This window comes from Marmota monax, unplaced genomic scaffold, assembly GCF_021218885.2.
Source record: "Marmota monax isolate L192 unplaced genomic scaffold, Marmota_monax_Labrador192_F-V1.1 WCK01_AAM20220418_F8-fsc00475, whole genome shotgun sequence".
Classification (NCBI taxonomy): Eukaryota; Metazoa; Chordata; class Mammalia; order Rodentia; family Sciuridae; genus Marmota; species Marmota monax.
This window is the reverse complement of record NW_026693913.1, coordinates 7,449-129,344: the sequence shown is the minus strand read 5'-3', so window position 1 is coordinate 129,344 and position 121,896 is coordinate 7,449. Positions and strand designations below refer to the sequence as shown.

Sequence of the window (121,896 nt, the reverse complement as noted above, 5' to 3'; positions counted from 1 at the left end):
CAAGCTGTGTGGTGGCTCGTGATTGTGTGCCCAGCCAGACTGCGACAGTCATTCATACTTGGCACAGAATAAACTCTTTTCTTATTCTTTCATAGCAGAGTCATGATTTTACAGTAACACGGATAACCTGACCTCTCCAAAAACTGAGCTCATAAAAGAGATTGAATAGTTTTTAAAAATGGTTCAAAATAAAATATGGAGAAAAAAATATATTTTTTTTTAAATGAGCAGACAGAGCCCACGAAGAATGAAAGTAGCAGCCTTCAGCCTTCTCATCCCTTTCTCCCTGAGCCACAGTGGTGGCCCCATGACCTTGTGGTCCCTAGACAAAGCAATCCCCTCCAAGGGCCTTAGTAATGCTGCCCAACACCTACGCCTTCAGCGGCATCCCCACTGGCTTAGCGGGGACAGCCCTCGCTGACTTTGGCCCACCTGAGGTTTGGTTGCTCTCCTTTCCCACAATCCCCAGCCTCTCCCAGGTGTTCTAGCTGAGCTTGGGGGTCTGCTCTGCTCCCTGATTTCTGCCTCTGCTCTCTTCTACCTGTGCCTCCTTTTGTAAGTCCCACCGTCAAACTCAGGTCTAATATTTCCTCTTGGAAGCAGGGGAAGATAGCCTGCCCGCTTCAACTTGATTATTTACTGACTTAGTTCTCCTGGGAGGGTGTCTTTCCCCGCTCTGACCACTAGGTGGCAGCAGCTGTGAGCTCTGCCATCTCCCACGTCCATACACTTGACATTTCTTTGGTCTAGTCGACTATTCAGCCATTCATTATTCATGTCCCCTGCATAGTTCCTGTCTCTCTATAAGAACCTGACCCCTCCCCACACGCCATGCTGGGACATCTCCATCCCTAGGGGCCACCCTGGTTTTCTCCTTGAATTGGCCTTGATCCCAGTGCTTGGGAGCCCTGACGAGACACGTGGGTTTCAGAGAGCAGGTGAGCCACCTTGCGCGTCCTAAAAACATCCACGAAGCCACTGTGCTCTTCTCACCCTGCGGCCCACTCTGGCTCTCCTGCCACGCTTCGTCTGGTGCTTCTGCAGTCTTGCTGAGCTCCGGGTTCTGCACTCAGTGCATCAGGACAACCTTTCTCCAGGCAGCAGACAGCAGAACAATGACTCCCCAGGACTTCCCGAGCCCAGAACCTGGGAACACATGATGTCGCACGGCAAGGAGTTGTTAAGGCAGCAGATGGATTTTTAAGACGGTTATCAGTGGACCCAGGGGAGGTTAGCCTGGGCAATCCGGATGGGCCCCGTGTAATCACAGGGTCCTGAGGAGTGACAGGAGCAGGGAGGAGGGTTGGCGTCAGGGTGATGAAATGGGACAAAGCACCAACGGCCTTTGACAGCTTTGCAGACAGAAGGATGTGGGTGTCCTTTTGAAGCTGAGAGGCAGGGGAACAGATTCTCCCCTGGAGCTCCAGAGGCAACCAGCCTGCTGACACCTGGGCTTTTAGCCAGTGAGACCCACGCCAGACTCCTCATCTCCAGAACCGCAAGACAATAAAACCATAAGCTTTAAGCCACCAGCTTTGCAGGGACTCGTTACAGCAGCCACAGGACACTCATGCAGAGGGCCCACTTGGGCTTAACCACGCCCCTGCCTCTTGGGGACAGAGGCCTGTGAGCAGGAGGAACGAGCTTTTTGAGGTGTCCTGAGGTCCTCGGAGCTGTAGGCAGGGGAGGCCCACAGTGGACTTCCTGCTTCTGCTCCGCCCGGGGCCACACACGGGTCCCCTGCAGAGAGCGCTGCAGGAGCAGCCAAGGGGTAGCAGAAGACAAGCCTGTGAGGGCCCAGCTCTGCTTCACCACGGAGGGCTTTGCTGAGGTGGGTTTGCTGTCTGGGTGGCTGCAGGCCCGGAGTCACCTATCAAGGTGTCACAGGCTTGGGTGGGTTTGCTGGACCTGCTGCTAGACACACAGCGCAGTGTGTGTGCGCGCGGTGACCCAGGTGACTCCCCTGCCCAGGAATGGTGAAGCTGTTGGTCTTAGCAGTACAGGTCACCCCGCCTGTCTCCTCTTGCATCTTTTTGGTTTATCATACAAGACACAAAATTCCTTCAATGACAAAGACAAAACCCCCACAGATGGGAAATATAAAAGGGACAGGGGTAGAGAGAGCATGTGACAGAGAGAGAGGAGAGGACCCTCTGAAGGAAGTGCGGAGACACGGGGCAGGTCACTCTGAAGGTCATAGGACAAGCAGAGTCGGAGCAGTGTGGTGGCCTATGGCCAACAGCCAGGGTGACAGGTGCAGAGATGGGAGGAAGCTCCGGGCAAATGAGGCCAAAGAGAAAAAGCGGCTTCTCTTTCCTGACACACCCCAGCAGGCCTGAGCTGCAGAGTGGCTCGGGACCCGAGGAAGCCATCCCGAGGCGGGGTCGGGCCTGGGGAGGACGACAGCCCAGTGCAGGAGGGGTGCTTTGAGTGCCCTATGGCAGGGCCGCCCGGAAGGAGTGTGGGGCAGCTGCTGTTTCCCCAGGAGACCAGCCTGAGCCCTGCCCACTGTCTTCTTCCTCAAGGGCAGACTCAGCCCAATTCAGCCACTGGAGCTCTCTCTGCCTCCCCAGTGCTTGTAGGGCAAGGCTCACAGAGAACTGAGGCTATTCCTGGAAAAGCTCAGAGGTGACAGAGCCTGCCGCCCTGCGGCTCCTCAGTTGTCCCCTCGCCCTCCTCCGCCTCACCCGGGTGCACTTCCTGTATGCAGACCTGACCAGACCGTTGATCCGCTTTCTTTCCCACACATGGGGAAGTTGTGCCTTGCGCCACCCAGTGTGGCCGGGTCTTCTCAAAGGACGACGCCCCTTTTCTCCTAACACAAAAAACCGGGAAGTTGGTGCCGACAAAGTCGAAGTCCGAGAGAAGCCCAAGGGAGGCTGGCTTCAGTCCTCCAGGTCCGCGGGTGCCTGTCATCACCGACAGGAGCCGAGGCGGGACCATGTGGCTGTTCCCCGCTCTGCTCTTCCTCCTCCTTCCAGGTGAGTGGAGCTGGAGGTGGACCTGGAAAGTCAGAGGCTGGGCGGGAGACAGAGGGTCTGTCCTGGGGAAACGGCAGGGCCATCTTTAGCTCTCCAGATGCTAATTCAGTCAATAAAAAGCGAGTTTTTGTAATCTGGTGGGTCCTGGGGGAGGTGTTGTGGAAACCAACAAGAAACAAGACAAAATTAAAATGCCTCTTTCCAGAAGCGTGCTTCTCAACCCTGGTGGTTCTGCACAGCCGGAGGAATGAGTGGGTGGACTAAGGAACCCGTGCACCCTGTCAAAGGACATTTTTATTTTTAGTAGACATGATAATTGTGCATGTTTAGGGAATACCGTGTGACATTGCAACCCAGGTGTGCAGCGGGTAAGGTCAGAGTGGAGCGATGGGCACATCCCTCACCTTGGACATCCCACAGTATTCAATATTGAGCTGATTGTTGCCAACCACAGTTATCCTGCGGTGCCAGACGACTCGAGAAGAATTCCTTCCACCCGCCTGCACCCTGTCATGTCCACAGCCCAGTCATGCCAGGGCAGCGGGGTAGGTTGCAGGGAAGTCAAAGAAAATGCCCAGAGACAGCATGTGAGACCTGAGATTTGTTGGGCAAGGCTTCCTGTGGCTGTTCTAGGAAAAGTTCAGAGGTGACAGACAGACAGACAGATAGCACCCCTGTCCCCCACACTGCTTCACCCAGCAGGGCCTCCTCTCCATACTGGTGGTGTCTATGGAGGCCCTCAGGTCTGCCCTGTGGGCACTGAGGGGTTTTTGGTGAGGCTGCGGAAGCAGGGACAGCATCGTCACCAGCTGGCTCTGTGAGCTTGTCTGAGCAGAGTCCCAAGGAGCGAGCGCCCTGGTGCACGCGAGAAGCGTCTTTCCACAGATAACCTGGCTCGCCCTGGTTCCCAGTGTGCATGAGGGAAGGCCAGCGTCCTTCAAGATGGTGTCTGGACATCCTGGCCCAGGCCTGCTCTCAGTGTCCCCTTAACTTGGGTTTTGGAGATGGAGAGGGTATGCTCAGGGACATGGTGTTTGACTGGCCCCTTTGCTTTAAGAGTGTCGCCACCCTCCCCACTCACCGCTCCCTCTCGACCCTCCCGTCCACATGCTGACCACTGTTCTGTTTCCTACTTCTTTGAGATCAACCTTTTAGTTCCGTGTGTGAGTGAAAACGTGCAGCATGTGTCTGCGGTCTGACTCAGGTCACTTAACATTCTGTCCTCCAGGTCCACCCACGTGCCTTGAACGACGATTTCATTCGTTTATGGCTGAGTGGTATTTCCCCGTGTATAGGTCCCATGTTTTATTTGTCCACTCATCCACCAGTGGACCCCCAGGATGATTCCATTTCAGGGCTCTTGTGAATTGTGCTGCAGCGGGGGTGCAGGGGTCTCTTCAACACGCGGACTCCACTTATTGTGGCTGTGTACCCAGGGCGGGATGGCTGGGTCCCATAGTAGTGTATCTGTCGTTGCTTGAGGAAGCTCCACGCTGCTCCCCACCACAACGCATGAGAGAGTTCCCCTTTCCCCACACCCTCACCAGCACGGGTGACTTCTTGTCTTTTTGGTAATAGCCATTCTAGTTGGGATGAAATGATAGACCTTTGTGGCTGGGGTCTGTATTTGCCTGATGATTAGTGATTGAACCTTTCTTCCTGTGGCCATTTGTGTGTCCTCTTGGAGAAATGTCTATTCAGGTCCTTTGCTCATTTTTCAGTTCCGTTCTCCTCCTCGTTGTTATCATCTTGCTGTTGGGTTCCCCGTATGTCCTGGAAGTTAACCTCCTGCTGTAGAGTGGTTTGCGAGTGTCCCTCCCGTTCTGCCTCTTCACCCTGCTGACTGCGTCCTTCCTGTACGGAAGCTCACTTGGTGGGATTCCGTTTCTCAGTTTTCGCTTTTGTGGCTGGTGCTACAGGGGTCATAGCGAAGAATCTTCCTGAAGCCCATGTCCTGGAGCATTTCCCTGTATTTTCTTCTGGTAGTTTCAGCTTTTGCATTTAAGCCTGTGATCCGTTTTGAGCTGATTTTTTAACATGTTGAGAGATAAGGGTTAAATTTCTTTTTCCTGCATGTGGATATCCAGTTTCCCCAGCACCATTTATTGAAGAGACTTTTCCTTCTCCAATGTAAGTTCTTGCTGCCTTTATCAAAATCCAGGTGGCTATAATTATGTGGATTTATTTCTATGGCTTTTGTCTCCTTTGCTGGTCTGTGTGTCTCTTCCTTTATTAGCACCGTACTACTCTTGATTCCTATTGCTTTGTTCTAGGTTTGCAGTCAAGTACTGTAATGCTCCATCTTTGTTCTTTTTGCTCAGGATTCCTCTGGCTATTTGGGGTCTTCTGTGGTTCCATAGGAATTTTAGGAGAACTTTTTCTATTTCTGTGATGGGTGCTGTGGGTGTTTTGATAGGAATTGCACTGAATCTATGGATCTCTTTGGGTAGTATGGACATTTTAACAATGATTCTTCCAATCCACAAACATGAGATCTCTTTCCCTTTTGGGTGTCCTCTTCAATTTTCTTTTGTTGGGATTTTTCAATTTGCATTGTAAAAATCATTCACTTCCTTGATAAACTCTCTTCCTAGGAATTTGATTTTTTAAGCCTTGTGAATGGGATTACTTTCTTTATTTCTTTCACAGCCATTTGACTATTGGCAATTTTTTTAAGTTACTGATTTTTGCAAATTGATTTTGTATCCTACAACCTTAGTAAGTTCATCAGTTCTTTATATCTGTATAGAATCATGTCACCTGCAAACAGGGATAACCTGGCCTCCTCCTCGTCTCTTTGGATGCCCCCCTTCTTTCTTTCTCCTGTCTTTTTGCTCTGGCAAGAACTTCTAGTGCCATATTGAATGAGACCGATGGAAGGTGACCTCCTTCCCTGTTCCTGATGTTCAAGGAGGGAACTTCAGCCCTCCCCTGTTCAGTGTGGTCTAGGTTTTGTCATATACGGACCTTATTATGTTGATGCACATCCCTTCTACACCTGATTTTTGAGGGCTTTAATCATGAAAGGATGCTGAATTTTATATGGATGCTTTCTCTGTTCCTGTTGAGATGGTCACCTGGTATCTACCCTTCCTTCTGATGGTCTCTTCTGTTTATCAATCTCTGTGTGTAGAGTCATCCTGGTGTTCCTGGGGTGAATCCTACTTGATCATGTAGTGGGGGCAAAAGAAAAGCCCAGGACCAGATGAATTCGCCATTGCCTTTCCTTAAGTTTTAAAGGAGAACGGTTGCCAGTTCTTCTCAAATTATCCCAAAGTATCAAAAGGGAGGAAACCCTTCCAAACTCACTCTGAGGCCAACACGACCTTGACCCCCAAACCAGACAAGAACACAAAGAAGAAAACTGCACGCTCATGTCCCCGATGAACAGCTACAACAATCTCATCAAAATACCAGCAAACCAAATCCAACAACACTTAAAAAAGATTATACACCTCGTTAAGTGGGATTTATGTCAGGGATGCAAGGATGTTTCTTCTTTGTGAGCACTTGGGAAGCGGGAGGGGAGAAGGTGAGGGAGACAGAGTGCTCTAGTGTCCCTTATAAGAGTACTTATCCCATAGGAGTGTTCCACCCTGAGGACCTCATCAAGCCCTGATCATCTCCTAAGGCCCATCTCTATCACCACGTGGAGAGCTAGGGCTTCAACATGTGAATTTTAGGGTAACAGATTCAGTCCATAGCATGCATAAATATGGACGCTGAGTTCATGAGGGCAACACATCCCCAACCTTGGAGTAGTGCCATATGTTCAATGAGGAGGGCCTATTGCTAATATTTAGAAGCTATTGCAATACACTCATTTTGATTGATTTATTTTTTGTGTGTGTGCTTTGTTTTTATGGATTTCATATGCTGCAGGATTTTCTACTTTATTGTTATGTCTCACTCCCTTCTTTTTCCTACATCAGAACTGGACAGTTTTGAGATTTAGTTGGACAATGTTACTGCCTTTATTCTCTAATTACTAATTTCTCATATTTACAACTTCTTCCTCTAATTGCCTTGGGGTGACTAATGCTGTCTCCTTGAAGTTAAAGACTCTACTAATTTCTTTTCTCCCTAAAATGAATTCAGGAGAGTTTAAGGTGTAGAATTTACTTTTCTCCACTTTTGAAACTTGAGATTTAAGGCTGGGGATGTAAATCAGCGGTAGAGAGCTTGCCTAGCAGGTGCAGGACCTTGGACTCTCTCCCCAGTGCTTCAGAAACATTGAGTTACAATCCACACACCACAACGTTCACTCTTCTAATGTGTAAAACTCAGTGGCTTTTAGTATATTTGCAAAGTTGCATGGTCATCACTCTGTCCACTCCTGGAACATTTGCATCACCTCAGGAGGAAGTTGTTAGCCCGCTAGCAGTTGCTCCCTTCCCCACACCCCCTGCCTTCAAGGCCACTCATCTGCTGTCCGATCTCTGTGGATTTGTCTGATGAGGAAGTTTCCTATAAATGGAACCATTCTAGTGTCTGACTTCTGGCACTTTGTGTAATGTTTTCAAAGCTCATCAGTATGATAGCATGTATTAGAACGTCACTCTTTTTGCTGACTAATAGTCCATTGTAGATCTACCACATTTTGCACATTTAGTCTACCCACTTATCAGTTGATGGATCTTTGGGTTGTTCTCACTCTTTGGTAGTTGTTAATAATACTGCTGTGAACTGTCATGTAGGTGTTTTGTGGTGGGAGATGTTTCAGTTCTCTTGGGAAAGGACTTACCTAGGAGTATATTTGCTGGATCAGATGTTAACTCTGTTTGACTCTTTGATGAATTACTGAAGTTTTTTTCCAAGAACTTACTTTTGAAGTAACTACAGCTGTGACCATGTAATTCAAGTTTTAATATGTAATTTCTCATTTTTGTTAAAATAGAGTGCATCTTTATAGTTTTTCACATTGTCGATAATCAGATTAACTTCTGTAAGGAAATTTTCCCTCTAATATCAAACTTTGTTTTCTAGAAACAATTTTCAGTTATATTTTTACTTATGGTAAGTAAATTTTAGATATATTTTGAAAAAAAATATTTACCTTAATGTTGTCTTTCCTTTTTGATGCAGAGTGTTCTTTTTTTTTCATAATTAACACATGGAACCTCAAAACCTGATCTTTCCTTAAAAGGATGCGTGTAATTGTCTCAGTTCCCTGCAGATGTCACAGAAGCACATTGGAGTGTGTAGACCACCTTCTATCCCTGGTGGATATTTATAATGGAGCTCTGTCTGTGATGAAATTGTCTCCAGCTCCCATCACTTTGAATTCTGGCAGAGAGGGATGAAGGACAGGAAGCCATCCTTGCTGTGTCCCCACTTTTGTTTCTTGAGAGAGCTGGGGTTGTGCTCACCAGTGATCTTCCTGGAGCCTTTGGCCCAGCAGGTGTTAAGTATGCAGGTCCCTCTCAGAGAAGGTGGGTTCCTTCCTTGACCATTATTCATGATGCACTTGGACTTGGGAACTCTTCCCAGTGCAGGACGCTGTGGCCATGCCCTTGGGGTGGGAAGTGACAGCTACATGGATTTGTGTTTTCCAGGCTGTTTGACTGTGCAGAATGAAGTCACTGGTCCAAAGACAAAAAGTGGCCTAGAGCAGGGCTCACTGACCGTGCAGTGTAATTATACTTCAGGCTGGAAGACCTACAAGAAGTACTGGTGTCGAGGAGCTGTTTGGAGTGGCTGCAAAACCCTTGTTAGCACCAATAGGACAGAGCAGGAGGTGAAGAAGGATCGTGTGTCCATCAGGGATGATCAGGAAAAGCTCATGTTCATGGTGACCATGGAGGATCTCAGGAGAGATGACGCTGACATATATTGGTGTGCAGTTGAGAGGGTTGGATCTGACCATATGTTTCCAGTTAATGTGACCATTTATCCAGGTAAGAATTCTTCCCTCATGCATCATGTGACCACGGTGCTGAGAATGGAGGTTTCAGAGATCCCACTCTCTCTCCCCTGAGCAACAAAAATGAATCTCCTTGTCCCCACCTGGGGTCCTATGTATGTGTGAGACCCTTTGAGGTAGAGACTTGGATTAGAGACAGAAACTGGGATTCCAGAGACATCAGGAGAAGGATACTGCCGTAGCTTCTCTGCCTGTCATTAGTGCTTATTGCAGTCAGTCAAGCAGGACAAGCCTGGCTTGGGTACAGGGGTTGGAAAAGGCAGTGGCCCCGACCTGGTTATTAGTGGCACCAGCTCTGCCCTCCCTGGAACCTACAAACCCGATATTCTCACTAAATAGAGCCTCCAGTTTGGTTTCTGGAGCCTGTGTGATTCACTTTTGCACACTTTAAGTAAAATTAACTCTTAAGTCATCAAGTGTAGAGCTCTGGAGGCTTAGAATCCTAGGAAACCAAAATCTAGATAATCCAGCTTCCTTTCTAACATGAAAGTGGCTAAAATTCCAGGGGTTCCTGGCTAGGGGTGTGGGATGAGGGACTCTGAACCCACTACTATAAAAGTTTTACTAAGAAAAGAGAGGAACACGTTCCACTCCACTTCAAGTGCCTTCCCCTCTCCTCCTCTGGTGGCCTCTGAGACTCACTGGGGTCTCTAGACCAAGCCTTACTTGCCTGAAAACCTTCAGCTTATCCCTGGAAAAAGTGATTCATGCTGAGACTGGGCAACCGCCTGTGCCCTGTAGGTCTCCCCTTGGAGCCCCAAGTCCTGTCTCCACTGGGGGGGAAGGTGAGGCAGGGAAGAATTCCTTCACCCCGCTCTGCACACACACACACACACACACGTACGTGCACACACGCACACGCACACACACACGCACACATTCACACAGTCAATCATATGGGAATCTTGCATATTCTCATTTATATAGAGATAAAAGTCTTATTTACATAAAATAAACTATGGAACATCTGCTGATGGACAAAGTAGAGTAAAAGAATCAGATTTTCCTCCTGCCTTAAACAACAGTAAACAAAATAGACAAGATACAGGAAACAAATATCTTCAACAATTTGGATATCAGGCAACAAAAGCCCTAATCCATGAGAGGAAGTAAATTTCAAAAGGTGAGCCAAACAACTGCCCAGCTTACAGCCTTGAGAGAGTCTGAGGGTTGAGCATAACTCAAACAGACCCTAGAAGACCTCTGGACTTGAAGGGACCATAAGGAAAAATAAGAGACAAGATGCAGAGGAGGAAAGATGGCAGAATGGCTGTTTGGGAACAAAATGTCTCCCCAAAGCAGATGATCAATTGTGAGTATTTGCCGCAGTCCGGCTGCAGCAAAATAACCGGGGGGTGACGAACAACTTGTGTATGTTGATACAGCAGGAGTGGAAGCCGTTTATTGTAGGACAGGAGCGGTATTTATACATTCCACACAGCTTATCTTAATTAACATAAACTAGATACAGCAGTCAACCAATAAGGAATCTCCACACTTAATGGCTCGCTGGCGTTACTTCACAAACCACTCCCTCTGGCAAAATGCCAGGCGCCATCCAGACTTGTTTACAGACCCTAACAAGTATTAACTTTGTATTGCATGTTGAGTGCATTAACTGTGAATTAAACAATATTGAGTCAAAGTTCACAGGACACAGAAGCAGAGAGGAAAGACTTGAAAAGGGTGAGAATCCCAATGGTCTGAAAAGGGGCTTCTGTGAGTATTCAAGAGAGTAAAGATCACCTCATGTATGAGAAAGCTACTTGAGGTTGGGTGAAGAACCACCCAAAATGATTAGAGGGAAGGGTGGCCAGTGTCCTCAGGGCCAGATACTGTGACCGTTCTCATGAGCCAGATTGGCAAGACATATCTGTGGGGTATTGGACTGAGTATTTATCAATGTCTTGCCTCCATAGTGATGAATAATTAGCTCTAGACTAAAAGCTGCTTTGATATGTATGGCCTTATAGATCTTTAGAGCAAGTCTTGAAAAATTCAGACTCTTCCAAGTAATTTAAATTAAAAAATACCCGAGAATAACAGGGTGAAAATCACAACATGTGCAAGACAGGCAAAGGTTGTAAGATATTATGATGATGATGATGTGAAAAAGCAGGAAAACACCCACTGATTCTGAGAATAGTCACTACTGAAAACAACCTAGAACTGACACAGATGTTGAAATTAGAAAAAAAGGAAATTAAATCAGTATGATAACTATACTTCATATGTCCAGGAGACAAGGAAAATATAAAAAGTCCCATTTCAAACTTTTAAAGCTGAAAACTAGTGTCTGAGATGGAAAAACACACCAGAAGAGATTAGTGGTATATTTAAAATTACAGAATAAGATATTAGTGAATTTGAAAGGAAGAAAGAAACTATAGAAAGAAAATAAAATTAAGCCCAAAGTAGCATCAGAAAAGAGACAAGAAAGATCAAATGAAATAGAAAACAACAACAACAAAAAATCAATAGAAAAAAAATCAGTGAAATGAAATGCCATTTCAGTGACGAGATAAAAACACATTGATAAACTTCTAGTCATAGTGACCAGGAAAAAATTGAGGAGAAATAAAATTGCTAATATAAAAAAACTAAAGAAAAGTGGAATCACAACAGATTTTACAGATGTAAAAAGAACAATAAGGAAATGTTACAAGCAACTTATATGCCAATATATTTACCAGCTTAGATGAAAAGGAAAAAAATCTTTTGAAAGGCACGAACTATCAAAGACACTCAGGAAGAAACAGATGACTGAAATAACTCTACATCTATTAATGACAGAATTTGTGGTTTAAAACCTTCCCACAAAACAAAACAGAGCAAACTAAAACACAACACCCTGGGCTTAGATGGTCTGCCAGAGAGTTTGACCAAAAAGGCTGAGATAATAGCAATTCTATAAAACTCCTCTAGAAACTGGAGATCAACGAGGCTACCGTTAACCGGATACAGACCGAGACCAAGTCATTACAGGCAAGTATTTATGTAAATGTTTGCATAAATGAAACTGCAAACGTTCTAAGGAAAATTTTAGCAAATTGAATTCAATAGTATATGGAGAAATAAAAGCATCATAATGAAGCAGGGTTTATCCCAGGAGTGAGAATGTGATTGACCTTCAAAAATTAATCAGTGTGAATCAAGCACACTACAAAATAAAGTGCAAATGATTATCTCAATAGGCACAGATAAGGCATGTGATAAAATCCAACTCTGTTCCTGATTTAAACAAAACAAAACAAACAAACAAACAAACAACAACAACAACAACAAAAAAAAAACCCAAGAAAACCTCTTGTCAAACAAGGAAACATTTTCAACCTGATAAGAGGCAATTACAAAAGATAATATACATAATTGTGATGGACCAATGCTTTCTTCCTTAACGTCAGGAACGCTTTCTTTTCACTTCTGTTGTACATTGTAGTGGGGTTTCTAGGCAGAAGTAATATTTTTAAAAAATTTATATGTACATGGCATCCAGATTGAATAAACAAATAAAAATCTCCTGAGCAGGAGAAAATACGATTATGTATTCAGAAAACTCTTGAAATATCCCCCTCTCTAAATATAACTACTAGAACTAGTGAGTGAGTCTCTCGAAAGGTTGCAAGCATCAGCTGATATCTATAACTTGTAATAAGTGATCAGAAGTTGAAATTTCAAAATACCATTTATAATAACATAATATGAACTCTTTAAGGATAAATCTACAAAAGATGTGCAAGACCTAAATGGCAAAACTATACAATAATGCTGAGAGAAACCAAAGAAAAGCTAAATAAATGAAGAAATATGTCTTGTGTATGGGTTGTAAGATTCAACATTGTTAAAAAGACAATTAACTTATAGATTCAACACAACGCCTAAAAATCCTAGTAGGATTTTTTTTTTTTGAAAGAGATTGACAGGCTGATTCTAAAATTGGTGTGGGAATGTAAGGACCTGGAATAGTTAAAACAACTTTGAAAAAGAAGGACATAGTTGGAAGACATTCACTTCTGATTTCCACACTTAAAATAAAGCTGTAGTCATAATGTCAGTGTTGGGGTCAGATAGAAACATCGATAAAGGTGAATCAGAACAGAGGATCCAGATGTAGGTACACCCACCTGACACATATATATAGGCAAAGCTATAAAGCAATTAAATGAAAAAATGATAATCCTATCAACAAATTGTGCTGGTGTCCCTGTGTTAAAAAATGGATTTTAACCCATATTTTAGATTATTCACAATTATTTCAAAACAGATCATAGATCTAGATGTAAAATCCCAACCCACAAAACTTCCACAATAAAACAGGGAAGAAATCCCAGCAGCTAGAGAGGCTGAGGCAGGAGGATCACAGGTTTAAAGCCAGCCTCAGCAACTTAGTGAAGCACTAAGCAACTTAGCGAGAACCTGTCTCTAAATAAAATATAAAAAGGGCTGGGGATGTTGCTCAGTGGTTAAGCACCCTTGGGTTCAATCTCTGGTACCAAAAAACCAAACAAAACATGGAAGAAACTCTTTTAAGACCTTGGGTTTGGTACATTTTTTCCTAGGTCTAACACCAAAAGTATAATCTATAAGATTGATAATTTGGACTTTGTTAAAATTCAAACCTCCACTCTTTGGAAAATAGCATGAAGAGAATACAGTGAGACTGGGAGAAATCATTCAGAGAGTACATACAGAAGCTGTGTGACAGGGAGCCTCTAAGAGAGATCCCAGGGGTCTCCACCTCTGGGTACCCAGAGCCTGGTGTAATCCCTTCCCCTGAGTGTGGACTGGACCTAGTAACTTGATTCTGGTGGACAGAGTATGGAACATTTCGTGGGCTATCAGTTCCGAGATTAGGTTCTAAAAAGGCTGTGGCTTCCATCTCCTTGCCCACTCACTGTCTTCTCCTGAACCCTGCTCTCTGGCAGGAGCAAGCTGCCATGTTGTCAGTAGCCCTGTGGGAAGGCTGAGTGTCTAGGAACTGTCACCTGGCTAACAGCCAGAGGAACCTGAGACCTGCTAAAACCCACAGGAGTGAGCTTACAAGCAGATTCTCCCTATTGAGGTATCCGGAGCCCCAGCTGGCTGATACCTCCGTCACAACCTTGTGAGCCAGGGGACCCAGCCAAGCCATGTCCAGCTTCGCGATCTGAAGAAAGTGTGAGATAATAAATGTTTGATATTTCAAGCCACCAAGTTTCTTGGTAACCTGTTACAGAGCAACACATAACTGATACAATCTGATACATAATTTGTTTCCAGAACATAAAGAAGTCTTAAGCCTCTAAAACAAGAAAACAAATAATTCAATAAAAATGGGTTAAAGATTTGAATAGACACATTACTAATGACCATATTCGGGGTTGTGGCTCAGTGGCTGAGCGCTTGCCTTGCACATGTGAGGTACTGGGTTCAATCCTCAGCACCACATAAAAATAAGTAAACAACTCAGCACCACATAAAAATAAGTAAACAAAATAAAGATATTGTGTCTATAACTAAAAAATCTATTTTAAAAAGACTATATGTGGATGGCAAATAATGAAAAGACACTTAACATAGCTGGGTGTGGTGGAGCACACCTGTAATCCCAGCAACCTGGGAGGCTGAGGCAGGAAGATCCTGAGTTAATTGCCCCTGGATTCAATCCCTGGTACCAAAAAAAAAAAAAAAAAAGGAAGAAAGAAAGATGCTCAACACTATTATTCAGTGAAAATGTGAACGAAAACTACATACTCAAAATTTAACAGCATTATGTCTACTCACAGGTTTGCATGAGAACATTTATTTGTAGTAGTCCCAAATTGGGAACAACCCAAACGTCCACCCGTTGGTGGATGGATTAACGACTTGTGGACCATCCATACAATGGACAGTGCTTGCGATCAAAAATAATGATTCACTGGCTGTTGGAGGGCAGAGAGGGGTGAAGGACAGGAAGCCATCCTTGCTGTGTCCCCACTTTTGTTTCTTGAGTGAGCTGGGCTTGTGCTCACCAGTGATCTTCCTGGAGCCTTTGGCCCAGCAGGTGTTAAGTATGCAGGTCCGACTCGGGGAAGGTGGGTTCCTTCCTTGACTTGGGAACTCTTCCAGGTGCAGGACACTGTGGCAATGCCCTTGGGGTGGGAAGTGACAGCTGTATGGATCTGTGTTTTCCAGGCTATTCCACTGCAAATAATGAGGTCACTGGTCCAAAGACAAAGAGTGGCCCAGAGCGGGGCTCACTGACCGTGCAGTGTAATTATACCTCAGGCTGGAAGACCCACAAGAAGTACTGGTGTCGAGGAGCTGTTTGGAGGAGCTGCAAAACCCTTGTTAGCACTACTGGGTCAGAGCAGGAGGTGAAGAAGGACCGTGTGTCCATCAGGGATGATCAGGAAAGGCTCATGTTCATGGTGAGCATGGTGGACCTCAGGAGAGATGACGCTGACATTTACTGGTGTGCAATTGAGAGGTCTGGATATGACCTTAAGTTTCCAGTTGATGTGACCATAGATCCAGGTAAGAGTGTGTTGATGTGTCCCTGAGGTCCCACTGAAGTGAATGGTCTGTTATTCAGAGTGACCTGTCACAGAGGGCGCTTCAATCCTGAGGTCTCACAGAATCCTGAGTGAACATTTGGGGTTGGCCAGGGGTGGGGCTTCTTTAAAAGCCCCGGATCCTGGAACCTCCTCCAGGAAGTCAGCCAGAGCAGACTCTCTTTTCCCTCTGCACAGCTCAGTCCTGAACCTGTTGCCAATAAAGGTCAAGGTGATGGTCCCCAGTTTCAGCCCTTGGTCTGGAGAGACCTGCTACTGCTTTCCTGGGACCTCAGTGTCCAGGGGTGCCCTGCTCTTTGGGGTGCTCTGGGCGAGGCCTTGACAGGGCTGTTCTCACCCCCCTCCGTATCCACCCTGGGGGAGAAGAAGCCCTGTGGAGTCTGGTGTGTTGGTCTGACTCCTGAGCCCAGAGAGGCCTTCACAGACCGCTGCGTTCCTGCTGCTGGGAACCCGCTGGGAGCCGCTCATGCCTTTGGCTTACTGAGGGTCTGGTCCTAAGTCCTCCAGAAAGCAGGCGCTGCTGGAGGCTCCAGGGTCCCGAGGCCTGGGTTTGAAGATGTTTCCTGTTGACTCTGCTGCTCGGCCCCTGGACAGGCGGCACCAGATGGCAGGGCTCTGGGGGCACAAAGGAGCACCACAGTCACGAGAGCCCAGGCCTGGAACCTCTGGGGCGTGTTCTGGTGGCACAGTGGGCAGCAGGCATTGTCTCTCAGAATCCTGACAATGCCCAGGAGGAAGGTGTCCCCATTATCGAATCTTCATAACTTGCCTGAAGTGGAGGCCTTCTAGAACATTCTGATTCATGGCATGTACATGGAATTCTAGCAGTGCAGACTCTGGATAAGCTCAGAGGGCACACCGGTGGTTGCCTGGTGTGGTCGTCTGCTCAGCTGCCATGCCACAGTCTGGGTGGTATAGACACAGGAGCATCCCTCACAGTTCTACAGGTTGCAAGTCCAAGATGAAGGTGCGGGCTGGGTGGGGTCTGGCTGAGGACGCTCATGCAGAGAGCCACCCTCCAGATAAACAACATACACTAAAAAGTGTATGTTGTTTATCTGGATATGAAGTTTACCTGGGCTTCCACATCCCTGGGTCTGTCCATGTGTTCTCATCTCTTCTTCTAAGGTTAGTTTAGGTCTTGCCTCTTCAAAGGCCCTGTCTCCAAACACAGTCCCATTCTGAGGTACTAGGAATTGTGTGGATTCAATGTTTGAATTTGGGGGGATACTTTTCAGTCCACAGCACCTGGTGACAGAATAGGGAAGAGGGTATTACTGAGGAAATTTGGGGTATTTTGGCTATGTTCACTATCTTGATTGAGTGGTGGTGTGACCAGGTAATCCATCCTCAATTAACAAATTATATACTTCAAATATTTACAGTTTATTATGTGCCAGTCATATCTTGATCTAATATGGGAAAATGATATCATCAGAAAAAGAGCCAAGTGTGATGTGATCTTTTATGTTTAGATTGTTCTAGAAGCTCAGCACAGGTGAGAACAGTGTGGTGCAGCAAGAATTGGCATTGCATTGGAGGTGGATTATGGAGGTTATCACAAGCACCATACTCCACCGGGGAAGGGATGGCAACCTGGTAGAGCTGTTGGGAGATAGGAAAGGGTGGCAAAGGAGAGAGAGGAGTGGATGGCACTTGGTCCATCCTGGCACCAGCCATCAGTGCCAGTCAGCCTGGGTTTCCCAGAGGAGGCTCAGGGAAAGGGGGCCAGCTCAGTGGGTTGCATCCCTGCAGAACAGGCGAGAGAGCTAGCTTCAGCCAAGGCAGAGACTCAGAAAGAGCTAGTGTGGCCTAGGGACCACAAAACGCCATTGTGTGTGCTCAGCTTGACAGACAGACCAGGACTGATTATTATAACTTGCTTCCTGAGCTTGGTCCTCAGAATCTCTTGCATGGTCACCAAGTTGTTTTCTGTATTAAATAACTACTTTAATGTTTTAGATGACAGCTAAAGGGTCCTGGTGGCCAGGGAGAAACTCTTTAGTTCTCAGAGGGAGAATACTCTGCATCCAGAGCTGGGTTGTTCATGGAAGAAGTAACTCTGTTTGGCTTTGTTTAGCCCCAGAAAATCCAGTGACAGCAAGGACAACCACAGTGACTTCAATCACTGTGAAGACCGCCAGCAACCCATCAGTGACTCGCACCACCAGCCCCCTCAAGTGGTAAGCAGAGTTGGGTCCTAGAGTCCTTTCTTGGGGGCCTGGTCCCATGGCGTCTCCTCTGGGAAGGTTTCCAGATTAAATTCAGGATGCCCAGGAATCCTGGAATTCACACAAACAAGAAATAATGCTTTAGCCAAGGGTAACCCAAGTGTTTAATGGGACAATCTAACACTAAAAAGTGTATGTTGTTTATCTGGATATGAAGTTTACCTGGGCACCCTGCACTTTCACATGCTAAACCTGGTCACTGCAACCTGTGGGTGAACTCAGCTTGGCACCCCCACCTGTCCCCCCTGATATAATCCTCATGTCAGAAGAGTCACTGAAAAATCTGGGGTGGGCTTCCCCAACCTCAGTTTACCTTTGAGCACATCCGTGAAGGCAAAGACTTCAGCTGGGTAGCAGGAGAGGAGAATGGGCCTGGGCCTCTGGCCTCTCTCTAACATGGCCCCCTGGGGACAAGACTGCCACAGTTTGGCCTGTGTGGGTTGTGAGAGACTCCTCTCCCATCTGCTCCTGGCAAGTCTCCTTGTCCAGCCCACCTCTCCCCTAGTACCGAGTGAGGTGTGGGAGGTGCAGAGGGGAGGGGCGGGGAGCTGGAAGTTTGGCTGCGTTTCTCATGGCAGAGGCTGTGGAGTGCCAGTCGGAGGCTGACCCCCCCTGAAGATATCCAAAGGAATTCAGCCTCTGATAGCTCTCCAGCTTAACTCCATCTCAGGTCGCTGCAGTCAGGCCCCAGGTCAAGATCACAGCTGAACCACAAACCCTGCTCCTTCCAGAGCCAATGCGAAGTCCCTTTCTCCCACTCTTTCTTCCAGAACTGCACCCCTTTCTCATCTGGTTCCCTTTCTAGTCGATGCTGTTCCTTCCACTCTCTTACTCTTGAGTTAGCTAAATACTTATGAGGAACTCCACCTTAGGGGCTGCTTTAGGCTCCTTGCTTGGATTTTTTTCTTTTTTTTTTTTTTTTGGTACCAGGCATTCACCCCAGGAGCCCTTAACCACTGAGTCACTTCCTTGCCTTTATTATTATTATTATTATTTTTAATTTTGAGACAGGGTCTCACTAAGTTGCTTCATGCTAAATTGCTGGGGCTGGCCGAGCCTCTGGATTAGCAGCGTTCCCCACCACGCCCAGGTCTTTGGTGGTGTTTGATTGTTTGGTTGGTTTCCTCCTGTTTTGGAAGTGCCTCTGTGTAAATGTAGGGAATTTTAGCTGCTGAGAGACAGAGGGCAGGAGACCAGGGAGGTGTGGTGGAGCGCCCCAGAGAGTGCAGAGCAATGGAGAGAGCACAGGGCATTTGACCTGTGCCCTGCCTGGTGGCCTCCCCTTCATCTTCAGGAACACATTCAGTCCACTCAGCAACCCATCCGCATTCTCACGTTGGATGTACTTCAGAGTTTTCAAATCTACCCCTGAGCTGCGGGAAGCCTTCTGTTGGACTGAAACAAAGATGGCCCCGGAAGGTGGAGACCCTGAAGGCTGTGGAGGATGGTGGGGAGGAGGGGGATGGAGGGTCCTTCAGACTCACAGGGAATAACAAAGAACTGCGGGGCCAGAGTCAGTCCATGGCACAGTGGGTGGGAGCAGAGGGAAACAATTCCCAGGTGTGGTGTCCCACAAGCCTTCAAAGATGTGACATCAGATCTGACACAGGCAGCTGTGAGGGTGGGGAGGGCCATCTGGGTGGAGACGCCGAGACAAAGAGAGCACAGCCAACCCTCAGCCTGGAGGGAATGGGACTAGGTGAGGGGGATTGTGGGAGACCAGCCCCCCACGGCAGACTGGGGGTGGACAGGAAAAGGAGGTGGCTTAAGGCCAGGCTTACTGTAGTGGGGGACGCCCAGGCCTTCCAAGGGAGCTGTCCTGCTGGCCCCAGGTCTCCCTCACTTGGCTACTGGAACCCCGGATCTGGGCACAGGGACGGCTGGAAGATCCCAGACCTCTGCCCCAAGTGGCAGTTTTTTATTTCCTGTTTCTTGTTCCCACAGGTCCTTGTTCAGCAGCACCTACTTCCTGATCCTGGTCTTCCTGGAGGTGCCCCTGCTCCTGGGTATGCTCAGTGCTGTCCTCTGGGTAAACAGGCCTCAGAGATGCCCTGGGAGGAGGCGGAGTCCGCCAGATGAGAACTAGTAGTAAAAAGACGCTCCAGTAGAAGAAAAAGAGCATTTCTGTGAGGAAGCCATGTGGTTGGCATGGCTATGGCTCTGAGGCCACTCAGCAGCTTTGGGGAGCAGCCCCTGGTCCCTGCTTCTGCAGCTCTGACCCCTGGGATGTCACGGAGACAGTAGGAAGTGCCAGCAGAGAGGATGCTTCCCCCAGAGGCCCCAGTTCCTTGGAGGTCACATGTCATCTCAAGTGCGGTCACCTGCTACATTGATGGACCTTTGTTTGCATTCCTTGGGGTGCAGGGCCCCAACTAATCGAGTGTTTCCACACTGTAAACCTCAGGACAGAGAAGGAAAGGGGCTGCCAGCCCCACCCCACCCAGCTCCGTCCCTCAGTGACTGAAGTCGATGACCGGCCCTCTCTGTGGACACTCATGGTCTCCTCCATTTTGAGCAGTTAGGCTGCTCTTCTTGTCTGGGAGTGGATGGAACATGGGCCGTACATTTTGGTACCCACAGCGATGGCCCACTTGATAATGCGCTCTTGTTTTGGTCCTGGGGACTGAACGCAGGGTGCTTAACCTCTGAATCACACCCCAAACCTTTTATTTTTTATTTTGAGCCAGGGTTTTGCTAACTTGCTGAGGCTGGCTTTGAATTTACAGTCCTCCTGCCTCGCCTCAGAATTGCTGGGACTCCAGGCGTGTGCCACCACGCCCGGCTTGAGCCGCACAACTGGGGACTGTGGAGGAACCACAGTGGGATGCTGGAGCTGGAGCAGATCCGACACCGTGGGCTTGGGGTGGCAGAGGGGCAAGGCCACCACACAGCTGTGTATCCTTTCAGACGCACCCAGACTAAGGTTCCACCCAATGGCTGAAGCTTCCAGAAAGTGCTGCTGGCGAGTGATCTTATCAGGAGAAAAGGAGAGCCGTTTCCTTCCTGTCCAGTTCCGGCTCCTGGGCTTGTACTTCTGGGAAGGAGGCCACTATGGAGAAGGCACAGCCGGTCAGGGGCAGGAGAAGCCAAGGGCCCTGGGCAGGAAGGACAGTGCAGGACACAGCGGGACGGAGGCTGGGACATTGCACCTCCCTTCCCTGAAGCTGAGTGTGGGAGTCGGGGTTCTCCAGGGAAGCCCAGCAGTGTGTGGGGGGCATTCCAAGGAGGCTCCGTGATGTGGAGGGCGGGGCAGGCTGCAGAGCTGGGAGCTGCTGCTGCAGGTGGAGCTGGAGACGGAGGCCCATGGGACACTCGGCTGTTTTCTCTTAAGGACTGTAACCGATTGGACGATTGGACAAGGCCCACCGCATTATGGGGGTAATCTGCTTGGTTCAAAGCCTACTGACTTGATGTTAATTTCCCCTAAAACATACCTCACGGCCACACCCAGGTGGGTGTTGGGCCAAATAGCTGCGCACTGTGGCCTAAGCAAGTGACACAGATCCACCTCACACTGGCTGTCCTGGCACATGGGGCACAGTTGGTACTTCACAGGGCCTCCATCTCCGAAGCTCCCCTCCCCCTCCCCTGCTCACGCCCAGCCTGGTCTCCCTTGCCTGTGGCTGCCACTCGCTGCTGGCCTCTGGCTTGAGGGGTGAATGGTGCACCCAGCCTGTGACTGAGCCCGTGCCCACTATGGCCGGAGCATGGATTGGGTCCCCAGTGCCACCTGCCGGGGTCCCCAGTGTCCAGTGGGACAGAGGCTGCTGCTCCTTCAAGAAACACTAGTCCAGGTCGCCCCGTGCCCTGCTCTGGCCAGTCTCTGCACCCAGGCTAGGTCCCCGTTTACTCCGACCATTGTTCATTCAACAAACACTGTGTCTACTGAGTACCAGGCACTGTTCAAGTATAAGCCCCAAAATAGACAAAAAAAAAAAACCCAGTTGAGTGCCGTGGAAGAAACCTACAGGTCCACAGACAAGGTCTCACTCAGCTAGAGAGTGGCAGAGCTACATCCAGACCCCACCCCCACCCTTCCTGGGCTCCGCTGCCCTCTCTGACCTGACCCTCCAGGGAAAGTCTTTTTTCCGCTGCCAGGTCTGGCGCCCATGTGCCACAATCACGCCCTTCTGCAGCACCCTGTTCTGAGTCCCCGGTTAGCATCTTGAAGTCACGCGTCAGGTCTGTAGACCGTGCTGTAGAAGAGGACCTTCCCTTGGTAACCTCCACCCCGCCCCTCCCCTTTCCAGGCCTGGTTTTGTTAGTATAGTATTTTTTGTATGTGTGATATTTATATTCTCTTCTGTGAATGTTTCCCACAGTTCAGTCTTCTTTTGTTCCTCTTGCTTTTAAATGTATTCATTGCTTAGCCAGGCGTGGTGCCTGTGATCCCAGGGACTTGGGAGGCTGTTATGTTTTGGATGTGAGGTGTCCCCCAGAAGCTCAGGTGTGAGACAATGCAAGAGGGTTCAGAGGGGAAAGGATTGGGTTGTGACAGCCTTAACCCAATCAATGAATTGATCACCTGAGAGGATTAATTGGTGATTGAAGGCAGGTAGGTGTGGCTGGAGGAGGTGGGGGATTGGGGTGTGGCTTTGGGCTACATATTTGTATCTGGCGAGTGGAGTCTCTCTCACTCTCTTTGCTTCCTGATCATCATGTGAGCTGCTTCCCTCCACCACACTTTTCTGCCATGATGTTCTGCCTCACGTCCAGCCCCAAAGAATGGAGCCTGCTATGGGTGGAGTGAGACCTCTGAAACTGTGAGCCTCCAAATAAACCGTTCCTCCTCTACAATTGTTCTGGTTGGGTCCTTTCATCACAGGGGCAAAAAAAACTGACCAAAACAGAGGCTGAGACAGGAAGACCTCAAGTTCAAGGATGGTCTCCAGCTGAGTGCGGGGGTGCACGCCTATAATCCCAGCAGCTCAGGAGGTCCAGGCAGGAGGATCACGAGTTTAAAGCCAGCCTCAGCAACTTAGCCAGGTCCTAAGCCACTTAGCGAGATCCTGTCTCTCAATAAATGTTAAAAAGGGGCTGGGGATATGGCTCAGTGGTTAAGCACCTCTGGGTTCAATCCCCAGTATCCAAAAATAAAGGATGGCCCCTACAACTTAGAACCTCAGCAACTTAGAAAGACCCTATCTGAAAAATAAATAAATTAATAAGGACTGGGAGTGTAGCTTGGTGGTAAAGCACTGTTGGGTTCTATCCCCAGGACCCCTCCCCCAGCCCCACCCACCATGGATGCATTCATTGGTCACCACTCTCTCTTTTTTCATCCCTAATGTATCGTTTTCTTGGCAAACGTTTATCATGATGTAGTCTTTCTACCTTTGACGGGCCGTGGGAGCTGTATTCCATCAGTTCTCTCATCTGTAGATTGTTGCTGGGATATTTCAAAAGCAGCCGGGTAGAGTCCATGCCACGGTGTCTTTTGCCTTTGGCACCTGCAGATCTCCCTGCACTGTCTCCCAGTGCGACACCAGGGAGCGGAATCCAGAGGCCACCGATTTTGCTTGTACGCAGTTGCTCATTCTGACGGGCGGCCAGGATGACTCCATCTTTATCCTCTGAGTTCTGTGACTTCAGAATATTCTAGCTGTGGATCATCATCATCCCTGGACGCTGTGTGGCCTTTCAGTCATGAATGGAAGTTTCTCTTTACGTCAGGATTGTTTTTAATTAAACTTAATTATTTTTACATCTGGCTTCTTCATTCTCTTAGGGAACAGCGGCACACAGGTGTGGATCTCCTCTCTTCATCCCCTGCACCTGCAGCAATCCCCTCTACCCAGGGACCCAGGCCATGGATGATCAAAATGTCTTACCTGCCAGTCAGACTTGTGGAGATGAAAAATTGACAATTTGCCGGGGGGGGGGGTGAGATGTGGTAGTTAGCTATGTATTTATTTATTAGTTTTAGGTGGACACATATCCTTATTTTATTTTTATGTGGTGCTGAGGATCGAACCCTCGTGCATGCTAGGTGAGTGCTCTACCACTGAGCCACAACCCCAGCCCTGGGTAGCTATTTTTAATACTTCTGGTGAGAGCAAAGATTTTTCCAGTCTCTTTGGTAATATGCATTAAAATTCGAAAATGCAGAGACCTCCATCCCAGCTATTTTATTTATAGGACTGCATCCTGCAGGTATATCCAAAAGTATATATCAAATCACACATACAAGGAAATTCATTGTACAAAGTTGCAAAAGAACTGAGGGAAAGAATTAAACAACTCAAACAACACCTGGCTGGGTGTGTCTGGGAGGGGGAAAAGGAGCAAGGCAGGGCAGGAATCTCAGATGCCATTGGTGCCCTGCCCACGACAATTCAGCACTTGCTGTACCCTCAGAAGAGCATGTGCATCCTATAGTGTTTGGGTGGATCCAGAGAGGGCAGATAAGAGGCCTCAGGGGAAGCTTGTTTGCAAGCTATTTACCTCCCTAGTGTAGAGTTCCTTCACAGATGCAAACCTCCCCATGAACGATCGGCTTCTCAGAGCTACTTCTGTCTGTGGCCCCTCTGAAAAGTCATCTCAAAATTATGGGAAAGAAGTCTAGTTTGGGGTGGCATGTCTTAATCTCCCATAAGAGGAAAACATTGGTCTGATGGCAGAGCTAGGTCTTATCTAGCAACTTCGAGCAGGAACGCAGTGGGCGTCACACAAGGCTCAGGGCAATGTCTGCACACAGAACAGTCTTGTTACAGAGTAAGCTTTGCTGTACAGACCTTCAAGACAAGGGCAGCAAAGAACAGAGCGTAGGTAGTCTCCCATCCTTTCGTGTGACGGAGAGTTGTGATGACCTGTTTCATGCACAGGGTTGGCACTCCAGCAGAGAGACCTTGCCCCCTGTACTTTCCATTCTCATAGGACAAATTTGAGGAGGTCCTGGTCAATTGGGGGATATTATTCAGGTTTCTCCAGAGAAACAGAACTAATGTTGTGTGTGTGTGTGTGTGTGTGTACACACATATATCTCCTACCCTACACATATATATGCACATATATATCCACAAATATGTATATATTTATACACATACATGTACATATATATATTTCTAGAAAGAGATTTATTATAAGGTGTTGGCTTGAGGTAAGAGAGAAGGAATATGAAGGTAGGTATAAAGGGGACAGAAGGAAGGACGAGGAAACATAATCTAGATTCAGGTTTCACACACCTTTCAGGCCTGTCACCCCCCAGGTTAGTCTCTTTCCCAGGCTGGTCACTCCCAAATTTCTGGGAAATCTGTAAATCTTAGAGTTACAGGAAATTCGCTCACTTGTGAAAACCGGCTTGTGCACTGTCAGCCCACATAATAAATGGATTAAGCAAAGTGACACATGCTAATTTTAAAATCCTATAACCTAGGATACTTTCCAAAGTTACCCACTGGTCAGATCATGGAGCCCACATCAGTCGAGGAGCCTGAGGATGGCCAGGCCACCATAAACTGTCCTGTGATCACCAGGCTGATGTCATTTACACCTACCTTCCCATTCCCACCAAGTTCCCTTTAAGAGCCTGAGAATCCCCAAAGCATCTCCCACTCGAAGGTCTCTGCTCTCCTGAACACGTCTCTGTGCCTTCACTGATGCCTCCTTAAACTCATTTCTGGGCTGTTTGTCAAGAAGCCCACTCGTCCTGAGTTGAGGTCCCCCTGGTGACAGGTTCCCACGGAGGCCTCCTCTGGTGACAGGTTCCCACGGAGGCCGAGTAGTCTGGTGATCTGCCACATGTCTGTCTATGAGAGGGACACCCAGGAAATCCAGAGTGTAACTCAAAGGCCTGAGACACCAAGGGCAGCAGATGACCACCCCAGCCCAGGAGGTACGCAGGGGCACTCTCAACCTTCCTCTCCTTTCTGACCTACTTTGGCCCTCAACAGGTGGGCTGCTCCCATCTGGTAGGAAGGCAGTGGGCTTCACTCCGCACACCCTTCGAGACACACGCAGAAATCATGCTTGACAAAACACCTGGGCTTCCCTGCCCCCATCAAATCGATCACTTCAGGAAGATGTCCAGACTCCTGGGCACCAGTGAGTGAGCGACGTGATTGCAGCCACTTCAGCTTCCTGGCATTTAGTGACCCAAGCTACCCAAGAAGGGTCAGGTCCTCCTGCTGCAATTAGAAGCCACCAGTCCCTCGGAAGGTGGGTGGGCCTGCGTCCTGGAGCGCCCAGCTCCAGCAGGAACCCAGGGGAGGTTCCGGACATGCCTGGACAAGCCTGCTTCCCAGGGGCCATCTCAGAGTGCAGTGTCCCCTTCTGAGCCCTGGTCTACACTGGGCACAGGGATGTGCTGGCTTTCTTTTGCTTCCCTTTGCCCATTTACTTCCCTGAAACTCAGGGAACCCTAATAAACCCTCTAGCTGGATTTGCTTAGTTATTTGCTTTCATCCCCAATTTCAGTGGCCGCCTCACCAAGCAATGGGCTCCCATCAACGTTGCCGTAGCCAATACCTCTGACGTTTTGTTCAAGATGGCCCCAGTTGCCTGAGCTCTTTCAGAAACTGAGAGGGAGCTCAAATTGGTTGGAATCACTCACCTTTCCCTTAGGTCTGTGTAGGTGTCTGGTGGGTGAACTTTCCCCCAATTTTTTGTTTAAATTTTTTTAAACTTTATTATATATTTATGCGGTGCTGAGGATGGAACCCAGTGCCTCACACATGCTAGGTGAGCGCTCCGCCACTGACCTACAGCCCCAGCCCTAGAGGGTGACCTTTAGAGTCTGCTGATCTACCATTTTCTCACATTCTGTGAAGAGCCATGGAGTTTGATTACTCAGGCGCAGACCACCGACTGTTTCTCTTCTCCTTACTTCCAGCCTCTCTCCCCACACTTCAGACCTCCTGTTTCTTTACTGTTTGAATCCCTCCACCCCATCCCAGGGGAGGCTGGCTCTCCATCTCCACATGATTGACATCTCGTGCATCAACTCTCCTTTTAAAGCTTGTCATTTGAGTGATTGGTGTTTTGCTTATTGCCAGCTATCCAGCAGGCATCTCAACGTGATAAACCCAGGCCTCTGCCCATCCCGAATCTTGTTTGATGCTTTACTACAAGGTGCAAAAATATGGTCAGCAAAGAAATGAATTTTGAAATCATGATGCTAATCTGGTTCCTCATGATAAATGAGAAAAAAATATTTTTGCAAGGTCCAAGATATTACAGGTTGAGCACCCTTAATCTCTAGCACCTCGGAAAGGGTCCTTATTGGGAAATAGGGTTTCACAGAAGAAAACAGTATGAAGTCAAACTGGCATAGAGTGGACCCTAATCCAATCTGACCAGTGTCCTTACCAAGAATGTCATGGAAGAGACAGGGGTGTGTACAGGGAGGGAGCCGCATGAAGACACAGGCAGGTGGGGAAATGCATCCAGAGGCTCAACACACGCTCAGCAGCTGCAAGAAGCCTCAGAGCCTCCCTCAGGCTTGGAAGGAAGTCCCTGCCAATGCCCAATCTTGGCTCTCTGGCCTCCAGAAGTCCCAGACGGCAGGTTTCTCAGGTTTAAGCCACCTGCCTGGGTGCTGGGCTCTGGCAGCCCTAGGCAGTGGCCTAGTCTTTACTTTCATGGAGGAACTGGAAGAGGTTCTGAACTATAGTCCATCAACAGTTCTGAGAGGCTTTGATCATATAACATAAGATGATGGCCCTGTTCTGTGTATATTTAGAGGGAATTTAAACATTTGCATGTCACTGTTTCAAGAAAATTTTCACTCCTGACAGCTTATTCATGTAACTAAGAATTCCCAACCACAACCATGAAAAGAATAGGAAGACATCTGACACCAAATCTACGCTCATTGGGGCAGAGAGTACCTATCCCTGGGCCCGTGAACTAATTGGATAAAAGAGCCTCATCTGTTTCAAGAGGAGATGAAGTTCAATTAAAATGTTGGTTTTGTATCTTTTTTTTGTTTTTGGTACCAGGGATTGAACTCAGGGGCACTCGACAACTAAGCCACATCCCCAGCCCTATATTGTATTTTATTTAGAGACAGGGTCCCGCTGAGTTGCTTAGCACCTTGCCATTGCTGAAGCTGGTTTTGAACTTGTGGTCCTCCTGTCTCAGCCTCCGGAGTCACTGGGATTACAGGCACGCACCACAGTGCCCGGCTGTTTTTGTATTTTTAAAAGGCATGCATTGGTTTCTTGACTGAAGTTACATAGTTTTGCTTGATTATGTATTAATTATTGGACATAAAGGGCTGGCAGGTGTTGGTGCCCTTTGACCTCATGGAAGCCTAGCGTATGGCTCTTGGTTAAATACTCACTGCCACAATCGACTCGAGGACTTCGGAGGAGTACGACACTGCCCACCTCTCTATATGCTGCTTCAGTTTCACTTTCCCTCCCCAGCCTGCCTTCCTCTTCTTCCTTCTCTTTTTTGATGCTGGGGAATCAATCCCTCCTGCATGCTAAACACATGCTCTACCACAGCACTACCCAGCCCTTTTGATTAAGTAGATTTTTTTTTTTCTGAAATGGGGCCTCTCTCTGTTGCCCAGGCTGGCCTCAAACTCCTGGGCTCAAGTGGTCCTCCTGCCTCGGCCTCCCAAGTATCCGGGACTGCAGGAGTGGCACTGCATGTGGCTCCAGTTTAGACTTGGAATCTCTTTCTCACCTCCTCCTACTCCTGCCCCATCCTTTCTCCTCTGCTCTTCCAAGTGAAAGCTGCTTCTAGCTCCCATGTGGATTGGGTATCCTCAGCCCTGGCTGCCCATCAGATGCACCTGAGCATGGTTTTAACTGAATCCTGAGGAGGACGCCTTGGGAGGACGAAATCCACAGCTTGACCCTCAGGTCCTCACTTTCATTCTTGCATTAGAGCAACCTCAGCAAAAATGAGGCAGTTCTGCCAGCAACCAGCAGATGGCGAGAGCGAGCCCTGAATTCTGTGCTCCCCTAAGTCCCTCAAGTGCTCCTCAGCAGCTGATTGGATACTAGGGCCAGCCACCTCAGGGTTTAGGATCTGGACCAGGTTCTTCCCTGCACACCGACAGGCCGCCTGCCTGCTCCAGCCCAGCCCCAGCTGCCCAGGTCTGCTGTCTCCCCCCCCCCAGACACCCCTCTCTCTGGGGCCCACAGGACTGGGCCGTTGGAATGCATCTCAACGTGGTCTCCATATTCTTCAAAGACCTGAGAGCTGTGCTTGCTGGGTGGGAAATGTGTTTCTCAAGCTTCCCTGCCCTCTGCCACAGTCCCCTCCTGGACGCTGCCCTCTACGTGCTCCTGGAGAGCAACATCCAGGACTGGGTCAACCCCCGATTCTAGTTGTACTGACAGGTTACTCCGAGTTCCAGTGTCCTTTTGTGAAGTGACACCTCCTGCGCTGGGCCCTGGAAGGGTGGAGAGCTCTGTGTAGGGCCACTCGGGCCTGGGAGGAGCAGCAAACCAGCCTTCCAAGACGTCCACAGTCCTTTATAGAATCTTACCCTTCTGAGCCCCAGGTCGGCCCCTTCAGGGTGTTGGAATGTTTGGGGAGAAGGTTGTCATTCCTGTTTTGTCAATTGACAAACTAAGGCTGAGGATGGTTGGGTGATTTGCGTAACCAGGGAGTGGCAGGCTGTAGTGAGTGACCAGGCGTGCGGACACCAGGGCTGTGGCTTCCCTGCCGAGCCTCGTTGCCTGCGCTGTCACCCAGCTGGGAGAGGGCGCCTGCTCCTCACACCTGTCTCCATCTCCCAGGGCTGCATCCTGCTCCTGCAGATGGCTGCAGAAGACCCAGAAGAGATGCAGAGGGTGCCACAGGCCAGGAGCTGCCCTCCTGGGCACCTGCACATGTGCCTGGGCTGTGGGGTCAGGGTGACTGTCCCTTGATATGGCTATAAACTGACCCTTCCAGTACCTGAAGGCCACAGCTTTCCCCCACCCTTCTTAGTTCCTTTTCTTGCTTCTCCCTGTAGGACAGAATTTGGCAAGAGAGCAAAGGAACCCCATTCCACAGTCTTTGCAGCACCCCTCATCTCATTGTGGCTACCTGTATTTATTTTGGTCGGGGATGGGAGTGAATGTGAATGGACCCCAGCAGGGACATGCTCTGGCCACTACCTCCCACCTTCCCTGGGCTGGAATGCATGTGTGGTCATTACCAGATTACCATCTTGGACATGCAAATGAAGTCAATTTTTTTTTTTTTTTTTTGGAACTGAGGATTGAACTCAGGGGCACTCAACCACTGAGCCAATCCCCACCCTATTTTGTGTTTTATTTAGAGACAGGGTCTCACTGAGTGGCTTAGTGCCTCACCATTGCTGAGGCTGGCTTTGACTCTCAATCCTCTGGTCTTATCTGGGATGCTGGGATGATAGGTGTGAGCCACCGCACCCAGCTGAAGTCAGGACTTTAGAGCTGGCAGAGCAGGAAGACCGAAGGAGCCGGGGACCCTGAGGTTATGGAGTCTGTACCTCCCCAGACTTGAGCTAGAAGCTGTGCTATGCAGCCCTGTGGCATGCAGCCACATGTATTTTTTAACTAATGTAGGTCCTGTGAGCAAGGCGCTGGGGACAGAACAGCAGTGCCATCTCTGCCTTGGAGTGGATCACAGTTTGTAGACACAGGTATTCTGCTGCCCCTGGACTTTTTCTGTGCTCCAGGAGCAGGCGACTGCATCAGGCTACAGGATCCCTCCCAGACTCCCTCCCAGAGCGCAAGAGAGTAGGATCTGCTTTGTGCCCACAGTGGGATTCAGATTCCCGCTGCCTCCTTCCAAGCAGCAAGGTCTGAGTGGCAAGGCTAGACAGCCTGGGCTTCCTGACTTCAGCTAGAGCACCCGGTCAGCAGGGCCAGCAGCTCGGGTGACCGTGCTTCTCAGGTCCTGTTCTCCCCTTCATGGCTCCAGTCTTTGTCCTCCGATTCCTCCCAGACCTGCCAGCGAGATCAGGGACCAGACCAGCATCCTCATTCCTGAGGTTTCAGGAGAGCAAATGGGTTCTTCATTCTGCCATTTTCCTCCTTTGTTTTGTGAAATCTCCCGAGGTCTTTGTCTTCCCTGTCTAGACGAGTGATTTGCACAATTTCACCTCGATTTGCTGATTTAATTCTTTCCCTAAGCTGACTTCTCTGTGCTGCTGTCCACACGGGAGGTTCCTTCTCTAGTCAAGACGCCCCGCTCCAGAGCATTCATGGTATTCACAGTTCAAAAGAAGCAGAAATTATTATTATTTTTTTACAAAAGCAATCAAGTCAAAATCAAATGCCCATGAAAAATAAGACCAAAATCTATTTCCGTGGGAAGACGTCGGCAGGTCTAATGAAATAAAAAAGACTCATGGTGTTGGCACCTGCCGCTGAATGAACTGCACACCTCTCGCGTCCCCTGAGCTCACTGAGTGGCATTCCCCACCTCATTCCCCACGTTCCCTCCCACATCTGTGGCACCAAGTGTCCAGGGTTCCAGTAGACACCCCTTTAGGAGTCAGCTTGATGGTCCATGTCATGACTTACCTGTCAATCACAACAGGTGGCCTATCTCATGTTGCACTATAAGTTCAATCTAACGGTCCCTCTGTTGTTGGGGGGTCTCCAAGACCTCCCTCAGCCTCTCTAGAAGGGCTCCTAGAACTCAGAACAGTGGTTATACTGGTGGTAGTTTGTGCGGCAGAAGGAGATCACTGGCCACCCGTCCCTGGAAGAGGACTGTGCCTCACTGTTGACTTCAGCCTTAGCTGTGTGACTTGCTTTGGATGATGAAATGTGAGCCAAGTGGCACATGCCTGCTCTGAGCACAAGCTCTGAGATCCTGTGTGGTTCCTTCTCTCTGTGTGTGGGGCGGCCCCTCCAGCCTGGTTCCCCGAGCAAAGCTGACTCGCTGCTCACATGAGAAACAAATTCTGTGGTTTCAACAGTCAGAGATTTGGGAGTTTTGCTCCCAAAAGATGAACTAGGAAAGGCTGATTGACATGAGCCGGCACATGTCTCTGGGACGTTTGCAGCCTTGAGTGCTCGCATTCACACTCATGCCTCCTTCCACGAGAGGTGTGCAGACGGCCACCTTGTCCCAGTGGAGCTCCTCCAGGGACAATTCTCAGACACCCAGAGCCTGGTACAGTGCGGGTGCTGGCCCTTGCAGAGCTGGGGGTGTGGGACAGGGGTGGAGGTGGGCTGCCTGTCACTCACCCAATAGTTATGCAAGAAGGGCAGGAAGCCCAAGCCACCCGGCCAGGTGTAGATGGAACCTCCACACAGGCTCAGGAGGGGACGTGTGCATCAACTCCTGCCTCGGCTCACACACTGCACACCACACGCCCGGCACACTGCACACCACTCCACACACACACCAAATACACCATACACAATCACACTCACACATACCCCACACCACACACACACACACCACACCACACACACACACAAAATATACCACACACACACACTCACACAGACACATACACACACACTCACACTCACATACATACACGCACTATACACACTCACACACTCACATACAGAGACACATACACACACACTCACACACACACCACACATCCACACTCACACACACACACACTCACACACACACAGTCACACACACAGTCACATGCACTCACACACACACACACCAGACACACACCACACACACACTCACACACACACCACACACACACTCACACACACACACACGTACACCCACCACACACCAGACCACACATGAAATCCCAGAAAATCTCGCAGCTGAAAGTGAACAAGCAAGGAACACACATACTAAACTGAAGCTGTCTGAAAACAGAATCCTGGAACTTAGAATTTTCTGGTCACACAAGTCTGAGTTCTGGGATGAGGCTTTCTGGGCCCGTGTCTGCGTTTACGAACCTCCACAGCTATTCTGTGCTCACAGGGAACCTCAGAGTGACCTTGAGGCCTGGAATGTTCATGTCACTGAGAACCCCAGGTTCACGGTGACTCTGGGGACGGTTGGTGTCACTGTGCTCTGCATGTGTGGAGACTGGTCAGCAGCACTGTGTCCCCAGGAGCTGTCCACCTGGGGCCAGAGCCGAGGCTGGCTTCCTGCTGCGCTCCCTGGGCAGCCACACGGGGCTCTGCCCAGAAAGGCCTCAGGCCAGGTGGCGCACTCTGCTGTTGCCACCTTGAGATTCTTGATTGTGGAGCAGAGGCTCTGCGTCCTCGTTTTGTACTGGGCCCTCCAACTACTGGCCGCACCCCAGAAGGCCAAGGCTGACCTGCTCTTGGACCGCTCTCCACGGCCGCAGGACACGAGCCGCTCGCGAAGGGCGGGAGCTGCCGGGGAGCCAGCAGTGGGCCCAGTCTTGCTGCAGACGTGGGTGCACTGAGGTCTGGAGAGGGTGGGCTTGGCTGCTATGGGTGAGTGACAGGGACATTATCTTCACAGGGGACGGAGAAGATAATGCTTCCCCAGCTCGGGCCAGCTCTGAGCCCAGACCCAGGAGAAGCCAGGGAAGGACACAGGTGCCCAGGGAAGCCGAAGAGGGGTCCTCGGGGCTCAGTCTCCGTGAGCAGCTGCAGCCTCAGGCTGAGCTAGCTGCTGGGGACCTCAGGCTGGAGCGGTGGCCCAGGGCCATGGCCGTGGGGCGCCTTCAGCTCTGCTGCTTCTCTGTGGCCCAGGGGAGTGGGGAGCAGGCAGGAGGTCTCCCCGGGGTCCAAGTGAGGAAAAGGTGGTGAGGGGCGAGGGGAGAGGGCAGGAGGGAGGAGGGAGCCGGGCGGGCTCGTGAGACCCCCACGCTCATCTGCTCTCCATCAGGATAGGACGAGGACTGAGGTACAGTGCTCCCTGACGGTTAGCCCCAGGTCCACCTGCAACCTCAGCCATCATGGCCACCGTCACTAGGATCAGCAATGTCGTCTTCCTATGTCAGAGGGAGGAGAAGGAGGAAGCGGAGTGGACAGGGGACACGCGCTCACGGCATTACACGGGTTTCCCATTAGCTGATAATTTAATCTCTATCAGGATCCTTATTAAAATGAGAGACCAGGACTCAGAGAGGGGCGAACAGTGTACTCCAGATGAAACTTGTGCAAAAGCAGCCAAGGCTCAACCCCACACACTTCTATTTTTGTGATCATTTCTCTTGATGACACGATGACAATTACTGCAAAGCCTCCTTGTGAGGATCCATCTGCACAACCCGAGGGGCTCAGCTGTCACAACCATGGGGACCCTGTGTGTCCCAGCAGGTCCTGGCTGGCCCCAGGTGCCCTACACGATGGTGGGCCCCGGGAAGGTGATCAGTCGTGGTCTGGGAACTTGGATCAATGACCCTGGACGCAGAACGGTCAGCATTTCTTTTCAGGGCCTGTGCAGGGAGCTTGCTGGGGGGTGCAAGAGGCTGGGGGAGTGCATGTGCTCGGGGTCCAGCTGAGAATCAGACAGGAACGAGGCTCCACGGTGGGACCCAGCGTGTCCTCCACGATGTCTTCCCCTCTAGGCCTGAGAAGGTAGCACCAGACTCCAAGAGAGGGACGAAGGACCTGAAGAGCAGGCACGATGCACCCTGCCCTGGGCCTCCACCCGGCCTGTCAGGAGTGGAGAGAGTGGGGCTCCCAGAGCCTGAGCCCAGGAAAGCTGACCAGACAGAGATGGGGCCAGAATCCCCATCCTGGGAGGTCCAGCTGGGGCAGATGGCCCCCTCGGGCAAGGTGCCTCAATCCCAGTGCTATTGACTCAGGGGGCTACCTGTGGCCTTCCCTGACTTGGGGGTGCTGTTCTGTGCACTGCACCTGAACATTCAGCCACATTTCTGCCCTCTATCCACTATATGCCAGAAGCCCCCCTCCCAGATTGTGACCACCAAAAATGTCTTCAGTCATTATTAAATGTCCCTTGGGAGCAGAACAACCCAAGTGTCCATCATGGACCATTGTGGGAATCTCACCTTCACTGTGACCTTGGAGAACCTCGTGGTAGAGGATGCAGGATAATACTGGGGTGGGATCCCAACAGTGACGAAGGAGGCTGAACTCATTGCTTTAGAGGATACATCCGCCAGCCACTTGTCCTCCTTTTCTGGGAAATAAAGTGAGACAAAGTGAGATATTTAAATGAAGAAGCAAAACATGAGGGTTTTCTTTAAATTTAGATTTCAAAATCACACAGTCTTACCACTGACGATGACGAAATATCCTGACAGACAGATGAATGGACAGACGGATGGTACGAGCAGATAGATTATATCCCTAATTCTTTTTTTTTGCATACTTCTTTTTCAAGAGTGGTTTCTCCCTTTGCTCTGTGTCAAGCCCCTTCCTGTCAGGAGCAGACCAGATGGGGCTGGGGTGGTGGCTCAGTGACAGAGCGCTTGCCTAGCATGTGTGAGGCTCTGGGTTCCATTCTCAGATTCTCATCACCACATATAAATAAACAAAATAAAGGTCCATTGACAATGAAAAAATATTTTTAAAAAAGTAGATCAGATGTGGGTGGTTGACAAATCCCCTGGGTGGTGAGCGCCAGAGCACATGCCCAAGCAGGAAGCTGAGAGCTTATGGGGCTGGGTCCCAATAACTTAGAACTGGGGCTTCCAGAGTAGGTGGAGGGACCCAAGAGGGGCCTGGAGGAGGGAGGGCAATGTCAAAATCTTGGGAGGACAGAGGACCTGCAGAAGAGGCCCAGAGCATGGCGAGGCGGCTGTGTGTACTAAGGAGGAGGGAGGGGGAACCTGGGGTGGTCTTGCATGGAGTGGGGAGCACTGAGATGTTGGGATGACGAGAGTCCTGCAGGATGCTGTCCCAGGAGGGCGCTCTAGATGTGCATGTCCTTGAGCAATAGCTGGAGAGAGTCTATCCCTAAATGGTCTCTCTCCCCACGGCCGCCCCTTCTCCTTTCTGACCTCAACCTGTGAGCAGGGGCTGCATCCGTGCAGGCTGGGTGGTAAGCCAGAGACCTGCAGTTGGACTTGGAAGGGCAGCACAGCCAGAAGCTGAAGGCCTCCTTCCTGCCCTGAGAATGGGGCTTCCTCTTGTTTTTCCGAGCTCCTGTCCCAGTTCCTCTTTCCCATTCCATCCATCTGTAATCCACCCGTTGTTCCATCCAAACATTTATGCAGGGTGCACCGAGGGGCTTCATTCAGTTCTTGGTGGTTGATGGGACAGGTGTCTCCTCTCAGGACTGATACTTCTGGGGGACCCAGAACCTATGGAGGCCGTCAAAGGCTCATCCACCCCTAATATTGTAAGCTGGCTGAGCACCACTGCAGGGCCCGGCCTCCCGACTCCCAGGGTCCCACACCTGGCATCTCCTTCCCTCAGACCCTGAACACAGGCCCTAGCTACTGGCTCCTGCCTTCTGCCTCCTCCAGCCTCAGGGAGACCACCGGGCTTCCAGACCACCTGATGCCGAAGGTGTCTCTGGTTCAGGCTCTTCAGGGTGAAGAGGAAGCTGACTGTGTTTCTAGGCTGCCTGACCTGGAGGCTGAGTGGCCCCCACACTGTGGAGGCACCGTGGGGAAGTCTCTGAGTGTGCAGTGTCAGTGCGAGGAGACGGTCAAGAGCTTTACCAAATCCTGGTGCAGACCTCCATGCTTGCCACCTTGGAATCAGGCTGTGAAGGCCAGAGCATCGGCAGCCGAGTGTCCACCACGGACCACTCTGGGAATCTCTCCTTCACCGTGACCTTGGAGAACTCAGGGTAAAGGGAGCAGGACGACATTGGTGTGGGATTGCAAGAGTGAAGAAGGAGAGTGAGCTCCTGGCTTCCTGCTGACCTCAGCTTCCTGTGTGACCCTGACTCTCTGGTCCTGTTTTCCAGGTTCAAGTGCTGGCTGGCCCCTCCTGGCACCGGAGAGGTTGAAGTCGGAGCTGGACTCTGCAGAGCTACCCAGGAAGTGTCAGCTCAAGAGACAAGAACTGGGTCTGGAGTTTGTGTGTCAGAGATGCAGGGCTGAGTGTGTATAATGTGGGGGAGGGGTGTGTGTGCATGTGCAAGAGGGTGAGAGGAAAGCATGCGGGAAAACACAAATGTGTGTGTGTGTGTGTGTGCATGGGAGTGAGTGTGTGAGTGTGAATGTGAAGTGTGTGAGATGACTTGTGTTGAGTTTAAGTGTGAGAGATGTGTGACTGTCAGTGTGCTGAGTTGGGAGAGTTTGCATCTGTGTGAGTGTGTTAGAGTATATGTGTGTGTGTGTGTGCGTGTGTGTGTCTGCACACCAGGGGGTAGTGGTGGTGTGTGGATGCCTGGTTGGGGTTAGGGTCTCCTGACCTTCAACACTTCTGTTTCCATGAGAAGGGCCACGAAGTTGCCTGATGGGAGGAGTCAGGGTTCTCTGGTCTTGGTTGATAAATCTTCCCCTGGTCCCAGAGCTGAGCCTCTCCTGGGTTGGGCCTGACCAGCTGCTTCCCTGAGGGCCCTCTGGTTTATGGAGTGGGACCATCAGGGCTGAGCTCCCAGCTGGAGATTCAGCACAGGGCCCTGGGCCTCCACTCTTCTCCTCAGCCACCCCAGCCTTCAGGATGGACAGCTCTGCTAGGACACCCCACCCCCCACCCTGGCAGTGGGCCCCAGAGCAGCCAACACCAAAGGTAAGGTGACTCCACCCGTGTCCCCTGCCTCTGCAGAGCTTCTTTCCAAGGCCGGGGCTTCCCAGACAGGTGCCTTTGGTTGTTCATTCACTTGATAAGTGTTTATTTGCTGTATTCCAGAAACCAATGCAAATTTTAGGGGCGGAACAGTTAAAAAAAGAAAGAAGGTCTTGATCTTGAGGAAGTTTCATTAAATAGGTGTATTTAGGTAGTGTCCAGATGGATAAAAACAGAGACAGACAGCTTAGATGGTAGAGATGGATGGATGGATGGAGAGAGAGAGATAACAGATGGTAGACGACAGAGACAGGCAGAGATGTGTCTTAGAGATAGATATGATAGAGGGTGATTGTGGGAAGCCATTCTTGCACGTGATTGGGCACCTCCCTGACTGGGTGTGAGGCATTCTGGCTAAACTGTGTCAGACTAATCCCCACCCTCTCTAGGTGTGAGAGCCCATCGTGTAGGGGTGTGACTGACCATTGACCCTGAGACCAATCACTGACCCTGACCTTGGAATGCTGTCCCTCTCGACCTTCATTGGATAGAATTTTCCCCTGAATTTCTTGTTCCCCAATAAAAGGCCATCCGCTGGCGTGCTCTCTCTCTCTCTCTCCTGCTAGTCCTGAGTAAGCCTTGCTGCCCCACCGGGTGGTTCGAGGCAGGAGCCAGAGGGAGGGCCGTCTCAGACCTGGTCAAAGAAAAAGGTAATTGAGTTTTGTGTGTTTATTTTGATCTCACTAGTTAACTTCGATGCTATGAACCTCTAATATGAAGCCAGCGTGCTGGTCGCGCGGCGGAGGTGATACAGATGGATGGACAAACGGATGGATGGACAGTGACAATAATGAGACAGACATATGTCATATGGGTGGATAGATAGATAGATGTGCTATGATAGATGATAGAGATGGAGGGATAGTGAGGTTAAAGGGTAAAAGTAGACACACATCTATGGACAGATCGGTGAATAGAGGGAGCTTGTCAACTAGTGAATTTACCATGGAGACACATAAAGCTGGCAGGTGTCAGGGCGTGGAAGGTAGGGAGACGGGAAGATGATGGGGCATGACGAGGGCCTTCAAGGAAACACAAGAGGATCAAAACCCAAGGGCCGTCTTAGGCTGCGTTGCCTCAAGTCATCCTGAGACAAGGGCTCAGGGGGAGTTAGTTGACTAGAGGTCATCTCAGGGAGCAGGACTGTTAGGTGCAGGACAGGCTGGTCTTCAGGTCATGCCAAACAAAGTTAGCTACAGGATGACCCGGCTTCTCAAACCCTCTGTCTGATTCTTTATCACCTGTTTGCTTCAAGCCCAAATGCCCAAGCTTCCACTGATGGCTGAACACTTAACTCCCCTTGTGCCAACAAGGCAGCTTACAGACCCAGAAACCCCATCAGATTTGGGCTATAAAAACTCCCTGTGCCTGTTCCTTCCCTTCATCATAAAGTTCATTCAGACTCAGGTGGGTAAAAAATTTCTAATCAAGCTTTTAACCAGCTTCTCCTCAGGAATTACCAACTCCTGGCTACTGATGATACCTCCAGTCGAGACCTATGCCGAATGGACTGACGTCATCATGGATCTGTGGTGGCTAGGAACCTTCATTAATACTGGTCTTCTCTGCCCTCCTGTGGGGGCTCCTTACTTCCCTCCTCTCTTTCTCCCTCACCTCCCCATTTCAGCAGGAAGCAGCCAGAATGAGTCGATGCCCACTCTCATTTAATAAAAGAGGGGGGAATGTTGGGAGTCCTCCCGGCTCCAAAGACTAACTTCCCCATCCCCCAAGAAGAGCCATCCAATGGTGAGCCCTGCTGGCTCATATGATCCTTACCCACCAATCAGACTAGCCCTGCTGGCTCACATGATCCTTACCCACCAATCAAAAGGCACCCCATGCCAACTGTCAAACCCTTCAACCAATAAACTGTCATAACTGTCAAACCACCCCCAGCTCTATAAACATGCAGAGCTGTTCCTCAATAAACGGGCATTTTCTCCGACGGCAAGCCTTGATCGTTCTTTCAAGGACGAGGACAGAAAAGCCCACGAGACTGTGGAGGAGTCCCCAGCCCTGCGGAGCCTGTGGGCAGAGGCCCTCTGGGGTGTGAACTCCGCAGCCTCCTGCCTGCCCTGCTCGGCAGGTCATGCCCACAGATAGATGTGGGAGCTTGAGGGGGGACGGCGACAGCTGCTGGGAGCTCCAGTGGGCAAAGGGGACACGGGACAGGGCACCAACTGGGTGTGCCCCAGGGGCTATTGGTGAGGATGAGGGACGGCATTGGTCAAGCCCTATCGTTGGGGGCTACAGAGGTGGAGAGTGCACAAGCGCCCAGCTTGGGAAGTGGACACTGCTCTCGGGCAGCTGGAATGGGCACAGTGTTCTGGGACCCAGAGGTGAGGGCACTGGCCATGAGCTGAGGTTGGAGAGGTCACCCGCTTGGGTTGAGGTTCTTGGGTGGTTTAAGAAGAAGGGCGGCTTTCATGGCTGGATTTAAAGAGGAGTCAAGACTCTGAGTGAGGACAGATGCTAAGGGAACATTTTGTCCTTGAAGTTGTTCCCCAGCAAGAGCTGAGCTCCTTTGAGTGTCCCCAAGTAGGGAACCAAAACACGAACTTAGAAAGCTAGAGACAGGATCCCTGCCAGGAATCCCACATCTCCTCTCCATTCCTCAAACCACACCCTCCTGCATCTTCTAGATCCTGATGCTCAAGGTCGATTCCCGAGTTGAAGGACAGGAGCTTGCGCCCCTTGGCTTGGGCTGCCTGACCCTGGCACCACCAGGTTTGATGCTGAGGCTGGGTTTTAAGGGCACGAGATCAGAGCTTAGAGAGAGGTAGGGGAGAGGAGGGGCCTGGGACTCCCCTGAGGAGGCAGCGCACGTCTGGTCACCTGTCCCTCTACATGTCCCGTTCAGTGACATTGACTTCCTACTCCTCTGTCATTGCACTCAGAACACCCTGCTGTCTCTGTGGTGGATAAGGACATAGCTTAAGGGGTTTCTGCCATTATGGCTTTTACCCTATAGGTCATTGGAATGATGTGAAGATTTTGTCAGATTTTAAGACTATGTATCCTGCCAGGTGTGATGGCGCACACCTGTGATCTCAGCTACCTGGGAGGCTGAGGCAGGAGGATTGCAAATTCAGGGCCAGCAAGTCGGGACAACTTAGAAAGAGGCTGTCTCAAAGGTAAATACTTTAAAAAGGGGCTGGGGAATGTAGTTCAGTGGCAACGCTCCCCTGTGTTCAATCCTCAGTATAAAAAAGATGTATCCCAATTATGCCATCATGAACCATCGAGTGAGACCCAGTGAGACAAGCTTGGCCAGGACACCACTGATCCCCTGTTTGCCAGGCACCTCCTGCCAGAGCAGAGCAGATCTCTTCTCAGGGAGATGGTGCTGTTTTGGGTTCTCACTCTGACTTGGTGTCCAGCGTTCTGAGGACCTTGGCAGCCCTAACATGGTGTGTGCATTTCCTTCTCTTCAAGAGCAATCGCTCTTGTCGAGGCCCATGTGACCCTTTCGAGAAGGGCAGGGGGTCATCATTGTACATACCTGCTGTGGCCTTTTGGAGAGCTTCCCCAGGGAGACCAAGGCGCACTGGTCAATAACTGGGTCTGAGAATGGTCACGGGTCTGAACACCGAACAAAGGATTATGATTTTTCTATTAAAATAGCCCTCTGCTCGTCTCCTCTGCATCCCTTTGGTAACATCTCTCTTGCCCCTGGGAATGCCGTGGCCTGTCCCCCACTGTAAGGGCCTCTGAGTCAGGGCTCTGCTGTTTCTCTGATCCAGCTGCCCTGTTGCGAGCACGTCTGTGTTGCCTCTGGTGATTAAGCAGTGCACCTGGCTCCTGCTGTCCAGGGGAACCACCACCCTCAATGGCACTAGCCTGCTCCTCTATCTCCCTGTTCTCATCCTGGCCCAGGAAGGTGGCCAGTGCTGAGCTGCCCCGAAGCCCAGGAGATCTTATTGTCTGCTCTTACCTTGGTGACACGAGCAGTCCCCGCCACTTCCAGGAACACAGTCTCATCTATGCATCTCTGAGACCTCCATCAAATGGCAGTGGGGACGGTGTCTTCCTGAACATAGTGTCAAACAGGTGCCACCAGATTTGCCTCCAGGTGTTCTTGGTGTTTTAAGCAGGGAGTAGAGTTTATGCTCACAGAAGCCTTGTGCAGGCTGAGAACGAGGTTCTAGTCCAGAACTCTTGGAATGGCCTCCAGAACAATCAGGGGGCTCTGTTCTGTCCACCAGAAGCCAGAGAGTGGGCCCCCCGTGCACGATCCCTTCCCGAAGTCAGCCCGAGACACAGCCACGTCCGTGGCCTCCCACACCCAGGAGCTGGACAGAAACACTGACCTCTGCTTCAGGGAGGACCACGTTTCTAAAATGTAGCAGCAGCAGCAGCCGCTGAAGAGCACAGGAAGCCGCCTGTTGGTCACCGATCATCAGTCACCAGCAGACCTTGAATAAACTACCAAACTCACAGCTTAATCTGTATCCAGCTGCCACCCGCTGCCACCAACTGCAAGGAGTCGGGTGTAGTTTTCAGTGTTTCAGGCTCCCCAGGTAGAAACAGGGTGAAATGAACATACACCACAATATCAGCCTAGACACGGCCACCTGGGGCTGCGGTCAGGCTAACTGTCCTCCTGTGTGTGAACCAGCTTCAGGAAAGATTCCCTAGGGAACATGAGAGCAGCTGAGCCATTGTCTTCACACCTCCACAATCTCCAGAAACAGCAAGGAAACAGCATGGGGAAAAGAGGAGGGGGGGGAGGGAGGGAGAGAGAGAGAGGGAGGGAGAGAGGAGGGGGACGGGGAGGGAGGGATAGAGGAAGAGAGAGAGAGGGAGGGAGGGAGGGAGAGAGAGAGAGAGAAAGAGAGACAGGGAGGGAGGGAGGGAGGGAGAGAGAGAGAGAGAGAGAGAGGGAGAGGGGGGGAGGTGAGAAGGTGATCAGAATCCTCGTGTTAAAAATACAAGCAAGCTGATGTGGTAAACCACCAACAATATCAGATGTGTATAGCGTGTGTGTGTGTGTGTGAGTGTGTGCATGTGCGTGTCTGTGTGTGTGTGTGTGTGTGTGTAACACTCCCCCTGCACCAGGGCTACCGGAGCATAGCGCAGTTATCCCCTTCCTGAGGGAAGTTGCGGGATGGAAGAGCTGAGCCCCTATGACAGGTGGGTGACTTGGAAGCACTAGTGTGTGTGCATGAGTGTGAGTGTGTAGTGTGTACGTGTGCATGCACAAACACACAAGCAGGGGTAGCTCTGTATGAAAGGCTCCTCTCTGTGCCCCACCCTGACAATCTCAGGACTAAACATCTCCAGGGAAGTGGGGGGACACTGAGTCTCAGACTCTTGGCTGCCTCCTGATCCCTAAGGGGGCTCTGTCCTCCCTGCAGAGGAGCCCACGGCTCCCAGGCCTGTCTCCTCCTCCCACTGGGGAACAAGACCCTCAGGACCTTGCTCCCTGCTCCCAAAGGCTGTCTTGGGCCTGGGTCCCCATGGACATCAGCCTGCCACGGACGGTCCTGAGGCACCAGCCGGGTCGCTGTGGTCCTGGGGGCTTCCGAATGGCCCCAGAGAGACAAAGAGGAGCCAGCCCTGCCCCTCATGCAGGGCTTCCTGTCTCCTGGGGGACCCTGCCAGTCCCTCCAGGTGACCTGTCTCAACTTTTCTCTGCCACCTTTTGCCACAGAATCAGAAACCCAGAGAATCCCCTGAAAGTGCGTCCCCTTGGGCAGAGGACCAGTGGGATAGAAATGGGCTCTCGGCTGCTGTGGACCAGGGCTGCTCCACCTCTGCAGATGATGCTCTCTTAGCTCCACCCTCCCTCAGGTGGTAAGAGCCAGATCCAGCGCCTCCACCTCAGGGCAGGGCTGGTGTCGGGGATTGCAACTCTAACTGCCTCTAGGTTCTCTGAGCTCCTGCTTAATGACAGTTCTCTCCTGTGCCCGCCGTGGACTCCCCTGGAGAGTGGGGAGCTGACCTCCCACTGACGTCTCTGGGTGTGGGAAGGGAAGGCCTGCTGACCAGCTGGCTTTGCGTTAGGCCAGTCTCCTCGGGGTCTACCTGGTGTCCATCTCTCTAGATCTTTTTTCCTGGGCATTCCCTCTCCCACACAGGGCAGTCCAGTTTTGGGGCCATAGACGTGGCTGAGTGGACACAGAGTTCTGCCGTTCAGTGGGCACTCCACCCACCACCCCTGTTCCCAATAGAACCCTCCACAGGCACCCAGGGGCCTCCCACATCCCTGGCCCAGCACAACCAGAGAGGACACCACGGATCCCAGCCCAAACCATTGGTAAGGCCTGCCTCTGGGACCACACCTGGGTGACGGTGATGTGGAGGGAGAGGGATAGGGACAGCGTCTTCCTCCTCCGGACATGGCCAGGCTGGGTGGGGTGTGGAGGGACCTTGACACTCTCTTCACCATGGAAAGAGAAGCCTTGGTCACAAGTGCCAGCCTCTATGTAAACCCAGCCCCCTGAGGCTGGTGGCACCTGAGCTGGGTGTCACCAGCATCAGCAGCCAGGAATTCTAAGGCTGAAGTTTTGGAAACACTGGGCAGGGCCAGTTCCTCCCTCTCAGAAACAAAGTGTCCCTGCCCTTGCGGCAGACAGTGCTGACATCAGACAGATGGCCATGTTCTGGAGCCCTGTGCCCGGATCCTAATGGTGAAGAGTGAGGTAGCACTTCCTCCCCGAAATGCCAGTCCCTGCTGGAACCCTCGGCTCCCTGTCATTCTCCTGGTGGCCGAGCCCTTTCTAGTCCACTGTCTCAGGTCCAGGTCAACTCTGAATCTGAGAGTCATGGCACTGGTCCTTGGAATGGGGCTGACCTGTCCTGGTTTGGTCTTTATGTAGATGGTTGTGTCCACAGAATCTGGACATAAGGAACTGGAGAAAGCAGAGCAGTCCAGGGTCCCCTCTGGAAAAGTGACTTACTGTGTGTCACTGTGTCACCCTCAGGCCTCTGTTCAGCAGCACCCACTTCCTACTCCTGGTATTTCTGGCGTCCGTGCTCCTGAGCATGCCCAGTGCTGTCCTCTGGGTGAACAGACCTCAGGGATGCTCTGGGATGAGTCAGAGCCAGCAGGACTATGAGAACTAGTGACATCCCCCGTCCAGGGACATAGGCCCTCTGGTGGGTTGGATGACCTTATTGCCAATAAACTTTGCGTCACTCTCCACGTATCTGTGAGAACACTCGGTCTATAAGATTCTTTAGCACCTTTTCTTGTGCATGGTCTTTATCCTCCTAAAGTGCACCTAATCAGTAGGTGCTCCCTGAAGGATGACTACACCTCAGCACCCTGTACGCACCTGCCAGCTTAGCCCTGGACCAAAGTCACCACTCTGAGTCCCCTGGAGCCTTCAATCCCACCAGCAACGTGGCCTTGCACCTGGTCCACTGTTTGCACAGGTAGAGGTGGTTCTGAGACCCACCCTTGACCTTCACTCCCATAACGACCCACACTCCTCAACTCTGGGGACAGTGTGCACATTCTCCCAGTTGCTGAGTACGTCTATTCAGTTACCAGGTCTGGTGTTCATGAGCTCACTCGGAGGTCAGGGGCCCACTGTGTCACAAGACTGACCTGGGTCATATCCATGCTCACTGGTCTCCACGAGCTCACTCATACCAGTGGACCAAAGCACCATGTTGACCTTGCTGGTCACCCTGTCTGTTTAAAACAGTATCCAGGACTCCCCCTAAAGTCTCATGAACCCTTCTTCATGCAGACAAATTAGAGCTGGTGTCAGCATGCTTGAGAGCAGGACAGTCAAGACCTATCCTGAAAGATGTGGGCAGCACAGCCAGATCCTCTTTCTTTCCTCAAGTGTGTGCTGGGACACCCTCCCTTCCAGGGCTGGGGGGTTTTGATCCAGCTCCATTTTGGACACTAACTGATGTCCATGACATCGCTCGTGTTGGGTAATGTTCTAGTTCACTTTTCTGCTGAAGGGCTGGACCTTGCTTCCTCCTTCAGAAAAAGGGAAACCAGAGGCTGCCCATCAGTTTCAGTCCAAGGAGCAGTGACGACCTTGCCAACACCCAAGGTCTGAGAGCCACACTATTCCGATGGTCCCTCAGGTCTGCCTGCCCGCTCCTGGATCCCCTCACTCAGTTCTGTGACAGCACACACTTACTGGAAGCTGGCCCTATGTCAAGCCCTGATTGTGGCATTTGAGTCCAGGGAGGAATAAATATGGCAAGACCCTGCTTTTATAACCTCAGATTCTTTTCTGAAGACAGAAATAATTGACAAATACGAAATGCACAAAGTCAGGGGCTGGGGCTGGGCTCAGTGGTAGAGTGTGTGCTAGCAGGCGAGAGGCCCTGGGTTCCATCCTCTGCATGAGGAGGAGGAGGAGGAGGAGACGGAGGAGGAGGACAAGGAGGATGGGGAGGGAGAGAGGGAGGGGAAGGGGGAGGGGGAGGGGGAGGAAGAGGGGTGTTCACCACCCTCCCTCTGCCACCAGCCCTAGAGGAGGAAGACGCAAGTCCCTCTCCCTCTCCCTCCACATCACGGCCACCTTCACTCCCATAAATACCCACATTCCTCAACTCTGGGGGGCAGTGTCTACCCAGCGTCCACCCACCATGAGTGCCGGCCCCTCCATATCTAGATTTGGGGCAGGAGGACCAGAAGACAGAGCTTCCACCTGAGGGATGAGGACTCAGCACCAAGAGGGGACACCGGGGACCCTGTCTGGGGTCACAGTGTGAACGAGCCCAGTTGTGTGAAACCAGAAGAAGAGCTGGGGACCCATCAGACTCAGAGCACCCTGGATGAAGAAGCTCCACTGAGGTCACTACTAGAGCTAGAGAAGACGGACAGCTCTGGTGCCACTCCCAGGACAGTCCATCACCACAGGCTGAGGGGCCCTGGTCCCCGCCTCCTTTGCCAGGTCAGACCAAGGGCTGGAGTGAAGTGGTCATGGTGGCTGCGTCGTGCATTCCTGAGCAGCACCTTTCTGTCCAGCAGGGCATCCTCAGGTCGAGCTTGGGCTAAGCCCTAGACTGGGGTCCCCAGCAGCTGGGAAGGAACCCCAAGCTTCAGTGGTGTACTGCAGATGTGCCCAGCAGCCTGAACTCACGGTCAGAACAGAACCAGGCAGACACAGGGCCACCACCTGTATGTGCCAGAGGCACTGGGTCCCGGGTCCAGCAGGATCCATCCCATGCCAGCAGGCAGTGGCCCCCAGGTTCCTCCACTCCTGAGCCCAGAGGAGGCGCCCTCCCTGGACGGTCCCCCCGCATGAAGGCACAGGCAGAGACAACCACACTTAGCTCACGCTCTGAAGGCTTTCCAGAGTCCCTGTGTGCACACGTGTCAGGGGACCTGTGCTGGGGACGAGGGTTTCCCTCATGGGGGCTTTGCTGTCACCTGGGAGAGGCCTTGTCTCAGATTGGAGTGTGGGGCTGGGGGACAGCCTGGGCTGGGATGAGGGTGTCCCTCTGTGGTCATCATGGGGAAAGCTACCGGTGCCTGGTGCATCCCCTGGGCCCTGTGAGTGAGGACCCCGGTGTCCTCATTTGCTATGGCCACCTAACAAAAGGCCCAGACTGAGGGTTCGGCAGCAGGAACTGCCCATCTCAGTGCTGGAGGCTGACGTCCTGACCCAGGTGTGGGCAGGGCTGGCCCTCTGAGAGGGTGAGGAAGGGTCTGCTACCCCAGGCCCCTCCTTGCCTTGCAGGTGGCCGTCCCTGGGTGTCTTCGCATCACCTTCCCACTGTGCGTCTGGGTACACAGCTCTCTTTTCCATGGGGACACAGTCACTTGGGTTAGGGCCCACCCTAAAGACTTCTTCATAACTTGCTTATCTCTGTAAAGACTCTGTCTCCAAATAGGTCACATTCTGAGGTACTGGGGACAAGGACTCTGTTATGTGAATTTGTGGGGGTCACATTCAGCCCTGACACTAGGGCTGGGGTCCTGGGTGAGGCTGAGGGAGCGGGCTCTGTGGACCACGATGGCTTCTTGGGGTGGCTCAAGGGCCTTGGGAGAGGCCCCTGGTGGGGCCTTCGGGTGAGGAATCTGCTCCTGGGCCGCTGGGTTCCACTATCCCCTGTGCCTTGGGCCTCTCTGGCGATGGGGACACCCTATATGGGGCGGACTCTGGCATGTTGAGATTGTCCTTCCTCTAGGAAGCAGGTGGGTTAATAAAGGGAGACAGTTACCTGTGGTCCCCAAGCCAAGGACAGGGCGTGGGAACCCCTTCCAGGTTCAGTCTGCAGCTCTGGGTCCAGGAGGCTCTGGGCGAGACGCCCTGCAGCTCCGAGTCTCTTTCCTACCTGCCTCCTGGACTTTCCTGTCTCAATAACAGACCAGGAGGAAAGTGGCCCTCAGCCTCCTCATAGGTAGAGTCCTGATGGGATGCCACGGGGGGCTCAGTGTCCCCCACTGCAGAAGCCACCAAGGCACGGCCATCTCCCCACCTGTAAGTGCCACCCCACCCAGGAGTGAGCAGCATCAGCCTGAGGCCACGACATCTGGGCAGTGGAGAAGAATCCCACCTCCCAGCAGGCAGGAGCTGGCAGTGTCCCCTTCTGCAATGAGAAAACTGAGCGAGGACACACCTGCCACTCAGGCTCCGACCTTCCCAGCTGTGGAGGCCCATTGCCACAGGCAGAGTCCTCCCTGCTGTCAGGCGCCTCTCACCCACCTCCTGCCCCTGGCCACCTGTGGAGGGGTCCTGGCAAGTGCCTGTGTCTCAGAGGGGATACTAGGGCAGTGCCAGGAGAGGCCTCTCAGGTCCTGCCATCTCACAGAAGTCACAGGCTCTGCTTAAGGTCATTTGGTGGCAAGTGGACAAGCCACATGAGCATCTAGCCTCCTGCTTCTTTGTGTTATTCTGGGCACTTGAGCCTGCAGCAATCTCTTTGGGATCATGGGGCCAGGTGTGGTGGCTCATGCCTGTAATCTCAGCAATGTAGGGGGCTGAGACAGGAGAGCTGCAAGTTCAAGGCCAGCCTCAGCAACATAGTGAGACTCTGTCTCAAAAAAAAAAAAAAGAAAAAAAGAAAGAAAAATGACTGGGGATCTGTTCAGTCCTCAGTGTGTGTGTGTGTGTGTGTGTGAGTGTGTGTGTGTGTGTGTGAGTGTGTGAGTGTGTGTGTGTGTGTGTGTGAGTGTGTGTGTGAGTGTGTGAGTGTGTGTGTGTGAGTGTGTGTGTGAGTGTGTGTGTGTGAGTGTGTGTGTGAGTGTGTGTGTGTGTGTGTGTGTGAGTGTGTGTGAGTGTGTGTGAGTGTGTGTGAGTGTGTGAGTGTGTGTGTGAGAGTGTGTGTGTGTGAGTGTGTGTGAGTGTGTGAGTGTGTGTGTGTGAGTGTGTGTGTGTGTGTGAGTGTGTGTGTGTGTGAGTGTGTGTGTGAGTGTGTGTGTGAGTGTGTGTGTGTGAGTGTGTGTGTGAGTGTGTGTGAGTGTGTGAGTGTGTGTGTGAGTGTGTGTGTGAGTGTGTGAGTGTGTGTGTGTGTGAGTGTGTGAGTGAGTGTGTGTGTGAGTGTGTGTATGTGAGTGTGTGTGTGAGTGTGTGTGTGAGTGTGTGTGTGAGTGTGTGAGTGTGTGTGTGTGTGTGTGTGAGTGTGTGAGTGTGTGTGTGAGTGTGTGTGTGTGTGTGTGTGTGTCTGTGATTGTAGACACACATACATTATTTCTGAGACTGTCCCCATGATCAGGCAGGAAATCCACTAAACGTGGCCCTCTCTCACATTCCCCTGATCAGCTCAACAAGATGAACACCAGAGTCTTGGGTCTCCTCAGGCCGTAGTCTACCATGACATTGTCATAGAATTTGTTTTCTCTTTTTGAGAAAGGACCTCACTATGAGGCCTAGGTTGGCCTAGAAACCCTGGGCTCAAGCGATCCTCCCAACTCAGCCTCTCAGGTAGCTGGGATTATAGGTGCCTGTCACCTTGCCTGGCTGTTAGAAAAATGTCCCCAAGCTCTGCCAGGCTGTGTGCTCACCTTCCAGCAGTAGAACCATCAGGCCTCTTGGGAGGGTCCTCCTGTGGCCAGGGGGAAGGAGGAAAGTGAATCTCCTGGGGCACAGCAGGAGGGGACAATCTTGGGACCTCAGAGCTAGTGGGGGCTCCCTGGGGTGGGTGGGTGCTCTGACTCAAAGGCTCAAGCTGCTGGGTGACGTGTTACACGTTAGGATGAGGGCACCCTGTGCTCACACGGTCACTCTATGCCAGCTGGGGACACTTATCACAGGCGTGTGGAGGAGGGGGAGGGTCCCTGCAGCCTTGCTGGATCCTTGCTCAGGGCCACAGGGGCTACACGGGAGGCAGGGATGGTCACGGCCTGTGGACATCACAGTCAGATTGAGGACACATTTCCAGGACCAGGAACCATTCAGGACTCTAGGGCCACTGTGCCAACCTGGGGTCAGGCCTAGAGCTGGCTCATGGAGGGGCAGTTCCAGGTTGGCCTCCCACGGGGCAGGCCCAGTGCTGAGGACGCAGGCTCTGTGTGCCCCTCCCACTGGTGACATCCTGACCACAAGGAGGAGAGGAGGAGTGACAGGGCCAGAAGGAAGCCTGGCCCTGCAGACCTGGGGTGAGGGCAGTCCTGCCACCTTGGGCCCAGGCGGGTCCCACACACCACACCTTCCCCTCCCTGGCTTTCATAGGACAGCACAAGCCCAGGGCCACCTCGGGGGCCGCTTGGCCCCTGCATCTTCTCCATTTTCTCCCCAGCCCCAGGAAGAGACTAAAGAGGACAAGTGGGAAGCAGCTGCCCCAGAGAAAAGCAGAAGTGGGGGCCCTGGAGACTGACCCTCCCCAGGAGGCTGGAGCCTGGGTCCTGTGGGGCTTGGTGCCCGGAGGTGACATCTGTGCAGGAGAAATGAGCCCCAGGGGCCTGATGGCCTGGCCCCCCTTGGCTCTGCTGCTTCTCTGGCTCCCAGGTGAGGGCCCTCTGTCCAGAGACGGTCTACAGAAGGGAGGGAAGGCAGGAGGGGGGCCAGGAGGCGTCCCGTGAGGAGCCCCAGCTGCACGTCTCTGTGCAGACGCAGAATGGGGTGCGCTGGGTCCATGATGTAAGATGGACCTGCCAAACACCACACCCCTGGGAGGGAAGGGGCAAGGGGCTCCCTCTGAGCCCACCTGACCTTGGAGAAGCCAGTGTGCTGCCCAGGGCAAAGGGTGTCCCCAGGAGGGGCCCTGAGAGAGGTCTGGGGGAACCAGGACAGGGGGGGCAGGGCGGGGTGGATAGGGGTGGGGTGGAGAGGGCACCAGAGCACACCTGGGGCCTGTGTTGGGGAGGCCCTCAGGTCCAGCAGTTTGGGGTACAGAGGAAGGAGGGGACCGAGGAGGAGAAGGCCTCCATCTCAGGGACAGGTGGGTTCAGCCAGGGCAGCTGGAGGCTGGGTGGGAAGAGTCCTGCTGGAGGCCCAGGGGTCAGTGGTCCCCAGGAGGGGAGTTGGGGACAGGAGAGAGGGAAGGGCAGTGGGCAGGGATGGAGGAGATTGTGGGAAGGCAGGAAGGAGACCTTCTCCCGGCGGAACTCCTTGGAGGGCAGTCTTCCCATGCAGGACCAGACCTCCTCAGGTGTCCCTAGCAGCATTCATACTGCGGTCTTGTTGGAGGCCCAGGACAGGTTTATTTTATTTCATTTATCTTACATGCAGGATATCTTAGAACTTTTGGATGCTCCTATCAGTTCTGTGCCTTCTCTAGTAATATTTGCAGTGTAAACACAGTGACTCTGGGGAGCTGTGGCTTTGTGGATTCACTAGGGCCGGATGTCTGCCCATGGCCAGCGTCTCTGTTGATTCCCAGGGTCTTCCTGTGTTTTCATGGCATCTGCATGGGCCGAGGACAGGGGGCTCCTTCCTGGTACCTGTTTCTCTGTGGGCCCTTCAGCCCAGGCCTAGTGCAGACCCAATGAGCCCCTGTGGCTGTGCTCATCTGCCTGGCCCTGCCTCAGGGGACGATGGCCAGTGGTCCCTAAGAGGAGTGAGGAAGCTGTCCCCCCATATCTCTTCACAAAGCTTCTCTCCCTCCCTCCTCTACCTCCCCCCCCTCTCCGCCCCACCTCTATGTCCCCCTGTCTCCCCTGCCCTGTCTCTCTCTCCCTCTGTTGGGGATGTAACCCAGGGCCCTGTGCTATAAGCAAGGGCTCTACCCTGAGCCCCACTCCAGCCCCCACAGAGCATTTTAGCACAGCAGCAACAGGCAAGAGAGAGCTTTTCCTGATCTGAGGAGCTGATTTTCTTTCTTTGAACTTCTAAGCTGGTGAATTATAGAAAGAGATTTGGCCCCAAGTATATTGGCCCAGGTGGGGTGATGCACACCTGTAACCCCACAACTCGGGAGTGTAAGGCAGGGCCATGGAAGTCAAGGCCATCCTCAGCAGCTTACTGAGACTCTGTCTCAAAATACAATTTTCAAGGGTCTGGGGATGTGACCTGATGGTCCAGTGTCCCTGGGTTCAATTCCTAGTACCCGTCCCCCCATGCCCACCCTTACACAGAGACAGAGTTGGCCAGATTCCCTCTCGATATACAATGCTGAGTTCATGAAAAACCTTACAGGGATTTCCCTGGTTCAGTATTTTCTGTAAAGTTGAGTGAATTGGAGCTGTGTGTGTCCTGAAGGGGTTTTGCTTTTGGTATTGGGCCTGAGCCCTGAGCCTCAGAGTGGCCGGGGATCACTCTATGCTGAGCCGCATCCTGGCCTGAGGTTTGAGAGAACTGAGAGAACCGTCTGTCAACTGTGCGGCTGTGGTCATTTTCTGGGGCGGGTGGGGGTGGGGTGGGGAGGACTCCTTGGTGACTCTCATTAATGTCCATCTGTTTTGAGAAGCCCCTCTATTTCTGGCTTAGGTTGGTCATTTGTATTTCGCTAGAAAATAATTCAGTTCCTCCAGGTTACAGAATGTAGAGACTCGGGGTGATTTTCCTTTCCCTTGTGCTCTGCCCTCCTCCTCCTCCTCCTCCTCCACTGTGTCCTCCTCCTCCTCCTTTTCCACTATGTCCTCCTCCTCCTCCTCCTCCACTGTGTCCCCCTCCTCCTCCTCGTCCTCCTGCTCCACTGTGTCCTCCTCCCCCTTCTCCTCCTACACTGTGTCCTCCTCCCCCTTCTCCTCCTACACTGTGTCCTCCTCCTGCTCCACTGTGTCCTCCTCCTCCTCCCCCTTCTCCTGCTCCACTGAATACTCCCCCTTACCTCCTCTTCTCCTCCTCCTCCACTAGACTTGAGGTTTAAGGAGAATTTAGAGCAATCGTGGGAAACAGGACTGGGTGTGGCAGGTGAGGGGGAGGCCACAGGTCAGGGCGAGGACCAAGAACCTCATGAGGGGACCCAGCAACCCACAGCAAGGAAAGGAGGTGACAGGGGAGGTGGGGACAGGAGAGGTGGGGGACAGTGTTAGGACTAGGCCAGGGACAGCATCCTGATGAAAGAGGGCTGGGGTTGACATTCATTACTAACTACTTAATATGTGCCAATTTTAGTGATTTGTGCTTTTCTGGAAAATCACACATTCATCCAGGTTACACATTTATTTACAGAGAGTTTCTTTTTGGGAAGGGGCACTAGGGATTGACTCAGGGGCACTCTGACACTGAGACACATCCCCAGCTCTATTTTGTATTTTATTTAGAGACAAGGTCTCACTGAGTTGCTTAGCACCTTGCTTTTGCTGAGGCTGGCTCTGAACTTGAGATCCTCCTGCCTCAACTCCCAAGCCCCTGGGATTATAGACACGCGCCATCACACACGGCCTATAAATTCTACAAAGTCCCCTCTGGACCCTTAACTCTCTCTACCTGTGATTACTTCCTCTCTCCATTTCTCATTTGGACTAGACAGGGGTTACCTGGTTTTGTGGGGTCACATCTGATGGAGCTCCTGTTTTCTTGGTCAAGGGCACTGAGCAGCAGCATTTCCTGAGTGTCACTAACATGACCTGCAGACGGTTGACAGCCAGGACGGCTCTTTCCCTCCTCCCTCCTTTGTTTCCTGGGGCTGGTGGAGCCTGGGCCTGCTGCATGCTGGGCAGCCTCTCCACTGACCTGGCCCCATCCTAACATGATCTTCCATGAACCCCCCAGATGCCATGTCAGGTTGGCATGGTCACCCACCACTTTGTGGCTGGCATCTGAGGTGCAGAGAGGTCAGGCCCTTGCCCTGAGCACACAGAGGATGCAAACTAGAGCTGAGGTCCGAGCCTGGGTTCATCTGAGGACCCTGTGGCTTCACCTCGGCAGTTGCTACTGAGCTTCTCAGAGAATGTCCCACCTGTGACAGTGTCACAAGGGCTTCTCTGCAGGGGACCTCACCCCAAGGCTGGGAGAAGGGGTCCTACTGGCCCTGGCAGAGGGATGCAGGGGCTACTGGGCAGCTGTGGGCAGCTGTGCTCTGAGGGTGCGGCCACAGTGGTCTCCCTGTGCCAGGCGCAGCAGGCACTGAAGGGAGGAGGAGGAGGTCGGGTCCCCCGGGGCTGTGCACTTGGGGGTCCCACAGTCTCAGGTGGGGGATGTGCACTCAGGGGTCCCACCGTCTCAGGTCAGGCCTAAGGTCCTGAAGGCCTCCAAATTTTGTTTTTCAGACTGTGTTCCTCTGAGTGGCCCCAGCAAGGTGACAGGCATCGTGGGAGGATCCCTGATGGTACAGTGTCAGTATGGGGAAATGTTCAAGGACAATGACAAACTGTGGTGCAAAAAATCAGTTTTCTATTGTTATGATATTGTGAAGACTAGAGGCTCAGAGGGAGAGGTGCGGAGCGGCCGAGTGTCCATCAGCGACCACCCTGCAAACCTCAGCTTCACAGTGACCATGGAGCGCCTCACCCTGGAGGACGCAGGCTCCTATGAGTGCCAGGTGGACACACCATGGTACGAAGGCTTTGACAGGTTCTTCAAGGTTGAGGTGGCCGTGCTGCCAGGTGAGCCCCTCCCACCAGCGCCTGGGCTGCCTGGACCTGGACACCTGGGGAAGAATCAGAAAGCAGCAGCTGGAGCCTGGGAGGGAGTCCAAGGGGGGGAGCAGCCCACAGCCCGCCCAGCCCTGAGGAGCTGCCAATCAGGGAAGGAGGCGAGAGCAGAGCCTGCAGGGGAGAGAGCCACTTCCTGCCCTGGGCCCTGGGGACAGGGACAGGCAGAGCTCTGTGTGGACACCCAGGGCGGAGCAGAGGGGCAGAAGTCCTGGATGGTGCAGTGGGCAGAGGCAGCACAAGTGACAAGTGGTCTTTGCAGTTAGATATCCCTGCAGCATGTGGCTGTGATGGGAGGGGGACGAGACTGGGTGTGGGGAGGTGACCCTGGGGGTCTCAGGAGGCCATGGCCCTCAGAGCAGGACGGAATCAGCCCTGCTGGGGGTGGTACCTGTGTCCTGTACAGAAATGTCCCCAGGGTCCTGGGGAGACTTTGGCCCTGGGCCACTGCCCGCCCCCTTCCTCAGTGAGCATTTGGCATGAAATCAGGCCCAAGGCATCCGCCAGTGGTGGGTGGGTTGCAGGACAGACCTCTGGGTGTCATTGTAGATTTGCCACCAGCAACGTCAGGGACACTTACAAGTGTCACTACAGCGAAGACCTTGACAACCACAAGCAGAACACAAGCTGCACTGTCCACCAGCCTGGCCACAGAGAGTGCCACCCCTGGTCCCAGGAGCCAGGACCTCGACCATGGCCAGCACCCAGGGTAAGTGTCCTGTCCCTGACTGGGGTCTTCTCCACGGGGGCTGTGTGGTCACTCGGGGGAGGGAGTCACACACCTGCTGGCCCAGGCCTGCTGACCCTTGGCCCCAGGCCCAGGTTGGAAGCTGCAGTCTGTGTAACCTGGTTTGGGTCACTGAGGCCACCACACTGGACCTGCCCCAGGCTTCAAGAGAGGCTCAGACCAAGGAGGGGCTGGCAGAGGGGGAGGCAAGTGTCCACCCATGAGGGCTGGGGCTGTCCTGCCAGACGCCCAGAGCCCCACACGCTGTCCTCCTTGGCGCCTCCTTGGTTGATGACCCCAACCTGCTCCCATGATCATCTCACAGACTACATCTCACAGGTGACACAACCTCACCTGTCACATGGGCACAGGTGTGGGGCTGGGCTGGGCCTGCGTGATCCCAGAGTCTGGGGCTCTCCCCTCTAATTTGAGTGGGTCTCTATCTGGGGGGTCCTCAACCTCACAGAGAATCTGAGCACATCTGTGGACTCCTCAGAAAAATGCAAGCAGGCACAGGCCATTTCTGGGGGTCATGGGCTCCACACCTGACCTCACCCAGGGGGAGCAGTTGGCTCCTGGTGCTGACCACTGCAGTCCTTGCAGACCCACAGGTTAAGGGCTCTGACCCCAGGACCACACACAAGACACCAGCTGCACTTTGGGGCAGCCCAGGTCCCAGCACGTCTCATAACTGGCTGCAAACGTGGGGCTCCTGTGGCCCCTGGGGGTCCGTGATTCATAGACTCAGAGCTCTGCAAAATAATACATAAGAATACAGCCATTCCCTCCCTAGAAAAGACATGGGGGAGGAGGGCGTGCTCTTGGTATTTCCAGGATTCAGATCAGAGTGTCTGTGTGTGCACAGGCCTTTGTGAAAGCAGGTTTCTGGTGTGTGTGTGTGTGTGTGTGTCTGTGTGTGCATGCAGACACCTGTGTGCACACACAGCACACCTATGTTGTTCCACTGTCTCCCTGGGCCCCACTCTAACAGTCCAGGTCTGAAACCTTCCAGGAGTGGGAGTGGGACTGGCTGTTGGGTCCCTGGCTTTTTGTTGACTTCCTGACCAGGTGAGGGTCATGTCCTCTCCAAAGGAGACCTGTGTCTCACCTGGGCCTGTCTCCACCCTCCCTCTGGGACGGGACCCTCACAGCATTTGCTTCCCCTATAGAAGGGCACCTTCACTTGGGTCACCTACCCCCTCTCTGCTGTGGATGGTCTTGGGACACTAGCTCCTCCATCATGGTCCTGGGGTCCTTCTAAAAAGGACCCATACCACTGTGCAGGCTTCCTGACTCCTAAAGGGACTCTGCTCCTAGTGGACCTGGTGGTCCTAGGTCACAGCATCCCTTGTGGAGCCACAGACCATCTCTGCTGTCATTTGAAGTCACTCTGGCCGTGTCCCTGCCCAGGGCCCTGCGTCTCCGGTTTCCCTGTGTCAATCTCTACACAGTAGGCCTCACTGTGATTGTCCCCAGGAGGGACAGGGAGCAGGAGGAGAGGATGGTGCATGGACTGGCCCTGCTGCAGGGTCCTCCCAGGAGCCCCCACCCTCCTCTGGAACGCAGTCCTCCCAGTGGAGTGCTCCTGCCACAGTGCACCTGGAGATGGGTGGGGTGAAGTCCTGCTCAGGCCCAGCTGTGGCCAGGAGACTGCTGGATGCAGGACGTCTGTCCAGCAGGCTCCGAGTGACCTGCCTGGGGGAGTCAGAACAAACCAGGGGCAGAGTGTGCTGACCTGTGCCTCCCCATCAGCCCTGACCACAGCCTCCAGCCCTGAGAGCCCCACAAGCACCCAGGGGCCTCCCATGTCCCTGTCAACACCCACCTGGCCCCTCACGACCAGAGAGGACACCCCCAGTCCCCACCCACAGCCTGGGTAAGGCCTGTACTCAGGGCTCTGCCTCTGGGTGGTGAGCGCTGTTGAGGGGCCTGGGGGGCACTTGGGTCTCCTCCTCTGGGTCCCGCCAGCATTCGCCAGTCCCACCCTTAACCACGAGGCTCCTACTAAGTGCTAGATGATCTTCTTGGCATTGGGACACAGTGGCCACCACCCAGACAGTCGTGCGTGGCCTGCACTGTTCTGTGGTGGGTTCAGGAGTGAACAGGTCAGCACAGTCGGTCTAGACACAGTAAGTGGGGCTGGGCAGACTGGTCCTGGGTGGGGGTGAGAGTGGAGGGGGTGGGGGATGGGTCACGGGACAATCAGGGGAGGCCTTGCTGACCAGGGCCACGTGAGTGGAGCCTGCAGGGCTGGGGACAGGCACCTGGGATCTGGAGAGAGTGGCCCAGGCAGAGGGAAGAGAGAGCACAAATGTCCTGCCCAAGGGCCCCAGGCCCTGCTGGGCAGGGAGCAGGTGCTTGGTGGCCCTGGCACTCTCTGCCTTCTGCCTCCCTCCCCGCGCCTGGTCACAAGTGTCAGCCGGTTTTCCTGACCCGGTCCTCTGAGGCAGGTGGGGCTGAGCTGGGGCTGGGCCATTCCGTCAGCAGCCGGGAGTCCACAGCCCCTGCGGCCTGTACAGAGACGGCCATGGCCTCTTGTTGTGGGTGAACACACAGTCCCCTCTCCCTGGAAGGTGGAAATGCCGACACGTGGCAGGTTGCAGACCCCCACACCCAGGGGTAACCCCCAGATGTGGCAGGGGAGGTAGAAATCCCTCCCTGGTCCCGGGTCCCTGCTAGACGCCTGGGCTCCCCTCACATCTTTCCTGTGCCCATGCCCTTCCTACATGCTGAGTCCAGGGCCCTTCTTGGGGTGTCTAGTGGGGACTGAGATGTTTAATGTGGGACTGCCTTGGTCAGGGTTGGTCTTCATGGGGACTCCAGGGGACACAGGACCTGGGTGTAAGGGACAGAGGCAAAGTGCAGGGCACTGGGGCCTCCCTGTGAGGAGACAGCTCACGGTTCCCATGTCCCCCGCAGGGCCCTGGTCATCAATGTCCATCTCCTGCTCCTGGCCTTGAAGGTGCTCCTGCTCCTGAGCATGCTCAGTGCTGTCCTCTGGGTGAAGAGGCCTCAGAGAAGCTCCAGGTTCAGGTGACGGCAGCATGACTGTGAGAACCAGTGACCTCTGCTGTCCTGAGGCCACCTCCAGGGACACCCCCTGCTGGAGGAGGGGACAACTCCTGACTTATCTGCATTTCTATTAGAACCCTCTGAGGCCTTTGTGACTTTCTAGAAGCCTTTCCTTGGCTCATCACACACATGGACAGGCGTGTCTAGTGCGTGCACTTCCAGCCAAGGCCACTGCAGCCCGTGTGCCCAGCCTGTCACGGGCACCACTGACGTGATGCAGCCCTTCTGGTCTCTTGTGCCTCCTTCCTACCCTCCTGGGCGCCCTAACAGGGCTGCATGCTCCTCCTCCACCTCCTTGAAGGTCTGCACTCCCATGCGTATGCTCCCCAGGGCGCAAGGTTTAGCTTTGCTCATTGTTGAACTTCACATAAACAGGATTTTATGTTCATGTTGGTCTTCCTCCTCCTGGTGTCGGTGATGGGACACAGGCCGCGTGCAGCTTGGTGTCCATCTCTGAGCTACACCCAGCCCTGATGCGCCCTTGAGTCCCGAGTCCTGTGATGGCCACTGGTCATTGGACCTGGGGACTCGTCCACGTGGAGGTGTTGCTGCCCGGATGTGCCGGGCGTTTGTTTCTTCTTTCTCTTCTCGTCCTTTTCTCTCTTCCTCCTGTCCCTTGTCCTCTGATGCGTCTCCTTCCCCTCTCTCTCCCCCCACCCCCTCTTCCTCTCCTCTCCTCTCCTCCTGTCCTCTTTGGCCCCCCTCTTGCTTTCTCTATCCCCCTCCTCTTCCTCCTCCCCCCCATCTTCCTCTTCTCCTTTTTATTTATTGAGTTTTTGCCTCTATCACTCACAATGCTGCCCCCAACATCCCTGACCCTGTTCCCTGGCCCATGTTCCACATGTCTCTGGAGCCTGGCCCTAGGCCTTACTGCCCCTGTGACTCCACTCTACCAGGCCCTTCCCATCCACTTCCAGGTCACTGTACCCACCCCTCCCCCAGCAGCCGACCCCTCCCTGAACCTGCCAGACTCCCCATTCCTCCCTGTTAGTGGGTGGGAAGGGCATCTGGCTGTGTCCATCTGTCACTCCTGCCCACCTGTGTGACTTAGATTTCATCTTTTGTCCACTTCTATTTTCTGTTGTGGGGCTGTGTTTTCATATTGATTTTAGATTTGTAGAAATTCTTTACGAGTCCTTGGTTAGTTACATGTGTCCTAAATATCTTTCCCCAGTTTGTTGACTTTGTGGTATCTTTTGAGAGAATAGACTTTTTTTTTTTTTTTTTTTAGGACTTGAGATTGAACCCAGGGCTTCTCACAAACTAGGCAAGTGCTCTACCACTGGGCTATGCCCCCATCTCGCTTTTAAAATTTTATTTTGAGACAGGGTCTCACTAATTTGCCCAGACTGGCCTCAAACTCAAGATCCTCCTGCCTCAGCCTCCCAAGTGGGATTACAGGTGTGCCCTATCATGTCTGGCTTCCAGTTTTAAATGTTAATGTTTGGGCTTTGGATGTGGCTCAAGCGGTACTGTTCTCGCTTGTCATGTGCGGGGTGCTGGGTTTGATGTTCAGCACCACATAATAATAAAATAAAGATGTTGTGTCACCGAAAATTAAAAAAAAATTCTCTCTCTCTCTCTCTCTCTCTCTCTCTCTCTCTCTGTTTAAAAAATGTTAATGTAGCAAATTATTTTATATTTTCATTTATGCTTTATATTTTTGTTCTTGCTTAACAAATTGTTGGTACCCTAAAAATTTTTTAATTCCTCCATACTCTTCTAAAAACTTAGAAATTTCCCTTCACAGGAAAGTCTTTACTGTCACATTTCACGACTAAACACTCAGGGTCACTCCAGGTGAACTGGGCTGCACGAAATAATCACACACACACACACACACAGAGATACCTTTCTTTGTGTGTGGGGGGGTCCTGTGATAGCTCTAAACTCAGGAGTCCATGGAAAGAGAGAGAGCACAGGGCTGACCCCTTTTACTGAGAAGCCTTTCCAAGGAGGCAAGGGGTCAGATTTCAGGGGCTGAGTCCAGCTTCCTGATGTCTGCTGTCAGCTGGAGGATCATTTGACACATTTGCATGTCTTTATTCCACCCCTCCCTTCTCCCTGCTGGGCAGTTTGGCAAGAGCTTGAGGGAGGCCTTCTGTCCCTGTGCCCGATTCTTGTCCCCCCACCCTGGGCCTTGCAGTGGCTCTGGGCCCTCTGCCCAATTCCTGGGTGAGCTGAGGCTGCAGGGCCTTGTGGTCCTTGTTTTCCTAAAGTCCTGCAGTCTTTCCTGGAGAAGGAGGGCGTGCAGGGCACCCAGGTGATCAAACGCAGAAATGAGCACTGCAGGGGACAGGGGCGTGGGAGGTGGCCCTGAGGCTGCTGTGTCTCCTGAGATGGTGACTGTGTGAATCCCGGGGAGTGAAGGGGTACAACAGGGAGCTGTAGATGAGGAATGACTTGGAAGAACCCCACCCCACCCTGTTCCCTTCCAGCCAATGAATATCCACTGAGCATGTCCCAACTCTGCAGTGTGATATGGGGAAGCAAGAGCCTTTCCCTCTGTGGGGAGCCAGGTCCTGGGTGCTGTTCCCTTCCTGAGCCGGCCCTGGGAGCCCCTGCTGAGCTCTGCAGGCCAGCTGCTGGGCCAGGTCTCCTTTCTGCTCCTCTCTGGAGAGAGGGGACAGGGCTGTGTGGAACAGGGCCTCACAGGCTGGAAACTTTGGACTGGGGAGGGTCCTGGGCCTCTGGCTGCTGGTAGCTTCCTCTTCCTCTCTGTCCATCCCAACCACAGCACCCCCAGGACAGGAGGGGGACACGTCATGGCCACCATGACCAGTAGGGGTGGACTGTGCCCGGGGACTGAAGGATGCCTGGAACACAGGTCCCCCAGGCCAGGCCTGACTGCCGCGTGGTCTCCCCCTCGTTTTCTGGTCTGGTCTGCAGTCTAGGTCTAGGGTTGAGCCAGGGCCTTGCTGTGCTCTGACACCCAGCTGCACCCAGCCCTGGGTCCCAGGGAGGGGCCGGAGGGTGGGTGGGGTCAGGCCACTGCAGCTGGTCTCACCCATCCCCGGGGAAGAGAAACCAGGAGCCTCTGTCCTCTGGCTGTCCTCCCTGGCAGTGTGTCCTGCAGGTCTGCTCTGTCTCTGGATCTTACAGGTGTGAGCCCCAGCTGTGTGCACTTGGCCACAGCAGAAGCACAGGACATGGGGCCCTTGGTGGCTGTCAGTTATTCTCGGGCTCCATCAGGTGCTCCCTGGGCTGTGAAGCCTTCTTCCCCTGGGCCTCACCACAGTGAGCGGCCTCCTGCTTCTCAGGGCCTGGTGCCGGGCTCTGGCTGCACTGCAGAGGCACCCACCGGTCAGTGCCCTCCCGGAGACAGCCTCAGACTTCCTGGGGGAGGAAGTGGTAGAGGGAGGAGAAGGCTGCGGCGGTGGGAGGGGCTCTGGCTGCACTGCCTTGGAGGGCGGAGCCCTGCCTAGGGTCTCCCCAGCTTGTCCACACCCAGATCTGTCCTGAGGACCCTTCAGCCGGCAGGACTCAGTGCATCACCACCAATACCCTTCCCCTGCCTCCAGCGCTTGCGTCCACACTGGGAAGAGACTGTAACCAGGGCCAGAGGCTTTGTGGCTGCGGCAGGACCCCTCTCCTTGCCATGGAAAGGGGGCTCAGCCTGGGGTCCTCGGGTTTGTCTCCCTCTGCACTGGGTCTGGTGATGGGCACAGGGAGCTGTGAGAAGGTGCTGCCTCCTGGGTTTCTGACGTCATGAGGTCACCTTGCATCATCTGTGACTTTCCACTTGCCATCAAGTGACCTTGGGTACAACCTGTGTCTTCTGCTCAAGGGCAATAACAATAGGTCCTTTGTGGGAACAAGTCACATGGTGGCTATGAAAACACTCAAAAGTGTTCCCAAATTGGGACAGTCTCTCTCCAAGGGGACATATCTCCAGTAGGAAGCCTGGAGGCAGTGAGGAGGTTGGATCTGGATCTGGGGTGAGGGACAAAAGACAAGTACCATCAGGCATGGCAAGGATGGGATCCTGGACCTGTTCCTCCTGCAGGAGTTCCGACGTTTCTCTCCCATCCATAAGGAAAACTGCATCTCCAGGTGATTTGCCAGGTTCTCCCTGCTGTGTCATTTGGTGGCCAGTGGACAAGCCACACGAGCATCTAGCCTCCTGCTTCTTTGTGTTATTCTGGGCACTTGAGCCTGCAGCAATGACTTTGGGATCATGGTACAACTAAAAATAGATGTCTGGGGCCAGGTGTGGTGGCTCATGCCTATAATCTCAGCAATGTAGGGGGCTGAGACAGGAGAGCTGCAAGTTCAAGGCCAGCCTCAGCAACTTAGTGAGACTCTGTCTCAAAAAAAAAAAAAAGAAAAAAAAGAAAGAAAAATGACTGGGGATCTGTTCAGTCCTCAGTGTGTGTGTGTGTGTGTGTGTGTGAGTGTGTGTGTGTGTGAGTGTGTGTGTGTGTGTGAGTGTGTGTGAGTGTGTGTGTGAGTGTGTGAGTGTGTGAGTGTGTGTGAGTGTGTGTGCGTGAGTGTGTGTGAGTGTGTGTGTGAGTGTGTGAGTGTGTGTGAGTGTGTGTGAGTGTGTGAGTGTGTGTGAGTGTGTGAGTGTGTGTGTGAGAGTGTGTGTGAGTGTGTGAGAGTGTGTGAGTGTGTGTGTGAGTGTGAGTGTGTGTGAGTGTGTGAGTGTGTGTGTGTGAGTGTGTGTGACTGTGTGTGAGTGTGTGTGTGAGTGTGTGTGTGAGTGTGTGTGAGTGTGTGTGTGTGTGAGTGTGTGTGAGTGTGTGTGAGTGTGTGTGAGTGTGTGAGTGTGTGTGTGAGTGAGTGTGAGTGTGTGAGTGTGTGTGAGTGTGTGAGTGTGTGTGAGTGAGTGAGTGAGTGTGTGAGTGTGTGTGAGTGTGTGTGTGTGAGTGTGTGTGAGTGTGTGTGAGTGTGTGTGAGTGTGTGAGTGTGTGTGTGAGTGTGTGAGTGTGTGTGAGTGAGTGTGTGAGTGTGTGAGTGTGTGTGAGTGAGTGTGGGGGGAAGGAGGAAAGTGAATCTCCTGGGGCGCAGCAGGAGGGGACAATCTTGGGACCTCAGAGCTAGTGGGGGCTCCCTGGGGTGGGTGGGTGCTCTGACTCAAAGGCTCAAGCTGCTGGGTGACGTGTTACACGTTAGGATGAGGGCACCCTGTGCTCACACGGTCACTCTGTGCCAGCTGGGGACACTTATCACAGGTGGAGGAGGGGGAGGGTCACTGCAGCCTTGCTGGATCCCAGCTCAGGGCCACAGGGGCTACACGGGAGGGGGGATGTCACGGCCTGTGGATGTCACAGTCAGATTGAGGACACATTTCCAGGACCAGGAACCATTCAGGACTCTAGGGCCACTGTGCCAACCTGGGGTCAGGCCTAGAGCTGGCTCATGGAGGGCAGTTCCAGGTTGGCCTCCCACGGGGCAGGCCCAGTGCTGAGGACGCAGGCTCTGTGTGCCCCTCCCACTGGTGACATCCTGACCACAAGGAGGAGAGGAGGAGTGACAGGGCCAGAAGGAAGCCTGGCCCTGCAGACCTGGGGTGAGGGCAGTCCTGCCACCTTGGGCCCAGGCGGGTCCCACACACCACACCTTCCCCTCCCTGGCTTTCATAGGACAGCACAAGCCCAGGGCCACCTCGGGGGCCGCTTGGCCCCTGCATCTTCTCCATTTTCTCCCCAGCCCCAGGAAGAAACTAAAGAGGACAAGCGGGAAGCAGCTGCCCCAGAGAAAAGCAGAAGTGGGAGCCCTGGAGACTGACCCTCCCCAGGAGGCTGGAGCCTGTGTCCTGTGGGGCTTGGTGCCCGGAGGTGACATCTGTGCAGGAGAAATGAGCCCCAGAGGCCTGACGGCCTGGCCCCCCTTGGCTCTGCTGCTTCTCTGGCTCCCAGGTGAGGGCCCTCTGTCCAGGGAGGGTCTGCAGAAGGGAGGGAAGGCAGGAGGGGGGCCAGGAGGCGTCCCGTGAGGAGCCCCAGCTGCACGTCTCTGTGCAGACGCAGAATGGGGTGCACTGTGTCCATGATGTAAGATGGACTTGCCAAACACCACACCCCTGGGAGGGAAGGGGCAAGGGGGTCCCTCTGAGCCCACCTGACCTTGGAGAAGCCAGTGTACTGCCCAGGGAAAAGGGTGTCCCCAGGAGGGGCCCTGAGAGAGGTCAGGGGGAACCAGGACAGGGGGAGCAGGGTGAGGGGACGGGGGTGGGGTGGAGAGGGCACCAGAGCACACCTGGGGCCTGTGTTGGGGAGGCCCTCCAGGTCCAGCAGTTTGGGGTACAGAGGAAGGAGGGGACCGAGGAGGAGAAGGCCTCCATCTCAGGGACAGGTGGGTTTAGCCAGGGCAGCTGGAGGCTGGGTGGGAAGAGTCCTGGTGGGGCCCAGGGGTCAGTGACCCCCAGGAAGGGAGTTAGGGACAGGAGAGAGGGAAGGACAGTGGGCAGGGAGCGGGAGATCGTGGGAGGGCAGGGAGGAGACCTTCTCCAGGCAGAACTCCTGGGAGGGCAGTCTTCCCATGCAGGACCAGACCTCCTCAGGTGTCCCCAGCAGCGTTCACAGTGCGGTCTTGGTGCAGGCCCAGGACAGGTTTATTTATTTCATTTATCTTACATGCAGAATATTTTAGAACTCTTGGATGCTCCTATCAGTTCTGTGCCTTCTCTAGTAATATTTGCAGTGTAAACACAGTGACTTTGGGGAGCTGTGGCTTTGTGGATTCACTGGGGCCGGACGTCCTCCCGTGGCCAGCGTCTCTGTTGATTCTCAGGGTCTTCCTGTGTTTTCATGGCATCTGCATGGGCCGAGGACAGGGGGCTCCTTCCTGGTACCTGTTTCTCTGTGGGCCCTTCAGCCCAGGCCTAGTGCAGACCCAATGAGCCCCTGTGGCTGTGCTCATCTGCCTGGCCCTGCCTCAGGGGACGATGGCCAGTGGTCCCTAAGAGGAGTGAGGAAGCTGTCCCCCCATATCTCTTCACAAAGCTTCTCTCCCTCCCTCCTCTACCTCCCCCCCCTCTCCGCCCCACCTCTATGTCCCCCTGTCTCCCCTGCCCTGTCTCTCTCTCCCTCTGTTGGGGATGTAACCCAGGGCCCTGTGCTATAAGCAAGGGCTCTACCCTGAGCCCCACTCCAGCCCCCACAGAGCATTTTAGCACAGCAGCAACAGGCAAGAGAGAGCTTTTCCTGATCTGAGGAGCTGATTTTCTTTCTTTGAACTTCTAAGCTGGTGAATTATAGAAAGAGATTTGGCCCCAAGTATATTGGCCCAGGTGGGGTGATGCACACCTGTAACACACAACTCGGGAGTGTAAGGCAGGGCCATGGAAGTCAAGGCCATCCTCAGCAGCTTACTGAGACTCTGTCTCAAAATACAATTTTCAAGGGTCTGGGGATGTGACCTGATGGTCCAGTGTCCCTGGGTTCAATTCCTAGTACCTGTCCCCCCATGCCCACCCTTACACAGAGACAGAGTTGGCCAGATTCCCTCTCGATATACAATGCTGAGTTCATGAAAAACCTTACAGGGATTTCCCTGGTTCAGTATTTTCTGTAAAGTTGAGTGAATTGGAGCTGTGTGTGTCCTGAAGGGGTTTTGCTTTTGGTATTGGGCCTGAGCCCTGAGCCTCAGAGTGGCCGGGGATCACTCTATGCTGAGCCGCATCCTGGCCTGAGGTTTGAGAGAACTGAGAGAACCGTCTGTCAACTGTGCAGCTGTGGTCATTTTCTGGGGCGGGTGGGGGTGGTGTGGGGAGGACTCCTTGGTGACTCTCACTAATGTCCATCTGTTTTGAGAAGCCCCTCTATTTCTGGCTTAGGTTGGTCACTTGTATTTCGCTAGAAAATAATTCAGTTCCTCCAGGTTACAGAATGTAGAGACTCGGGGTGATTTTCCTTTCCCTTGTGCTCTGGCCTCCTCCTCCTCCTCCTCCTCCTCCTCCTCCTGCTCCACTGTGTCCTCTCCCTCCTCCTCCTTCACTGTGTCTTCCTCCTCCTCCTCCACTGTGTCCTCCCCCTCCTCCTCCTCCACTGTGCCCCACCTCCTCCTCCTCCTCTGTGTCCTCCTCCTCCTCCTCCTCCACTTGACTTGAGGTTTAAGGAGGATTTAGAGCAATCGTGGGAAACAGGACTGGGTGTGGCAGGTGAGGGGGAGGCCAGAGGTCAGGGCGAGGACCAAGACCCTGATGAGGGGACCCAGTAACCCACAGCAAGGAGAGGAGGGGACAGGAGCGGAGGGGCATGGGAGGTGGGGACAGGAGAGGAAGTGACAGGGGAGGTGGGGACAAGAGAGGTGGGGGACAGTGTTAGGACTAGGCCAGGGACAGCATCCTGATGAAAGAGGGCTGGGGTTGACATTCATTACTAACTACTTAATATGTGCCAATTTTAGTGATTTGTGCTTTTCTGGAAAATCACCCATTCATCCAGGTTACACATTTATTTACAGAGAGTTTCTTTTTGGGGAGGGGCACCAGGGATTGACTCAGGGGCACTCTGATACTGAGTCACATCCCCAGCTCTATTTTGTATTTTTTTTTTTTTTTTAGAGACAGGGTCTCACTGAGTTGCTTAGCACCTTGCTTTTGCTGAGGCTGGCTCTGAACTTGAGATCCTCCTGCCTCAGCCTCCCGAGCCCCTGGGATTATAAGCATGCACCATCACACAAGGCCTGTAAATTCTACAAAGTCCCCTGTGGGCCCTTAACTCTCTCTACCTGTGATTACCTCCTCTCTCCATTTCTCATTTGGACTAGACAGGGGTTACCTGGTTTTGTGGGGTCACATCTGATGGAGCTCCTGTTTTCTTGGTCAAGGGCACTGAGCAGCAGCATTTCCTGAGTGTCACTAACATGACCTGCAGACGGTTGACAGCCAGGGCGGCTCTTTCCCTCCTCCCTCCTTTGTTTCCTGGGGCTGGTGGAGCCTGGGCCTGCTGCATGCTGGGCAGCCTCTCCACTGACCCTGGCCCCATCCTAACATGATCTTCCATGAACCCCCCAGATGCCATGTCAGGTTGGCGTGGTCCCCACCACTTTGTGGCTGGCATCTGAGGTGCAGAGAGGTCAGGCCCTGGCCCTGAGCACACAGAGGATGCAAACTAGAGCTGAGGCCCAAGCCCGGGTTCATCTGAGGCCCCTGTGGCTTCACCTTGGCAGTTGCTACTGAGCTTCTCGGAGAATGTCCCACCTGTGACAGTGTCACAAGGGCTTCTCTGCAGGGGACCTCACCCCAAGGCTAGGAGACGGGGTCCTACTGGCCCTGGCAGAGGGATGCAGGGGCTACTGGGCAGCTGTGGGCAGCTGTGCTCTGAGGGTGCAGCCACAGTGGTCTCTTTGTGCCAGGTGCAGCAGGCACTGAAGGGAGGAGGAGGAGGCCTGGGCCCCTGGGGCTGTGACTCAGGGGTCCCACAGTCTCAGGTCAGGGCTGTGACTCAGGGGTCCCACAGTCTCAGGTCAGGCCTAAGGTCCTGAAGGCCTCCAAATTTTGTTTTTCAGACTGTGTTCCTCTGAGTGGCCCCAGCAAAGTGACAGGCATCGTGGGAGGATCCCTGATGGTACAGTGTCAGTATGGGGAAATGTTCAAGGACAATGACAAACTGTGGTGCAAAAAATCAGTTTTCTATTGTTATGATATTGTGAAGACTAGAGGCTCAGAGGGAGAGGTGCGGAGCGGCCGAGTGTCCATCAGCGACCACCCTACAAACCTCAGCTTCACAGTGACCATGGAGCGCCTCACCCTGGAGGACGCAGGCTCCTATGAGTGCCAGGTGGACACACCATGGTACGAAGGCTTTGACAGGTTCTTCAAGGTTGAGGTGGCCGTGCTGCCAGGTGAGCCCCTCCCACCAGCGCCTGGGCTGCCTGGACCTGGACACCTGGGGAAGAATCAGAAAGCAGCAGCTGGAGCCTGGGAGGGAGTCCAAGGGGGGAGCAGCCCACAGCCGGCCCAGCCCTGAGGAGCTGCCAATCAGGGAAGGAGGTGGGACAGAGCCTGCAGGGGAGAGAGCCAGTGCCCACCCTTGGCCCTGGGGACAGGGACAGGCAGAGCTCTGTGTTGACATCTAGGGCGGAGCAGAGGGGCAGAAGGCCTGGATGGTGCAGTGGGCAGAGGCAGCACAAGTGACAAGTGGTCTTTGCAGTGAGATATCCCTGCAGCCTGTGGCTGTGATGGGAGGGGGACGAGTCCGGGTGTGGGGAGGTGACCCTGGGAGTCTCAGGAGGCCATGGCCCTCACAGCAGGAAGGAATCAGCCCTGCTGGGGGTGGTACCTGTGTCCTGTACAGAATTGTCCCCAGGGTCCTGGGGAGACTTTGGCCCTGGCCACTCCCCGCCCCCTTCCTCAGTGAGCATTTGGCATGAAATCAGGCCCAAGGCATCTGCCAGTGGTGGGCAGGTTGCAGGACAGACCTCTGGGTGTCATTGTAGATTTGTCACCAGCAACGTCAGGGACACTTACAAGTGTCACGACAGCGAAGACCTTGACAACCACAAGCAGAGCCCAAGGTGCACTGTCCACCAGCCTGGCCACAGAGAGTGCCACCCCTGGTCCCAGCAGCCAGGACCTCTACCATGGCCAGGGCCCAGGGTAAGTGTCCTGTCCCTGACTGGGGTCTTCTCCACGGGGGTTGTGTGGGCACTCGGGGGAGGGAGTCACACCCCTGCTGGCCCAGGCCTGCTGACCCTTGGCCCCAGGTTGGAAGCTGCAGTCTGTGTAACCTGGTTTGGGTCACTGAGGCCACCACACTGGACCTGCCCCAGGCTTCAAGAGAGGCTCAGACCAAGGAGGGGCTGGCAGAGGGGGAGGCAAGTGTCCACCCATGAGGGCTGGGGCTGTCCTGCCGGGTGCCCAGAGCCCCACACGCTGTCCTCCTTGGCTCCTCACATGACCCCAACCTGCTCCCATGATCATCTCACAGACTACATCTCACAGGTGACACAACCTCACCTGTCACATGGGCACAGGTGTGGGGCTGGGCTCTGCCTGCGTGACCCCAGAGTCTGGGGCTCTCCCCTCTAATTTGAGTGGGTCTCTATCTGGGCGGTCGTCAACCTCACAGAGAATCTGAGCACATCTGTGGACTCCTCAGAGAAATGCAAGCAGGCACAGGCCATTTCTGGGGGTCATGGCCTCCCCACTCTGACCTCACCCAGGGGGCAGTTGGCTCTTGGTGCTGACCACTGCAGTCCGTGCAGTCCCACAGGTTAAGGGCTCTGACCCCAGGACCCCACACGAGACACCAGCTGCACTTTGGGGCAGCCCAGGTCCCAGCACTTCTGACAACTGGCTGCAAACGTGGGGCTCCAGTGGCCCCTGGGGGTCCGTGATTCACAGACTCAGAGTCTGCAAAAAATACCTAAGATTACGGCTTCATCATGAAGGATATAGATCAGGATCCCCCAAATGAGGGGACACGGGTGCAGTCTGGAGGGTCCCAAACAGAGTTCCAGGCCCTCTCAGGGTGGGATCAGGGACCTCCCTGTGTCTGTCCCCAGAGCTCCTCCCGTCTCCCATGTCCAGGTGTTCTCTGGGGTTTCAGGACACTCGGGCTCCAGCCCCTCCCTCCCTGGAGGCCAGGGTCCCTGCAGCCTCTGCAACAACATGGTCTTTTTGGCTGGTAGCTCCCTCCTGTCACCTCACCTCTTAGCAGAGTCAGGTGTGGGCCACAGACAGCAGAGCTGGTCCTGTCGCTTGGGAAATTCCCAGGGTGACAACCTCCCTCCCCAGACCCAGAGGCAGAGCAGAGGCAGAGGCAGAGGCCAGCCAGACTCCTGACCTCAAAACTCAGGCCTCTACATGCCGCTTCCTGAAGTGTATCCTGCAGAGGCCCAGGGGCAAGGAGCTCAGTTGTGTCACCAGGGTCTGAAGCTTGTGCAGTGTGTGTGTGTGTGTGTGTGTGTGTGTGTGTGTGTGTCTTGGGGATAAGAAGATGCTAGGCAGAGTGTTTGCCTAGCATGCAGGGAGGCCCTAGGTTCCACCCCCCACCCTCCGGGACCCCACATGCGCGTGTGTGTGCACACACTTGCACATGAAGATTATGAGTGCAAGGTATGGAAGAAAGGCCCAAGCTCATAAGGGCTTGAAGCTTGTGTCTGAGTAAATCTGGAGGTAAATCTGCTGCTCTGTATCCTAGTGTGGGATGACGGAGCTACTGGGTGACTTATTACAGCCATGTTAGTGGTCACACAGGAAAATGGGGGGATGCCATGAAGAGGGGATGGCTAAAGGACGTGTGGTCTACCATGCGATGGAATATTATGCAGCTGTGCAAAGAGTGAAGGATTGGGATTTCTTTATGCACTGCCTGGGAAGGTTGCTAAGAGGCATTGTTAAGTAAAACCATAATTGTGTTCATACTTTGCCTGCTTTTTGTGAAAAAGGAAGCGACACACACACACACACATTTGTGTTTTTTTTCACAATAACTTTATTTTATTTTTTTATTTATTTATTTATTTATTTATTTATTTATTTATTTATTATTAATGTGGTGCTGAGGATGGAACCCAGGGCCTCCTGTATCTAGGCCAGGGCTCTACACTGAGCTACAACCACGGCCCCCATCTTTGCTTTTCTTTTTGAGTTGGGGGTAGCTCCAGACCTGGTGTGTGGCTGGAAGTGTCCCCTACTGTGCCCTGTCCCCTGTCTCCCCAGCCCTGCACAGAGAGTCTCTGGGTCTCTGGAGATTTTCTCAGCACACCATGTGCACAAGTGCCAGGACTGGGGGACATGGGGGGTATAGATAGGGGCATATGCTACCTTTTCTTTTTACTTACTTATTTTTGGTAGTGGGAATTGAACCCAGAGGCTCTTTTCTTCTGTGATACATCCCCAGCCTTTTAAAATTTTGAGACACGGTCTTTCTAAGTTGCTGAGGCTGGCCTCACACTTGGGAGCTTCCTGATGCAGCCTCCTGACTTGCTGGAATGATAGGTGTGCCCTCTGGGTCCCACTGTGGTCTCCTTTTTTTTTCATGGTACCAGGGATTGAACTCAGAACTCAGGGGCACTCGACCACGGGGCACCTCCCCAGCCCTATTTTGTATTTCATTTAGAGACAGGGTCTCACTGAGTAGCTCAGCACCTCACCTTTCTAAGGCTGGTTTGAACTAGGGATCCTCCTGCCTCAGCCTCCCCACCTTGCCTGGCTTCTCTACCTTCTTTTAAAAAATTGACTTGGGTGGGCGCAGTGGCCCCCGCCTGTGATCCCAGAGACTCAGGAGGCTGAGGCAGGAGGATCACAAGTTCAAAGCCAGCCCCAGCAACTGGGAGGCACTGAGCAGCTCAGGGAGACCCTGACTCTAAATAACCACCAGGGAATGTGGCTCCATGGTCCAGTGCCCCTGAGGTCATTCCCTGCACAGTGACCGAGCACCTGCCTAGCGCACAGTCCCCCACGTGGCCCTCACCCGCCCTCCGCAGGCTCCCTGTGCTGCTCCTCCTGCTGTCCCTCCTGCTGCTCCTCCTGGTGGGCTCCTCGCTGCTGGTCTGGAGGAGGCTGCAGAAACGGGTCAAAGGTGAGTGACCCCCTGCTCCTCGGTGGCCCCGGGGGGAGGCCCTGACAGCCTCACCTGCAGCACTGCCCTGGCTCCTCAGAATGGAGGTCAGCTGCACACGGGGCCAGGCCCCAGAGGACGTGCCCCTGGGAGTGGGGTCGCAGGCTGTGGGAGGGGGGTCCTTCCTGTGCCGGGGCCTGGGGTGTCCCCTGGGACCCTGCCTTCCTTTGTATGACTCTTCCCCAATCCAGCCCCGGGACTGTCAGAGCCTCCACATTCGGCCCTGCCCAACCCCCGCCCCCCCACTCCTCACACTCCAAGGTCCTCCCTCTTGTAACCAGCCTCGTCCCTCCTCCTGGGGTGGCTCAAGGCTCACTGAGGGCCTCGCCCGCCCCCACAGGGCTCCTTCCTTCTGGACTCCAAAGACTGCCCTTAGATGCCCTCTGCCCGGGCCCTTTCCTCGGCCTCCTAAGAGGACCTGGGCCCCTCCTGGGCATTCCCCTGCACCTGGGCTAGAAGTAGACTGACGTCCCCCTGTCCCTGCCTGCGTCCCCCCAGCCAGGACGCACTTCCAGGCCAGGGAGCATGACTCCCAGGACACACTGTTGGATTCGTGTGTCGATATCTGCAGTCACGACGGGGACCCCAGGACCCTCCCGGCTTCCTGGTCTCACCCTCCTCTGAGCTCAGACTGACAGGGGGACGTGTGGGGACCCTGAGTCTGGCACTCAGGAAGTAGGTGCTCAATAAACACCAGCGAGCAGATGAGATACTCAGGGAGCAGAAGAACCAACAGAGGTGGCCTTCTTGTTCCTGGTGGGGGTCGCCAGCCACCTCGGGGAGCCAGCTTCTGCCTGGGGGTAGCGAGAGCCCCCAGGTCCTTCCTGTGCCGAGTTGGTGCATCTGTGGGGGAGGATTCTGAAGGCCGTCCCAAGCCCTGGGGACTGCTGGGGAGGCAGAGAGGGGTTACTTTGTTCCTCAGCTGCAGGGCCAGCAGGTGGCTGCTGTGGGGGTCAAGGGGATGCTGCCTCAGTCTACCTCGGGCTCTCCCGGGGCCCTGGCCTGTGGGAAGAGGTCAGCCTCAGCATCTGGGCAGAGCATGGAGAGAGAATCACTTCCTCTTTCCCTCTGCTTTTTTGGGGGTAGTTTTCTGGTCCCTCCCAGGCTGCATCCTGGGAGGACACTGCCTGCCACGTGGGGGTTTCCCATCTGGTGGCTCAGTCCCCGGGGCCCCAGCAGGCTCCCTGGTGCCCTTTCACCTAGAACGGCTCCGGCTCCTCAAGCAACTTCCTTCCCATTTAAAAGAGGGTCATACGATGACTGTGGGACGTGAACAATGAACAGAAGCACAAAGAAGTGGGTAAATTCCCTGCAGAAAACCCACCGCCCAGAGAAGTCCAGCCACTACACTCAGGGCGGGTCCCGCCTTTTTTCTCGGCTGCAGATGCAGAGATGGTTTCTTAAAGACTCTGATTCATAGCAAGAATTCTCTCTCTCAGACCTAGGATTTTCTGCACCTAACAGACTGTACCGCTTCCCCGCTGATAAACATTCTGGAAGCCGCGGCTGCACTGTTCACGGGGAATGGGCGTCTTGTATTTGTTGACCTCATCCTCAGGCGCAGGGGAAAGGCTCTCTGTTCAACCCCCGGCTCCCCTCCTTCCCTGGCTTTGCAAGTGCCCAGCCCACCCCTCTTGGCGCTGCCTGGGCCCAGTCCCGCTGGCCCCTCTGCTGTCCTCACCTCACACCTCCGCGTCACCCACCCCAGCTCCTCGCCAGCTTCCTCTTGTCACCCACTCATTCACACGGAGCCATCCTGAGCACCTGCAGTGTGCCAGGCCTGTGCGGGCCCTGGGGACATCCTTGTGACCAGTGCAGTCCCTGGACAGCGGCCTCCTGCACACCTTCCTCCCTGGCATTGAGCTGAACCTTCCCCTCCCCCTTCTTTTCCTCCTTCCCCAGAGCTCCTGTCCCAGGTGTGGCGTGGAGCCCGCCCACGGTATTCAGAACAGACTGCGTTCATGTCCCCAGCGCCCAGTTGCTGCTCTCAGTTCTGCTGAGGACTTGGCGCATGCTAGAGTCTTGTGGACTTGTGTCTCCCAAGGTCTGGCTGCTGCCCTGTGACCCGGTGCTCCCTGCCGTGTCTCTGCAGCATGCAGGCAGTGGCTCTGGTGGCCTGGCTGTGGACTAGACCCTGTGTCACCTACTGCCGGCCAGCCCCCAGGCTGGGATTGAGAAGTCAGGGTGTATGTGGCTGCACTCAAAGCCAGGACCCTACAGCAACGTGGCAGGAGCCAGAGCCAGGATGGGACAGGCCTGAGCTGCCACCGCAGGCTGCCAGGCCTCCCCCAGCAGCAGGGAGGGCCCAGGCCCGGGGTTGGCGCATTTCCCCAGCGACCTCTCGGGGTCTGGTGTAGTCTGGGCAGGTCCCTGGTGCACACCCTGCCCCTCCTGCCTGTCTACCCCGTGATGCCTGGTGAGCGGCTGTGTTGGGAACTAGCCCTGTGCCTCTCCTCCAGCTGGGCCGTGTCTGCTGCCCACTTGGTGCTGGTCACTCCTCCTCCCTGCGTGCACCAGGCACCCAATTATTCCTCCAGCCACACTGCTTCCCGCCAGCTCCAGGTCTGAGGGGAGAGGAGCCCAGGGCTTCTCCAGGGTCCCCAGCCTGGCTCACATGGGTCCCCCCTGCTCTCTCTCCCTGTGTCAGCTGGTGAGCGCTCAGAACTGTCCCAGAACCTCAGGCAGGTAAGGAAGGCCACCACAGGAGGTGCATCCGGGTGGCTGGGCAGGGGCAGCGTGGGGGACGTTGGGGCTGCAGCCAGACGGTCCCTGGGCCACAGATGATGGAGCAGAGAGCTCTCCAGAGGGGAAGAGTGACTCCTGAGGTCTGGTCCTCAGTGTCCTCCCCCATTTGGGTCTGTCCCCGGGAGCCAGTGGAAGGGGAAGGAAAGTTCCCCAGGGAGGCGCTCACAGCCCCGACGGGAGGGTGCAGGAGGGAGCAGACCCAGGGAAGTTTGGGGCCCCCACCTGGAACCTGGGCAGAAGAGGGACAGAGGTGGGGTGGGGAGGCCCGTGGACACCTCCTCCTGGCCCCCGCAGGCTGCCGGGCAGAGTGAGCCCTACTACACAAATCTGACGCTGCAGACGTGGTCCCTGCGGGAAGAGCCAGTGCCCCCGAGGCAGGCGGAGGTGGAGTACAGCATGTTGGTAAGCCAGGTCCTGGCCCCTGGCAGGGGACCCTGGGCTGCCCCATGTGGTGTGGGCGTGGGCAGAGAGGGAAGGAGGCTGGGGAGGGGCAGGTGCAGAATTTGCCCTTAGAGGAGGCTGGTGTCCGGGTGGCTGGGCAGGGTGTGGAAGGGCTACGATGATGGCCAGTGACGGTGGCCAGTGACGATGGCCGCGACAGTCAATAAGGTGCAGCATTTATTAAGCTCCTACTGCATACCACACAGCCAGTGACAAAGCTCATGACCTCTCTCTGGGTTGGTCCTGGTCATCTCTTGGATTCACTTTGTCCAGGACCTGAACAACCCTTAGGCACTGTCACCAACAGAGTGGGATAAACGGAATGGGTGGCCTCCTCAGGGTGTGACCCACCCGCTGGTGGGGGACTTCAGGCAGAGACTGGGGGGAGATCTGAGCATCAGCCAGGGGCTGCCTGGGGAGACCTCGGAGCCCCAGCCCAGGGTTCATTGGTTGGCACCGCCGCTGGTCTGCTCTGGGAAAGGGGCCCAGCTCTGTGTCCAGCCTGGGACCTGTCACCTGCAGGGGAATGGGGCTGCTCTGCTGTCCCCTCCTGCCCCCAGTCGTGCCCGCCCTGCCCTGCGTCAGCTGTCATGGGGGGCGTGGCTGGGGCCTCTGAGCAGCTGGCAGTACCTAGTTACCCTGCATCAGGCCTGTCTCCTCCTCACCTGACATTCGCATGCCCACGCGGCCACAGGCTGGGTCTGAGACTAGCCGCAGCCTCGCTTGTCCCACGTGGTGACTAATGGTCTCAGCTGGCCGGGGGCAGAGCCTCACTCTTCTGCCAACTGCGTGGGGACAAGTCAGGACCTTGCCCTGCACAACAAGCTCAGGGTAGATCTGGGGAGCCTGCCAGGCTCTACTAGGGGCCAGGGTTCTGCATGTGAGATTCCTGAGTCCTCAGAAAGGGACCATCCCTGCACCGTGGCCAGGATGTCCCATCAAAGGGAGCCAGGGGCATCTCAGGGGAGCCCACCAAGTGTGCAACCCTCTCAGGGCCTCAGGGTCTTTTTATTTTTATTTTTTATATTTTTTTAGTTGTCGATGAACCTTTATTTAGTTTACTTAGTTATAGGCGGGGCTGAGACTCGAACCCAGTGCCTCACACATGCCAGGCGAGCGCTCTGCCACTGAGCCACCACCCGGCCCTCAGTGTCATTTTTGTAGAATGAATGGACACACAGGGTCAGCACTGAGGGTCCCCGACTCTTGGGTCCAGGGATTTCGTGCTTGGCATGAGCAGGTGGGGTGGAGGGGTGGGTGGGCAGGATCCTGCCATCAGCTCTGGAGGGAAAAGGAGGCCAGGACAGCGGAGGCCTCCCCAGGGGAGCCTCCCGGGGCCCTCAGGTGTCCCCCCGCCTCCTGAGCTGGGCTCTCTCTGCAGGCCTTTCCCCGGGAGGAGCCTCACTACAGCTCCGTGGTGTTCGATTCTCCGAGGCCAGACTCCAGCGCCAGCGGGGCTCCCTCCCAGAGGCCCCCCGAGGAGGTCCCAGAGTACAGCGTGATCAGGAAGCCCAGGGCTAAGGAGGGCTAAGGCACCCCCTGTGCCCACAGCCCTCTGCCCTCCATGGGGACCGCCAGGCAGCCAAGCTCCCTGTGGCTTGTCCTCCCCAAGCCATCAGCCCAGCTGGCTCCACGGAGGACAAACAGGAATGGGGTCCTCAGGGACCAGAGGGAAGCCCCCATCTCTGTCCTCTCTTCCTCTGCTTCATTCCGCCCCTGTGTGTGGAGGATGCAGCTCCTGGTCCCCTGTGGCTCCAGGAAGTGACGCGGCTCACATAGGATGGCGCCTGCCACCCGCCTTGTAAACCAGGGCTCCACAGCCAGGTCGGGACGGCGGGCAGGAGGCGGGCTGGCCAGAGGAGCCAGGAGAAGGCGGGCAGTGCTGGGGCCTGCGCAGGGGCCAGAGAGGCCACGGAACGTCCCCTCCCTTCCCATCCCACACCTAAGGAACAGCCGGAAGAGAAGAGCTGATGACGGCAGGTTCCCTGGACTCTACTGTCAACACAAGGCACAGAAATAAAGTCCCCCCCAGAAAGAATCTTCTTAAGGGACAAGAAAAAAAGTCACTTAAATGATGCCAGGCCCCTGCCTGCAATGCCATCTCAAGGTTGTCCTGGCTTTGAGCCCAGGCTGGCACCGAGGAGCTCTGAGGACGGAGGGCTTGGGACACCCTGCGAGGCGCCCACTGCTGGGACCACAGCAGGGTCTTCTTTCTGGGGAGATTCGTAAGGAAGGTAACTGGGCGGGGCGCAGCCTGCGGGCCCACTTGCCCCCCCTCCTCTGTGTGACCGGGGCGTGGAGCTGACGTGACCGCCAGATGGCACCTTGGCCAGCTGTCTTCCGGGGTGCGCCTTCTGCTTCCCGAGGACTCTTTAAGGGCTGGGGTCCCCGGGCTGCTCCCATGGCGTTGGCTTTAGATTTTGAGTGGGTTGTGAGTGCGCCTGAGCCATCCCAGACAGTGTCCCTTCTTTTCTTAGACTAAGGCTCTGAGCTGGAGAAGGGGACACACACACACACACACACACACAGGCAGGTGCATACACGGCCACAGCCAGTCTTGCTGGGCTGGGAAAGGGGCTGGGGTCAGCACGGCCCTGTGGTGCCCCTCGCAGAGCCCTGGGACGCCCTTGCCCTGTCCCGGGCTCGGCCTGAGCCAGCAGGTGTGGGGCGCACAGCCGTGGGCGCTGGCTCTGCAGACGGGACCCGTTCCCCTGAGGAGAGGTGGGGAAGCCATGGCCAAATTAACAGGGGACTGGGCCCCAAAAAGGGCAGGTACAAGTTCAGAGCCCCTGGGTGACCACACTTGGGCTGTAAAGTGGGAGTGGGAGGAGGGAGGCCCCTGCTCCCTGGGGGGCACTCATCTCTGGGGAAATCCCAGGCCCCCCACCCTACAGCCAAGCACAGCCCCCAAAGCCACGGTCCCCATGTCCCCTCCTCTATTTCCTCATCCACCTCACTGTCTCTCCATGGCCTGGACAGACCGAGGGCAGCTGCCACGATTTCATCCCAGAGCATTTGTGGACAGTCTGCTCTATGCCGACTGGTAGGCGGGGCCCTGGGGACACAGGGACATGTGTGACACAGCTCCTGCCCCTGATGAACTTTCAGGCCTGGAAGGATGAGGACCTGACCTTCTTCACTCACCTCCCGCTGGGGGCTGGGCAGGGGAGGGAGGCCTCTGCAGGCAGCTGTCCCCACTCCCAGGGACGGGAAGGGACGATGCTGACTGAGCACTCATCAGGTCCAGGGAAAGGCGAGCGGGCATTGAAACTTAAGCCACAGGGTGACCAGGGGTGAAGGCCGCACGGGGCAGAGGTGCCCTCTCCTCTGTCCTGTGGGCTGGAGCCAAGCAGCCAAAGGACCACGTGGAGCAGCTGTTTGTTCAGCTTCCCCAGGAGAAGCACCTGCCCCACTTGGGTCAGGAAATGTGTGCCCAGTTGTGAATTCTGGTGGTGCCATCTCTACGAATTACTGCTTGTCCTTGGGTGCTGTGTGTGTGTGTGTGTGTGTGTGTGGCCGCAAGAAGTCTTCAGGGAGAAAGAGGAGTGTGAATGTTGTCAGAATCAAAATGAAGTCACTTCAGTCAGACTCTAATACAAGGGAGGCCAGAGGCCATTGTCCCCGTCTGTTTTCTGTTGCTATGACAGAATGCCTGAGGCTGAGAAATTTAGAGGACACCTGCACTGTCTCTAGGGGGTGGGGACTTTCCGGCTCCATCATAATCTTTTAGGAGCACTGAGGGAACTGTGGCCTGCCATGGACCAGGATGCGGCTGGGTGGCCTATGACCGCGTTCAGTCACTTTGCAGAGACACAGCTGCATACACAGAGGTGGCCTGCCCACACGTGCTCCCTGCACCACGTGGACCCCCTCCCCCAGCCTTCCTGTGCCCCGGGGTCCTCACGACACAGCAATCTCAGACATTGTTTGCCGTACTCCTGTTAATGCTGGGGAACATTCCGTCACCTTCCTTTACTTGAATGTGCAATAAAATACACAGACACTTTGGCCATGGTCAGGTAGAGCTGAAGGACAAGGTCCAAGGGGCCGAGAGGCTCCACTGTATTTAGATGGATGCTGCAGACCCTCAGTCTGAATCCCACCTGCTCATCACCCTCCACCTGTAGAAGTAGCTCACTAACTTATGACAAGGGGACACAAGGTCTTGACAAATGTGTGGGACAATAAAAATCTAATAAAGTCCCGGAGGACAACCTGCACACACGAAGAGGTATTTAGACTCTGACTCTGGATGACTTCATGTCAGAGAGACGTTAATTCTCCCAAATTGATCAGTACATTCAATGCCATCCCAATAAAAACTCCAGCCACTTTTTTTGGGGAGGTGGACCTAAAACTTACTTTAAAATTCATATAGCTGGATAAAGGCGTATGAATACTAATCCATCCTTTCAAAGGAGTAAAGCAAAGGACTTGTCGTGCTCGATGTTAAGACACACCATGAAGCCACAGTAATTAAGATGGTGTGGGGGACCGGCCCAGGATCAGACAGACAGACCCACAGAGAACGGAGGGTGAGGGCTGGGCCACGGGGCTCCGTCTGCTGGAGTGCTGGACGGTCAGCCCCGCAGTTCCTGCCTGTCCTGGACCTGTATTGCAGTTAGTTCTATACGGGGACTTAAATGATCACGGTGACCCCACGCATCGTCAGACAGGGGTCGACTGCTCAGTGGATGGACACACACACGCACACAAAGACCCCAGATCAAAGCAACGACTTGTGACAGTGGGGGACTGTTTTGAGGCACTGGTTGATGTCCTTCCAGGGCTCCTGACCCAGCCAGCCCACTCGGCCTCCTGCCCTCCTCGCTGCGGGGACCAGGAGAGGTGGCAGCAAGCAGAGCAGAGAGCCAGAGGGTTGGCCCTGGAGTTCAAAGGCTTCCAGCCTCCGTCGGGGAGGAAGGAAGGTGCAGGCCGACTTGAGGGAGCAGCGAGGAGCGGGGACCTCCAGCCTCTGGTGGGGAAAGGTGGCCTGGACGGGGCAGGGAAGAGGCTGGTGGCCTTGCAGCCCAGGCAGGGTGTGGAGGAGCCCAGGGAACCAGCCTGGGCACTTGTGCTGCCAGATACGAGGGGCACTTGCCCCAGGGGGCATCAGCCCTGGAAACGGCCAGTACCAGCCGAGAGGGTCTTGAGTCTGCGACATGGTGCAGGGCGCCCCCCACAGTGAGGACTGCTGATACGGTCACTTTGATACATTGGGATAAGACAAAATATACCGCAAAACTGAGTTCAGTAGCTTCGTTTCCCTCCTTCCTTTCTGAACGAGCTGAGTTTCTTTCATAAAATTCAGAATGCTTTAGCAGTGCGGAGAGGTGGCCTTCTTTATTTTACAGAAGGGCCACCAGGGGAGAGGTCACAGAAATAACAAAAGCCTCTCTGATAGGTAAGAGAAAATCTGATTGTTGCATCTAGGTCCCCTGGATCTTAGGGTCTATAGAAAATCTCATTTTCCTTTTTTTAGGTGGGGGGGATACTGGGCATTGAGCCCAGGAACACTTAACCATTGAGCCACATCCCACCCCATTTTGAGTTAGGGTCTTGCTAAGTTGCTTAGGACCTCACTGAGTTGCTAAGGCTGGCCTCCAACTTGCAGTCCTCCTGCCTCAGCCTCCCAAGTAGCTGGGATTACAGGCGTGCCCCACCACACCTGGCAAACTTCTACTCTGAAACAGTTTCAAGCTGCAGGAAACTTGGTGAAAAGAGAACAAAGAGCTCCCGTGTATCTTTTATGCAGAGCCTCCCATTCTAGAAGACACTTTTCCTCTTTGTTGTTATTGTTTGCATCTGTACACTTCCCCCGACCGCCTGAGAGCGACTGCGGAAGGACCTCGCCTTGTGTGTTTTATGACCCAGGTGCCCCCTCACCATGCTGACCTGCTGGGCACAGAGGCCAACACGGCTAGTGCTGCAGGATTAGATGGCGTCAGGGTGACTGTCAGTGTCTTCCCCTGCTCCGAGGACAGGGAGGTGTCTCCAAAGTCGCCCGAGTCCCTCAGCCGAGCTGGGCTGATGGCCTGGGGTGCAGGAATGGCTGTTCCCTTGTTTTCCCGTCCTGAGCTCCAGCAGCTCCAGGGCCAGCCCCACTGTGGTCTGTAGGTCCAGCTCCCCCTAAGGCCACACCTAGGGATCCTGCCATCAGGCGTTGCCCCCTGGTGGCCACATCTGGAGCCACAGGCCCGGAACCTGAGCCTGAGGCAAATTTGCTCCAGGGGAGGGGAAGGCCCAGGGACTGCCCAGGGCTTGACCTTGGAGGCCAAGGCTAGCGCTCCAGAGTGCTGCCATCCCTCCAGGAGGCCACTGAGCTCAGAGCTGCGCTCCTGCGACCTCGAGCCTCCCCTTCACGTCCAGTTCCTGGATTGCACCCCGACTGCCCCTGGTCCAGGGGAGAGTCCCCAGTGGCTGGGGAACAGATTTGGGGTGCGACAAATGGGCCCTGAATCTCAGCTCTGCCTCCCAGCTACCTGGCCTGGGGACGTCGCGCAAGGCCATCTGAGTGTCCCCTCGCTGGGCTCTTTCCAGGTGCCCCTGGCTTGTGTTCCCACTCAGGTTCTTTGTCACCAGCCTTTTCCCAGATCCTTGAATCTGACCCTCTGAACTCTGCCCTTTGACCTGCAAACCTGGTCATCTGCTGCGGCAGGACCCCAACATACTCCTGGAAACCCAGGCGCAGGGCGACCCCGGGTCCCAGCGTCCCGGGAAGGAGAGTGAAGGGAGCTGGAGGCCCACCCCTCGGGCTGTGGAGAGGAAGTGGACACACTGGCGGGTCCTGGGCCTCGGTGTCCTCTCTGCAGATCACCGCCCTCCTCTCCTTCCTTCTCCCCCTAACAGTGTCTGTGGACTTCCAGAGAGGAGCCCAGGGCCATTGGGAAGACGGTTTATAAATGCCCAGGGTCCAGCTTCCATGATCAGAATCGGGGGAGCAGGGGAGGGACAGACACCCCACTCTGGGGGAGGCCAGTCCATGTCAGGGCGGCTTCCTGAAAATGAGAGAAGCTGGAGGAGCCAGGCGACGGGGACAGGGCAGGCCCGAGGAGGGGCGAGGGGGCCTGGGGGCAGCAGGTCTTCATCCTTGAGCAAGAGGGAGGGCCTGGTGCTGAGAGAGAGGGGGCAGGCAAAGCCCATCAGCGACAACTGGGCCACACCAGGGCTAGGTTTTACTGTGTAGACAGTCGGGGAGCATTGGGAGTCTACTTTAATTTTATTTTTCCTCTGTTCTTGGATCCACAGGACAGCGGAGGGTATCCTGATGTAGTATACACACAGGAGGGCAACGTCTTCTAATTAGGATCCCGTTCCTGTGGTTGTTCATGGGAGTAGTTTCCCTGGTGGTGGGTTCATATGTCAATATGGGAAAGTTACGTCAGTTCATTCCACTGTCTCTCCTACTCCCATCCCCCTCCCTTCCCCTCACTCCCCTTTGTCTGATCCACTGAACTTCTATTCTTTTCTCCCCGCCTTATTGTGTGTTAGCATCTGCATATCAGAGAGAACTTTGGCCTTTGGTTTGCTGGGACTGGCCTATTTCACTTAGCATGATAGTCTCTAGATCCACCCATTTACCAGCAAAAGTCTTAAAGCCATTTCTTTTTATGGCTGAGTATTATTCCACTGTGTATATGACATGGGTCTTGGAAATCAGGATCAGGTCCTCATTCCCTTGGTGCTGAAGACTAAACACCCTAGAAATGCCAAGACACATGTAGAAAGCAAGTCTTATTTAAGAGAGAGACAGAGACAGACTCCTCTAGAGAGAAAGGGACCCAGAGCTGGGTATCAGCAAGAGTGGCTGTGTCTTGCGTTTCTGTAGATCCCAGGTTCTCCCTCCCTTCCCACCACCTATGTTCCTAAGGGCAGGAAAAGAGCTGCCTGGGGGTCACATAAGCACCTCCCTGTGTGGGGGAAGCAGTTCCCCTGAGGTATTAGTAACCCATTTCCTTTTCTTTGATAATTGGCCAATTAGCCCTCATCCTGTCTAGGCTGACCACCTGTCCTTCACCTGTCTCATATACTAACCTCATTTTCTCTATCCATTCATCTGTTGAAGGGCAGCTAGGATGGTTCCATAGCTTAGCTTATGAATAGAAGGGTCTTTTAATATAAAAACTATAGAATATCTATTTGTTGTAGAAAAAAATTTAAATATAGGCAAACATTAAAAAATAATGCCAAATGTTTTTCCTTATAAAATATGGATTAAAAAATATGCCCTCTCTGGTTGTTTTTGAGTGTTGGGGATCAAACCCAGCGTCTCCCCCATGCTGGGTAAGCACTCCACAATTGTGCACACCCCAGCCCCCAGGGTGATTTTTAAAAAAGCTATTATTTGGGCTTGGGCTGTAGCTCTGAAGTGGCATCCCCTTTCTCCACAGAAAGACTTAACTGGGCTTCTCCAGAAATCTAAACCATGGCTGATTTTAGGACTGTCAGCAAAAGAGTCTCTACAAGAGTCCACTGTAGATAAACTTCCTATTTTCGTGTCACCCTGTTTTACTTGGCCACTGGCCGAGAAGATGCCAGCACTCCAGGTGCTGGACACCCCCTTACTAGTTTTCACAAACATGTATCCAGTATAGAAATTTGAAGAAATGTGCAAACCAGGCTTCACAGAGATGTCTACATTTAAGATAAGTTACAACTGGGCTCCGTGGTAACAGCTGGCAGGGGGCGGAAAGAAATGGGAGAAGAAGCTTTCCCCTTCTCAGGTGTTGTCCTGGAAGAGTTAACCTGCCCACAACAGTGAAAGAAAAAGCTGCTTTATGTGAACTTCTGCAGACTGTGAACTTCTGAGCCCCTCCCCTTACACGCTGGGTATAAAACTCTGAAACTCCCTGAACTTGAGGTTCAGGGGATTGATTGATTACAGCAAAGGCTATGCCCCCTGAACCTGGCTGCAGCCAAATAAAACTGCTATCTTCGGTGCCTTGCCTCGTTTGTCCCTACAACAGCTCAGCGGTACAGTGCCCGCCTCGCACATGTGAGGCACTGATTCCATCCTCAGCACCACATAAAAATAAATAAAGATATTTTTTAAAAATCCTTTTTTAAAAAGCTATAATTCACACGCTATGGAACTCAGCCTCCTGAAGTGTCCGTTCAGTGGATCTTAGCAGAACCCAAGATTGCAAGGCCACCACTAATTTCAGCACATTTTTATCCTCCCAACAAACCCGATACCCAGCACGCGTGGCCCATCCCCTGCCCCAGGCCTGGCAACCCCCACCTGCTTGCTGTCCCTGCAGCTGGCTTGCCCCCGACACCTCACAAACATGGAATCATCTGCTCCCTCCACTCACCGTCTGTCTTGGAGGCTGCCCGGGTTCTAGTGGCATCAGGGACTCATCCCTTGTTACGCTCTGTTAGGTAGCAGCTAGCAATGAGCAGTGACCTGGGGGACAAGGTCACAAGTGTTCTTTGAATTGTTTTAGGGTCTTCTTAAAACTACTTTCAAAGTGGATGAGAAAGCAAAGGGTGGTGGTTGATTTGTAGAAAATAAACAGAAGCAAATGGCAAACTGTCAAAAGAAAGGGGTTCATGGATCTAACTCGAGGGGTCCACTGGGGTTGGTGAGAGGGGGGGCATTGTGGCCCAGGGGTCTCTGTTTGTCTGGGACGAAGGGTCCTTGAGTAGCGCAGGCGCACTAAGGTAACTTCTAACCAGCGTGGACCCCAGTGCCACCTTCACATGGGACTGACTTGTTAGTCGTGACTTGTGGCCCCCTGAATAGGATGGCCACCAGGGCAGTTCCCCCGAGAACCAAGGAGGGTCAAAACCCCACCGCCCAACAGGAGGGAGGAGGTGAACATCTGGTTGGCTGAGGGTGCAGAGGTGGTCCCTGTTCCCCTGGTAAACGTCAAACAGTCACAACTCAGAGAGGCTCTGTCCCCTTGGTCCTTTTCTGCTCGGAGCTGGTCCCCTGTCTCTCTGTGCCCTCTGCTGGGGCCTTGCTGTGCTTTTCCTTCCCTTTCACTTATTAACAAAGTTCTCTTCGTGGCCTTTGGTGTCTGACTGGAATCTTCTTTCCTGGAACACAAGAGCCGAGGTTTGGGTTCCAGCTCCCCACTCTCCTGGGACAATCCCCCCGTGTGCATGGGAGACAGGAATGCAGGGAGGCACACAAAGAGGATCCCGAGTCTCAAGGAAATGGCCATAAACTGCTGAAACAGGGAGATGCCCATGAGCCTTTGAAATGCAAACCAAGCATTTGTGAGCCCCTGGCCCAAGTCCTGAGATACACCTGGCCCTGCCCTGTTTGCAGAAAGCGACTTGAGGACAACACCCAAGTGCTCAAAAACCTGGCTCCAAGTTGGGTCACCCCACCCTGACCCCACCTCTGGTTCCCACCCCAGACACCAGGGAGCCAGTCGCCATCTGAGCAGAACCTGAGGCTGTGGCCTGAGTCCCACCTGAAGACCCAGAGCCTCCCTGGTGTCCCACCACGAGGGCTCCTCAGACAGTGAGCGCAGCTGGTCTTACACGGGGCCCAGTATAGGAGAAGGGCTGCAGGAAAGGGCAACGGCTGCAATTAAAATCCAGGGTCAGGTTGGCACATAGGGATGTTTCCTTTTTTAAAAAAATAAAATGAGGGGCTGGGGCTGGGGCTCAGCGGTAGCGCACTTGCCGGGCATGAGTGAGGCACTGGGCTCGGTTCTCAGCACCCACGTAAATAAATAAAATAAAGGTCCATCAGCAACTCAAAAGTACTAAAAATGAAAAAAAAAGTGAAGTAACAGGGCATCCGTAGAAAGGGGCCCCGTGGAGACTGTTCCCACCAGCCATCGCCAGTAGCAGGAGGGACACAGAGGTCCAGGTCTCCCAGCCTTGGTAACGGTGCCCAATGGGTAGGCGCTCAGTGTGGTCAGGCCAGTTACCACGCTGCCCAGGAGCAGCTGTGAATCAGGCCTGTCCATGAGATCCAGAGGTGGCTGGGGGCAGGGTGGAGGTGATGGACGGCAGTCACCTCTGAGCCGAGCTCTGGGATCGGAGCATAAGGCTGCTCACACCTCAGTGTTTCATCTTGTGAGGTGTCCACTTGCTCCTCTGTGTCGATTCTGCAGGAAAGTTTACAGAGTTCTTGTGTGAATGGCCTAGATGGCTGTCCTCTGTGGGTGGAAGAGTGTGTGTGTGTGATTGTGAATGAGTGTGTGACACTGAGGTGTGCCTGGGGTGACTGACTGCGTGTGCCCTAGTCCACTGCCTGGGTGTGTGTGCGCAGTGTGCCGGCTCACACACAGCCCCGCCATGCCTTCTTCAGCCTCCGCAAAAGCCCGGGATTGGGATTAAGAGAAGGAGCCACTGGGATGGCCAAACTCTGATGCAAATCTGTTAGGAGCCATCAGGCATCCCCAGTGCTGTCCTCTGAACTGGGCACCATGTGCGGACCTGCTGGATGAAGAGAGCTGCGACCTCAGCCAGGCCACTGGCGTCATAATAAGATCAGCAGCAGCAGCACGAATTCAGGAGTGCCCCAGCCCTGCTCTCTGGGCTGAATTGCAGAATCCTCCAAATCTAGACCTGGGAGGACCTCGGAGACTCTCCCTTCACACTCGAAATCCGGGTCCCAGGGCGGGGACTGGTCTCTGAACGCCCTGGGGTGCTCTTTCAGGCAGGCCCCCATGGACCAGCCTGTGCCGTATGGTCAGGTTCCAGGCCCTGAGGGGACCGTGTGACCCACACACGCTGCCTACACTGTGCAAACTTCCAGATGTCCCTCAGGTCCTTGAGGTGTCCATAAGGTCTCCATGGACAGGAAGATACTCCCTTCCTGCTGGCTCCTGGGCAGTCTTCTTTCAGAAAGTCTGTTGCTGGGCCTGACATCCAAAGCCCCTGCTGTCTCCTCTCCTGCGTTCCCCTCCCCACATCTAACACGGCCTCCTTGGCACCTGCACCCTGAGAGCTCCTCTGCACGGGGTCCCCTTCCTTTCGGAGCCTGCTTCCCTTCACCCAGGCAGCGCCTCTCCCTGGAACACCCCCCTCTGCTCCCTGGAGGGGTGGCCTCTGACGGGCTTTCTCTGGCTCCTGGAGGGGGAGTGGCCTCGTCCCCTGAGCGCACCTCTGCCAATGCCTTATTGCCCCTGCCCTGGGTTGTCATTGGCACCCGTGTCTCTCCCACTGAGCCCAGTGGGGTCTTTAGGGCCACCCCATTTCCCTCTTCCCTCCTGAGCTCAGGGCTGATGCTTGCCTCTGTGTGGGACTCACCGCCCTGCTGCTGGGTGAATTCACAAACTTCTCCCCCCTGAACTGGACAGCTCTCCAGTGCCTTCTGCCCCTGCTCTGCTCTGCCGCACCAAGCCCCAGGCCCCAGCTGCACTCACCTGCCAGGCTGAGCAGGAGCAGAGCTCCGGGCAGCCACATGGTCCCCTCCCAGCTCCTTGCCCCTCCGACTAGGACAGCATCAGGGCAGACCTCAGCTGCACTCTCTGCTGAGCCAGGCTCACCCCTCCTGCACATCCAGGTTGACTTTGAATTTCCTCCTCATCACTTCCTTTTACAGAGTGGGCATTTCCTGCTCTCAATTATTCAGCAAAAGGGGCGTCCTCTCTTGGCAGAGCTTCATCCTGGGTCAAGAGTGTCCTCCCTAGGTAGGACAGAGGAGGCAAGGGGATTGTGCAGGGAGGGGAAGGCAGGGGAGAGGAGTCTGCAGACAGCTGGGGGACAGCTGGCCTACCAGACCTCGGATCAGGGGCACAACACCCCAGATGCCAACTCCAGAAGAGGATCTGCACTACAGGGATAGGTCCCCCAACTATCAGGAAACCCCCAACTCAGGTGTCAGGGGGCTGTGCTCAGCAAGCCTGGAGACGCATTGACTCAGGTGTTGCAGCCAACTGCATAAAAATGCAGCCTGTGGGATCAGACAGACCTGGCTCTTGCCCCATGGATAAGCTGCGTGACTCTAGACAACTTATTGAACTTCCGAGTCTCAGGGGGTTTTATTGATAAATTGGGCTCATCACAATTGGTTAAGAGAAGTAAATGAGAAAACTTATGTGAAATTTTAAGGACAGCATGCTAGGTTAGGGTTAGCCCTCTGCTATTGTTAGGACTTGAGCAAAACTTCAGCCACTAGATGAAGAGTGAGATAAAATAAGCCCAGAACAGGAGGCCAGGAGGAGGCTGGTGGGCAAGTCTTCCTCACTAGTAATGTTGTAGGGACAAACCAGGCAAGGCACCGAAGATAGCAGGAATAGTTTTATTTGGCTGCAGCTAGGTTCAGTGGGCACAGCTTTTGCTCTGATCAATTAATCCCCTGAACCCGAGTTCAGGGAGTTTCAGAATTTTATACCCAGCGTGTAAGGGGAGGGGCTCAGAAGTTCACAGTCTGCAAAAGTTCATATAAAAGCAGCTTTTTCTTTCACTGTTCTGGGCAAGTGAACTCTTCAAGGACAACACCTGAGAAGGGGGGAGCTTCTTCTCCCCCTTCTGTCCTCCCCTTGCCAGCTGTTACCATGGAGCCCATTTGTAACTTATCTTAAAAATGTAGACATCTCTGTGAAGCCCAGCTCAAGGCCAGAGGCCTTATTTTCACATTTCTACAAAGTACTATACTGGATACATGTTTGTGAAAAACTAGTAAGGGGTGTCCAGCACCTGGAGTGCTGGTATCTTCTCGGCCAGTGGCCAAGTAAAACAGGGTGACATGAAAATAGGAAGTTTATCTACAGTGGACTCTTTTGCTGACAGTTCTAAAATCAGCCATGGTGAAGAGGGCTTCTCTGTGGAGAAAGGGGGTGCCACTTCAGTAGGAAGACAAGTTCTAACCTCTGACTGACATTAACTAGGATCTTTATTTAGAACCCACAGCTAAAACTCTTGAAGAAGAACAGTTTGGGGAAGGGGATGAGTGTTGTTTTTTCCCCCAGATCTCCAGGTCCAGCTAAGGAGGGAGGGTCTGTCCTGGGTTGTCCTGTGGTTGTGTGGCTCAGGATTGAGAGAAGGAAAAGGGCTCAACCCTAAGCTGGGAGCACTGGGGCCACCTGAAAAGCAGACATGGCCTTGCCAGGTCATCACAGCTGGGTTCAGGACAGGTCATTGCCCCACCGTCTTCGTCTCTCTGGGAAACTGGAGCAAGCTTCTTTGAGTATCAGCAATTAATACAATTGGTCACATTAATAAAATACAGGAGAACAGCCACATAGCCATGTAAATAGATGCACAAAAAGCATCATATATCATTACTTTCCATGGGAGACTAGGTGAAGGGTGTCTATAAGCAACCAATGACAACAAAAGGCAAATCATTAAAAGTCTTCCATTTAAAATCAAGAAGAAAATGAGAAGGTGGGAATCGCTACTATCATCCACTATTTTGAGCAGCTTGCATGATACAATAAGAAAAAGAAACAAACCACATAAGCCTTGGAAAGGAAACTCTAAATCATGATAGATAATTGATTTTCTACAAACAAAAATGAAAGAAATTACTCAGGTTTGTCAGGGTTGCTGTATATATATGGATAGGAAATCAGCATTCAAAAATCAACTAGTTCTCTACACACCTGCAATAAATAATTTGAAAATGCAATTGAAAGACACCACTTAAATAAAAATAAAACCATAGGTTACAGAAATAAATTTAACAGACACATGAACAAGTTTCAAGAATAAAATACTATATCATAAAAAAAACATTTTAGAAGCTTAAAAAATAATTGGAGTAACATACCATGTTCATGGAGAGGGAAATTATCACATTGAAAGTCCCAAAAGTTTGTTTTTTTTTTTTTTATAAACTTGATTGGCTAATTCAAAATTAGCCAGTGGGCAGTGTTTGCAACCACCTTCCAATATCAAAGAAAACCTACAGTGACATGTGCTAGCAGATGTCAAGACTTTAAAATAAAGCTGTAGTGATTAAAACAATGCTTTATTAGTTCAAAGATATGCAACTAGACAAATTAAACAGAGTAGAGAGAGCAATCAGAAAAAGCTTCAGGCATATTCAGAAGTCAGTATAGACTAAGAGGGGCATTGCAGGACAGGAAGTGGAAGAAAGGAAAATGGTTCACCATCTCAGCCATAACCATTAGAAGTGGGTGAGCTGTGGGGAGCCACTCTGAATGACCTGCACCTGCCCTCCTGAAATGAGAGGCTCTGACTGGTCACTACATTTCATAGTGACCTGGACGTTGTCCTGGTTCAGGAAGTTGAGGGATGTCTCCTGATGTAGGAGTGTCACCCATGGGGCTGAGCCACACTCACCTGCTCCTTTGTAATCCTACCCCTTTGTCCTGTTTGGGATGGAATGTTCTATGGAAATGCCCTTTGTGTGTCCCCTTCTCCTGCTCTGCCCTTGGGTGTGGCCTTCCTAGATGTCAGTCAACCAGCTGACAGCAGACATTAGGAAGCTGGACTCAGCCCCTGAAACCTGACCCCTGCCTCATTGGAATGGCTTCTCCTCAATAAAAGGGTCAGCCCTGTGCTCTCTCTCTCTTTCCATGGACTCCTGAGTTTAGAGGAGCTGTCACAGGACCCCCCCACAGAAAGGTATCTCTCTCTCTCTCTGTGTGTGATTATTTCCTGCAGCCCAGGTCACCTGGAGTGACCCTGAGTGTTTAGTTGTGGAACACGACAGTAAGGACATTCCTGTGAAGGGAAATTTTTTAAATTTTTAGAAGAACATAGAATAATTTTTATTTTGGGGGTATCAACAATTTGTTAAGCAAGAACAAAAAGTATAAAACATAAATGAAAATATAAAATAATTCTCTACTTTAACATTTAAAACTGGAAGCCAGGCATGATAGTGCACACCTGTAATCCCAGCCACTTGGGAGGCTGAGGCAGGAGGATCATGAGTTTGAGGCCAGTCTGGGCCAATTAGTGAGACCCTGTCTCAAAATAAAATTTTAAAAGGGAGACGGGGGCATAGCCCAGTGGTAGAGCACTTGCCTAGTTTGTGAGAGGCCCTGGGTTCAATCCCTAGTCAAAAAACAAAGTCTGTTTTCTCAAAAGATACCACAAAGTCAACAAACTGGGAAAGATATTTAGGACACATGTAACTAACCAAGGACTGCCGCAGTCTGGCTGGGCACAATCAGGAGCCACTTGTCAAAAGAAACTAACTTTATTTTTAGAACCACACACGACAAACAAAATAGTCTCTCAGGAAAAACCCTCAGAGCCTCAACTGCCACCACCGGCTTTCCACAAGCCTCTCTCTCCCACACAAGCTTCTCTCCACCTCCCACAATCCTCCTGCTCTTGAGGCCGATTGGCTGGGTCACGTGGGCGGAGCCAAAAAAGTCCCCCAATGAGCAGCTCCGTGGTCTGAAAGGGCAGGGAACAGTCCAATGAGCATCACCGCAGAGGAGCCAATCAGCTAGATGTTGCTGGGGCCGAGGAGCCAATCAGCTAGATGTTGCTGGGGCCGCTGTGAGCCAATCATCAGCCAGCAGCTGGAAGTTTGCTGGCAGCTGGAAGTTTGCTGGGGCCCCTTTGGCTGTGGCTCTCAACATCTCCCCCTCTCTGTTTAAACAACAAGCATGTGGCTTAGGGACCGTGCCTGTTAGGCAGTCCAATTCAACATATGGTCCTTACCCGTCATCAGATGAACTGACCTCTAGGCGTCAGCCTCCTGTCTTAGGTTGGTACCACTGCAATTGGATCATACCCGTCACTGACTACCGGTCCAGCATACAGCCATACTTGTGGATAGGCCTTTGCACCTGTGGGGGGGTGAGGTTCTTTGCCTCACCTCTGTTGGCCCCCAAATTTTAGACCATCACTAGTAGAGGAGGATGCAAAATGCCATGACATTAAGCCAATTGAGGGCTCCTTTGAAAAATTGTACCACCGGTGACATCATCAGCAAAAATACCCCAACACTACCACAAGTCGCTGCACCAACAGATAGTTCACAATGCATACAGGTGAGCTCACAATGTGTCCAGGCAAGTTCTGCAAGCAGTTCAGTGATGGCTATTGTAGAAGCTGTAGATTGGTTTTATCTTTGACTTCACCAGCACTGGGATGAAGATAGGAATTCTGGCAATAATGGCTAAAGAAAAAATTATGTAACATTCCAGAAGGCACTAAAAGAAAACAATTTTCTTAACAATTTACATTGTCTTCACCGGCACTGGGATGAAGATAGGAATTCTGGCAATAATGGCTAAAGAAAAAATTATGTAACATTACAGAAGGCACTAAAAGAAAACAATTTTCTTAACAATTTACATTATCTTTAAGAGAATTATTAAATATAATGAAAAGGAAAGGTGAAAGTAAACAAACAGATCTGTTAACCTTCTTTTTTGTTTACATATTAAAACAATCCTCAACAGTTGTTTACCCAATTTAAATTAAACCATATAAATCACGTGAAAAAAAAATATTTGGATCCATTTTATCATGAGCGCTCATCATATATGATATATGGACATACGTACATTCAAACATATAACACAAAACACAAGTGTGCACACATAATATAATACATACAACACATAACATTATAGTAAAGGCCTTATAACTTTTTACAGGTGAAATCTCCATTGCAATGTTTAAAAACTCTATAGTCAAAAAATAGAACTGATCAGCAAAACATTAACCTAGGTCTGTATGAGCTCAAAAAACAAAATAGAACTTCATGATATGGCAAACGGCAATAATAAAATAGATATTGAAAAAAGCATCCTGGTTCTGTTGCAGATGTAAGAATAGCCAAACTGGAGTTTTGGATATCAGTTGTTATGGATTTGAGCCAAATCATCTTCTTTTTGGTCTGTAGAAATCGCTTTAGTTAATCTTTCTGGAATCCAAATCGGCTGCTGTTCTCCCTGTGGAAACACATAAACAGACCCCCGACTCCAGACAATCACTGGGTCAGGACCTTGGTTAATCTCTCTGGAATCCAAATCGGCTGCTGTTCTCCCTGTGGAAACACACAAACAGACCCTCGACTCCAGACAATTACTGGGTCAGGACCTTTCCATTGTCCTGTTAGAATATCCTTCCAAATTACCTTGGGCTTATGTACATTTTTTGGACACATATGCCTTTCCGCAGCACTAAGTCCTGATGAATCCAAATTTAAAAAGTTTAGAGTAAAAAGGGTTATTTTAAGTTTATCTTTGGGGAATATATACCCCTTCCCAATTCCTTCTTTTTGCTTTAATAAGTACATTTTAATAGTTTGATGAGCTCTTTCAACTATGCCTTGTCCCTGTGGATTGTATGGGATTCCTGTTATATGAGTAATGCCAAATGTTGAGCAAAATTGTTTAAAAGAGGTAGAAGTATAACCAGGGGCATTATCTGTTTTTAACTGTTTTGGAACACCCACAGTGGCAAAATTTTGTAAGCAATGAGCTATAACATCTTTAGTTTTTTCTCCGGCATGAAGGGAGCCCATCAAAAATCCAGAAGAAGTATCAACTGTAACATGCAAATATTTTAATTTTCCAAATTCTGGCAAGTGTGTGACGTCCATCTGCCAAATATGGTTAGGTATCAATCCTCTAGGATTGACTCCAAGATTAACTTGTGGTAAAAAGGTCACACAATTTTGACATTGTTTTATTATTTGTCTAGCTTGTTCCTTAGTTATTTTAAAACGCTTTTGTAAAGTATTAGCATTGACATGGAACTTTTTATGAAAATTTATAGCTTCTTCTAGTGTAGAGAAAATATGTATGTCATGTGTAGTTTTATCTGCTAAATCATTGCCCAAACTAAGGGCTCCAGGCAATCCTGTATGTGCCCTGATATGTCCTATAAAGAATGGATCTTTTCTGTCCCAGATTAGACTTTGTATAGTGGAAAGCAAAGAGAAAACAGTAGAAGAAGGGGAAATCCTACCAGCATCTTCAAGAGATACTATAGCATTAACTACATACTGACTATCAGAAAATAAATTAAATACAGAATCTTTAAACATCACAAAAGCTTGTAAAACTGCATTAAGCTCTACCTTTTGAGCTGATTGTTTGGGTACTAAAAATGTAAAAGTTTGATCAGGGGTAACTACTGCTGCTGTACCATTATTTGACCCATCAGTGAATATATTTGGAGCATTCATGATAGGTGTTTTTCTTGTCATTTTTGGAAAAATTACAGGATGCAATGACCAAAAAGACAATAAAGGATTAGATGGTAAGTGGTTATCAAATGAAACATTAGATTTACACATGATTATTGCCCAAGTATTTAACTCATTAGCTAACTCATCAATTTGATTCATAGTATATGGAGTAATAATTTTATTGGGAGAAATTCCAAACACTCCCTTTGCTGCTTTTATTCCTTTGAGTATTAATTGTCCTACAGCCTCAGGATACCTAGTAAGAATAGTGTTAGGAGAATAAGATAAATGTATCCATAATAATGGACCTTCTTGCCAAAATACTCCTGTAGGAATATTTTTTGTTGGTAGTACAATAAATAATAAAGGCAAACTTATATCAATTCTATCCAAATGCATATTTTCCATATATGTTTCAATGATTTTTAATGCCTTTCTTGCTTCAGGCGTTAACATTCGGGGTGAATTTGGATCTGATGGACCTTGTAGGATATCAAATAAAGGTCCCAACTCTCCTGTTGGTATACCTAAATAAGGCCTTATCCAATTTATGTCTCCTAATAACTTTTGAAAGTCATTAAGTGATTTGAGTTGATCTACTCGTATTTGAATTTTTGGTGGACGGACCATGGTTGAGGATAATAGAACTCCTAAATAATTAATTGGAAAATTTAATTGTACTTTATCTATTGCTATCTCTAGATTATAATTTTTTAATAAGTTTGTAAGTGTGGCATAACATTCTAGCAATGTGTTTTTATCTTTGTGTGCTAATAATACATCATCCATATAGTGAAATATTTGTAGTTCAGGATTTTGATTTCTAAGTGGCTGGATTACTTTGTTAACATAAATTTGACACATAGTTGGGCTGTTAGCCATCCCTTGAGGGAGTACTTTCCATTCATATCTCTGATCAGGACCTTCATGATTCAGTGCAGGGATAGTAAATGCAAAACGTGGACTATCCTCAGGATGAATTGGAATTGAAAAAAAACAATCTTTAATATCTATAACTAAAACATACCAGGTTTTTGGCAAAGCAGACAACTGAGGAATCCCTGATTGAGCAGGTCCCATAATAACCATCTCATTATTAATGGCTCTTAAATCTTGCAATAATCTCCATTTACCAGATTTCTTTTTGATGACAAAAATGGGAGTATTATGGGGAGATACAGAAGGTTGTATATGTCCTTCTGCTAATTGTTGTTTGACCAGGTCATGGGCTGCTTGTATCTTTTCTTTAGTCAGGGGCCACTGAGGAACCCATACTGGTCTTTCTGATTTCCAAGTAATTTTTATTGTCTCAGTGGCCCTTTCTGAAAATCCAACCCATGTCTGTCTGTTCCTTGATCTATTTGTATTGGTGCTGCTATACCTTGTTCTTGTTTTTCTAATCTTTTTCCTTTCCTAAAACCTTGTCTAGTCGTAATAGTGGGTGCATTTTGGTTGATGTTATTTGTTAATGTCAAACCTAATTGATCTAGGACATCTCGTCCCCATAAATTTACGGGAAGATGATCCAATACATATGGCTGTATAGTTCCTTCACATCCTTCAGGATCCTTCCAATCTAATACCATTGCACTTCTATGGGGATTAGTCGCCACTCCTAGGCCTCGAAGCGTTTGAGTGGCTTGTTGTAATGGCCAATGTTTTGGCCATTCTTGACGAGAGATGATGCTAAGGTCTGCACCTGTATCCAGTAGCCCATTAAATTCATGTCCTTGAATATTTAGTTTTAGCATGGGGCGAGAATCTAAATTTAAAGAAAGCATAGCCCAATCTACACCTGTGGAGCCTAATCCCTTGGAACCTCTTTCTACAGTACGACTGGAAAATTTATCATGTAGGCTGGGTATTATTAGTAACTGTGCTATTCTATCTCCTGGTGAAATTACTGATATACCCTTTGGAGAACTGGCTATAATTTTTATTTCACCTTCATAATCGGGATCAATTACCCCAGGACTTATCATAAGTCTTATCATAAGAGCTTGGTGCTGATAACGCCAAGGTCGCGGGTTCGTTCCCCGTACGGGCCACCAAATGCCGCAGTCTGGCTGGGCACAATCAGGAGCCACTTGTCAAAAGAAACTAACTTTATTTTTAGAAGCACACACGACAAACAAAATAGTCTCTCAGGAAAAACCCTCAGAGCCTCAACTGCCACCACCGGCTTTCCACAAGCCTCTCTCTCCCCCCAAGCTTCTCTCCACCTCCCACAATCCTCCTGCTCTTGAGGCCGATTGGCTGGGTCACGTGGGCGGAGCCAAAAAAGTCCCCCAATGAGCAGCTCCGTGGTCTGAAAGGGCAGGGAAACAGTCCAATGAGCATCACCGCAGAGGAGCCAATCAGCTAGATGTTGCTGGGGCCGAGGAGCCAATCAGCTAGATGTTGCTGGGGCCGCTGTGAGCCAATCATCAGCCAGCAGCTGGAAGTTTGCTGGCAGCTGGAAGTTTGCTGGGGCCCCTTTGGCTGTGGCTCTCAACATCCCACTCTCTTCCTTCTGTCTCCTCTAAGGCCACCTGTCCTTCAAACTGGCTCCCATAACCCCCTCCAGACTCAGCTACCTCCCAGTAATTCTCTCTCCCAGGCCCGTGCTTCTAAACATCATGGAACTAGCCAAGGTCACGATCAAATCTATTTATACTCTTTCCCCAGCTGTGTCCCTGAGGGACTTTCTCCCCTCTGTTATCCTGAGAGCTTTCCCTACAAAATATACTCACTTTCATCTCAGTGACACTGTGGGCCTTGGGAACTGTGACTTGAACAGGCTTCTCTGGCTGGGAAACTAGGGAGTCTGCCAAAAGTGACCCTGCCCCATGTTCCCTGGGGAGGGGGCCCTGGGTCAGAGCCTTGAAAAGCAGAGGAAGAAGCAGCAGTCAAGCAAGTGTGCCACTCTCTCGGTGTCAAGGAGGCCCCAGCTAAGGGGTTGACCTTTGCTCTCTGCCCCTTCCCTCTCCCAGTTGGCCTTGGGCACAGGATTTCACCTCACCCTTGGCATTGCTGCCCTGCCAGGCTCAAATGGAGCAGGGGAAGATCCTGAGATGGAGCCAGGCCCAGGAGGCCCAGTTACCAAGATTCCTTTCACCCAGAGACCCCTCCAATCCCCAAAAAGCAAACAGGGCAAGCAACCCCCAGGACACAGGGCACCCATCAGCTGCCCTGTCTCACTGCCCACCCAAGTTTCCTTATGTTCCCTCCATGCTCCACGCCCACCACCCACCACTGCACACCAACTGAGAACCAGCAGCAGCAGGAGCACCAGGGCTGGGCCGGGGAGGGGAGCCCAGCCCTCACTGCAGCCCCACCACCTCAGTGATCAGCGGGGCCTGCACCATGAGCTCCTCGTAGCGGTTGAGGAACAGCCGGAATCGGGCCAAGTACGAGTCCTCCTGGTATGGCAGCTGCTTCTCGTGGAGGAACCGGGACACCACAGGCTTTACCTGTTGGAAGATGGCAGGAGGAGGGGCTGTGAGCAGGGACTGCCGCAGCCTGTCCATCCCAGGAGCTGTCTCCTCTTCCTAGCCCCAGCTCCCATCTGCCTTGTCCAGAATGCTCAGGGCAGGGAGGGCAGGGGCGTTGGCTGAGGGCTGAGGTGTTGGAAAACTCCTGCCTCCCTCAACTTTACTCGTGGGTAAGGGAAGGAGGATTTCTCCCCCAAATCTTCCCTCGAGGTCCCAACCATGCAACAGCCCCTCTTGGCACAGGGAAATGAAAAGCATGGCTTCCTTTGCCAAGCACCTGCTTGGTGTCAAGTATTTCAGGTCTGTTTCTTCAGTCCATCCTCAAATCCTGTAGGTAAGCAGTTTCATCCCATTTTACAGATGGGGAAGCTGAGGCTCAATTAACTTGTCCAGAGTCCCATTGCTGGTAAGAAACCCAGGTGTCTCTGATCTGCAACCCACGTTGCTGCTTGTCAGTTGGGGTGCCCCTCCTGGGTGACTTCTGACCAGGCCAGTTGGGGAACCCAGGGTTCAGCTGAACCCTAGAGGTTACCACTGCCCACCACCAGCCAGGCATGTCCTCCCAGCCCCTCCCGACCAGCCCTTGTCTACCTTCAGACACATATTGTCAGAGAGCTTGGGGAACAGGTGGTGTTCTACGTGGCAACTGATGAGCGAGTGGCCAAAAGCCCAGTCCAACACCGGCAGCCGGGCAGGTTGAGAACCCCCAGGGTCATCATGTGGATCCGTTGGGGCTTCTTGTCCCGGGAGAACATGGGCAGCCCTATGTGCTGTGACAGACATGTGGTCATGTCCTGGGGTGGGGCCTGGGCCTCCCCCTTGCCTCAGGTGTCCTCACCAAGCACTCAGAGGCCCAGTGTGCTCTGCCCCCCAAGTCCTAACCTAGAAGGACCTGGTGGAGGCAGGAGGGGGTGGGGCTCCGGCTCAGCTCTGATGCCAACCCAGTCTGGGCCCTGAGCTGAGTCTCTCCCATCTCTGGGCCTCCTCCCATCTGGACAACGGGAGGCCTGGCTTGGGGACCTCTGCACCGTTGGTACTTGAATGCCTGAGACTGCCCACATGGCACCGTGCCTTTGCCTCGTCCTGGAGAGACCTTCCCTGTTCTCTTCACCAGCCAAAACCCCACTCATTGTTCAAGTTCAAGTTTGCGCATCCTCTTGTGCTTTTTCCTTCACTGAGTATGTGCAGGTACCTCCTTGTCAGGCACGGTCCCGGGTCTAGGGAACTTGGAGGGGAGCAGAAACTTCCATTTGAGAAGGACAAGCAGACGGGACACAGTTATGGGATTAAGTAATCGATGGCAGTTGTACTGAGTGCCAGGTGAGTGTACAGGGAACTCCAACCTGGGGTCTCCACTGATGGGGACGCAGGGAGACACCCCGGTGGGAATGCACCAGAACTGAATGTGGAGCCCCCGGCCTCCCTCCAAGACCCCCATCTCCAGTTCCTTCCTCTGCCTGCCTCGTGGCATTGACAGGGACCCTCGCTTCACCTCACATGGAAATCCACCTGCGGATGAGGCAGGGCAGCCGGCTGAGGGCAAGCAAACTCTTCACCTAAAACTCAAGCCACCGAGAGGGGACCCCAGAAGGGGGCTGCTTCCTCCTGTGCCCTCCCTCTCCCAGCCTGAGTCACCTCCCTGGAGAGTGCTCCCCATAACTCCCCAGTGCCAGGGGTGGGGAGGCCTCACCTGGAAGATGTTGACGTGGAGGAAGGGATGGGCCAGCAAGGCCCTGATGAGCAGCATGCAGACCAGGGCCGAGCTGGGGCTCCTGAAGCCGGACACGTTCAGGAGCAGCCAGTACTGAGAGTAAAGGCCCAGGGAAATCAGGCCCAGCGTCCGCAGAGCTATCAGCAGCTCCACCTTCCGCAGCCGCTCTGCCAGAGGGCAAGACAGGGAATGAGGGCAGGCGAGGTTTGGAGTCCTCACCAGCTGGCTTCCTGGTGGCCAAGGGAGTGAGGGCGGAGGGTGGCCTGAGTGTTCACCCATTGTTTAGATGAGGAAGGGAGCCACTAAGCAACATGACCAACGTAAGGCCACCCATCCCCAAGCTCCTTCTACCCCGTGGTGTTGCTCCCGTGATGCCAACTATTACGATGATCAGTGTGCATCTACAAAGCTCTGGCTGTGGCCTCATTATGCTTTTGAGGAACCCGAGGCTCAGAGAAGTCAGGTTATCTGCGCAAGTTCACCAGCCAGTAGGTGGCAGAGCTAGAGTTGGACTTGTGTCCTGCTGTCTGGTTGTCTGGATCAGAAAGTCTAGCAGAGACCAAAAGGTCTGAACCCAAGGCTTCTGGCTTCCACCAAGCCAGGAGGGAAAGGAAGGAAGTGGGACAGGCCTCTGCAGGGCACTTGGACCCAGGCCATCAGGTACTCACCAAGAGCCACCAGCGGGGTGATGATGGGGATGAGGAAGGGCGCGAGGAACATGTAGACGTAGCGGTTGAGGCAAGGCAGCTTCCACGTGCTGGAGTCCCCCAGACCCACCACGTTGGTGTAGCCATGGTGCATGTTGACGTGGCTGAACTTCCCGAACTCCGCAGTGAAGGCCGTGCACACCTAGAGGAGGAGCCAGAGAGCACACCAATTTGTGTTAGGCGTGGCTGAGTGGGGTGAGACCTGGGGGAAACTCGAGAACACCCCTACCTTCCTCAAACCCTGTAATTCCAGGGCCTTCCTCTCTGCACCCCAAGCTGATCAGCCTGGACCATCAACTCTCAGGTACAGGTGACCCAAAACGACATCATCTTCTTGATGTGGCTCTGTAAAGAATCTGGGGACAGAGACGTCAGGCTCCTAGATGGCCACTCTGCTGTGATCACCACCCAGACAACCTCCAGAGTCTCAGAGGTGGGCAAAGTGGGCAGCCATGGCAATTCTCTTGCCTATGTTTAACTCACAGCCACCTGCTCCTTCGTGACACCACTTTGCATTCTGAGCCCACAGCAGCAAGGATAGGGGTGTAGGAGTGGCTTGGGGTCAAAGGAGGCACCTCCTGAGCAGCACAATGTCGGGTGAGTTGCCTCAAGTGGAGGCTGAGTTAGCTTCTCCCTAGAGGTGACTTTTCTGGCGTGGGTTCTGGATGGGATTCAACCACGGGGAGCAACTCTCAAGCCCCAACTCCAGCTCCAACAGTCTTTCTAAATGCAAAAGAGGTGCTAGTGGTGGTGTTTCTTATGTAGATATATGCAAATGAGTATGCAGATATACGCCTCTTCCAATATTTTATCCGGACCAGAAGATTTTGCTAATTTTATTGAAGACACTGCCTGCCTGTTTGAAGGGTTTCCCAATACCACTGTGTGGGCTGGTCAAAGACAGACAACTGAACACATCGAACCTTGCTCAGTGTTCTGTACTTCACATACTCCTAACCTAGGGTCAGCTGCGCTCTTCCCCACAACACACACAAGAAAAACCGAGATAGAGAGAGGCCACACAACCCCAAGTCATACAGCTGAAGTGGCAGAGAGGGGATTTGGACCCTGAAGTCCAATTTCAACCAAGATAAGCTGCTCTGGAGATGAGGTGCTCATCGCAATCAACCCAAAGCCTGGCTCTGGGTCCAGGCAGCAGAGGCAGAAGCCGGAGAAAGATAAGGAAAATTAGCAGCCTTTCATCTGGAACGAAACAGAAGCTGAAACGTAGCCAGAAGCCCTATCTAAAGGACACCGAGGGGCACGTATGCAGTTTTACAGAAGACACAGGCAGATAGGGTCAAACCAGCAATACCTGTTGGGTCCCTGTGAAGGAGAGGACCCCAAGGGTGAGGGAGTCCACAGCAACAGGCTGGGCACCTTGCTCTCAGGTGACACAATGCACCAGGGGCTGGTTTGCCTCTCTGCTTCTGTAACCTCACCAAGGACAGATTCTGCAGGAGGCTGCAGAGGGCAGGCAGTCACTCAAGTAACAGTGTCTTTCAGTCCCGCTGGTCTCAGGGGGGCCTGCCTACTCCTAGGCCTCACCCATGGGGGTCGCACAGCTGGTTTAAGTTCCTTGGTCAGGAAAGGTCAGCTGCATTCAGCTGTCTTCCTGATGACAGTTGATCTTCTTCCTGGCACCAGCTCCCTGTCTCCCGGTAGAACAGTAGCTGACCACACTTTTGAGTGGCATTGCCACAATGGCCCGGAGCCTGATCCAGACTGAGTATCTTGAGAATGCCACCCTCAGGGCCCTCAGCCACATGCCCAGGCCTGCAGATGCAGGGGAGACAGGTGACAGCGAGGTGCATGACATGTGATTTGTGACTCAGCACACACTTCAGAGCTGGTGAATGATTTTGCCTTTTGATGTGAATAAAAACAGCTTTGAGGCTATTTCTATAACAGTGGACTTCTCTCTCCGACTCAGATGCTTCCTCCTGAGAGGGAGAGAAAGGGGTGAGCTGGGGTAGCCGGGGAAGATGGACACGGTGCACCTCAATCTGTCTGCCATTCACTGGGGGCACAGGCAAACAACTACATCCTGCTGAGTTAGTTGGAAAATGAGCTGTTTTCATGCTATAAAGGGTCATTTAAATGTCTTGCCCAAGAGGATTCCACATCCAGACCCAAGAAAGTCCCAGAAGCCTCAAGTTTGGTGCTTCCACTTCTTTTTTTTTTAAATAATTAAAAAAAATTAGTTGTAGTTGGATACAATACCTTTATTTTATTTATTTATTTTTATGTGGTACTGAGGATCCAGCCCAGCACCTTGCTACCACTGAGCCACAACCCCAACCCTAATTTTTTTTTTTTTAAGTCTTGGGGATTGAACCCAAGTCCACTGTACCACTAAGCCACATCCCCAGCCCTCTTTATTTTTTATTTTTTTTTTTATTTTGAGACAGGGTTTCACCAAGTTGCTGAGGCTGGCCTCAAATTTGTGGTCCTCCTGCCTCAGCCTTCTGAGTTGCTAGAATTTCAGGTGTGGTCACCACACCCAACTGGTGCTGCTTCTTGATATCAACCACCACCCTCTTTGTCCCTAGGAAGATTTAAGAGCTCCCCTCTGAAGCATGCAGGCTCTGAAAGGCCAGAATGTTCAGAGGGCTGATGTCAGTTTAATTCCTCTTGACATCTTCAGCTAAACTTAGGGGGCACCAAAACTCTCATTTATTTACCTTTCATACAGTTGTTTGTTCCCTTAAGCATCCTCATCCCTGACCAGTGCTGTGCACCATGCTAGACCTGGGAACACCAGGGTCAGGACCTGGAAGGGGAGAGAACCCTGATGGGCTCGTTCCAACCATAGCAAGCCCAGGGCCGTCAGGACAAGTACTCAAGGGGCTCTCCTCCGTGGCCCTCACCACTGATCCTCTGTCCTTCCAGGAGTGGCATGACTATGCATGTCAATCCTGCTGGGGAGCTACCCTGAGGACTCATGCTAGGGGACCTGTATTTCACTAAATAGGGCTGTCACATGCAGCAATTGAAAATGTGAATCTGAACTTCGGATAAACACCCATGTGTGTGACATTTGGGATATACATGTACAAAAAATATAGGTTACTTACCCAAAATTCAAATTTATCCTAGCATCCTATGTTTGATCTGATAAACCCATTGCTGAGGCCCACAGACTCCCAGAGGCCCCTACCCCTCTGAAACCACCTGAGAAGGAGCTGCTGTTCCCCTGGGAATCAGCAAGAGGGTCTGCAGGGAAGAATGGGAGCTGGACAGACCACAGCCCAGAGCCCCTCCAGTCTGAGGCAAGCTGCTCGTGCAACGTCCCACCACCCCTCTCTCATCCTGCCTATGTCTGAAACACTCATGCTGACCACAGTGCCCACCATCTGCCCTTCATGTGTGAGTCCATCTCAGGAGTGGCTCACTGCTGGAAACCTGGCCTTCACCCTTGACTCTTCCTCCTCCTCCTCCTCCACCTTCCTCCTCCCCCATCCCAGCCAAGCAACCCCCTTCTGAACCCCCTCCTGCACCTCCTCCTGCACCTGCTCCTGCACCCTCTCCTGCACCCCCTCCTGCACCTCCTCATGCATCCTCTCCTGCACCCCCTCCTGCACCTCCTCCTGCACCCTCTCCTGCACCCCCTCCTGCACCCGCTCCTGCATCCTCTCCTGCACCCCCTCCTGCACCTCCTCCTGCACCCTCTCCTGCACCCCCTCCTGCACCCGCTCCTGCACCTCCTCCTGCACCCCCTCCTGCACCCCCTCCTGCACCCTCTCCTGCATCCTCTCCTGCACCCCCTCCTGCACCTCCTCCTGCACCTGCTCCTGCACCCCCTCCTGCACCCCCTCCTGCACCTCCTCCTGCACCCCCTCCTGCACCTCCTCCTGCACCTGCTCCTGCACCTGCTCCTGCACCTCCTCCTGCACCTCCTCCTGCACCCTCTCCTGCACCTCCTCCTGCACCTGCTCCTGCACCCCAGCCTCACCTTGCCATTCCTCCTGATCTCTCTGCTGGCCTGTAACAACACCCTCCAGCCCTCACTGCTTCATCCGCCTCGAACCCAGTACAGTGACAGTCACAACCCAGCTTTGATTGTGCCAAAATTTTATAATTATGTTTGTAAATTCTGTAAGGTACTATTTACTTAACAAATAAAACATAGAGGTCAGTCACTGTGGCACATACCTGTAATCCCAGTCACTAGGGAGGCTGAGGAAAGAAGATCACAAGTTTAAGGCCAGCCTCAGCAACTTAGGGGCTGGGATGTGCCTCAATGGTCGAGTACCCCTGGGTTCAATCCTCAGTACTGCAAAAGGTGTGTGGGGGGGGCTGGGATGTAGCTCAGAGGTAGAGCATCAGTGGGTTCAATCTCGAGTACAAACAAACAAACAAATAAATAAATAAATAAATATTCTAGAATTCAGAATTTTAAAGGTGCAGGGATAAGCCATGGAATGTGAGAGGAAGACTTATCCCTGCACCTTTAAAATTCTGAATTCTAGAATCATGTTAGCTATTCACAAAATCAATTAAATCAGTTTTTAAACTACTAATGGAGACAACTAGCTTTGGTCACAGGACAAATTCCCAGATCCTCTGACTGACACGTGGGCCTCCTTGACCTCTTTTCTCCAAGATCCCCACTAGATTCTAGTGACCCCAGATTTCTGTGGGTCCCTCAAGCACTGTGCTATTTCTCATACCCATCCCCTGGTCCCTGTATCGGCTTTGTCTGAAATCACCAGCCGGTGTCTCTTCGGGAAATTCCCTAGGGTTCTGGGCTTCTGCGCCACTGACGCTTGGGGCTGGGCCATGTTTCTTGTGGGCCTGTCCTTGCTTTGTATGATGTTTACAAGCATCCCCGGCCTGGGCCCACTGGATCTCAGTGGCACACACTCTTATGCTCACACACGTCCACACACCCGGTCATGACTGTTAGAGGCATCTCCAGATGTTGCCCAGCGTCCCTGCCACGCTCCCCCCAGAGCAGAGGGTCCTCACAGCACCCCTGGCACCTTCAACACATTCTGCTGTTGCTCCAGCTTGAATGTCAGCTGCTCCAGAGCCCTGCTGTCTGTCTCCCCCAGCCTCCTGTCTCAGACTTCTTCTTCTTCTTCTTCTTTTTTTGTTTGTAACTGGGAATTGAACCCAGGGGCTCTTTACCACTGAGATAGTTCCAACCCTTTTTACTTTTTATTTTGAGACAGAGCCTCACTAAGTGCTGATGTTGGCCTCCAACTTTTGATCCTCCAGCCTCTGCCTCCTGAGTTACTGGGATCATAGGTGTGCATCACCGGGCTGGGCCTCAGGTTTCTTAAGGAAATCATGCCAAGGTCGTTAAGAGTGCATTTTGAGAAGCTACATGTGATAAAATGGCCTAGAACTAACACACACACACACACACACACACACACACACACACACACACACTGTACCAATGACGGCTTCCTCGGTTTCACCATCAAATGACACTTATGTAAATATAACCCTGGGGGAAACGACTCTATAATAATTTTTAAAACAAAAAGTTTATATAAAAATTGTATTTTGTACTGAAGATCCGTGTTGGCCCTCTAAATTTTTTTAATTTTTAATTTTTAAAAATTTTTTGTAGTTGTAGATGGACAGAATGCCTTTATTTATTTATTTATTTCATTTTTATGTGGTGCTAAGGATTGAACCCAGTGCCTCACACATGCTAGGCAAGTGCTCTGCCACTGAGCTATAGCCCCAGCCCCCCACCAAGTAAATTTTAAAAAATAAAACAATAAGAAGTCATAGTGGAGGCTGGGGTGTGGCTCAGTGGCAGAGTGAGTGCCCAGCATGTGTGAGACTGAGGTTCCATCTCCAGCACCAGGAAAAAATAGCCCAGTTGCTCCTTCTCAAACAGGAGTCCTTGGGGCTTGGATGGAGACCATGTCTAGGCTGGGAGTTCTCAGCTGTTCTCACCATCACAAGGGACCTGCAGAGGGTGACAGGCATTCTCCTGTGTGACACTCCTCCCTGCAGGGCACAGTCTGCTGTGCAGGGCTCCCTGTGGACCAGCTGTGACTCCGCCCCATAGCACAAAGCCAACTTTACAAGGAGGATTTGAAGCTGAGACACAACAAAGAGCTTAGTAACTGGTACAGCCTGTTCCCTCCCACTCAGGGGAGCATCCTGGATTATTGAACAACTTGTAGGAGAGTCCCTAAAACCCTCTGGTTTCAGGAGTTAATCCAGTCTTTTGGACTGAAGCCTGGCAGCCTGCTCACCCCACCTTGCCCCCACCCTCTGACGGCCAACTGAGTGTGGCACCCTCTCTGGCAGTCCCTGAGCATATGCCTGGCAGTCCCAGTGGCATAACCCAGGGCAGGGAGAGCCAGGTGCTGTGCTGGGTGAGGCCAGGGCTAGAGAATGGGCTATGCTACTAGGAGGGACGAGGAATTTTCCCAGGTGAGCCAGAGGGGGGTCTTCTGGGGGAACTCATCTGGCATGGGAATTGGAGTAGAAGCCCCCATTCCTCCACTGATCACCCCCTCCCCAGATCCACTGGGTCATAGAGGTCCTGGTTCCGCCCGGGTTAGGAGTGGTCAATCCTGAGGCAACCACAGCAAAAGCTGGTGCTCAGCAAAGCCAATGGTGCTTGGCGGATGCCTGAGGTGGCAGAATTTGCAGGACCCTGGAAGGAACCTGGGCCAAGATTCCCTACAGTCATGGAGCCTCCCGAAGGTCCAAGTCCGGGAAGAACACAGGCCCCATCAGTAAAAGGATGACAGGGAAGAGACACGGATATGCAGGAGAAGTGACAGTCAGGGATCCAGGAAAGGTCCCGGGTATCCTCTGAGGTCCCAGACCGCCAGGGCTTGTCCTCTGTGCTATGCAACCCAGTCCCCAACACGGCTGCGAGCCCTGCAACCTGCCAGTGAGCAAAATCAAAACAAGGAGTGGATCAAACTCCTCCACGAACGCTCCCCCTCCCTTGCAGCTGACCACCTCTCCTCCCCAGGGGGAGAGACAGGTCAGGACCCGGCCCTAGTCGAGGGCTGGGTGGGCTCTCTGCAGCCACCTGCCTGCTTCAGGAAGGAGGCCAGGCCTTCCCTCCAGCTGATTCCAGGAGGAACTAACACTGGCTGCTGGACCAAGCTAACTTGCCCAAGGTCAGGGCAGCCCAGCGGGGCTGGGATTCCAACCAAGGCTCGAGGCTGCGAAGGATGTGCCCCTAACCCTGGCCCCCTGCCTGGCCATAAGACCAGCAACCTTTCTGAGGACTGCTGTGGCCTCACCATGTCAGCTAGAGGGTCTGATCCATCCCCTCTCCTGCACAGGGACTGGACCTTCCCCAGAGGGTAACCAGAGCCACACTCTGGGGTCCGAAAATCTCCATTACTGACTCCACCTCATCCCCATGACTTGAGAGCCTGAGTGCAAGTCACTGTGCCTTGCCTGGTGGTCCATCACAGCAAATCAGCCAGTGCCACACACCGAGTGGGTAGCCAAGCCTTCCCTCTCCAGCACTGAGGGGACACAGGCTGTGACCCTCCAGGGCATGACCTTCTGTCAATCAGCTTTTCCAGGGACCTTGCCCCCAAGTGAATTGCATGGTCATGGTCCACAAATATTGATGGAAGTCCTGCCAACAGCTCAGTCAGGCCTGAACAGACAAAAGGCAAAGATGATGCTACTGGTCTGGGGCTCCTGGGGACAAGACGGTGGACAGCAAGTAGAACCCAGCCCCGGGGCTGCCTGGCTCCCATACAGCTCTCCAGTGGGACAGTGTCCTTGGCTCCTGGCTTTACTTATATGACAGCCTGAGGCCCTGGGAAGTCAGGGTCAGGAGTTCTCATGTTTTAGTGCATATCGGGGTCACTGAGGCTTCTCCAACTCGCCTGGACCTCCCGGTCACCTAGCTATTCACCCAAGTGTGAGAACCCTGAGGCCAAATCTGTACAATAAGTCCCTTGCTGTCTGCGCCAGTCCACAGACCACAAAAACTACTCACCCTCAACCGCCTCCAGGTTCCTAGCACTCAGTGCAGCTTTGAAAACTCAAAATAGCCAATCCTACCCCTTGGGTCCCAGCACTGTGACACTGCCATGTCGCAACACAGCCAACATTGCCCCTGCCTCCTTTGGCAGGCTACAAACTCAGTGAGGCTCTGCGCCAGACCCCAGGGTCCAGTCTTGCCTTGAGTCTGGCTGAGACCACATCCAGGGGTCCGTGGAAAGGGAAACATTTTGAAATTGACCTTGAGGATGGGGAACCTGTGGATTCCTCTTGACCTCAGCCTTTCAGAAAACGTGCTGGTGGGAAGAGGAGGGGAAAAAACAAGGGATGGAGAAAGCCAGGTGAGAAATGTCCCCTCCACTCAGTGGGTGAAATTAGATCTATGTGTGTGTCATATAAAGTTTTATAAGATTACACGACTTTATAAAGAGTTAATGATTGAGTTAAAGGTCATGGCAACCAGTCCCTGCCAGAAAAGGACTCCTTCTGTTATGAGCTTCCTGATTTATTCATAAAGGACCTGAGTAGTTAGGGGAGGGGCCCCCTGGAGGCAAAGACAGACCAAGTTTGGGAGAGACTCTGAGAGGCTGCTGGAAGCCCCGTTGTGAGAGGACAGTCTGCCCACCTTTGCCTTCCTGGGCTGGCCCCCAGGTAAGAAGGCAGAACAGTGGGGAGATGGAAAACAGGGGAGCAAGAGTCAGGAGAGAGGAGGGTCCATCGGAGACTTGGAGGAGCCTCTCAGGATGGCTTGGCCTTGGCCAGGAGTCAGAAGGGCACAATCTAGTTCCACAAACTGGAACTCTGAAACACCAGACCTGCCCCTGCCCCTTCTGTGTGGGTCACATTTTAAACTCTGACTGCAAAACCCAGAGGCTCTAGTGATTGCAGCCATGGGCCAAGACAGTCACAAAACAGGACTTGCCAGCCACAGGTGTCCTCATAGGAGGAAGAAGCTCTGGTCATACTTGGCCTGGTGCTGCAGAGAGGTGAGTGGACATCCTCAGGAGAAAGAAGGTGCCCAGGCCAAGTTCACTGTCATAGCTAGACACTCAGATGTGCATCACACAGTTCTCTACCCATCAGGTGCAAACTCCCTTTTGAGGGCTTGGAAACCTGTGCATGGTTGTGCACACACACACACACACACATCCATGCCTGTACACATCTGCATGCTTGCACCAAGTGAGACTGCTTGCCTGATGACAGCAGCCCTCCCCTGTCCAAGGCTCACCTCTACAAAGAAGAGCAACCAGATCTTGCTCCAGCGTTTGGACTTGGTGAGGGCACCATGAGTGGCCAGGTGGCTGCCCTTGACAGTGAGCGTGGAGTGGCACACGCCCAAGATGGTGATGCCAATGGCAAAGACCAGGACATTCTCAGAGGACAGGCACAGGAACCCTGCACAGAGGAGGGGACAAGGGAACAGGGTCTTTCTCCAGTTCCTGAAGAGCTGGGCCTAAATACTCCACCCCAGAATCCCTGGCCACAGGGGGCCCAGCCCTGGGGCTGCCACAGGCAGGAGTGAGGCAGGACCTTCCATGACCTGAGGGGGATGGATTGGCTCTCCCTACAGGATTTGGAATGAAATAGAGCCCCAGGGTCTTGCCAAGGAAACTTCAGGGGTCCTGAATCTGCTGAGGTTTCCCTGCTGAGCCCTCAAACAGAGCAGAGATGGAGGTCAGGTATCACAGAGTTCCAGACCATGAGAGCTCCAGGGAAACCTCAGGCCCTCTCCCCACTCCTCTCACCCATTCCCTGGTGTCCTCAGTAGAACATTCTTCCCTTTTGCATGGCCACCTCTTCCCTCCCCAGCCCTCCCTGACTCCTCTCCACTTTCCCCTCCACCACCTTCAAGCTATCAGACTTTCTCCCATGTGTGAGTCCAGTTCCTCTGGAGTCACAGGACAGGACACTCTAAGCCAACTTTGGGGCTTAAGGTGTGACCCTTCAGCCTAGGGTCCCCGGCACAGGTCCGACTTCCCCTCTCCACTGCAGGCCAGCTGCAGCACCGCCTGCAAGCACAACCACCCTCCGCCGCAACCTACCCCCACCCGCAGCCCGTCCCTGTCCCTCTGTCCCTGACCCCAGGTCCCTTACCGGCTGGCAAGGCGAGGAGGCTGAGTGCGAGGATGGCACAGTCCACGCCGTGGAGCTCCCACCAGGAACTTGCCCTCACCACGTCCTGCACCAGCCCCTCCAGCTCACCCAGCAGCGCTTCGGCCCCACCATCCCCCTTGGACGCGCCGCGCGCCAGCTCCATGGGCTCCCTGGGCGCACGCTGGAGGAGGACTTGGGCGTGTGCGCTGCAGCACAGGCGAGGCGGGAGCGCGGGCGGGGGCGGGCTGGGGCGGAGTCACCCGCAGAACCGGGGACACCCACAGCCCCCAGGGTCGGAGTGTGGGCACTCCAGCGCCTCCTGGCGCGCGTAATGGAGACCCGGTCCGGCCGGTGCGCCCTCCCCGCGCGCTGCACTAGAACCGCCTCGGGAGGAGCCCAGGTGATGCTCCAGCTGGGGAGGCGACCCTGCAGCGAGAACCAGCCTGGGGTAGAGGGGGCAGGGCTGGGGGAGGGCAGAGACCTCAGTGGAGACTCCCGAATGACTTCCCTGACCACCGATCTCAACTCCCTCCCTTTCTTGGTGTTTGGTGCCCAGAAAGTGAAGATTTCTCTTAATCGCACTGAACAGCCCACCCCACTCCCACAGGACAGGGGTCTTTGTCTTCCTTCCTGAGTCTGCCAACAGGGGACGCTGGATGCCAAAGGGCTTTCCTTGCCTACGCTTTGGCTCCAGCGGCATCTCCAGAAGCTGAAACAGTGATTAGCCCATAAATATTTATGAATTTGTGAAGTAGAAAGTACAAGGACTCCCTCCTCCCAGGATAGGGAGTGGGGTCCCCTCTGAATGTGGCTTTGGTAGAGGTGACCCATGGAAAGTTGACTGCCCAGGCTGGTAATGTGTTGGGAGAGGGGATGAATAGCTATGAAGAAAACCTATTCAAATGTCAGTTCCCGGGTCAGTGGACAGACTCGCTGGGATTCTGGGGCAGTTAGACTCACCCCGAGGTGCCCAGATCTGAACCCAGGACCTCCACAATGCCCCTGAGACTTGAAATCACCTGTCCTAGCCCTTCCCATCGGGCCAGGGCCAGCCAGCGCCTGGCAGAGCTGGAGCCGACCTGGGTCTTCAGCAGATAAGCCTCTGACTTCTACAGACTTCCCTCTGTACATCACCGAGTCCTCTGCATTTTTCTTCTTTGTTATACTTTCCCCCCAGTTTAACATTGAAGCCTTTTTTAAAATAAAGTCTGACGGGAGAGGACAGCAGCGTGTTCAGCAGGAGGCCCTTGGGAAGAGGGGACTGTGAGGGAGGGAGAGGGAGGAGGGGAGGTGATTTTGCTTCCTTCCCTGGCTTGCTCCTCCTAAAAGACAAGGTTTCTTCACCAGGTCGGTGTGCCAAGGGCTCCTAAGTAAACCAATTCTGAATGCATACATGGGCTCTTTAGGGTTTGCCCTTGACTTTCACATGGGAAGATCTTGCCTGTTCCCCACAGTTCTGGAAGGATGACCTCTTCCCATTTATTTTTTAACTTAATTCATCCTCCCTAGTCAACGAACTGATCTCCTGACACCCAGTTACAAAAGGATAGACCTAGAGCTCAAATCCAGGACATCTCCTTCAAATCCAATAATCTTTGGTGCACATCAAAGGTTCTTAGACAGGGGGGAAAGCCCCCCTTCTCCTTCCCTATCCCACCCCACCTTTGAATTTCTCCCCCCACAACATGCTAGAATTTTTGAGGAGATATATGTGATTTTATAAGCATATTCACATACAATATTGGTACCACACATTTATAAGGAGAAGCCCACACTTTTATCATGTGTATGAGGAACTTCCTGGTACCAACAGGCCCCTCTCCAGGCCCGCTTCTCCCTGGACATCTAGCTTGTACTGTGAGGGGGCAAAATTTCCATCCCTGCACCAGAAAAAAAGTAAATAAATAGGGGCTGGGGCTGTAGCTCAGTAGCAGAGTGCTTGCGTAGCACATGTGAGGGACTGGGTTCAATCCTTAGCACCCCATAAAAATAAACAAAATAAAGGCATGCTGTCCAACTAATTTTTTTTATTAAAGAGAGAGAGAGAGAGACGAGAGAGAGAGAGAGAATTTTCTTTTAATATTTATTTTTTTAGTTTTCGGCGGACACAACATCTTTGTTTGTATGTGGTGCTGAGGATCGAACCCGGGCCGCACGCATGCCAGGCGAGCGAGCTACTGCTTGAGCCACATCCCCATCCCTTCCCCCCACCCCAATTTTTTTTAATAAATAAAGAAAGGGCACAGTGGCACAGGTCTGTAATCCCAGCTACCAGGGAGGCCGAGGCAGGAGGATCTTAGGTTCGATGCCAGCCTGGACAACTTAGCAAAACCCTGTGGCAAAATAAAATAAGAGCCAGGGCTGTAGCTTAGTGATAGAGCACTTGCCCAATACTGAAGAAAAAGAAGAAGGAGAAAGAGTGAGTGCCAACCAGCAGCAGAGCAGGAGAGATGCTCAGAGGAACCAGGAAGCCCCGTGGGGTGGGGCTCACAGGCAGCCTCCCTGCAGAGAAGCAGACTTGATTTAGAGCAGACTTAACCCTGGGGGAGAAAGAAGCAGACAAGATATTCTACTGATCAGTAGAAAAGGCAATGGAAGGAAGGCGGCAGAGACAGGCTGAGGCCAGGGGCTGGAGTTGCCTTGAATGGCAGATGAGGAAGTGGGGCTGGCCCTGAAGACTTGGGGAGCCGTAGCAGGTCTTAGAGCAAGGGAGTGAGGTGTGTACTGTGGTGTTTAAGAAGGTTTGTCTGGCACAACCGAGAAGTCCCTGGAATGAGGAAGGCAAATTTGAAGAATTTTTTAGTTACTCCAAACGAAAAAATGCTGAGGTTGTAGATGGCAGAGGCAGCGGCTATGAAACGTATGATGGGGACATAAAATAAGGAAGGCTTGATCAGACCATCCCCCAGAGAAAAGGCTCAGATGGCCAAGAAGCACAGGAAAACATGCAAATGCAAATTAAAGTCCCAATAAGGCCGGGCACAGTGGCACACACTTATAATCCCAGCGACTCAGGAGGCTGAGGCAGGAGGATTGAGAGTTCAGAGCCAGCCTCAGCAACTCAGCGAGGCCCTAAGCAACTCAGTGAGACCCTGTCTCTAAATAAAATACAAAAAAAGGGGCTGGGATTATGGCTCAGTGGTAGAGCACTCGCCTAGCACGGGCGGGACCCGGGTTCAATCCTCAGCACCACATAAAAATAAAGGCATTGTGTTGTGTCCATCTACCCCTAAAATATAAATATAAAAAAAATAAAATACAAAAAAGGGCTGGGGATGTGCTTCAGTGGTTAAGCGCCCCTGGGTTCAATCCCTGCCACATACACACACACACAAGCTTCCATAAGCTAGCTAGCCCTTCAGACCCACTGGGATGGCTAAACTGAAATAAATGGCAAAGTTAAGTGCTGGCGTGGCTGGGAAGCAGCTGGCCTCTCATCCATTGCTGATGAGAGGTTGAAGTGGCCCAAGGCTTTGGAAAACAGTCTGACCGTTTCTTATAAAGTTGACTATACACCTACCTTACGACCCAGCAATCACTCCCAGGTATTTGCCCAGGAGCAGTGAATACACATGCCCAACACCAGGTCTGGTACAGGAATGATGGAGTGACCGTCACGGCGTTGTTTATTATAGCCAAGCTGGAAACACTCTAAACATCTGTCCACGGGGAAATGAATAAATGAGCCATGATGCATTTGCATAATGTGTACCATAAAAAGGAGCAATAACTACAGGCCAGGATGCAGATGGCATGGTAGGTGCCAAGGAGAGATGCCAGACAGACAGCCCACTTACCCTACAGTCCCTTCATAGGAAGCTCAGGAATAGGCCAAACGAATGCTCAAGGATAGAAACCACATCAGTGGTTGCCAGGGGTACAGTTAAAATGGGTGCATTTTATTATATCTAACTACACCTCAAGAAAGCTGATTAAGCAAAAACAAACAGCAAGGAAGGTTTTCTTTTAAAACAGAGAGAGCTTTTTTGGAGGTGGACGCAAGCGTACCCGAGGTATGTACTCAAACAGAAAGGCAGAGAAACACAACCGTTTCAAAGCAGCTGTCCCCGGACAGGCAAAAACTGGGAACAACTCAAACGTCCACCGTCAGTAGAACAGATAAATAAAACACAGTGTGTGCACGCCCCGGAGTACTACACGGCCCAAACCTAGTGTGCAGCAAGGTGAACCTGACACAGAAGAGCACAGGCTGGGTGGTTCCACTTACATGAAGTTCAAAACCAGACCCAGCCGGGACAGGGGGTGCCCCTTAGGGTAGAGCACGTGCCTACCATGCGCAAGGCCCTGGCTTCACGCCTCACCAACAACCAGGCAAAACTAATTAGTGACTAATGACTAATTCTAATGACCTGGAAGTCAGGTGCCTGCTGCTGATTAAGGGTAGTGACTAGAAAAGGACAGGAGGGGGTTGGCAAATATTTTGTTCCTTGTTCTGAGTTCTAGTTACACTTGGATGTGTTGGTTTGTAAAAAGTCACCAAACTCTACTTATGGATGCATTTTTCTTTTTTTTTTAATATTTATTTTTTAGGTTTAGGTGGACACAATATCTTTATTTTTATGTGGTACTGAGGATCGAACCCAGTGCCTCACGCATGCCAGGCAAGTGCGCTACCACTTGAGCCATATCCCCAGCCCCTGGGATGCATTTTTCTGTAGGCATATTTTAATTACAATTTTTGTTGTTGTTGTTATTATTATTATTATTATTATGTTTGGGATAGAAACACAATAATAGGGCCTTGTGCATGCCGGACAAGCTCTCTACCATGAAGCTACACCCCCTGCCTACAATCTTAAACCCAGGGGCCTTCTGCCACTGAGCTACCTCCGCCCAAGCCCTTTTTTAGTTTGTTTAAGACAGGGTCTGGCCAAGTTGCCCACACTGGCCTTGAACTTGTGATCCTCCTAACTCAATCTCTCTAGTCTCTGGGATGTCACACATGCGCCTCAGTACCTGGCTACAATTTTATTTCTGAAAAATAAAATTTAAAAAATAAAGTTCTTTTAGTAGTATGAATCAGAGGCATGAATTGTGAACACAGCGCAAAGAAGCACGGGAATGTGAGACACCTGGGTTCCCTAGGCCACAGGGGTTGGAAGCTGAGTTGTGTAGATGGCAGAGAAGCCAGTTTACCCCTGCCAGCTGCCACCTGTCACCAGAGTCTGGGTGACACCTTGTCCTCTCCCACTCTGTCACCCCACTCTGACCTCTCAGCCCCCTGTCCTACCCTTTCTGCTCACAGAGGTAAGGATGAATTGCCCAAGACCAGCTAAGAGGCTTTGGGTGGCTGGCCACAGGCCAGGACTGATCTAATCTGTCTGTTTGGCTCCTCATGACAGGCCCCGAGGTGCAAGGGAGCAGGCTGGGGCGGGCTTCTCGACCTCTGCTCACAATGGGCTACAGAAGAGGCTTCCAGAGCCGCCAGGTATCTACTCCTCCAAGGCCCCTCCTTAGGCCTGCCTCTGTCCCCATCCAACCCCTAACCTGTCTGCACAGGACTCTGCATGTGAAGAGCATGGCTGGGCTTTGGAGTCAGGCACCCTTACTAGCTGTGGACCTTGGATGAGTTACTTAATCTCTCTGAGCCTCAGTAGTATCATATACACCAGAGAACAAGCTCTTAAAGGCATAAGAAGAATGTCAATAGGAATTTTATTATTTACACATATATCCCAATAGATTGTTACGCGCACACACACACACCCCTTTGGAGCCCACTCCAAAGGCTGTGATCGTTGCTACTTTTGACAAACATAAGGTCATTTAGGCTGGGGTGCTGCTCACTGGTAGAGCACTTGCCTAGCATGTGTTAGGCCCTGGGGCCCACCCCTGTCACTGCAAAGAAAACACTTTTTAGGGCTGGGGTTGTGGTTCAGCAGTAGAGCGCTCGCCTAGCGTGCGCGAGGCCCTGGGTTTGATCCTCAACACCATGTAAAAATAAATAAACAAAATAAAGGTGTTGTGTCTAACCAAAAAATAAATATTAAAAAAAGAAGAAGAAGAAAACACTTTTTAGACCTCAGACTGTAGTATTCAGCTTGGCCTTGGGGAGCCTCCAAGTTCCAGCTTCATCTCCACTGCTCTAGGGCACCAGTGACTGCTCACTCTCCTCGGACCCATGGACAGGGCCTGCCCTTTCTCACTTGTAGGTATGGACTCCCAGGCTAATTGAGGCTGATTGTCTCTACTCCCACCCCACCCGAACCCTGCTCATCTTCTGGGCCTCCGGCAACATTGGCCACCATTACAAAGCTCTTCTAATGTTCTCGTGTATTTTGCTCATGCCACCAGTTTTACTGAACACCTACTGAATGTCAGGCATTTGGGCTTTGGGTATCTTTTCCCTTCTCTGACTTCATGCCATCTCCCAGCTAGTATTAGGCCTCAGTGGTCATATACTGCCTGGCAAGAAGCCCTCTCAGACGCTGTGACCCAGCCACAGAAGTCAAGGTGCTCCTTTTGCCTGTATTAGGATAAGTAACAAGCATCCCAGCTGTTGTAACAAACATCCCCAGCTTTTCAGTGGCTAAACACAATGCAGGGTAACTTCTTTTCTTTCTTCCTCCCTCCTCCTCCTTCTCCTCCTCCTCTTTCTTCTTTCTTGTAGTGCTGGGGACCAAACCCAGGGCCTTGAGCTGCTAGGCAGGGCTCCACATCTGAGCTATTTCCTCAGCCCTCTTGTTCTTTGTCCCCCCTCCTTTTCCCCCCAGCATTGAAGACTGAGATAAGGGCCCCACAGATGTTCTCTACCCCTGGCCTACGTCCCCGGCTCCCAGGATACTTTCTTGCTCAAGTCACACAGTGCAATATGGGTCAGGTGGCTCTCCTCCAGGTGGGACCAGGACGTTCAGACCTTTTCAGCTTGTAGTGACTCCGTCTTGCACACAAAGCCACTGTGGTTGCCATGGCAGTGGAAAGGAGAGGGTGAAACCATGTGGTTTGAGCTCCAGATCTGGAAGGGGCACATCACGGCTATCCTCGCTCCGTCAGCCAAAACCCAGGCAGAGAGCCCCAACAGATCCTCAGGCAACTGGGAACGGGGGACTCCCTGGGAGCTTCCTGAGATGAGGAGCCTGCACCCACCTTCTTGTAGGGCTCATCAGGCATTCAGTGAATGGAGGGATCCATGGGAAGAGGGGAACAGGCTTGAAGGGATGAAGGAGGAGGTCAAAGACTTTTAAAAGACATTAGATGGAGAGACGCGGTCCAAACCTGAGACCATCGGGTACCATCCAATGTACCTGAGTGGGGAGGTGGCACCCTCCTCCCAGCCCCAGTGGACTGGGCAGCTCTGGACACACCTAGGCAATGGGGGAAGGATGGATGAGCCGGGTTCACCTGCCGGGGCCCTCGGGAGATCCCCATCCCAGGGCAGCGATGATTCCTCTCTGCTGTGATTTGGATCTTTATGTGTTGGGTTTGTTGGGGTTCATTAGTTTTGTGGCTGGGGTGTGTCCAGACTTCCTTTTAAGCCTTAGTCCTTTATGAATTTTTTTCAATTAGTTATATATAACAGCAGAATGCATTTTGACTATTAAACACCAATGGAGGCAACTTTTCATTTCTCTGGTTAGACACAGTGCACAGTCACCCCATTCCTGCAATCATACATGTACATAGATTAATACAATCCACCTCATTCCACCATCCTTCCCACTCCCATATCCCTCCCCTCCCACACTCCCCTCTGCCCAATCCAAAGTCCCTCCCATCTTCCCTTGCCCCGCCCCCCATTATGGGTTAGCTGTGTGTTTGGTGGTTGTCAGTCCTGTAGTAAAGACCAAGGAGAGGACTGTGCATATGACAGAAGTAAGGGGTGGCAATGCACCACAGTATGGGAGCCCTCTTACAGGACGAAACAGTCCATTTGTCCTGTTGCTTAGTTTATTTTCCTCCTTGCATTGATCAGCCAGCCCTCAAGTGGCTGAAGCAGGGCTGCTGTTTCCTCAAGCTTTGGTGTGTGCAGGCTAGCCAGCTTCCAGGGTGACCAGAGCAGGGCTAGTGTCCTTCTGATCCTCAAGCTTCTCTGCTGTTTCCTTCTTCCTGATGGTCAGCTGAAGGGGAGCAAAAGAATGGACATGAGATTCTATTACAGACAGCCTAAAAACAAACCAAAAAGACAAAATATTACATAATACACTATGTATATGTGTGCGAGTATATATATATATATATGTGTGTGTGTGTGTGTGTGTGTGTGTGTGTACACACACACACATACATTTGGTGATACTGTAAAGAGGAGCAAAAAAGTTGTGGACACTGCTCCCTGTGTGTGCGGCAGAGGTGGGGGATATCCTGGAAGGTTTGAACTACATAGATTTATCTCAATGTAACTTTAAACAAATTTGAAAACAGCTTTTAATTCCATGAGCCTGACCCAACATTTCATGCTTTGGTTTATGACCTTCCATATATTATTATTTCCTCTAAAAACATGATGTAAATTTCAACTCCCTACCTCACAGGTCAGTTGTCATCCAAAGGTGCACTTCTAGGTGTGTCACCTTTAGTCTGAGAATATATTTCTGCATGGAAATATTGCTGAATGCCTACCTGGCTCCCAAGGTGAGGTAGTGCAGAACAACTTGATTTGCCCATGGCTTATTGTCGGGAGCTGCCTTGGATGCAGACGCCTTTAAGCCCTGATGCACCGGGTTCTGAACAATTATTGCATTCAGTCTGGCAGGGCAGTGCCAGGTTGCAGTAATGTGGGCGTCACCCCAGCTCAGATAACAAGGCATGGCTCCAGGTGTAGGCATCACCCACTGGGGTTGAGTTACACTCATCTGTTCCCTTGTATTCCGACCCCTTTGCCCTTTTGGGGATAAAATGTTCTATGGAAACTCCCCTTGTGTGTCTCCTATGTAACAATAAAGAATTCCAGTGGTTCTATGTCTTTCCATGGGCCCTTACGTTCACAGAGCCACCCCCGGATTATTGAAAAGGTAATTCTGTGTGGTTGTGTGCCTTCTTTGTCATTTTCTTAAGTTATTGGAATAGTCAGATTTATGAACCACGCATTAGGTCTCCAGCTATGACAGATGGTGATAGCTTATCATCCTCACCATCTTTGTTTTACCAGATGCAAAACCAAGGTTGTACCTAGTTCTGGACCCTGGACAAGGTCACCCAGTTAAAAGGGATGTGAATTCAGCTCTACCAACTCTGATGCCTTTGCCTCTCCCCACACTACCCTTTGCAAGACAAAACTAGGTAACATATTTTTCCTTTCTTGATAATCTCATGGAAGAAGCCAATGTCAGACTAAGTTTGGTAGTTCTAGGAGGGTATTTTCCCAAGAGGGGGCTTTTCCCCAAGTCCAGGTGGGTGGAGTCTGTCCAGTCTGGCTCATACTACTGCCCAGAGCCCAAGAGCCCAGATGGCTTTCTCTGGAATCCAGAGTCCTCTTCAGAGAGGAGTGTGAGGGTGAGTTAGGAAGCTGCTTCCCGGCTGGACTCCCAGAGCAGCCAGAGATCCCTCTCCAGCTTGCCCCGCAGGGTCAAGGTCCAGAGGAGGCCAGTAGCTCCACCTCTGCCCCCTCACCAGCAGGCTGGACCCACCTAGCCCCGCCCACTGCCTGCTGTGAGGACTGCAACCTTTGTTTAAAGTACTCACTTGTTTTCCTTGGATGAGTTCCCTGAGTCAGCACAACTCCTACTCAAGGGCCCAGAAGGACTGGTGGGTGGTCCTGGGGGAGGAAAGGCAGGAAGCAACCGGTGGGCACTGATGAGGCGACTGCGATGGAGACTACCCAACTTCCCAGCTTCTGTGGTCTTGGGCAGCACAGCAGCATCTTTGGGATGGAATCACTGAAGAGGCCTCATGGAGTGGTAGCATCTGGTGGCAGCAGCAGCAACATGTAGCTGCTTCAGGCGTCGGGCATCAGGCGAGGGAGGTCCGGAGTTGAGAGTTGGCGTGGGGGTGGCAACAGCTGAGGTGTTGGCATCCAGCTGCAGTTTGGGAGATCCCTTGCTGCATACTCACAGTGGCGGTGGCAGCAGAAGAGTCCAGAAGCTGCCGTGGTGACAACAGAGGGATGTTGCCATGATCATTTCTGTCTTGCAGTGCCACAGGAGTCTGGCTGCTGCTGGGAGCCATTAGCCAAGTAGGTATGACAATTTCCTTGCCAGCGTACCCCATGTTGCAGTGACATTGAATGTACGTGACCTTGCTCAAGGACCAAGGCAGATTAGGGTGTTCCCGGTTTTAAGATAATCGTGTTTAGGGCGTTCCCAGTTTAGGTTCCAGGTTTAAGGTTTAAGATTATTCCTGCTGGGAATAGGGCGTATCCTGCTGCCTGAGTTCCCCTTGAGTTCTCACGGGATTTAGACAGTATATTTTGGAGATAGAAGCCCAGTGGAGGTGGATTTGGGCAGAGAACGTGGATTTGGGCAGAGAACGTGGATTTCCCCAGAACGTGATTGTAGACGGCTGGTGTGAGTTCGGGAATAAAGAGTTGCTGTTTGAATCTACAAGCTGTGTGGTGGCTCGTGATTGTGTGCCCAGCCAGACTGCGGCATTTGTGCCCAGCCAGACTGCGGCAGGCTGCAGTGGGTGAAGTGGGCATCCAGTGCTGAGTATCGCTGTCTTGCGTCCATGATGGAGTCTGGTGGTGGCAGCAGCAACATGCAGCTTCATCCGGGAGCCGGCATGGGGCACTGGAGTCAGGCATCATGGCGGGGGGTGAAGGGCATTGACGTTGGGCCCTTGGTGGGCAGCATCATAGTCCAGCTGGGGTTTGGGAGTTTGGTTGCTGCACGGTGGCGGCAGCACCAGTAGAGTCTGGAAACGGGGCTGAGGACACAGAGGCGTCCAGTGGTGAGCATCTTCATCCTGCTGGGGTAACAGGAATCCTGCTGCAGTGGCATCTGGCGACCATGTGGGGAGTCCGGTGGCTACAGTGAAGAGCTCCAGGCTGGCGGCGGCAGCGAGGGCGCAGGGCAGTGAGCCTCAGAGTGGAAGGGCGACGAGAGGCTGGAGTGGCCTCTGCAGTGGCCGTTCCAGGCCCTGGGTCTTGGTCCTGGCTGAGCGGCCTGTTCGGGAAGCAGCACGAGGGGGGTGGCAATACCCAGGCAGCTGCTGAGGACCTTAGGCTGCCCACACCTGCCTCGCCTGGCACTGGCCATGAGCCCGCCGGGTGGCTGCTCGCCCCATCCCCGATGTGGCCTCTGCAGGGGAACTAGGCCATCTGCCAGGTGGGGCAGCCTTGGGAGAGGACCCCCACCTTCCTAAGAGACATCCCACCTGGGCTGTGGGGGGAGAGAGCAGAGGAACTAGGACCTCTTCATCCTCAAAGTGCATTTCTGATGGGAAGCATTTCCTCTCAGAACTGGAACAGGACAAGGATGCCCTCTCTCACCTTCTACTCTACATAGTCCCTGATACTCTAGCCAGAGTTTAAACTATACTGCTGTTTAAACTCCACTACAGCTTACACTACACGACAGAGCTGTAGATGAAAGAAATTAAAGGGATAGGAATAGGGGAAGAAGAACTCAAACTATCCCTATTTGCTGACGACATGATTCTACACATAGAGGATCCAAAAAAAACTCCACCAGAAAACTTCTAATATTAACAAATTCAGCAATGTCACAGGATATGAAATCAATATTCATAAATCAAATGCATTTCTATCTATTAGTGATGAACCCTCTGAAAGAGAAATTAGGAAAACTATCCCATTCACAATAGCCTCAAAAATGAAATATTTGGGTATAAATTTAACAAAAGAGATGAAAGACCTATACAATGAAAACTAAAGAAAGAAATTGAAAAGACTTTCAAAGATGGCGGACCAGAGGGAAGCAGCATCTGTGTTGCTCTGTGATCCAGATCTCTCCTAGTAGGAATTCTGCATCTCTTGAGAGTGTTAGAGGCCCCTGTACAGCTTCTCTCTACAGAAATGACCAGCGCTGTGACCTCGCGCAGGACTCAGGGCCTCAGTGTCCGAGCAGGACCCAAAGCCAAAGTTGCAGTTCACTTAAGACTTGGCCAGCGCCTTAGCAGAACCACCTACCAACACATCTGCAGACCGCCGAGACTCGCTCCACTCCCACGCAGGTCACTCAGCTGCTACCTCCCCACAGCACAAGGCCATCGGTTCCCCTGACATCACCAGACACCCCGGCTCTGGAAGCACACCGACTACATCTTGGAAAGCATTCCTTGCCATTTTGAGGTGGGCATGGCTATCGGATCCCTCCCCTTTTGAGCAGGTACCTGATTCCAATTCCTCCCTCATGGAATTAATATTGTCA

The 121,896-nt window shown here is 52.5% G+C and overlaps 4 protein-coding genes across 5 annotated transcripts; 2 read left to right on the top strand and 2 right to left on the bottom strand.

Annotated features, from left to right (window-relative positions):
- Positions 1-2,829: 2,829 nt before the first annotated feature.
- Positions 2,830-23,375, top strand: Cd300ld (CD300 molecule like family member d). Of its 2 annotated transcripts, none has more exons than XM_046463417.2 (5): positions 2,830-2,981; positions 8,537-8,878; positions 15,061-15,402; positions 17,521-17,623; positions 19,616-23,375. In XM_046463417.2, exons 1-5 carry the CDS (start codon positions 2,942-2,944, stop codon positions 19,755-19,757), a joined length of 969 nt encoding a protein of 322 aa, XP_046319373.1. In that variant the 5' UTR covers positions 2,830-2,941; the 3' UTR covers positions 19,758-23,375. The 2 variants fall into 2 exon arrangements, with proteins under 2 accessions (XP_046319373.1, XP_058441269.1); XM_058585286.1 differs by lacking the exon at positions 2,830-2,981 and adding an exon at positions 8,068-8,413.
- Positions 23,376-49,698: 26,323 nt separating this feature from the next.
- On the top strand, positions 49,699-78,851 carry LOC124105951 (CMRF35-like molecule 8). The gene is made up of 10 exons (XM_058585285.1): positions 49,699-50,096; positions 53,744-54,079; positions 54,677-54,836; positions 63,579-63,787; positions 67,380-67,715; positions 68,310-68,469; positions 71,304-71,398; positions 74,085-74,122; positions 74,477-74,584; positions 76,005-78,851. The coding sequence occupies exons 1-10, from the start codon at positions 50,036-50,038 to the stop codon at positions 76,152-76,154; spliced, it is 1,653 nt and encodes a 550-aa protein (XP_058441268.1). The 5' UTR covers positions 49,699-50,035; the 3' UTR covers positions 76,155-78,851.
- Positions 78,852-95,993: 17,142 nt separating this feature from the next.
- Positions 95,994-109,827, bottom strand: LOC124105952 (fatty acid desaturase 6-like). The gene is given in 7 exon segments (XM_046463415.2): positions 95,994-97,117; positions 97,730-97,827; positions 97,830-97,908; positions 98,829-99,016; positions 99,518-99,698; positions 108,744-108,910; positions 109,610-109,827. Coding segments are annotated over 7 exon segments (1,026 nt in total). The 5' UTR covers positions 109,773-109,827; the 3' UTR covers positions 95,994-96,967.
- Positions 109,828-115,266: 5,439 nt separating this feature from the next.
- LOC124105943 (GRB10-interacting GYF protein 1-like) lies at positions 115,267-120,157 on the bottom strand (the record flags this gene model as incomplete). Its single annotated transcript, XM_058585284.1, is given in 2 exon segments — positions 115,267-117,687; positions 119,252-120,157. A coding segment is annotated over 1 exon segment (258 nt), but the record flags the coding sequence as incomplete, so codon positions are not given.
- Between the last annotated feature and the right edge of the window lie 1,739 nt (positions 120,158-121,896).

Coding starts and splice junctions, on each gene's coding strand:
- Cd300ld (XM_058585286.1), top strand. CDS start 8,281: ATGAAGGACAGGAAGCCATCCTTGCTGTGTCCCCACTTTTGTTTCTTG. Junction 8,414..8,536: donor GCAGGTCCCTCTCAGAGAAG/GTGGGTTCCTTC, acceptor TGTGTTTTCCAG/GCTGTTTGACTGTGCAGAAT. Junction 17,624..19,615: donor ACCACCAGCCCCCTCAAGTG/GTAAGCAGAGTT, acceptor TTGTTCCCACAG/GTCCTTGTTCAGCAGCACCT.
- LOC124105951 (XM_058585285.1), top strand. CDS start 50,036: ATGAGCCCCAGGGGCCTGATGGCCTGGCCCCCCTTGGCTCTGCTGCTT. Junction 54,837..63,578: donor GACCATGGCCAGCACCCAGG/GTAAGTGTCCTG, acceptor TTTTCTCCCCAG/CCCCAGGAAGAAACTAAAGA. Junction 74,123..74,476: donor TGTCCCAGAACCTCAGGCAG/GTAAGGAAGGCC, acceptor TGGCCCCCGCAG/GCTGCCGGGCAGAGTGAGCC.